General features: G+C 42.9%; 2 protein-coding genes and 1 long non-coding RNA gene across 4 annotated transcripts; 1 reads left to right on the forward strand and 2 right to left on the reverse strand.

The window, feature by feature from the left end:
• Positions 1-27,087: 27,087 nt before the first annotated feature.
• LOC135966940 (uncharacterized) lies at positions 27,088-70,087 on the reverse strand. Of its 2 annotated transcripts, XR_012421738.1 has the most exons (4): positions 70,020-70,087; positions 62,981-63,214; positions 61,244-61,325; positions 27,088-28,803 (listed from the first exon to the last, which is right to left on the reverse strand). It is a non-coding gene; the product is annotated as an uncharacterized lncRNA (long non-coding RNA). The 2 variants fall into 2 exon arrangements; XR_010580655.2 differs by lacking the exon at positions 27,088-28,803 and having other exon boundaries at positions 59,907-61,325.
• LOC135966939 (protein FAM90A5-like) lies at positions 29,771-32,763 on the forward strand. The gene is made up of 4 exons (XM_065527698.1): positions 29,771-29,890; positions 30,378-30,577; positions 31,037-31,145; positions 31,801-32,763. The coding sequence occupies exons 1-4, from the start codon at positions 29,771-29,773 to the stop codon at positions 32,761-32,763; spliced, it is 1,392 nt and encodes a 463-aa protein (XP_065383770.1).
• Positions 70,088-83,631: 13,544 nt separating the features above from the next.
• LOC135966941 (zinc finger protein 705A-like) lies at positions 83,632-96,116 on the reverse strand. The gene is made up of 4 exons (XM_065527699.1): positions 96,036-96,116; positions 94,539-94,618; positions 93,297-93,483; positions 83,632-83,787 (listed from the first exon to the last, which is right to left on the reverse strand). The coding sequence occupies exons 1-4, from the start codon at positions 96,106-96,108 to the stop codon at positions 83,756-83,758; spliced, it is 372 nt and encodes a 123-aa protein (XP_065383771.1). The 5' UTR covers positions 96,109-96,116; the 3' UTR covers positions 83,632-83,755.
• Between the last annotated feature and the right edge of the window lie 48,063 nt (positions 96,117-144,179).

Below are 144,179 nucleotides of genomic sequence, written 5' to 3' on the forward strand. Positions count from 1 at the left end.
CAGTGAATTATAAATGGCCCAGAACACCTACAAATTTCAGGTTTCAGGTAAGTGATTGCCTTTCCTTTCACTTAGAAACCTCCCAATGCTCATCTTACTGATACACTCTAAGTACCACGCAGGAGACTGAACACCAGACAAACCCAGCCCCAGATGCCCCGAGGGAGCCCATCCCAGCACTCACTCCGCTGCACTGAAATGATGTCCAGGTCAGTGTATCCCACTAGATCAAGAACTCCAGCTCTCCATGTGTGTCACCAGTGCTGCCTCCGCATCTCTGCTTCTAGGATGGTGCTTCTGCACTTCACAGGAAATCTGTATCAATGTTTGTCAACACTATGTATGACAGTGTCACTTAATATCTGCACAGAAAACATCAATTCTTTGAGGACCAGGGCCGGGTTTATTAGCCTCTGTACTCCCACTGCCACTGTCTGGGACATCAGAGGCACTCGGTAGAAGTTGATGAAGAGAAAGAAAAGGCAGAGGATAGATAGGAAAGCAGGACCAACACTGCAGACACAGATTCTGAGGTGGCTGGAGGAGAGGCAGGGCAGAGAAACTTCTTGGATGCTGGAATGGGGTTCACTGTGATACCTGCTGCCGGATTTCAAATGTCAAAGGTGATGCTTTTCTGACCTTCACCTCTGACTGCCCTTTAGCTTTCCCAACCTCAAGACAGGGCACTTAGAAACTGCAATGTCAAGAAATTATGCTTCATTAAAGCATGGGAATGTTATTTACATGGACATTCATGACTGCATTTTTTACATGGGAATGTAAATAATTGAAGAGATTGTTAAAGACTAAATCATGCACATTCAATAACTTCGTAAAACATTAATAACTGAAACACAAATTTTGATGTTCCCCAAAAATGTTAAAATATAAAACAATACTGGCCAATTAAAGATAGAAAACAATCCTAATGAAGTTCCCCAACAGATACATTAAAATTTCTCTGTACATTAAACATTTGGGATTTGAAAGGAAAACTCAGATTCATTCCATTCTTAATATGGCATTTAAAAAAAAATCTGAGGTATTACAATATTTCATTTAAAATTTACAAAATTCCATTACATTCATGATTTCATTTGATCCCCAAAACAATCTCCTGAGTTAGGCAGAACAGGTATTACTAACAACTAACTCCATTTTACAGGTAAGGGAACTGAAGTTCAGAAAGTACTTGGACTTAACAAAAGCTTTAATAGGGCCACATATCGAAACCAAATCCTCTGCTCAAAAGAACTAGAAGAAGTTATCTTTTACATATTATTCATACTTGTATCCTGTCAATATCCAAAAATGTTTTGAGGTAGCCTGCAATAATAGACACCTATCCAATAAAAACATTAAAATGAAAAACGGTGGGGGGGGGGGGAACAGCAGGTGACATGGGACACAAAGGTAGATAGCAAAGACTGAGACTTATAATCTAAGAAAACTTCATCTCTGACCTTCCAGTTCCAGGGAGATAATACTAAAGGAAACAAGATGGTTTATAGACTCATCAACTGACAAAAGAGAGGTTGCATCAGTTCTTAACTATGAAACACTCCTGGCAGCCACAGCAAATCTCTAGGACAACATACCAATGGCATCAAAACAAGAGTATACTTCAGTGATAGAGTGAATTCAGTTCCCTGTTTGGGACCCAGGCCAGGGCTAGAGAAAAGAACTCTGAAAAGTAGAACTCAAAAATGTATCCTCTGTCGGCCAGGCGCAGTGGCTCACACCTGTAATCCCCAGCACTCTGGAAGGCTGAGGCGGGCACATCATGAAGTCAGGAAATGGAGACCATCCTGCCTAGCACAGTGAAATCCTGTTTCTACTAAAAATACAAAAAATTAGCTGGCCGTGCTGGCAGGCGTCTGTAGTCCCAGCTGCTTGGGAGGCTGAGGTAGGAGAATGGAGTGAACCCAGGGGACAGAGCTTGCAGTGAGCCGAGATCCTGTCACTGCACTCCAGCCTGGGCAACAGAGCAAAACTCCATCTCCTACATATATACATATATACACATATACATATACATATATATATATATACATATATATACATACATATATATATATATATATATATATATATAAAAAATACCCTCTGTCTTTTCCATACCCATGTGTTCCCTTCTGTGAGAGACTTCCTTACACCTTTGCGGGGAAAAGAATTTTTCTCTGCTATATTTGCTAGGAAGAATTAAAGGTGTAGGACAAAAATTCTTGGAAATTATGTAGTTTACAATCCTCAAAAGTGAGAAAAATGAAGCCCAGAAGAGAAGGCCTTCCAGGAAAATTCCAGAGCCGGAGGTAGACCCAGTACATTGTTTTTGTTTTTGTTTTGAGAGGAAGTCTCACTCTATGGCCCAGGCTGGAGTGCAGTGGAGCCATTTCACTCACTGCAACCTCCGCCTCCTGGGTTCAAGCTATTCTCCTGCCTCAGCCTCCTGAGTAGCTGCGATTACAGGCGCCCACCACCACGCCCAACTAATTTTTGTATTTTTAGTAGAGACAGGGTTTCACCATGTTGGCCAGGTTGGTCTTGAACTTCTGACCTCAAGTGATCTGCCTGCCTAGAACTCCCAAAGTCCTCCGATTACAGGCGTGAACCACCGCGCCTGGCCGACCTGGTAAGTTTTAATCAAGTACTCTGAACTATGCAACGAACACTAGGAAGTAATAGAAAAAAAATGAATCTAAAAACCCTCTGGAGAGTCAAAGAAATGCAGATTTAAAATAGCATGAATACTTGGATTCATGGTATTGAAAAAGGACCTCGCATTTACCCGCATGTACAAACTGCCTGTCCACCTCTATCAGAGCATTTTTCAAGCTGTGCTACAGTTAACTATGTACTGCCCAAAGCCAATCTGTCCCTGCAGATCATAAGCTCTTAAAGACCAGGACTTCAGGAGAACAAGCAAAACTTCAGAGAGAAGGGAGCCACCGAAACAGAGTTCATAGCAATGGGTTGGCAGGAGCTGATGACTGGAGGTGCGTGGTAGCGTTGGGGTCTGGGACAGGGGAGGGCAGAGAAGGCAAAAGGGCCTACATGACGCGCTACAGGGCTGGAGCCACAGTTGCGGTGATTAGTTCAGTTTTGTCTCGTATGCCTGTTACTTATACACCACCTCTTGTTCAGAAAGAACTTCAGGTTGAGTATTTGGACTCCTTGAGCCTTCTGCTGTTTGTCTCCGGGACGTTTAACACTCTGAAAAGGGGAAAACTGTCCAGTTCGATTTTCCTTCCTGGGACATTACAGGTTTTTCAAAAGTTTGATGAAAGCATTCACTAAGGAGTGATTCCACTTTCTCTGGTGGCTGAGAAATACAGCGTCTGAGGGGCAGCATCAGGTCTCCCCACCCACGGACCTCACCCTCGCTCTCCCCTCATAAATCTGACCTCTAACTGTAACTGCCTTGGCCTCATTCCGTGGATGTGGATGCTCCTGCTTGAAACGCATTTTCCAGCCGGCCAAATTCTTGGGAGAGTTTCTTCCACTCTCCAAGCGCTGAGAGCTACAAAGTTCAATCCGGCTTTCCAGATTTTTTTTCTTCCCATTACTAACGGAAGAAATCAAGAAGCGCAGGGCAGAAGGGCCCTGCTCCCTCCAATCAGAGCCCAGTTCGGGGCCAGAGGAGGAAGTGCGGCGGTGGGACGTGCGGTGACAGCCCCTCGCCCCCCGGGACCCGCTGGCCAGGGCAGAGGTCGGTGCGGCCGCTGCGCGACAACTCCCGGCCCGCGCCTCCCGCTTCCTCCCGCCGGGCAAGTGAGAGGATAAACCATGCGGCGGGGGCAGTGCGCCCCCACCAACCGCGCCCCCCGCGCACGGACCCCCATACACGCGCGTCCCAGGCGGGGTCGACCCAGAAGAGCCACGGGGCGGCGCACAGCCCCACTAACAGGGCGGCCAGTACTCACGCGAGCGGGTCCACGCAGCCACCTATATAGGTGACAAAACACTCAGGAAGCCGTCATGCGGCGTCGGGAAAGAGCCCCCACCCAGAGTCACGGACTCCCTCGTCGGAGGGTCGGCTCAGTCCCCTCGGTAGTGAGTCTAGCGAAGCGGTCTCGCTGCGAGAGAGGGCGGGGAGGACGGCGGAGTCTCCCACTCGCGATGACCCGGACCCCACCCCACGAGTGGGTCCTCGCAGGGCTCCCTCTGCCGCACGCGGGGACCAGCCACGCAGCGCGGGAGAGGGCAGAAGCCAGCGCCCGGGTCCATGCAGTCCCCTCCGCGGCAGACGCGGGAAGCCGGGGAGGAGTGGGGACCTGCCCCCACCCGCAGTGCGACCGGGACCCCCGCGCGGGCCCACGCGGTATCGCAGCAGGCGCGAAGCCCCCGGTGCCACCCGAGGCCAAGACAAAGCCCAGGCGCAAGGACCCCGGATCCCGACCTCGGACCCTGAGGAGCTGAGCTCGGAGCCGCCACGCCCGGGGCAGAGAGCCCAACCCGGTCAGGAGACCCCGTCTCCCGTCGCGCCATCTCACCTCAGGCAGCAGCCTCGCAGCGCTCGTTCCTCCCCGCGGCGCCTGGGCCGACTGGAGCGCAGCTGAGCAGCCGACAGAGCCGCGGCAGCCTCAACAATGGAGCCCCGGTGCGGGGCCGCCCCCGCCGCTTCAGCCCGTGTTCCACGCTCAGGATCCGGCTCAGATCAAGGAGCTGCAGCTGGCGCGGGGCTGCAGCCGAGACACACACAGTGCAGGTGCACACGGCCCCGCACGCCGCCCGCCGCCCCGGGGGAGCGATCCGCGCGGAGAGGGCGGGGCCTGGGGAAACAAAGGGATGTTGGGCGGGGCGGCGCTGGGACTAGGCGTGCGGGGTTCCGCGGGAGGACCAGACCCAAGAGCTGGCCGGGTGCTGGCCTCCTAGAGACCCAGCTCAACGTCCACCTGGAGTCTGCTCTACAGGACGCGCGCATCTCAAGCCCAGAACTCAGGCTTTTAGGGCAGAGAGCGAGAGATAGCCTTGCTTTACAAAAAGTGAAACTGAGCTCCAAGAAATACGATTGCCTGCTGCCCGAAGTCACGTAGTCCCATTCACTCGTTCACCTTGTCATTCAGCAAACATTAGGAAGCACGTATGGTGGGCGTTAGGAGTGAAGTAGGAGTGAAGTAGGGCAGGGCGCGGTGGCTCGCGCCTGTAATCCCAGCACTTTGTGGGGCCAAGGCAGGTGGATCACTTGAGGCCAGGAGTTCGAAACCAGCCTGGCCAACAAGATGAAACCCCATCTCTGCCAAAAATACAAAAACTTAACCGATCGTGGTGGCGCGTACCTGTGGTCCCAGCTACTGGGAAGGCTGAGGCAGGAGAATCGTTTGAACCCGGGAGGTGGAGGTTGCAGTGAGCTGAGATCGTGCCACTGCGTGCACTCCAGCCTGGGCGACAGAGTGAGACTGTCTCCAAAAAAAAAATTAATAGATGGGAAGTAGAAGCGAACTTAGGCCTTCCCTGAAGGAGCTCGGCCAAGGAGTACCTGAAATGTCTCTGCATCTCTTTAAGGTCTGATAAAGGAACCAGGAGCGAGCACTAATCACTACCCTTTCCTGCCTCAGAGCTTTCATGTGTTTGCTGTTCCCCGCCTGAAATGCCAAGTACCAATGGTATTTATTTATTTATAGAAATGGGGTCTCCTTATATTGCCCAGGGTGGTCTCAAACTCCTGGCCTCAAGCTATCCTCTCATCTCAGCCTCCCAAAGTCTTGGGATTACAGGCATGAACCACTGTCTCCAGCCCTGATCGTCTTTAAAACCTCTTTCCTCATCTTATTTGAGCTTCCTGCATCATGTGCCCCCACACCCTTGGTTTTCCTGTACTTCCATAGCTGCTTCCTCTGTGGGTACCGGGAACCCACCCCCTTCTCTGCCCAACTGGTATATGTCTGGGCTCAGGCCAAATGTCCTTCCATTTGCAGTGGGCGCTGCTACAGGAAATCTCATGCCCTTCCAGGCTTCACAAACCATCCACATGCTCTGCTCCCTGCCAGACATCCATCCCAGTCAGATGCCAACCCTGACCTTTCCCAAAGCCCCAGCTGGACAGAGGGAAGCATCTCAAATTTTCCGTGGACCAAAACAGAGTGGTTTATTAGTGCCCTAACCTGCTCATCCACATTCTTGTGATTCTCTGTAAACAGCCCCTCCATCCACCCAGTTGCTCAGGTGAAAATCTCAAATCCTCCTCCAGTCCTTCCTCCCCCAACATCTCATGCAGCCCTCTGCCTTCCTAGGACGCTGAGCACCTCTCACTCCCAGCACCAACTACGGTGCTGTCTGAGTGGCTGCCACCCACTTGGCATGAAGTGTGACCTCTCGCCCGGTGTGGTGGCTTACACCTGTAGTCACAGCACTTTGGGAGGCTGAGGCGGGCAGTTCACTTGAGGCCAGGAGACTGGGACCAGCCGAGCCAATATGGTGAAACTAAAATACAACAATTAGCCAGACATGGTAATGCGTGCCTATCATCCCAGCTACCCTACCCAGGAGGCTGAGGCAGGAAAATTGCTTGAATCTGGGAGGCAGACGTTGCAGTGAGCCAAGGTCACACCACTGAACTCCAGCCTGGGTAACAGAGTGAGACTCTGTCACAAATTTAAAAAAGAAGAAGGAGAAGGAGGAGGAGGAGGAGGAGGAGGAGGAGAAGGAGAAGAAGTGTGACCTCTCTAAGGCAAGGCAGTGTCCCACTCTGATTCACTTCCATGTGTAAAACAAGACCTGCACCCTGAAGACACTCACTCAGGGAGGCTGCTGGGATGGGTGGATGCACAGTTAAGGTCTTCATGGTGGCTGGGGCTGACCCCATCCCCATCGCTCTTCCCACACACACCCGCACACTCATCACTCCCACACTCGCACCCACCACTGAAAGCCTGGCCCCTAATCTGATTTGCCTAACAAGGTCTCCAGATGAACAACACAGGCTTCCCTACCTCTCCCCTGCTAGGGCCCCACCGTATTCTGGGATGTACTCAGGGATCAGGAGAACAAAACCTCAGGGAGTGAAAGGACATTCCAGGGTGCAGGCCTCTGCATCCCCCTCCATGCCCTCACCCCTGCCTGACACACCCTCACCCCTGTACCTGGCCAGCTCCTACCAACCCTTAAATTCTCACCAAGTTCAGTGGTGGCAGCCACACCCTAAAGTGGCTGACCCCCCCAATAACCTATGCCCTTGTATAGTCTTCCTGACCTTGGGTACGAGCAAAACCGGTGACTGGCTTCTAACCCATAGAGCCTGGCAAAAGCAATGGGATGTCACGGTCACGGTGCATCACCTTCGCACACTAGAGAGAAAAGTTCCACCTGCAGGCGCTGCAGGAGGTAGATGCTGTGGTGCGAAAAGACCTTTGGAGGGGCTCCGTAGGCAAGGAAGCAAAAAGCTGGGCCCTTGCCAAGCGGGTCCGAGGAAATGAATTCTGCCAAAAACCTCAACGGACCTGGAAATGGATTCTGCCGTGGTAGAACCTCAGATGAGGATGCAGCCCAGCTGCTTAGCGTGAGATCCCAAGCACAGGACCCGCTAAAATGTTCTCAACTCCTAGCTTGCCAAAATTGGCTTAAAAGTGTGTGTTGTTTTAAGCTTCTAAGTATTTAGTTATTGCCTGTGAAAGTGTTAAAATATGAGACAATAACTTAGGTCCCCTCCCGATCACACACATTTATCTTTCTGGCATTCATCACAATTCTACTTATTGATTGAAAATCTCCCTCTTGACTGGGTGCAGTGGCTCAGGAGTTCCAGACCAGCCTGGCCAACATGGTGAAACCCCATCTCTACTAAAAATACAAAAATGAGCTAGACGTGGTGGTGCAATCCTGTAATCCCAGCTATTCGGAAGGCTGAGGCAGGAGAATTGCTTGAATCCAGGAGGCAGAGGTTGCAGTGAGCCGAGATTACACCATTGCACTCCAGCCTGAGTGACAAGAACAAAACTCTGTCTCAAAAAAAAAAAAAAAAATTGTCTCTTGCCACTAGCATGAAGGTCCCATGAGAAGAAAAATGGGAACTCTTGCTCATAACAGTGCCCCAAATGCCCAGCATGGTGTAGTTCTAGGGCAGTGGGTCGATGGTGGACGCTGCTGGTTGGAGGGCCCAGCTGGCCCTCCCAACTGCCTCCTCCCTGGTCACGTTCCATTATAGAGAACAGAATAGTTTCTTGCCTTTCTAGAGTCCCTCTTAGTGGGGATTGGCCAAGTGACATTGTCCCGCCCCAGGAGATATAAGTGGAAGTTGGCTGAAAGGTTTCTAGCCTTGGTGTGCTGGGACGATTTGAACCAGGACATGACAGCTGACTGTCCATTGTTCGGGAATTCTGCAAGTTGGTTGTTCAACACATTCAGTACTTCAAAATCTTAAATAACATAAACTCCCAAATTAAAAAATGCATTAGACCAGATGCAGTGGCCCACGTCTAACACATTGGAAGCCTGAGGCAGGAAGATCACTTGAGCCCAGGAGTTCAAGACCAGCTTAGGCAAAAAAGGAAGACTCTGTCTCTACAAAAAATTTTAAAATTAGCTACGCATGGTGTTGTGTGCATGCAATCCTAGCCACTCAGGAGGCTGAGGTGGGAGGATCGCTTGAGCCATCTATTCAAGGCTCCAATGAGCTATGATAGTGCCACTGCACTCCAGCCTGGGTGACAGAGCCAGACCCTGTCTCAGAAATAAATATATTTCATATATTAATAAATTTATAATAAATGTATGTATATACACATTTATGTATTATAATTATATATTTAGACATAAATATGTATTTCTTGTTTTATTGATTCATTGATTGATTTTGAGATGGAGTTTAACCCTTGTCACCCAGGCTGGAGTGCAATGACGCAATCTGGGCTCACCGCAACCTCCACTTCCCGGGTTCAAGTGATTTTCCTGCTTCAGTCTCCTGAGTAGCTGGGATTAAAGACATGCACCACCACGTCTGGCTAATTTTTGTATCTTTAGTAGAGATGGGATTTCTCCATGTTGGTCAGGCTAGTCTCGAACTCCTGACCTCAAATGATCTGCCCACCTCGGCCTCCCATATTGCTGGGATTACAGGTGTAAGCCACTGTGCACAGCCCATATGATATATTTATATATTATAATTATGTATATTAATTTTATATAATTATATATAAATATAAATATAAACTTTCCTTGCCTTCTCTTGTTTCTACCTACAGTCAGTCCCATGACTTCAAATATCTACAAGTAGTAATTTTAAATGTATTTATATATATATATATATTTTTGTTGTTGTTTTGTCGTTGTTGAGACGGAGTCTCGTCCTGTCACTAGGCAGGAGTGTAATGGCACAGTCTCAGCTCACTGCAGCCTCTGACTCCTGGGTTCAAGCAATTCTCCTGCCTCAGCCTCCCAAGTTGCTGGGCTAATAAGAGCCCACCACCACGTCCAACTAATCTTTGTATTTTTCGTAGAGACAGGGTTTTGCCATGTTGGTTAGGTTAGTTTTGAACTCCTGACCTTAACTGATCACCCACTTCGGCCTCCTAAAGCGCTGGGAATACAGGCGTGAGCCACATTGGCCAAAATATTTTTCTGTTTCCAAACATTTTACATGAGAGGAAAGCGGAGAATAAATCATCTGACACTCTACTATAAAAAATAATCTTGTGCCTCTCTTCTTTTCGTCTTTCCTAAGTGTGCATATTACCAAAATGTCTTTAAGTTGAGGTCCCCCCGTGAAAACTTGACAGGATGTTGTGTCCTCAGCCACCCTCCTGTCTTTTCCTACTCCTGGCATTTTAGAACTGTTTGGGGATGACCCAGGATACCCACTATGGGTGTCTGTTGGAGGGTCTAGTGAGTATCAGCCCCGGGGTCATCTCATCGCCAAGGACAGCCTGAGGTAGGGGGTAGAGTCTCTCAGGGGAGCAGCTGGATGCTCTTGGCCTTAGAGGAATCTCCTGGTATAGTTTCATCTAAAATGGTGACCCCTTTGGGTTATTAAAATTTTAGGACATTAAAATGAATGGACAATACAACATAATGTGATTAAATCTAGGTCATTAAAACTGTTCCTCCAGCTGGAGTTTTTATTCCTCGGAGACACATTGATGGTCTGCCAATGGGATGCTGATATTGAGAGGAAAAAGCAGAAATGGTTTCTGCTCTCTAGATTGTCTCAGACTTGTGAAGAGAGAAAAACTGTCCCAAAGGACAAGGAAAACCCACCCCAGAGAGGATGTGCAAGAACCTGAACATGAAAATGCACTGAAGGCACACAGGAGGACAAAGAGCAGTGCCAGTGCCTCCTAGGTGGTCACTGAGCACTTTACTGAACACGATGGGTGTCCCGAGGGATGGAATGGCCTGCCGTGACACTTACAAAGGCCTGTGTTGGAGTCAGCACTGCCTCTCCCTGAGTTTGTTACCTTGAAAAGGCTTGTCCGCTTCTTTGTGTTTCAGTTTTTCATTGACTGTAAGATATATTTTCTCAGTACAGCTTGAAGGATAAACATACTATTTCCAAAAAGGCAAGGTAAAATGGTGTATTTTATTTGCTAAAAATTCATATTTATTTCTTCCCCAGAGTGAGTGTAGTAAGTTTTAAAGGTCTGTTCTTTTTAAGGGTAAGTTCAAATGAAATTGTAGGACTTAGCTTTGTCAATGTTACTGGTGAAATAAAAGTGTGATAGATAAATTGATGATTTACAAAGATTCACCAAAATGTCAGTTTCCTTCTTGTAACATGGTGAAGAATTTATGACAGTGGACACATTTGTATCCTCTTATCTGGATATTCGAGGGTTTTTTTTTTTTTTTTTTTTTTTGGAGACACTGTCTTGCTCTGTAGCCCGGCTGGAGTGCAGTGGCGCCATCTCTGCTTACTGCAACCTCCGCCTCCCGGGTTCAAGTGATTCTCCTGTGTCAGCCTCCCGAGTAACTGGGATTATAGGCACCCACTACCACACCCAGCTAATTTTTGTAGTTTCAGTAAACACGGGTTTTTAGGCCTGACACAGTGGCTCAGGTCTGTAATCCCAGTCCTTTGAGAGGCCAAGGTGGGCCGATCATGAGGTCAGGAGTTCCAGAGCAGCCTGACCAACATGGTGAAACCCTGTCTCTACAAAATATACAAAAAAATTCTCTGAGCCTCGTCGCAGGCACCTGTAATCCCAGCTACTCGGGAGGCTGAGGCAAGAGAATTGCTTGAACCCGGGAGGTGGAGGTTGCAGTGAGCCAAGATCTTGCCATTGCACCCCAGCCCAAGCGACAATGGGAGACTCCGTCTCAAAAAACAAACAAACAACAAAGAGACGGGGTTTTGATATGTTGGCCAGGCTGATCTCAACCTCCTGGCCTCAGGTGATCGCTCTCCTCAGCCTCCCAAGCTGCTGGGATTATAGGCATGAGCCACCATGCCCTGCCCATTGTATTTTCTTTTTATTCCCTAAATTTTAATATGTTTGAGTTTGTCTGTTCCTTTATCACTGTTTTCTTACATAAAAGAAATTCTGCCTAACCCTTCATAAAAAAAAAATCTTCCTGTAATTTCTGAAAGTGTTCTGGTTTTATCTTTCATATTCGAATGTATAATAAGTTGATTATGGCTCACGGAATAGAGAAGAATGCAATGCATTTTCCCAAGTAGATGCCAGCCTGGTTTGCCTCATATTTTAAAGTGCATGTGATTTCTTTTTCTATTCTACAGTGCCTACTCTATCATTCCTCAACTTTCCATATAAATGCTGGGTCATTAACACTTTTTTTTCCCTTTGATCTGCTTGCTCATCTCTCTGCTAATACTGTGCTGTCCTGAATATTTTCGTTTGAAAATCTTAGAAGTATGTTAGACAAGCCATCAGTCTTTTTTTAGATGACTAAAAATCATTAGACATTTGTCATTTTTACTACTTATGAAAAAATAGTTTTCCTTGCCTAAAAACAACCTGAGTTGGGAATTTATGTGATTTCATAGGAATAGCAACTGGAAGTGATGACATTAATGTCATTTTAAAAAACATGTGTCGTATTTCCTCTTATTCCTTTCTGCCTTGACATTGTGCAATAGAAATTTTTAAAATTGTTCTATTAGTATTGTCAAATATCAATTATTGGTTTTATTTACTACTCAATTAAATTTAATGAGCCTACTCTGTCTTGGTGTAATCACATGGAATGGGCTCAACTCCCCAGTTAACAAGTGACAGCACGTGTAAAATATTGTCTACCAGGGAAACTCATTGAACACTTAGTGTTCAGACAGTGTCTTGGTGTCTGGTTCCCTAAGAACCACTGCAGTGACACAAAATAATACACCTTCAGCAGAAAAAGTTTTGGCAAATATATTGCATAAGCCATTTAGATGAGTGAGTCATTCTTATTAGGGTTGGTGGAATCCCTTTCAAAATGTAAGTTACTAATACAAAGATGGAACTTTGCGAGCAGGCGTTTTTAAGAATAAGTAGTCTGAGGACTGATCATATTAACTCCCTTATGCACATCAGGTAGGACTTTATTATGACAGATACTAGAAATGTACAAAGTGAAGTTAAATGGTAACTCCTAGCAGCACATCTTACTCCCTGGATTCTCTAATAAGATGGGTGTTTCTACTTTGCTGTTGCCTTTTTGAATAGTTCAATTCTAGCATTCGTACTGCTGTGTGGGAGGGAGTATGTGTGAACAGAGTAAGAGTTGTGACAATCAAGGCACAGAATAAATGCTTGGAAATTTTAGAATCATGTAAACAGCTTATGGATTGAGTACAGATTCCCAGTGCTGTCAGTCTCACCCATCCATCTATCTACATGTGTGGAATGTTCTAGGACTCCGTGGCTTTTGAGGATGTGGCTGCGAACTGTACCCAGGAGGAATGGGCTTTGCTAGATTCTTCTCAGAAGATTCTCTGCAGAGAAGTGATGCAGGAAACCTGCAGGAACCTGGCTTCTGTAGGTGAGAATGACAACACATTTCACTTAATTACAGAAGTATTTCCCTATCATCAGTGCTATTTGTGATTTGGAATGTGGCAAGGGAATGATTTGGTGAAGAAATCAGGCATGGCACTGTGTACAATAAACATTAAATCTAGTAATGTTTCTATAGTTTGTAATAATTTGTGATAATTTTGTGGGTCTGCATTTTAGGAAACAAATGGAAAGGCCAGAATATTGAAGATCACTTTGAAAAATCTGGGAAAGAGATAAGATAATTTGCACTGAGAAGAAGAAATAAAGTCCTCTGAAGGAATCTTAGCTTGTCATGAACTTAAAAACAAGCAATCAAAACAAATAAGAGTCACTTGAAATTTATTTCTTTTTAGAAAAATTTCACCCAAAATGTAATGTGCTTCAGTGTAGCAGTGTTTGGAAAACAGTTTACTTGAAAATAGTACTACAAAATTGTGTACATGAATGTTACTAATTTGGTCATAGCCATGCAGGTGGTAGCTGTGTTTTCAGTAGTAACCCATTTACTTTCAAATAATTCAGTTATGGCAAAAAAAAAAAAAAAAAAAAAAAGCATTTCCCTTGGTATTGGTAGCAGTGTAAGTCAAAGACCTATTAATAAGTAGAAAGTTATTAAACCAAGCAATAATAATGTGCTTGTCTTTTTTTTTTTTTTTTTTTACAGAAATCAAATGATACAGAGACTGTGTGAAAGCAAAGACGGTAGTCAGTATGGACTGTTGTCAGCCAAATACAAAAGCTTGATCTGAATGAGAGCATTTCTCCTGGATTGAAACAATGTGAATGAAATATTTGTGGAAAAGTCTTTGTACGTCATTCCCTCCCTAATAGGCACATCCTAGCTCACTCAGGATACAAACCATATGGAGAGAAGCAATATAATGTGAACAGTGTGGCAAATTCTTGGTTTCTGTTCCAGGTGTTAGAAGACACATGATAACGGACAGTGGAAATCCAGTTATACATGTATGATATGTGGAAAAGCTTTTTATTTTCTCAATTCATTTGAAAGACATCAGAGAACTCACACAGGACAAAAACCCTATAAATGTAAACAATGTGGTAAAGCGTTCACTGTTTCCGGTTTTGTCTAATACGTGAACGAACTCACACTGGAGGGAAACCCTATGAATATAAGGAATGTGAAAAAACATTCCGATTTTCTTGTTCTTTTAAGACTCATGAAAGGACTCACACTGGAGAAAGATCCTATCCATGTACCAAATGTGATAAAGCCTTCAGCTGTTCCACTTCCCTTGGTTACTATGGAGGCATTCATACTGGAGAGAGACCCTATGAATGTAAACAATGTGGCAAAGCCTTTAGTGGTTTGAGTTCCCTTTGTAACCATAGAAGTACTCATACTGGAGAGAAAGCCTATGAATGTAAACAATGTGACCAAGCCTTCAGTCGCCTCAGTTCCCTTCACCTCCACGGAAGAATTCATACTGGAGAAAAACCCTATGAATGTAAGAGATGCGGTAAAGTCTACATTCGTTCCAGTCACTTTACTTGCCATGAAAGAAGTCATGATATAGAGGCTGGGTATAGTGACTCAGCCTATAATCCCAGCACTTTGGGAGGCCAAGGAGTGTGTATTGCTTGAGCCCAGGAGTTTATAACCAGCCTGGATTAAAACAATGTGAAACAACCTGGGCCTCATGGTGAAACCCCGTCTCTACAAAAAATAAAATAATGCTGGGAACGGTGGCTCACGCCAGCTACTCGGGAGGCTGAGACAGGAGAATGGAGTGAATCCGGGAGGCGGAGCTTGCAGTGAGCTGAGATAGCACCAGTGCACTCCAGCCTGGGCAACAGAGCGAGACTCCGTCTCAAAACAAATAAATAAAAATAATTAGCTGTGCATGGTGGCACATTTCAGTTGTCTTAGTTCTTTTTCAAGGACATAAAAACCAACGGGGGGTTGGGGGAAAGCCCTGTGCATGCGGATCACGAGGTCAGGAGATCGAGATCATCCTGGCCAACATGATGAAACCTCGTCTCTACTAAAAATACAAAAACTAGCTGGGTGTGGTAGCATATGGTTGTAATCTCAGCTACTCAGGAGGCTGAGGCAGGAGAATCACTTGAACCCAGGAGGCGGAGGTTTCAGTGACCCGAGATTGTGCCACTGCACTCCAGCCTGGCGACAGAGTGAGACTCCATCTCTAAATAAATAAATAAATAAATAAATAAATAAAGCCCCTTGAATGTAAGAAATGTGGTAAAATATTTACACTTTCTCATTCCCTCATAAACATGAAAAGGTTCACACTGCAGAGAAACCTTAAGAATGTAGGAAATGTGGTCAAGCCTTCAGATTTTCCTGTTTTTGAAGATTTGGGAGGACTTGGAGTGGAGAAAAGCCTTTTGAATTTAAATTTGTGGTAAGGCCTTCAGTTGTGTTAGTTCCTTTTGAAGACATCAGCTCATTCCTGAGAAAAACCCTATGAATATCCAGAACGTGGGAACGTTTCATTTCTCCCATCCCCACTCAAGGACAAATGAAAATGCACACTGTAGCTCCCTGGACCTTGTAAATACAAGAAGGTACACAGGATTAAAACTCTAATAGTTTAGAATCTGCAAGAATATTTTCAGTTTTCACATTTACTTGAAAAGTCATGTGAAAACTCCCATGGGAAAGAAGTTCTATAAGTGAAGCTTTTCTAATTTGGAAAGCCTGATGCAAATTAATTATCATGCAGTGTTCGAAAAAAATGTATGAAATATTACACAAGTTACAAGTATATTGTTTTTATCAGTGGCTCATTCTTAAAGAGTCTTGAGAATGCATTTCACGTTGTTTTGCAGGGAAACCTTGAGGTGAGAGTTCTGTAAATGCTCTTTAAGCAGTAGTACTTGAGTTTCATAGATAATGAAATTGTTTGTTGGTAGAATTCTTGTCTATTGATTTGATAATGTGCTGGATTCATGGTTGAATTTTGATGTTTTTCTAATATGCAGGTAAGTTTAATTTTTTTATTTTATTATTATCTTTTTTTGAGACGGAGTCTCACTCTGTTGCCCAGGCTGGAGTGCAGTGGTGCGATCTGGGCTCACTGCAACCTCCACCTCCTGGGTTTAAGCGATTCTCCTGCCTCAGCCTCCCGAGTACCTGGGACTACAAGCGCCCACCACTACGTCCAGCTAATTCTTCGTATTTTTAGTAGAGACAGGGTTTCGCCATGTTGGCTAGGCTGGTCTTGAACTCCCGACCTCATGATTTGCCTGCCTCGGCCTCCCAACGTGCTGGGATTACAGGCATGAGCCACCACACCCGGCCAGGTAAGTTTCATTTGTATGTATTGCCTTGTGATAAATGGACCAGTGAATAATGATTGTGAATTGTCGGGATAGTCTTAATTTTGATTATCCCTTGTCCATTATACACATTTCACCTTTCTTCATTAAAGGAAAAACTACTCTTGATGTAAAGATGTTTATTTTTTGCTAATACTGAGTTGGTATTAATTCCTAAGTACATAAACTTTACCATAGAGTATCATCTCGTGAGTTCTTTGCATCTGTTGCCCTTTATTCTTTATTATTTCTGTCTGTTATTTGGATCGTTCACGTTGAATGAAGGAGAGAGGACTGTGATAGGACGATACGTTGTAACCAATCTGAGGGAGGAAGCATTCAGTCTCTCTGTCAGATATGATAACATTGGGCTTTTCATCGATGTCTTTGGTATTGTAGTAGATCGTATTACACCATTAAGGTATGATAGTTTATATATTGTATTTTAGAATATTACAGTCTTACGAGTCAGTGTCTCATGATTCAGTTCCCTGCCAGCCAACAGACAAACCAATCACATACTCCTGTAGGAACAAAGGAACATCCTCGGCCTGGCGCGGTGGCTCACGCCAGTAATCCCAGCACTTAGGGAGGCCGAGGCGGGTGAATCACGAGGTCAGGAGATCGAGACCATCCTGGCTAACACGGTGAAACCCCGTCTCTACTAAAAATACAAAAAATTAGCCGTGCGTGGTGGTGGGCGCCTGTAGTCCCAGCTTCTAGAGAGGCCGAGGCAGGAGAAGGACATGAACCCGGGAGACAGAGCTTGCAGTGAGCCGAGATCACACCACTGTGCTCCAGCAAGGGTGACAGAGCGAGATTCTGTCTCAAAAAAAAAAAAAAAAAAAAAAGAACATCCTTACTTTTTTAATGCTATACCACTCTCTGCTCCCAAGTTAATCCCTGTTTGGGCCTGTGGGAACTTACACCTTTCTGCTATATGTAATTAATAACTGATGTTTGGTTTATCTGTTTAGTAATAGATGTTATGTTTAACGGTGTTTAACGGTGCCCGTAAACGTAGGGTGCGAATTCCTTCCTCACCAGTGGGGTGCATGAGACGCGATTGAAACAATTGACAACACAAATGGAATGGACCAGCCCTCATGCAGGACACCTGCTCAACTTGACCTACCTGCTGTCGGCTGATGGTTCCGTAACACATCAGCAGTCACCTGAGTCAGAACCCTGAGCTGACGATGGGCCTTCCCTTTGTTCTGCACAGTGTTTTGTGGTCTTCAGGTGTTGTCATCTTCTCCCACACTAAAATGCTCTCATCTCCTAGACATGAATGTTTAATTGCACCCCAGCATGACATTTGGCCTGTGCTTAGCAGGCAGTTTGGAGGCCCTGGCTTATGAATGCACAGAAGTGCAGCACATAAGCCGACACTTAAGTCCTAATTAGCAAGAATCAGGCTGTATCTCTGTAGTCCCTGCATCTACTCTGGTCAGCATCTCTGTATGCTGAGGGCAGCCATTGAACATTATTAATTATTGTACACTCCAAGACAATAGTTATTATGTAGGCAGAAGTAGTGGCCTTGTTTGTTTCTTGTGCTACTGTTTCCCTTGCCACTGTCCCCTACACCCTCCTGATGAGGTGTACATCTATGGTGCCTCATGGTTCAGGCACTGATGAGTAAAGAAAATGGGAAGAAAGAGTTTGATATTAGCCCCTACCGAAGAATATGAAGAAGCGTCTCAGCTGCTTGCATTGAAAAATTCCTAGCCAGTGTGTGGGCTTTTCTTATCACTGCTGCTTATCAGCATGTCAAAAGTCTCATCTTCGGACTGCAAGTCTTGATGGCCTTAGACATAATGGCCTTATTGAATGTGGAGCTAACCCCAGGAAGATGGAGTGGCACTCTCTGGAGGATTAGGTGGTCTCCTGCAATGTGGGTTGATGGGCTCCTGAACTCTTTCTTGTAACCATGCAGAGAGTGTACACTGCCAGCGATCATGTGCCTCAACTCTGTAGATGTAGAAACTCAAAATATTCAAAATATTCTGAAACAGTTTCCATTGAAAGGAAAGAGAAAAGAGATCAGCTGCCATGCTCTGGTCAAGAGAACTAGTAGATGGCTCAGAAGAACACTCTGTCGCTACTGTCTGTGCCTCTGTCACAACAAATATCCTGATCCTTCAGTTTTAAGGGTGCAGGGCCATTTTCCTCCCTTTCTTACTGGTAATTCTCAAGATAACTGTATGATATGCTGGGAAGGCAATATCCTGATAATCAGGTGACATTAGTCAGAACAGCTCAGGCTCTGTTAGAGTCCCTGCTCGAAACAGAATGGCCTTTAACGCTTGTGTCCAGCAACCACATCGTGGGAGAAAACCCAAGGTGGGCTGCTTTCTGGGGTCCCTCAGTTGTAGTGCAAGTGAAGCGTTTACAGTCAAAACTCCATCCATCTGCTCTGGGTAGCCTTCCTGATCTTGTGGTAGCGGTTCATATTGAATCTTAGGCTTCTGTTGTCTTTTGTTTGCTATTTGTAAGTAATAAATTCACTTCATGGAATTTATGTATGAATGTGTTTGGTCTCATTGTACTCAGAAAAGTTGGTAGCCATTGCACAGTGAACCCACTTCATAATTGGTGAAAACACCTATGCCCCCCTTGTGCCACAGGAAGAAGGTTCATTCAGCCAAACATAAACTTCATGTTCGAAAAACCCTGTAGCACAATTATTACCATGTGGGAGGCCTTTAACAATGGTGATGCTGATTTGAAGAACTCTGAAGGAAGAAATTTACACAAATGGGTTGGGTACACGGGAGTCCCTCCTAACTTAAAGCAAACCTTACTCCCCTCCGTTTAAAAAGAGTGGAGAGGCCAGGCACAGTGGCTCAGACCTGTAATCCGATCACTCTGGGAGGCCGAGGTGGGCAGATCACAAGGTCAGGGGTTCAAGACCATCCTGACCAACATGGGGAAGCCACATCTCTACTAAAAATACAAAAATTAGCCGGGCGTGGTGGTGGGCACCTGTAATTCCAGCTACTTGGGAGGCTGAGGCAGGAGAATTGCTTGAACCTGGGAGGCGGAGATTTAAGTGAGTCAAGACCATGCCACTGCACTGCAGCCTGGGTGACAGGGCAAGACTCTGTCTCAGGAAAAAAAAAAAAAAAAGGTGGATAAGAACTGAAACAGGTTTAAAATTTCACCTAATTGGAAATGCAAAGTTTACAAAAATAATATTTAAAGTAAAAGGTTGAGTGTTCACTGAATTTTATGCCTCCACAAAGTAGGTTGTGAATTAACTTCCACATCTGTTGAAAGCCACCAAATTTGGGAAGCCTCCGTGTCTGAAATTCACATGTGGCTCAAATAAGAATTATACCTGGGGATACCCCAAAGTTTAAATATGGTATCCCCTGTGATATTACGAGGAATTACTGTACATAAAACAGGTTGTCTTCCTTTAACTCTGTAAATCATATTATCTTGCCTAAATTCTCCAAAACGCATCACTCTGCAGTATCCTATAGAGGACATAGGTTTCCTGACCAATGAGCAGTAAAAGTAAGTGTGTGCGACTCACCTATGTTCTTATCAAAATGGAAATCCCCGAATCCCACCAGTTAGAATAACATGACAGAATGTCAGATTTTTGGAATATATAGGTTTTCTGTAAGGTTATTAGGTATTGATTCCATTTTAAAAATAGATATCAATATATTCAGATTACCTATTTCTCCTATGTTTTAGTGTTAATAGATTGTGTCTTTTAATTCATCCAGTTGGTCTAAGTTACCAAGTTTGTGACTTATGGAGATTGTAATATTCTTTATTATTTTATCATCCATGGGCTCTCTAATGTAAAGGCCTCTTTTAGTTCTTCTATTATTAGGTTGGTGTCAAAGTAACTGTGGTTTTGGACCATGAATTTTAAATTTTTATAACTAGGCTACAACACATCTTTATTAATCAAAATAGAACCCATTACAATGGACTGGGCACAGTGGCTTACGCCTGTAATCCCAGCACTTTGGGAGGCTGTGGCAGGTGAATCAGGATGTCAGGAGTTTGAGACCAGCCTGACCAACATGGTGAAATACCATCTCTACTAAAAATATAAAAAGTAGCCGGGTGTGGTGGCAAGTGCCTGTAATCCCAGCTACTCAAGAGGCTGAGGCAGGAGAATCTCTTGAACCCAGGAGGCAGAGGTTACAGTGAGCCGAGTTTGCACCTTTGCACTCTGGCCTAGGCGACAGTGAGACTGTCTTAAAAAAAAAAAAAAAAAAAAAAAAAGAAACCATTACATTGAACACATTTTTGCCAATGAGAAATAAACTAGTTTATTCCATGCTTTCAGGGTTCGAAGAACTCTTGGAAAGCATTTTCCGCATCCTGCTGGATGTGTAAGTGTTTTCCCTGCAAAAAGTTGTCAAGATGCTTAAAGAAGTGGTAGTTGGTTGGCGAGAGGTCAGATGAATATGGCAGATGAGGCAAAACTTCATAGCCCAGTTTATTCAACTTTTGAATCCCTGGTTGTATGACATGTGGTCAGGCGTTGTGGAGAACTGGGCCCTTCCTGTTGACCAGTGCCAGCTCCAGGTGCTGCAGTGTTCCGTGCATCTCATCGAATGGCGTGGCATACTTCTCAGATGTAATGATTTCACCAGGATTCAAAAAGTGTAGTGGATCAGAAGACCGGCAGCTGACCACCAATCAGTGACCATGACCTTTTTTTGGTACAAGTTTGACTTTGGGAAGTGGTTTGGAACTTCTTCTCAGTCCAACCAGTGAGCTGGCTGTTGTATGAAATCCACTTTTTGTGGCATGTCACAATCTGATCAAGAAATGGTTCATTGCTGTTTCATAGAATAAGAGAAGATGACACTTCAAAAGGATGATTTTTAAAATATTTGGTCAGCTCATGAGGCACCCACTTATCAAGATTTTTCAGCTTTCCAATTGGCTTCAAATGCCAGATGGCCATAGAATGGTCTACATTTAGTTCTTCACCAACTTCTCGTGGAACTGTAAGAGGATCGAATTCAGTGGTTGCTCTCAATTGGTCGTTATCAAATTCCGGCCCAGAGCCTGGGGCTGAGGCTGCCATGACCACCCTGTTCTCTTCCTTCTGGCATCCCCAGGAAGCTCCCAGGACTGAATGATCCCCACAAAATACAGTGGCCAGGATGCGAGGGCTGGAGGTCAACTCCCCCCCGCCCCTACCACCATGACCAAGAGGCCCACATGGAGGTTGGCCCTGAGCTGTGGGTCCCTGTGGGACGCAGGCTCCCATGGAAACTTCAGGGGATGAGAATGGGTCCTCCTGGCTGACAGAGCCTAGTGGGCACTGGGTGTGTGGGGCCTGTGTAGGTAGGTTGGACAGCACTGGGCCTAGCCAGGGAACCGGGGACTGGTGTGGCCAAAGTGGGCAGCAATATGTTGCCAGAACCAAAACTACAGTGCCACCAGCCCAGCTGGTAGGGAGAAGGAGGCCTGCCTAGCAGGACCATCCACCCCTGTCCTGGCCCCAAGCCCAGACTGCCTGACTGTACTGGACATTGCCTGATCCAGGAGGCCTGGGCATGATGGTCAGGTGGTGTGTCCCTGGGTTCCAGGTCTTGGTAGTCCCTTGGGAGCTGAGCATCCTCTGGGCAGGAGGAGGGCCCGAGGTCCACTGTTTGCATTGGCCCCTGGGGGTGTGCCCCCACCCCAGCTTCTCAGCGCACACGGGGACATGGCCAGGACTCCTCACCTGCTCTGTGGCTCCAGCTCTGAACAGCTCACTGGGTGACTCTGACAGCTTCCTCCCTAAAACTTGGGTCCTCATCTGTGGGAATGGGCTGTCCCAGGCCCCCTGCAGGCAGGAACCCACCCCCAGCTCCTCTGGTGGGCCCTCCTGGGCTTTTTTACCTACTGGCTTGTGAGACCCGGTTGGCCAAACTTGGTGTCCTATTTTTATTTTGGCCTTTTTCTTAGTGTGTGTTTTCTGTAACTACTGCTGTGTAGATCTTCTATATGAGTTTTAGGTAGAGAATCTTGCCCACCCAGAGGTTCCGCACCCCAGAGAGCCTCCACTTCGACCCCCTGGGCTGGTGCTGCCTGTGCTTCACTTGGTGTGAATGTTGAGTGTGATGGATCCACATGGCTGCTCGATCCTGCATCTCCTTCCTTCTTGTTGCCGAGGCCAGTTCTGTTCTTTCTTTCTCCACCTGAACTGCACTTGAAGCCAAGACGAAGGATGAGAAGTGGTTGCTAAGAAGGACCCTCCTGCAGTGAATCTGCTGTGAGGAGGCTGCGCTGGCCCAGCCTGTCATTTCCTTCTCTAAGTTCATTCCAGAGGTCGGCCAGGGACAGCCTGTCCCTGCCTGCTCTTGTGGCCCGTGAATCAAGAATGGATTTTACATTTCCAAAAGGTTGAACAAATAAAAAACTAACACTTCATGACACTGAGAAGCTTCTATGTCCATAAGTAAAGTTTGATGGGGGGTGCAGTCATGTCCATCTCTTCACAGGCCACCTGCAGAAGGCTGCTGTTGTGCACGTGCAGCCATGGCAGAGTTGCATCCTTGAGGCAAAGATCAGTTGGCAAAGCTGAAAATACTGACTCCTGGCTCTTTAGGGAAACAGTTTCCAGTCCCTGGTTTAAGGGCTGTGTGGCAGAACCTCAGGATCTTGGTCAGCTTGTTCCTCACTCAGCGCCTGCTGTGGCCTTCGCTAGTATGTCTGCAAAGTTTGCGTGCTATGGTGCCTGTCATGGGGCGTTGAGCTCTGTCGTGCTAGATTTCAGGGTATCTGACTCATGGTCACCTGTCTCACCAACAGAGACCCTGTGGCCAGATTCAAACTAGCAGGAACAGTTGGTCTTTGGCAGCAGGGAAACCTTTGAGCTGAACTGCCACCCACCCTGAGGTAGTCCCATGACACCCACTGTCTCAGTCAAGGTTGGGACAGAACTGGTGTCCTGAAGTGCCCTGCGATGTGGATCATAATAGCCAGGGGGGAGAGGGGGTTGTTATTACTCCCCATATCGCGAGGAGTGTCTCACGCCCTGCGATGTGGATCGTAATAGCCAATTACTCCCCCCTGCAATGTGTGTCTATTATTAGCAGTGTCTTTTGTTCAGGATATTAGGAGCAATTTCCCATGTTGTGTGTAAACAGCCTGCGATCGGAGAACGAATACCATCCTCTGCAGCTCCGGATATTAGGAACCATATCACACAATGGGTGTACACTTTTTGGGACATTTGGGTTAATTTCATCCCGTGTTTCCCTGAATATTCGGAGAAATATCACAGGGTGGCTGTACACCCACTACTCTCTTGGCAGGAACATCATACTTTACCTACTGGAAATTAGGAGCAATATCACAGACTGGGTGCCAAGCCACTGTCATATTGGAAGTAATATCATGCTTTCCCCCACAAGTTACAGGAACAATATCACAGGGGGGTGTGTACCTTCTCCAGTAGTGGGAGTAGTATCATCATCTCTTCCTTTAGATGACAAGAACAATATCACGGTGGGTGTACAATCCGTGTGTTTTTGGAAGCAATGTCATTCTCTCTTCTTCTAGGTTTTATGACTCATATCACAGGTGGGGTGTACACCCTTTGTTATATTGGATGGACTCTCATCCTCTTTCCACATGTATCTTTAGAACAATATCCCATGGGGGCTGTCCATCCCTTCAATATTGGTACTAATACCACCTTCTCCTTTCCTGGATATGAGAAACAATATCACAGGAGGGGTGTACACCCCTTGCAATATTGGTAGTAATGTCACCAATCCCCTGTGTTTATTAAGGAAAAAATCCCAGGGTGGCTGTACGGTTCCTACTTTATTGGGAGTAATATCATCCTCTCACCCCCTGGATAAGAGGAACCATATCACTGAAGAGGTGTCCACCCCCTTCGATATTGTCAGCCATGTCATCTTCTTCCCGCCTGGATATTAGGAATGATACCCTGGGGTTGGGGGCGGTGTACACCCACTGCAATATCGAAAGTAAAATCAGCCTCTTTCCCGCTAGATATTAGGAACTACATCACAGGCGTGTGTGCACCTTCTGGGATATTGGGAGTACTATCAGCCTCCACGCCGCTGCATATTAGGAGCAATATACAGGGGACAGGGTGGTTACACCCCCTGCGATATTGAGAGCAATATTCTTCTCTTTCCCCTGTACATTAGGAACTACATCACAGGGGTCTGTACGCCTTCTGTGATATTGGGATTAATGTTATCCTCTCCCCCACTGAACATCAAAAACAGTATCACAGAAGGTTGTACACCCGCTGCGATATGGCCAGTAACATCATCGTCTCTATCTTTGGATACTAGGAACAACATCTAAGAGGGTGTGTACACTCCCCTGCAATATTGGGCATAATGTTATCCTCTCTTCCCCTGGATATTAGAAACGATATCCCTGGCGGACAGAGGTGGAGTACATTAAGAACAATATCACCGGGTGAATGTACACCCCCTGCGATATTGGGTGTAGTGTCATCCTCTCTTGCCTAGGATATTAAAAACAATTACACAGGAGGGGTGTACAGCCACAGCCCCTGCGTTATTGGGAGTAATAACATCTTCTCCCCCTCTCGATATAAGGAACAATATCCCAAGGTGGATGTACATCCTCTGCGATATTGGGTGTAATGTCATCGTCTCCCAAAGTGGATATTGAACATAGCGTCACAGGGGGTTATACATCTTCTTCGATATTGGGAGTAATATCATCCTCTCCCCTCAGGATCGTAGGCAAAATATCGAAGGGGTTTTACAACTCGTGCGATATGGGCAGTAATATCATCCTCTTCCCACCTAGATGTTAGGAACTATATTACAGGCGGTAGTACACTTCTTGTGATATTGGGAGTCATATCAACCTCTCCCACTCAGGATATAAGGAACAAAATGACCGAAGGGATGGACACCCACTGCGATAGTTTCAATAATGTCATCCTCTACCCCCTGACTATTAGAAATAATATCACAGAGGGATGTACACTTTCTTCGATATTGGGAGTAATATCATCCTCTCCCCGTCGGATATCAGGAACAAGTCTGTTAATTATTAATATTAATAAATACAATAAAAATTGATAGCAATCATCAATATTAATAATCACAATAAAGATAGTATAAATTAATACTGGTAAAAAATGTTAACGATTAGTATAACAATTAATCATAATATCACTATTAATAAAATAATGATATCAGCAATTAATGTTACTGAAATCAATACTAAGTGATGTTGGTAATAAAATAATTATTAATATTAAGAACTAATAATATTGTTAAATGACATTAATATTACTAATTATTCTCAAGAGTACATAATCATATATTTAAAATAATTATCCATAGCTAATAATGGTATCCTATTAATTGTGTCATTGATAATTATTAAAATCGACCATAGATGTTTAATAATTAATCATATTATTACTCCTAATACCACAGGGGGTGTACACCTACCTGTGATGTTGTTCCTAATATCCAGGGACGGAGAGCATGATTTTAGTTTTAATATCGCAGTAGGTGTGCACTCACCCTGTGCAGTGATGCTAATATCTAGGGGGTAGAGTATGACATGACTTCCAACATAGCAATGAATGGACAGCCGCCCAGTGATATTGCTCCTAATATTCACCAAAGAAGCGTATAATATCTCTCCCAATATCGCAGGGAGGGTACAACTCATCTGTGATATGGTTCCTAGTATCCAGATGGGGAGAGGATGATAATAATTCCAGTATCGCAGGCTGTGTTCACCTGCCCTGTGATATTGTTATTTATATCATAGAAGGGAGAGGATGATATTACTCCCCGTAGAGCAGGAGGCATACACCCAGTCTGGGATATTGTTCCTAATATCCATGGGGGGGAGAGGCTAATGTTACTTCCAATATGACAGGGGGTATACATCCACCCTGTGATACTCTTCTTAATATTCCTAGGCCGAGAGGTTGATATTACTCCCAGTATCACAGACACTGTACATCCCCGTGTGATATTCCTCCTGATATCCGGAACAGGAGAAGATGGTTTTAATCCCCATATCGAAGGAGGTGAACACCCACTCTGTGATATCTTTCCTAATATGCAGGGGGAGAGAGCATAATATTATTCCCAATATTGCAGAAGATGTACACATGCCCCCGTGATATTATCCTTAATAATCCAAGGCACAGAAGATAATGTTACTCCCAATATCGCAGAAAGTGTACACCCCCACAGTGATGTTGTTTCCATGATCCAGGAGGGAAGAGGATGATATTACTTTCAATATCGCAGGGTGTGTACACGCCCCCGGTGATACTGTTCCCAATTTCCACCCAAGAGAGGATGATACTACTCCGAATATCGCAGGGATTAAAAACACGGGGGTGTACAGTGTCTGTGATACTAGGAGTAATATCAACCTCTCGGCCTTGGAATATAAAGAATATCACAGGGTGGATGTACACCCCCTGCCACATTGGGAGTAATATCCTCTCCCTTCGAAGATATTAATAACAATGTCACAGGGCCGGTGAACACAGCCTACGACACTGGGATTATTATCATCCTCTCCTCCTCTGGATATTAGAAATCATAACACGAAGACCTGTACCCTCCCTGCGATATTGGGACTAATATCATACTCATCTTCCGTGAATATAAGGAGCCATATCACCGGGTGGCTGTCTATTCATTGCTATGTTGGGAGTCATGTCATACTCTACCACACTGGATATTAGGATTTGTGTCACAGGGTGAGTGTGCGCTTATTGCGATATTAAAACTAAAACCATGCTCTCCCTCCCTGGATATTAGGAATGACATCACAGGTAGGTGTACACACCCTGCGGTATTAGGAGTAATAATATGATTAATTATTAAACACTAATGACCAATTTTAATAATTATCGATGACACTATTAATCTGGGAAGTAAACTCCCAGATTTGGGACGTACTTCAGAGGTAGAATATTCATCCCGTCTTCTTTCCAGATGCCTGAGCACAGGGCCTTTCCATGCTTCTCCCCCGATCCTAAGAGTAGCTGAGGTCGAGACTCACTGAAAGCTCTAGGTAAAGATATCCCACCATGCACAGGCTATCTCCGTTCTCTGACCTGGGAACAACTCTGACCAGGATTCCACATCTAGGAGGCCTGGGAACTGAGTGGGATTTTCTGAGCAACGCCAAATGGCTGCTCCCTTTCCGCCGCCGTTGAGGGTCGTACCCTGGTTATCCAGATCACCTAGAAACTATCAGTATCCAGAATCAACAAGATCAACTCTCTGCTCCTCTGACAGCAGAAGGAGCATGACCAAAATGAACCAAAGAGCATGGCAGGAAACGATGTGACCGGAAAGCTCAGAGAACAGCCACAGGGGGATGTAAGCAGGCGTTCCCACCTGAATCATGAATAATTAATGAAGCGCAAATCCAGGAGAAATCGAGTTTCAGCAGGTGCAACTCATCCAACAGGAGATCGCCAGAGGGCCAACAACATTCAGCAACTGAGAGTCGGGTGTAGTGTCAAGTGGGACGCGACTGGTTCCAAAGCTCTAGAAGACCATGGGGTCACTTGGACCAAGTGAGAAAATGCCCCCAGTGTGCTGGTTCACCATTCCGACTCCTGCCTGTCTCTTCCCGTCCAGGGAACTTGGACCCTAACTCGTGCAGGTGCAGATGACGACGGGCAGAATGAGGGGACGTGGCACCCACGTTCCCCGACAAGAGAGTTCCACAGAAAGTCCGCTGGATCTTCGCAAATCCAGAGAAATGGCAACGGGACCCAAGGAAATAGAGCCGCACCGGTGTCCTGGAGACTCTTCAGGCATAATGCCTGGAGCCGCAGGACGAGCTGAAAAAGGAGCCAGGCACCGAAGGACAAAGCGGTGTTGACTTTCTTCATCTGGGTTTCCCAGTACAGTCCAATTCACGGTGGTTTCCAAGGGCCTCCTGGAGGAGAAAACACGTGAGGGTGTGGTCAGGGTTTTCTGCTGACGCACTTACTGTGGGGAAGAAGGAGAAGCTCTGAAGATGGATAACGACCGAGATTGCATGTCAAGGTGTACCTTCTTGATGACACTGTGGCCTACGTTGAAATAGAGTAAATATGGTCCAATTACACTGTGTCTATTTTAGCACCTTGTTTAAAAAAAAAAAAAAAAAAAAAAAGATGTAAAACCAGACAGGGGTACTTGCACCAGTGCTACATACCTGACGGGAAACATCTATTCTTCAAAGCTTGCAGCTGTACAGGTAGGTATTAGAATGTCTGTCCATAGTGAACATCATCTTAGAGTGGGCTGGGCAAATAGACCTTTCCAGGTCATGTAATTGGATTAAGTTGATTAGGTTAGGGTCCGTTTCGCGTCAGGGGTCCAGAGGCAGTATAAAAGGCAACCTGGAAAGCAAAGGTCCCTCTCTGCCCGTTCCTCCGGCTTCCTGAAGGCTGCACCGCTTCCAGCAGGGCTGCTCCAGCACCTGCCCATCTGAGCGCCAGCTCACCTGTCCATCTGAGCGCCAGCCGAGGAAAGAAAGTAGACCTGTAATTTCAGGTTAGTTTCCCTGAACGACTGGTTGTTTCACGCAATCCCTGAGGGGTTGGGGGAAAAGAGACAAAGGAGAGTGAAAGAAACGGATCACAATGGGGCTCGCTGATGCGGTAGGATGTGTTCTCCTTACCCGTAATTCTTGGAACAGAAAGCGAGAAAACATTTCCATCTCTGTGCCTGGGATAAGAGCCAGATGGAAATGCAAAAAGAAATTTATTCCAGCATGCTGAATTGGTGGGTAAATGGAAAAAGAACTTTGGAAAAGGGGTGGTTTGCCCTTTAGCCATGTAAGAAATTCATATGCCACTTGTTCAGCGTTTGTTTAGATGAATTCGTATGGCGTGTGTAAAATACCAGAAAAATAAATAAAGAGGGGCTGGAGCTAAAGCCAAAAAGACAGAGCAGGAAAGACCATCACCTGCTAGTGTGGTAGAGAGGGAGATAACTTCTCTCGATGAATTTGTGTTTGGAAGTTGCCTAATGAAACGGCAAGAGTAGTGATTTGAGTTCTGATAGGAAGCATCCCTTATCCCTGCCTTCAAGCAGACCTGCCAAGGGGTGACATCGGCCATGCCCTGTAGCTTCTATTCTTTTGTCCCTCAGGGGAGAGAGAATCATTGTGTCTTCTACTGGAGTGAATGGTGGTAGACCTAAGTCCAGTCTCCAGAATCAGTTGTTTGGTTGGGATTGAAATCTCAACTCCAACTCCACATACCTAGGCCGTGGGCCATGTGGCAGGCAAAGTTTACTCTTGGACCAGGTAGTCACGGCAGAGGAACACACAATATCTGAGGATGCACACACCACATTGTGATCCACAGATTTGACCGACGGGTGGTGAGGTCTCCTCATGACCACACCGTCATGGAATTAGCTGAGGGTTTCTTGTGGGTGTGTGAATATCCAATGTGCCTAACCATCGCTTTGTGTGTGTTTGTGTGTGATTCAGGTGACCCAACCATCAACCCCTGAAAAAGGCGGCCAAAAAACGCCCAGGAGACGAAGAAGATGGCACGTCGTGACCCCAAAAGTGGGGCAAACAGACTCGTGAGAGCCCAGACCCTCCAGAAGCAGCAGAGGGCCCCAGTTGGGCCAAGGGCTCCCCCACCCGATGAAGAAGATCCCAGGGTATGTCTAGCCTTGGAATCTTTTGGGTATCGAGGGGGGAGGAGGGGGCGAGTGTCACACGGTCCTCAGAGACTGGGTTGGATTTCAAAGAGTTCTGCCAGCACCACCCGGGTTGCTTTTCCCATCCAAGGTGGGCCTGGCTTGGGACCTCCTCCCCGGCCCGACAGGTCCCTGGAGAGACTCTTGGGAGCAACCTCCCTTTCCACTCAGAATCCTGTGTAGCCAGGTTGGGCTGTGTTGTGGACATCGGGTTCATGATCGTCCCCGCTAGAACCCTGAGTCCTTCCTTTGAGAGTTCCTCCGTCACATGGGCTTTGGGAGGGAACATCGTAACCGAACCCTCCCGCCACTTAAGGGCCCCCATGCCGGTGTCCCCGCTTTGGAATCCTCACTCAGTTCTGAATTCACAATCCGTCTCAATGTTGACATTGGATCACTGCCTGTGGCTTCAGCTCATTCACTGGCATCACTTCCTTTCCACCCACAGGTCAAGTGCAAAAACTGCGGGGCCTTTGGCCACACGGCCAGAAGTACCAGGTGCCCCATGAAGTGCTGGAACGGAGCCCTGGTTCCCCAGACCTTTGGGAGAAAGGAAGGGAAGGAAAACCGGAAACCATGGAAGCCCCAGGTTCGAAGGAACCCTGGGCCCTTGAACAAGGAAAAGGGAGAGAAGGAAGCGAGACCAAGGTGAGCAGTGGGAGGGGTTTTCACCACCCTTAGGGCACTGCCACCTAAGGACACAGTGTCTCTGCACCCGCACACCTTGTGCCTTTCCGTCTCTGGGACAGGGAAGGAACGCTGCAGAGAAACAGACCAGAGCTCCGTGTCCTCCCGGGTTCCCCATCCGGGAGCTCCTTTGGCTCTGGGAGATTCAGGGACGGTGGAGAGGCGGGGGCGCTTCGTGTGGGTTCCCCATGACAGGGGGAAAAGCAACGGAATCCAAATGACAGTACTTACTTGGGAAGCCTAGAGGGCCACCAGCAGGATGGGAAGGTTGGCACATGAGGGAAGGTGCAGAGGCGGAAAGGGCGCAAAAGTTCCATTTATGTATCACAAAACACAGAACGGGACTGGGCCCCAGACAGGGTTCTCCCTGTCTCCTGGGGAGAACCAGGGGGCAGGGCCTGAACTTTTTCTCTTCTGCAGGCAACAAGACCTGCAGAGGAAGGCTCTCCTCCAGATCTTTTCCGGGACACCTCCGGAGAAGCTGCCGCCAAATCGAAAAGAATCCATGGAATCTTGTGATTATCTGAGGGTGAGTGTCACCCTGGGCCCCTGGTCTTTTTCTCCTCTAGGTCACCCTGGTTGATTTCCTTTCAGGTTCCCGTGTGTGTGAGGGGATCGGGGAACCCTTCTTCCTGCCTTCTTGGGGTCAGGAACTCCATGATCCTTCCAGGTCCATTTGATTCCAGATGAAGGCATCTGAAGATGCCGTATTTCCTGTTGCTTTCTCTCTGTGCAATGATGGCAAGCCTGCCAACAACGTCTTCCTAGCGGCGTGAGGAAATTAGTCCCTCAGGGGCCCCAAACATGGAGGCGGCTCACCCCAGGAACATGCATGTTTTCAGAAAAGACGTCCTGGGAACCCTTGAGCCACCGACCTGCCTTCAGAAGGGCATTAGTCCGTCCCACTTCATGGAAGGCTGAGTGGAGGCGCTTTGATCCAGTGAATGCCCAAGACACAGTCTTTAGAAAAATGGCATTCTCAGATCATAGCTCGAGAGTGCATTTTTCATGGGTCTTGCCCCGATCAGCACTCACCTTGAGGATCTGTCCCTACTTCCAAGGACCGCCTGTCCTTACCGTATTAAGAATTTCCTGCTGTGTACACCTTGTCTTTGGATGTGGTTGATTTCCATGTTGGCTCGATGCCGAGGAACTTCTAACGTGTGTGGTCTCCTTTCTTTCAGGTTGCAAGCAGGCCAATGCCGGTCCAAGCAACTAATAAGAGGCCACGCGTGGACCGTGCCCTCACTGATGGCTCAGCTACGAAAATGTCTGACACGGTATCCATCTTGGCTTCACTGTCTCCCCTCAGAAAAGCCAGTCTGAGCTCCTCGTCAAGTCTCCGACCAAAGGAACGACAGACAGGGGCTGTGGCCGACATCCCTCAGCCTGGAGTCAGGCAGCAGGGCCCGGAGCCTCTCGTCGTGAGGAAGCCGACACACAGCAGGCCTCAGGGTGGCCGTCGAGAAGTTCCCCAGGCTGCCTCCAAGCCCCACGGCCTGATCCGGGTCATCAGCCCCCAGGCACAAGACAAACGTCCTGCGGTGACCTCACAGCCCTGCCCACCAGCCGACACACACAGCTTGGGCCTCGGCTCCAATCTCAGTTTCAGGCCAGGAGCCAAGAGACCTGCCCAGGCTCCGACTCAGGCTTGCCTGAACTTCCCCAAGAAACCGAGAATGGGTCCCTTCCAGATGCCCGAAAATGCCATCCAGGGAGGTGAGCTGGGGGCCCCGGAGACTCTCCAACCTCCGCCAGCTGCAACCGAACTCAGACCAAGTCCGTCGCCCCAGATGAGCAGGAGGACACCCGCCCAGGTGCCCAGCAGCGACCGGCAGCCTCCGCACAGCAGACCTTGCCTGCCTACTGCCCAGGCCTGCACCATGTCCCATCACCCAGCGGCCAGCCACGATGGGGCCCAGCCTCTCAGAATGCTCTTCCGGAGACTGGAAAACGGATGGTGGAGCTCCAGCCTCCTGACAGCTCCCTTGTTTCCCTCTCCTGAGAAGCCGGGAGCCTTCCTCGCTCACAGCCGTCATGTCTCAGAGAAGTCTGAGGCTCCCTGTGTTCCTGTCCCCCTGAGTGTCCTCTATGAGGACCTTCAGGTTTCCTCCTCCTCAGAGGACAGCGATTCTGACCTGGAGTGAGACTACAGGTGGCCAGGGCTCCATTGCATCCAGCTCCCGTGATTTGGAGGGGTCTGTGGGACTAAGGAGCACAGAGCAGAGAGCAGACTGTGTGTGGTGACTCCCAAACTCCCCAGCTGTGGTGCTTCTGGGGATGTTGGAGCCCAGGCCAGGCAGGGACCACATGCAGAGACTCTGCCTCATCGAATTCTGGTGAGGGACATTGTAGTTCTCAGGGCGCTCCGGAAACCCGCCACCAGAAGCATCTGTGCCAATGATTCGTTGCCTCAGAAACTGGGTGACGGTGACGCGTGGGAGTCAGACTTCCGCTGTGATGTCAGTAGCAAACTGGGGAATGACTGTGCATTTGCTCTCTAGATGACTGAATCAGGGAACAGTTAGGGAACCCTGAGAGATGCAGGCCTTCAGCTGTGCCCCGCCCTGACAGCAGTGTTTTGGACGCTGTGAAGCGTTCTGCACAAAGCGTTCTTGGGGTGTTTCCTCAGCCTCGAAAATTGGGCTCTGGAATGCCATTGGAAATAGGTGTGTTTAATTTGTTTTGAAGTGAATAAAATTCTCAAAAAGATGACGTACTCTCTTTTGACTTTCATTCCGTGTTTGTGTGTAACTGATTTTCCAAGGGCTTGAAAATTTCTTGACTTGTCAGCAATCCAAGTCATTTTGTCTCCGAAACAGAGTTGATTGAGGGGACCGCAGGTCTTCGCAGGACCTGTGACTTCTGAAGCATCCACAGGGGCAAGAGAACCTCAGCCCCACTCTACCAACACGCACCTAGTCAAATTCCGCCAAGTGAATCTCACGCACACTAACACGTGAGGAGTGTTGCTTACACCACGAGTCCCCATTTGGCTCACGGCGATGCCACATGTGGGGTTTCACACGTATGTGTTGCACCGCAGTCCATTTCACAGTGGTAGAATAAATGTATTGGTTTTTTGTCGGTTTGTTGGAGGCAAAAGCCTGTGATGTTGTTGGTTTTTGGTGGGAGAGTTTCACTTTCGAAAAGAAAATACTCTGAAAATGGAGGTTGTCCTAGATTGTATTTCAAAGTGAGTCTACTTGATGCCAGTGAAGCATATTTTGGCATATAATACATACGGTTATATTATATTTTGTCTATATTACCTCATTTAAAAAAACTATTTTGTGAAAAATGTCAGAGTTAGATATACCAATGTTCAATTTCTGATCACGTGTCCAGAAGCACTGTAAAATGCAGCCTAGAATGCAAAAACTTCTTTGTTGAATTCTCTGCAGAGCGGCATTGCATTCAGGGGTTTTCAAGGTGCACTAGTGTGGTATGAGCTGGTCTTTGGCTTCCTGCTGAAGTTAGAATCCTGTAGATTGTTTAGGGGTGGTGTCTGCTTGTCCCATCTTTCCAGGTCATCATTAACCTTTCCTTGGCACCCACGTGGACTCAGAACTTACCTAGAGTCACAGGCAGGTCTGGGAAGCTGGCCTTGAGCCTTTGTGCAGTCCATGATGGTTCCATCCTCTGATCCGCTGGGGCACATTCTGCAGAGGGATGGGCTGGCATAAGCTGTCCCTGCCTTTCTGAAAATCACGGAGATTCCTGGTACCTGAGGCCACATAGAAATATCTGTGGAGTTTCAGGCAGGACAAGGATGCCATTCACAGGCTCCTGTTCTTCCACTTAATGGCAGCAAGAGTGATTCCTGGGTTTCCTAATTGACTTCAAAACAATTTTGGTGACTTTGTTGTGTCAATGACCACTCCTGTTTCTGTGGCATCCAGTTCACCTGTAAGGTTTTTGGGGATTATGTGGAAACTCGTGCATTTTTCCAGAGCCTCACTTCATCCTGAATGCTCTCAGGCATGCACAAGCAGATCCCTGCCTTGGTGGCATCTTGGAGCATTGCAGGAGACCCCTTAGGTCTAGGAGGCACTAGGAGGTCCATCAGGAATTGGGAGGGCATGTGTCTGCCCATCTGTAGTGTGAACTTCTATTCACCTTCAGAATGCAGATTCTTCCTGAACTAATACATTATCTTCATCTTGGTGTAAGTAGCCACAAAAGAATAATTCATATTAACTCCATGAATAAAAATAACTGAAAACCAACAATGGAGTTAATAACGACAATGTTAATTATTATAATATTGATAGTAATAATAAAACAAAGGCATTAGAGATTAGAGATTCCCTTAGGTGAAGGACAATGTGAAGATATAGGGATACATGAGTTGTTTGGACTCAGAGTCCAATGAAACGTGTTCCTCAAAGGCAAAGACAAGAAGCATAAGGAAAATACAAAGTTCATGGATGATCACCTGGGCTACCTTGGAACTCATGTGGGAACACTGCAGGCAAAGTGTACCTCATCCTGGGACTGCCCACCACCTAGCCCCCACTCACCTTCATGAGGTAGGACAGCAGGATAACGGGGAAGGAGTCCATGCAAGGGATGCAAGACTTGTGTCACACCTGATTCAAAGAAGTACTGCTTATGACAGATGTTTATCTCCTAACACTGTGGCACCTCTAACTACCTGGCTGCATGTCTGCCACTTGTTCTTCTTAGGTCACAGGAGGGACAGATATTACTGTCCACCCATCTGCATACAGCGCCATTGGAGGACTTTATCCTTGTTGCTTCCTCTTTGGAAAGGGGCAACATACATGGCAGATGCCATTCTCTGTCTCTTTGGAAAACTTTGCCAGCACATTTAAGGTTTTCTTCAGCCACAGAAAGCCACCTGCTTCAAAGTCTCACCCTCCACAAGTGGCAAGCACACAATTATTAATGGAGGCAAGGGATGCATAGACTTTGCCATTTGATTCAATTGGGACAAATAGGGGAGGCCTTCTTAGCTGAACAGCTCTGTCTGTGCGGCCAGTTGACAAAGTCAGGCTGCGTTGCCATTAGACTTGTTCCTTTGCACAGAAGGCTTCCCTCTAATCCTTTCTACAGATGTGGATCCTGACATTACTTCCTAATAAACATCCTGCACACTAAACTTCATCTATATCCAGCTCCCTGGGAACCAAACCTGTGACAAAAGTGAAAAGTTTCTAGGGAAAATATGGTTTCCTTATCAGACAGGGATCAAATTCTGCTGAGCTAGAACATAAGGTAAAGTCTGATGCCATCTCATGATTTTTTTTATTAGGACATTACCACTGCCAGCAAAAATTATGTGCATCAATTCATGGGGACAAAAATCATATTGGAGTGGGATGAAGTTGTTGTGAGTTGAGGAGAAATTTTGACGAATGAACTTTACCCTCAGTTGACTTCAGGAGAGGAGATGAAGATGAAAACAGCTGGAAATAAAAGATGTCCAAAAACATTTTTCTGATTTTTTAAAAATCAAATTTCAGGTTGGGAGACACTATGTTTAAATTCTAAAAGGATGTAGCATACTGAGAGGAAATAACAATAGATAAATTGTCCTTTTTGTAAATAATACACTTTATGGTACGACAGGAGACCAAGGGACACAACACAAATTTGGAGTTAAAGAAACTAAGAGACATTGTCGATACTCAGCTGTTATGGCAGAGATGCCGGAATGATGGATGTCCATGTAGCAGTATTTTTTTTTTTTAGACATAATCTTGATCTATAACCAGGCTGGGGTGCAATAGTGTGATCTCAGCTCACTGCAACCTCCGCCTCCTTGGTTCAAGAAATCGTCCTGCCTCAGCCTCCCAAGTAGCTGGGACTACTTGCGCACCACCACACTCAGCTAATTTTTGTATTTTTAGTAGAGATGTGGTTTCACCATGTTGGCTAGGATGGTCTCGATCTCCTGATCTTGTGATCTGCACCCCTTGGCCTCCCAAAGGGTTAGGATTAGAGGTATGAGCCACTATGCCCGGCCCATGTAGCAGTACTTTTGAACTTAATGGCTGAAAGCATCCACCTCCAAACTTATGTATTATATTCGCAAAAGAGTACAAACCATGTAATGAATTTTAAGGGGAAGACAAGCCTGTGGGAATTCAACAGCCATGGCAACGTTTTGAACTTCTTTTTATTAAACATATAAGAAGTAAGTGAAGTTCAAGACCTAACAGAATTGCCAGGAATTATTTGAAGAATTACCAAGATGACTTAGACACTATGAAATCCTTACGATGCCCTCTGGTGGAGTTTCCTCCTGGAGCCAGTGATTTTTAAGCCAGAGGCAAATGTCTCTGCAGGCATAAGAATTCGACCCAAATGTACTCTTCAATTTTAAATGAGATGACAATAAAATTGTCTCCTATATAGTAACAACTTTTTTTTTTCTTTCAGACAGAGTCTTTTTCTGTTGCCTAGGCTGGAGTGGAATGGGGCACTCTTGGCTCACTGCAATCTCTGCCTCCTGGGTTCAAGTGATTTTCCCACCTCATCCTCCTAAGTAGCTAGGATTATAAGCATGTGCCACCATGTCTGACTGATTTTTGTATCAGCAAAATTATTTCTGGGGTGGAGAGTTAGGGACCTTTATTCTCCCACATCCAAAAACGTGTTCTCCAAATGATCTGTCAATAGAAATAACTGATACGTATATTTGCTAACCTATCTTTTTCTGTCTTTAAATTCAGAACTAGAGTGTGGAAAAGTTATATTAAGAAGGTTTTCTCAATTTTCAACACAAGTGATGGGCTAGGCACTATTCTAGGTGCTACAGATACACATTCACATACCCACAATAGTTATGCACCAAAAGAAAAGTACAGATTAGCTTTTTGTTTTTTTGAGATGAAGGTTAATTCTATCACCCAGGATGGAATGCAGAGGCGCAATCTCAGCTCACTGCAACCTCTGCCTCCTGGGTTCAAGCGATTCTCCTGCCTCAGCCTCCTGAGTAGCTGGGATTACAGGCATGTGCCACCATGCCCAGAAAACTTTTGTATTTTTCAGAAAGACGGCTTTCATTATGTTGGCCAGGCTGGTCTCAAACCCCTGGTCTCAAGTGATCCCTGCACCTCGACCTTCCAAAGTGCTGGGATTATAAGCATGAGCCATAGTGCCCAGCCAAAGAGAATAGCTTTAAATAGAAAGCATGAAAACAAAAGAAACGTATGCCCATCAATTTTATACTGTATTTGGCCAGGTGCAGAAGACCGACTTGTAGTATTGTAAGGAATAAGGTCAGTTCACATCTAATTGTTTGGACAAGTCACCAGAAACCAAAAGTTGGAGGAGTTGTATCTTTTGAGGTGGGTTGCACAGGCAAGCAGCAAGTTGCTATCTCTCCAAAGTCCTAAACTGTTCTATGTCTCCTACTGTGGAAAAACGCATCTTCTACTTGATTTCAATTTATATAGGAAAATGCTTAATAAAACTAATAAGGGCTACATTCTTGGGACACAGCTAGACCACACATATACTGAATCTTGATTCTGGAAACACATCTTGTTCAATGTAATTGGATTTTCATGACAACAAAAATGTAACCCTGACACAATATTGGAGAGTCAAAAGGAAAGGACATTTTGGATTGAATTTTTTTATTTTAAAAAATGTCCTTGAGTTCTATTAACAATAGCTAAAATCTGGGAACAACTCAAATGTCTACCGAGAGGAAATCGATAAACAAATTATACGCATATTATAGAGTAATATTGGGCAATAAAGGGGGATGATCAACTCTATTAATCAACATCTTGGATCAATATAATCTTTCTCACCCTGAGTGGGGAAAGCTAAGCTAAAAAGTGTCCTATAATATAAATAAATGTGCACAAAATTCTAGAACAGACAAACCTAATATAAGCTAAAAAAAATTCAGAAAAGCCAGGTACAGTGGCTCATGCCTGTTATGCCAGCACTTTGTGAGGTGGGTGGATCACATGAGCTCAGGATTTTGAGACCAGACTGGCCAACATGCTGAAGCTACTCCGTCTTTACCAAAAATACAAAAATTAGCCCAGTGTGGTATTGTGTGCAGGAACAGAAAACCAAATACTACATATTCACCGTTATAAGTGAGAGCTAAACATTGGGTTATACATTGCTTAGCTCTCACTTATATGGAAACAATAGACACCGGAGATTCTTAGAGGGAGGAGGGAGGGTTGGGTACAAGGCCTTAAAAACTGTCTATTGGGTATTATGTTCACTATGTGTGTGATGAGATCATTCATACTCTAAACCTCAGCGTCACACAAGACATCCATGGAACAAACCTGCACATGTATCCTCTGTGTATAAAATTAAAATTAAAAAACTAAAATGAACTAACAGATATGAGTAGGAATTTCTCAAAAGAAGAGATACAAATGGACGATATATATATAAACAATTCTTACCCTCTCTAGTCATCACGGGAATGCAAATGAAAACTACCATGAAATATCACCTCACACCTGTTAGAATAACTATTATCAAAAAGATGGATGATAACAAGTGTTGGTAAGGATGTGGAGAAAAGGGAGCCTTTGTATACTGGTGGTGGGAATGTAAATTAGTATGGCCATCTTGGAAAATAGTATGGAGGTTTCTCAAAAAATTAACAATAAAAATACCATTTTGTTCCAGCAATCCCATTTATTTATATATATATATATATAACATATAATATATATATGAAGTCATTGAAATCATTATGTGAAAGAGATATCTGCACTCATATGTTCCTTTCAGCTCTGTTCACAATAATCAAGATATATGAAGAAGACACACATGTTATCATTCATTCACGGACGGATGAATTAACGTTTTATATATATATGTATGCACAATGGAATATTATTCAGTATTATATAATAATGAAACCCTGTCATTTGTGACAGCATCGGTGGATCTGAAGGGCATGAAGTCATGTGAAATAAACCAAACACAGAATGCAAATATTGTATGATTTCACTTGTATTTGAAATCTCAAATAAACTCAGAAGCAGAGAGTTGACTGGAGGTTGCCAGGAGCTCTGGTGCAGGCAAATGAGTAGGTGTGATTATAGTACAAAGTTTTAGATATACAAACATAAATAAGTTCAGGAGGTCTAATCTACAGCATAGTGCTTATAGTTATGAATGCTGTATTGCATACTTAAACTATAATAGGAGGGTGAATTTTATGTTAATTGTTCTTACTAATAGAAATAATAATTAGAATGGGAGGGAGAACTTCAGGAGGTGATGATTATGTTTATAATCTTGATAGTAGTGATGCTTTCACAATGTATCCTTATCCTCAAACTCACTGAGATATACACATTAAATAGGTACAGCTTTTTGAATGTAATCATATCTCAACAAAGTGTTTTTAAGGGAGGTTGGTTTAAAAACTTAAAAAGGAAGGGTAGATGTTCCTTTGCCCTTCTCCTACACCTTTTTTCTTCCTGCTGTCTAGAATTCAGAAATAATAGGTGGGAATTTAGCAGCCAATCTGGGGTATTTTCTAAAGTATAGCAGAGCAGATACCTGGAAGGGACCTGCATCCCTAATGATATTAGAAAGTATCTGTACTAGCCCTGAATGGTGTAACTACAGGTTAATTTTAAGTGACAAAGAAATCAACTTCTGTCTTGTTTAAGCAACTTCATTCAGGCATTAATTTTATAAACATGTAGAGAATACATACTCCTTATGAGCAGAAACAATGTTTATAAATAAAACAATGGAGATAAATAAAAGAAAATAAAAAGCAGTGAAACAAAGTGGTTTAATAGCTATACATAGTTGTTTTGTTGAAAGATTCTGCTGCTAATATTATTCAATATTTTTGTATGCTGGTGCAAGTAAGGAAATTTACATTGTCTAATAAAAATTATTTATCAATTTATAAAACAGTAAACATTTCATAGAATGGGGCTAAGAATCTGCACTGCAAAATAACTTTCAGTTGATTTTATGCACAGTAATTATTGAGAATCCCAACAGATCTGGACCTACATAGGTGCTATCAAGACTTAAGGAAGAAAATTTTCCTGACTCTATCCACACCTCCAGTTAGTAACAGATCTAGAGATTCAGAACTCAAATCCAGACCTCCTGCTTCCATGTGCAGTGGCCTTTCACTGTCCTGATTCGCTTCACTTGTTGAAGAGGATTTGAGAATAAATGACCACATGATTCAACTCTCTCCTCAGCTCTGAGGAATATAGCCCTGTCCTGGCAAACAAGAAGCTCACACAGTAGTAGAGGAGGCAAATAGACATTCACTAATCTAGCATACAAGCAGTAGGCACTGTACCATAAACAAGGCACTGTGGGGGTTCAGACCAGGAGCAAAGCAGGGATTAGCAGGGCTAGTAAAGTCTGGGAAGTGTTCACTAACAAAATGTCTAATCATTAACTAAACCAAATGGTTTCTCAACATGGCCTAATTAATTGTAACTTAATATAAATTGTTGGTTGTTCATAAACCTTAACCTTTTGCCAAAATATTTGTAGCTTATGTTCCCATTTAACAAGGTTTTCTGGTCAAAACTGTGCACCCACATCTTTCTAATGAACTTAGTGTCCAATAAAACATGGACTTTCAGTCATCCCATGAAGGTGATTTTGCGTGCATAATACATCTCTGTCTGTGAATATGCCTAATGAGGTATGGAAGGACATTTATTATCCAAACAAAGACATTCCACTGGTGCTAGAGAGCTACAGACAGAAGTTTTTTCTGCCTACTGGAAATAAAGGCAAGCTTTCTTCTTCCTTCAGCAGTGAGGATTGCTGTCCTCCTCTTTATCATTCTCTCTCTCTCTTTTTTTTGAATGGGCAAAACTCTACCAAATAACAAGATAAACTTTGTGTAAGCCTTGGTAAGAGCAGAGTGTCTGACACCTTATGGTGCTATAATACTCAAAGCAAAAGCAAAATCACCTATGACCAGAAAACGGAGTCACAGGAAATCTAGAAGACTTATTGGCCGAGAGACCTGTAGCCTCATAGTTCATTAGCTCTCCATAAGAACTCTCACGTGAAATGAAGTCAGTGGTGGTTCAAGTACTTGAAACCCTCATTACTCTACCTCTTAATGTGAATTAATTAGGCAAGTTTACTAGCAGTTACTAGACCTCAAAAGCAAGAGAATCAGGCATTATTCTACTAAATATTGTTCTCCATAACTCCTCTATTTTCTTTAGGAAAAGCTAGTTAGCCTAAGACACTTGGCATAAGGGCTATGCCAAAGCTATGTTGGGGTCAGCCAGGAAGGATTCATGGGGGTCTCCTTGAAAATATTACAATAATCGAAGAAATCTTCAACCTATTGCCCCTCAGTACTGTTGGTCCCTTGTACTTGATTTTTCCCCTTAAGTTTTATTCCAATTTCTAATATTATCATTCCCTCTTCTTTCTCAGCAACTAGTCCTCCAAAGTAGAACTTAAACAATGACCAGACATGGCCCTGCAACAGAGCATATCCTTCTACATTTAGCATGCAATCATGAATCACAGGTATAAGACCCCTTGAACAGACATGATTTTGGTGACTACATGTAGGACTTACTGCTTTTACCCAAGAAGAGGATCAGACATCCTAAGTAGCTCAGAAATTTTTCTGGAGCTCTTGAATGTGTATAGGCAAGAAAGATTAAGCAACCTGTTGCCTTACATGAGGCATACTATTTTCTTATGTTTTCTTTTGAATTCAGGATTTCAAGGTTGGGGAAGGAGTGGGAAAGTAGCCATGGACATGTGAGAATGTGGATGATCCTTTTACATTGTCAGGAACGGTTAAATTCTATGCTTTATGTTGTTTGCTAAAAGACACTTTCCAAAGCTTTCAACAGAAAATATAATGGCACACATGCCTATTCGTGGTGAACCCAGACTTTTTATCTAGTCTGTGATAGTCAGTTTCGAAAGACTGCTTAGGGTAATGAATCCTTCAAGTTGTACAGATGAAGGGAAGTTTTTGGACAATTCTCATTTTGCTGTAGGAAAACTAATCTGGAAGAAGTAAAAGGGAGAGATTGAAGTGGGAGAGAACGGAGGTGGAAAATGAGTTCAGTTGATCAAATATTTGTTAAGTATGTCGGGCCCTTACAAGGAAGCAAGCAAAGAACAAAAGCTTGTGATGGCCTTGCTCCTAAGAAGCCAGAGGCCAGTAACCTGGATGGCTATAGACCAGAAAAACGTTCACAAGCCCCTACAATACAGCACTGGCATAGGATGAAGAAGAAGATTCTTTCTATGAGATAAATAGCATACAACCAAATAAGAAAGCCAAAAGTTACACAAAGTTCAAAAACCTAAGGCACCAACCTTTAAGAGATCTGATTGTCGGTGATGACTTTGGAAGGAAAGTTATTATTAGGATTATTTTAGTACTAAGAGTTTTGAGCTGTCTATCCAATATTTTCATCTGCACCTCTGCCTTAGTAATACTGTCTGTGTGTGTGCGTGCGTGCGTGTGTGTGTGTGTGTGCACATGCACCTTTTCATGTATTTGAAATATATTATCTATACCACACTCCCCATAGGTTTGGGGGTTAATTACAAACAGGCTGATCTGAATCTATACTCTTAGGGACGGGGTTAAGCTACTCTACCACATTGTTAAGGGTTGATATGTAAGAGACTCTGAACATCTTATAAATTATCTTTAAAATGTTTCCTTTCTTGGGAAGGGAGGAATAAGTATTTGTAAACAAATGCAGAAATATCTTTACCTAAACAAAAGAACAGTTAGTTAACCTTGTTGTGATTAGCAGAGAGGATAGCTGCAGACACTATAAAATCACTCAGCAACAAGATTTGACAAAACGTTAAAGATGGCTCTATTTTTCCTGTTTTATACAGGAAAAGATTAAGGCCCTGGGAATTGAAGTACTTTTCCCAACAGTGGAGTAAATGTCAGAGTCAAGGCTGTGTTTTACATCTCGTTTTTCCCACACATCCTACCCTATGGTTCTGTTGTGCTGTTCCTTTGTGTGACTCCTCAAAGCCTGGTTAAAGGTGATACCGTATCAAATTGTATTAACTCAGTAGCACAAAACACCAGGGAATTGATTTATAAGTGTATTAACCTTGTGGCATTACTGAAGACCTATCTGATTAGTAGTTATCAAGTAGTCACCCTGGCTAAATATATAGGTTTGATTTTTAATTTTGAAAATGAAAAATATTTTAAAATATATGTCTTACATCCATATCTCCAGGAAATTTTAATCAAGTTTTAAAACTTTCAAATTTAGATAAACTCATGTTTTTTGTTGTTTTAATTTTCACTCAATGAAAATAGTAAAAAACTAATTGGATAGAACAGCACAGCAGAAGCATTACTTATCGCCAAAAATGGGATACAACAAGACTGAAGAAGAAAATGCAGGACAGTGCTTAAAAAAGCAGTCTAATGAAAAGTGGGGTCTCCTCAGGATGTCCTTAGGTAGACATTGCAGCAGAACTGCAAAGTTTTCTTTAGAAGGCTGGGGAAGAGAGGAGGAAACAGAGAAGGGGCAAGAGTGGAAACTAGAATGAGGCTCAGAATACCAAGCGTTAGTGCTGTCCCTATCACCTTCCTCACTTGATCACTGGGTGATCTTGGGCAAGTTTCTTCCTTTCCCTCAGCTCATTTCCTCATCTGGAAGGTAAGTCACTAGACAAGATAGCCTTTGATGTTCATTGTAACTCTAACTGATCTTCCCCAAGCAAATAGCTGGGAAAGACACTGTGCCCACAATATGCAAGACACAAGGTTTACAAGCAAAGAACAAATCAAAACAAAAGATGTTTTAAAACCCCTAATGTCACTTGAATTCTTACAACTAAGCAATGGTACATCATACTTTTACAAAGCCCTTCTGTGATTTCATTTTTAAAATCATTTCAAGTTTTATTTTACTTCATATTAAGATAATGGGAGATAAAGTGTTACATGGGTTCATGCAGGAATATATGTAAGAGACACAAAAATCCAAAATAGGTAATTGTTATATTAGTTGTTCCCTTTACTGAGGGGGAGCAGACAAAAGAATGTTAGAAAAAGCTTCATAAAGTGGATTACATAGAATGTGCTTTTAAAAAGTTTGGTATTTTATTGAGTGGGAAAGAGCAATATGGGGAGTTATTGTTCAAGGGTTAAAGCTATGCAAAATTTGTCAATTACAAAGATAGGCTCTAAAACATAGTACCTATAGTTATTACTGAGGTATTTTGTATTTAACAATTTGTTAAAAGGGTCGATCTTAGGGGTTCTGACAACAACAACAACAATAAAGGGACGTAGGAAACACCTGGAGGTGATGGATATATTATTACCTGGATATTGGTTGTGGTAACAAGAGTAATATCTATGTGCAAATTTGCCAAACTATATCCAATAATTACGTACAGTTTTTGTATAACAATTTTACTTCAGTTCCTACTATATTGCCTGGCAAACAATACTTTATACTTAAAGTAAGAGCAATGACTATTGCATGTGTATGTTGAAAATAATAAAGAAAGCAGGTGACAATAAGACATCCTGAGTCTTTTGGAAATAAACAGCATTCACCTGCTTTCTCATCCATTGAGATATCACCACATTTATGTACTTGTGTGTCCCTGGAAGTTTCTTGTGGGAGATTTAGTTATTCTCTTTTCGTTAGGCTCTACTAACCAAGAACAAATCACAGACTCAGACAGCATCATAAAAAGGCCCAGACCCACGATGTCCAGAGACTCCAGGCTCAACCTACATAGATGCTGGCCCTTCAGCCATGAGACTCCATTTGCTTCTTCTTATTCTCCTTCTTTTTTCAATTCTTTTATCCTCAGGTAAGTTAGTAGCTGATTACTACAAGGTTCTGCAGATTAGAAGGCTATATCCCTGGACAGACAAGATCCTAGAATCAGTCCTGTGAGTTCAAGAACCTAATATTTACAGCTTCACTAGGATAATAATAGGGAAAAATAGAAAAGAGACTCATTTAGCAGTAGCTCCTGTTGATAAGATTCCATCCATGTTTTTTGATCTAGTGAGTGTATATAATAATGGATGCTGCTGAAATTCAATCCTGTCAGATCAAACTGCCTACATATAAATTTCCATGTCCCACCAAGGCATCTCAAGATACAAAGTAAGAATACAACAGAATGTGACCTCAATGAGATGTCTTTGTGGGACCTGGAAATTTATATGCAGGCAGTTAGATCTGACAGGATTGAATTTCAGCAGCATTTATTATTATATTTGCAGAGGTTGCAGTGAGACAAGATCGCGCCATTGCACTCCAGCCTAGGCGACAGAGTGAGACTCCAAAGAAAGAGAGAGAGAGAGAGAGACAGACAGGAAGGAAGGGAGGGAGGGAGGAAGGAAGGAAAGAAGGAAGGAAGGAAGGAAGGAAGGAAGGAAGGAAGGAAGGAAGGAAGGAAGGAAGGAAGGAAGGAGAGAGAAAGAAAGAAAGAGAAAGAAAGAAAAGAAAGAAAGAAGAAAGAAAGAAAGAAAGAAAGAAAGAAAGAAAGAAAGAAAGAAAGAAAGAAAGAAAAAAGAAAGAAGAAAGAAAGAAAGAAAGAAAGAAAGAAAGCATTAGTGAGGGAGAGTGAGTGAGAGTGAGTGTGTTTGGGCCCCTACTGATGATGCTAAACTATCACAAGCCCACACTCAGCCTTTCAACATTTGCTGGAGATTCACTTGTTTCCTTGTTATCTCCACCAAGGGCAGCTTCCTCCTGCTTCTGCTGCTGCAACTCAGCTAGGCACAAAGCATCTGTGGATCCGTTCTTTTTTCAGCAGGGCTTCATCGCTCTGAATTTAAGTTAATTAGCTTTTTTTGAGACCTCAGTTCTGTGTTTTAAAATGAAATCTATGATCTATAGTTTATCCAGCTTATTCTCTTTGTCAGGGCAAGAGCATTTTTCTATAACTTTCTAAATTCTAAACAAAAGTAAAAGTTCACTTCTTTTCAGAATCCCCACGTGTCAGAAAGTGTTACTATTATCATCAGTTCAGTGATATTTATGGAATTCCAAGTTGACTCTAATATCAGCTTTTGGGTTAAATTCTTTCTTTCTGATATGTAGCCTTTGAAATTTTATTTGCTGCGGATCTCTTGGTAGTGAACAATTTTCATTTTTCTCTGTCAATTTCATATTGTGATTTTTGATCTGGAAAGACGGCATTACTGAGTACCCAATTCTATATTAACAGTTATTTGCTCTCAACATTTGTTGATACTAGTTTACTCATTTTTAGTTTTTGCTTTACTATAATAATCAGATAAATATTATTTCATTATAAATTATCCTTTTTTCAATGTTTGTATGGTCTGGTGTTTGGTTTTAATGTTTTATAATTTAACTAAAGTGAGTTTATTTTTATATCATCTGTTAGAAATATATTGTTTGAATCAATGGATTTATACCTTTTCTTAATTTCTTTTTGAGAATCTCTTGAAATGGTGAATCCTTTTACACTTCTCTCCCCCCATATTTGAATTAAATAAATGTTAGACCTTGTGTTTCCATGCTACATTCTGGGTATATCATTTAAACATTTTTTTCTTCACTAGTTATCCTCTTACCTGTGTCTAATATATCATTAATAACTTGCATTTATTTTTAAATTATTTTTTGTTTCAGACCTGCCTTTTTTTTTTTTTTTTTTTTTTTTTTGGAGGTGGAGTCTCGCTCTGTTGCCCAGGCTGGAGTGCAGTGGTGCGATCTTGGCTCACTGCAACCTCCAACTCCCGGGTTCAAGCGATTCTTCTATCTCAGCCTCCTGAGTAGCTGGGACTACAGGCACCTGCCACCATGTTCGGCTAATTTTTATATATATATTTTTTAGTAGAGACAAGGTTTCACCATCTTGGGCATGCTGGTCTTGAACTCCTGACCTCGTGATCCACCCATCTTGGCCTCCCAAAATGCTGGGATTACAGGCATGAGCCACCACGCCCAGCCAGACCTGCCCGTTTTTTCTATCATCTATATTGTCTTACTATTGTTTTTACATCTTTGTAATAGTAGATTGTTTCTTTAAACAATTGATACATACCTGCTTAATTATTTCTCCACATTGACGATTTCAATACATCTAGTTTTAAAGGGTCTAGATATGCTATTCATTTCATTAACTTTTATTCATGGTGTCTTGCTTACCTGATCATTTTTAATACTGAACTCATTGTTCATCCTTAACCTGACATCATTTTATGGTCTGAAATGAGAATGCTATTATCCAGACTTCCTCTGTGAAGCCGACCCAATGCTTTAACTCAATATAGAAGTTTCAGCATTAACAAACTGGAACTTCTGATGGCCCCAGAGTCAGTAGTACCATCATTAGCATTACTGATCATAGCAGATCTTCCCAGAAGATCTGGGAAACCCTCACCCCCCTCCATCAGTTATCCAATACAAAGTGCCCACTGCTCAAGCTCCAGTTCACAGACTATTTTTGTGTTTGAAAGAGGAGATATTTTAAGAACTTGCCTAACCATTTTCAGGGATAGAAATGTTTCAAAGAGATCCTCTACTATATATATGTTCTATAGCAGCAGTCACTTGAGAGCAGCTCACTTGCAGTCATGGCCAAAAGCCTAAATCTTTCTTTCATTCTAGTCACACCTATTTTGTATCTTTTGGGGATATCTCAGATTCAGATGCATTCATAGTATTCTATGATTTGCGAAACTACTATAGATTCTTCAAAATGTTACAACATTCCAATGGTATGTTGGGAGGTATAGAAGGAGAGGAAAAACAATGGGCTCAAATCCCCTCTGACTTCTCTTCTTACAATATGTTTCATTGTTCAAAACTTTTAGAACTATATCAATACAGCATTGACAGTGGGAATTCTTTTCCTTCTGACTTAAATAGGATTAAAGGAAGTGTTTTGCTATGAAATTGCTATATGGGTTGTATTCAGATAAATTTTGACTTTATAAAGGCAATATTCTCCTCATTATTTTTAAATGCTTACCAGGATTCACAGTATTATTTTCAGTTCTCCCTGTTTAAAGGCATATTTAAATAACTTGATGACGTGGATATAGTATATATGTTACTCTGCTACAGAAACAGAAAAACCACCACCAAATTATATTCTAAGATACTTGGTACACCAATTGCACCATCTTTTTTTATCTAAGACATTCAATTCTTCCACAGGTGGGAGTACATGAATTAGCATCATTTACTACTCATAGCTTTCACTACAGACTTTCAGACTTATGGTGCCTAAAAGAAATAGAATACTTCTAGCTGGGTTTAAAAGCTACAAATAAACAGAGGAAATATACACTATTTTGAAAGTATCACTTGAGTGTTATGCATGTATTTCAACATTATATTGCTAATTTTAATTGTTCAAAGTTAAAGAGCTTAAACCTCCCCCTCATGCATTCCTGAATCACCCATTACTCCCACACATACATTGTTCGATACAGCATAAACCTAAGTAAATAAAGATGTGGCAAAATGAAAAAAATAAAATAACGTTATACCATTCTCATCTGTGAATGGCATCAGTAGACAAATGTGAATAAAAGTAATGTGATTATAATTTTAAAAATCATATTTAATAGGATCCATTTATTATTAAATGAACATTAGGCTACTTAATGAATAATAAATCTTTGACACAATGAAAACTCTTAATGCAGAGTGAGACCAAAATGAAAGTAATAACTGTTTTTCTCCTAACCCTTGCTTTAGTTGGTCTTTCCACCAGACTGTCACTTTAAGGATATTATAATAGCACAAAGCCACCAGCTTTACCATTAGAGAGATCTTCATTAAATTATCTTTGTTTTAATAAACGTTATCTGGAGGAAATACTGGTCTGGACACAATAATAAATGTCAAGTTTTCTAATATTTTCCAGTTTTAGACACAAATTGAAAGGATCATTTATAATGTCAAAAATATACTTTTTTCTAACTAATCTATCCTATGACTAAGACACTATTAGCAATTAAAGTAGAGAGAGCAAATCTAAATGTGGAGAGAAAAAGTAATTTCCACTTGTTTGAACAGATGAAAGCACGAATAAATTGAAAGCCTGAAATATTAGCTTGGGGGAATAAAATCACTCGGGGGAGCAAAAGCAGGACATACCAGCCTTTAACTCTACACTTCCCCCAAGAAAAAATTTATAGATAGCTATGTACAAACCAAAATAGCGCTGGGAGGGTTCAAGGGACCACTTAAGAAACTACAGCAACACAGTGAAGCCAAAAAAAAAAAAAAAAAAAAAGAGAGAGAGAGAGAGAAAGAGTGAAAGAAAAACAAAAACAAAAACAAAAACAAAAACGAATAGCCATATAGAAAAAACAACTCCTGAAATCGGCATACCTGAGACAGCAGAAACATCTTTTCTGGCTAGGAACGAAAAAAGCAGAAAGGGACTATCAGTATCAGCCACAAGGTGGAACCACTATGGCCCTCAGTAACCCTCTCTGGCAGAAGACACTGGCATTTTTGCCCCGCAGTAAGCAACAGCCATTTCTGAGAGAAAACCCAGAGGAAAAGATGAAGATGTACCATCCCCTCCCACATCCCTTTTCCCCCACCAAAAATACCGTGACTGTTGTGCCAAACCAGGATCGGAACTACTACCTTTCTTAATCTGCATGTGTCACTGACATATGAGCAGCCACCATTTCAAAAGCTCCCACATAGAAATGCTCATACTAAATTTATTCTGTTACTTAAGAGTGTTTATGGATTTACATTCCATTTGTGGACTATCTCACTGGATCTTCTTTCCTGCAGTGAGAGGTGGTTTGGGTGCTGCTGAAGGTCATTGTCTCAATTGGTCTGGTGTTTGCAGAAGAGATGTCTGCAAAGTAGTAGATCAAATCGGTGCCTGCCGAAGAAGGATGAAGTGCTGTAGAGCATGGTGGATTTTAATGCCAATTCCAATACCACTTATCATGTCAGATTATCAAGAACCCCTTAAACCTAAGTTGAAATGAAACTGATGTAAAATAAAAATACATCAAAAGTGAAGTTATTTGCATCTAAGAATATTGAAATATACATATTAAGTACTTCCATCTTGATAACCATCTTGTGTTTTCACTTATCAACATAAATGAATAAATACTAATTTCAAATATACCCAATACTATTTCTTTGTGAGTCATTAACAGATCTTAACAAAACCTTTAAAAATGAGAAAACTGTTACTTTTGTTTTCCAAGATGGTGGATTGAAGGCATTGTTAGCCTGCCTCTTGCACTTGGAAAGACAAAATGGTGTGTAGAGATTCACACTGAACTTTCTTTCAAGAAGCAACACAGGAACTTAACAGGAAAATTGAAATAAGCCACAGACCATTTGAAAGAAGCAGCAGGATGCAGCTTACACCATAAGCTAGGCAGAAAATTTTGAGTTTCCAGGGTGTGAGATGGGGATAAACTGACTGTAAGATATACACTTCCATTGGGAAACCTATCAATCTAGGCCATGGGGGAAGGCCTTAATCGTACTCAGGGCTGGAGTTGATTCAGTGAAGAGTGATGAGTATATGAGGAGTGGCATTGGGATGTGCTTTGAGTCTCCAGCACGTTCCCAGTTTCTGGCAGGATGGAGGGAAGCCATTTCTGATTCTACCTCAGAGAGGACCTCCCAGAAGTCTGCCAGCTAACTCAAATGGTGGTCACAGGTTGAGAGAACCTCCCAACTGAAATGTTTGATATAATTTTCTGTGGGGACAAACTCCCCAGGCCAGAACTGAGAGGCGAGTGGGACGTGTGATGCAGCAGCAAGCATGGGAGCTGGATGCCCCTGCTCTGCAGGTGGATCAGGAGGGGTTTGGCCTGAAGGCTGCAGTTACTGTCTCAATAGGAGAGGCTTATGGTATGGGTCAGTTTTGAGCTCTGAGTTTAGACTTCTTGAAACTTAGCTAACTACTCCCAGTGGAACACTGTGGGTGTGAGACCTGCCTCGCCAAGGGTGTGGGAGCTGGATGGGGCTTACTGCCAAGCTGCTACTCCCCATTCTTCATATGGACTCTCCTTGCACAGAGGCAGAGGCAGCTTCACTTCTCTCTGGAAAATTACCCCAGTGGCCTAAGAACTGCCTTCCAATTCCCACTGGAGCCACTGCTTGTCCCACACATAGAGAGCCAGAGCATCACTTTACCTGACCTAGTTCCCACCTGGTTTTGCTCAACCACCTACCCTGGTAGATTAACACAAATAACATAAGAAACTTTTAGAAGCCCTTTGGCTCTACCCGTTCCCTGAGACACCAGAGTACCTCCCATGGGTAACATAAGGCAAGTCCAAATCTCACCACTACCACCACAGCTGGCGGTCTTTTGCAAGCACCACCTCCTGGCTGAAGGCCAACTGACACAGTCCATTAGAGCATCTTGAATTCAGAACATTCAATGTCATGACAGGCCGGGGAGCATCCTCTGCCCTAATTTGGCTCTCTATCACACATTCTCACACACACACACACACACACATCACACACACACATCAACCTACTGGCAAACCGAGGTAAAAGCACACACACACACACACCTGCTCAATTCAGGCCATTATCCCTGATGAACATCAATGCAAAAATTCTCAATAAAATACTGGCAAACCGAATCCAGCAGCACATCAAAAACCTTATCCACCACGATCAAGTGGGCTGCATCTTTGGGGTGAAAGGCTGATTCAACATACACAAATCAATAAATGTAATTGATCACATAAACAGAACCAAAGGCAAACACCAGACAATTATTTTGATACACACAAAAATGCCTCTGATAAAATTCAACATCCCTTCCTGTTAAAAACTCTCAATAAACTACGTATTGATGGAACATACCTTAAAATAATAAGAGCTACTTCATACAGCCAATATCATAAAGAATAGGCAAAAGCTGGAAGCATTCCATTTGAAAACCGGTACAAGACAAGGAAGCCCTTTGTAACCACTTCTATTCAACATAGTATTGGAAGTTCTCCCCAGGGCAATCAGGCAATAGAAAGAAATAAAGGGTATTCCAATAGGAAGAGAGAAAGTCAACTTGTCTCTGTTTGCAGATGACATGACTTCCTATTTAGAAAACCCCATCATCTCAACTGAAAAACTTCTTGAACTGATAAGCAACTTCACCAAGGTCTCAAGATACAAAATCATTGTGCAAAAATCACAAGCATTCCATTACACCAACAATAGTCAAGCAGAGAGCCAAATCAAGAATGAACTCCCATTCACAATTGCTACAAAGAGAGTAAAATACCTAGGAATACAACTAGGAGTACAACGGATGTGAAGGACCTCTTCAAGGACAACGGCAAACCACTGCTCAAGGTAATAAGAGAGGATACAGACGAATGGAAAAACATTCCATCCTCATGAATAGGAAGAATCAATATTGTGAAAATGGCCATACTGCCCAAACATTATAGATTCAATGCTATACCCATCAAAATACCATTGACATTTTTCACAGAATTAGAAAGAACTATTTGAAATGTCATATGGAATCAAAGAATACCCCATATAGCCAAGACAATCATAAACAAAAATAACAAAGCTGGAGGCATTACGCTAACTTCAAACTGTACTAGAAGGCTATGGTACCAAAACAGCAGGCTACTGCTGCCAAAACAGACATATAGACCAATGGAGCAGAGCAAAGACCTCAGAAATAACACCACACATCTATGACCACCTGATCTTTGACAAACCTGACAAAAACAAGCAAGGGAGAAAGGATCTCCTATTCAGTAAATGATGTTGGGAAAACTAGCTTGCCATATACAGAAAACCAAAACTTGACCCCTTCCTTACACCTTATACAATAATTAACTCAAGCTGGATTAAAGATTTAAATGTAAAATCCAAAACCATAAAAACCCTAGAAGAAAACCTAGGCAATATCATTCAGGACACAGGCAAGGACAAAGATTTCATGACAAAAATGTCAAAAGCAATTGCAACAAAAGCCAAAATTGACAAATCGGATCTAATTAAACTAAAGACCTTCTGCACAGCAAAGAAACTATCATCAGCATGAGCAATCAACCTACAGGATGGGAGAAAGTTATTGCAATCTACCCATCTGACAAAGGTCTAATAACAAAAATTGACAAGGAACTTAAACATATTTACAAGCAAAAAAAACAAACAACCCCATCAAAAGTGAGCAAAGGATATGAACAGAAACTTATCAAAAGAAGACATTTATCTAACCAACAAATATATTTTTAAAAGCTCAACAATACTGATCATCAGAGAAGTGAAAATCAAAACTACAATGAGATACCATCTCACACCCATCAGAATGGTGATTATTAAAAAGTTAAGAAACAATAGATGCTGGTGAGGCTGAGAAGAAAGAGGAACGCTTTTACACTGTTGGGGAAACTGTAAATTAGTTCAACCATTGTGGAAGACAGTATGGTGATTCCTCAAGGATCTAGAACCAGAAACACCATTTGACCCAGTAATCCCTTTAGTGGCTATATACCCAAAGGAATATAAATCATTCCACTCTAAAGACACATGCACATGTAAGTTTATTGCAGCACTATATACAATACCAAAGACATGAAACCAACCCAAATGCGCTTCAGTGCTAGACTGGATAAAGAAAACGTGGTACCTATACACCATAAAATACTATGCAGTCATAAAAAGGAATGAGATCATGTCTTTTGCAGGCACATGGATGAAGCCATCATACTGAGCAAACTAACACAGTAACAAAAAAATCAAACACCGCATGTTCTCACTAATAAGTGAAAGTTGAACATTGAGAAAACAAGGACACAGTGAGGGGAACAACACACAACACGGCCCGCTGAGGACTGGGGATGAGGGAAGAGAACTTAGAGGATGAGTCAATAGGTGCAACAAACCATCATGGCAAAGGATACCTACATAACAAACCTGTACGTTCTGCACATGTATCCCGCATTTTTTAAATTTAAAAACAGGAAATACTTATGGACATACATACATACACACACACACACATTCTTCCCAGATCTTCATTCCTGGTAAGCCAAGAAACCTGGAGAAACACCAGAATTCTGTCCCTCTGAAAATGCAGGACAGGTCTACCTTCATCAGCATAAAATTTTGGACCAAATGTGGTAACTGCAGGTCCACCCCACAATGAGTAACTGAAAATTGAGGCAGTATTTCAGATCCTAAAAAACTGATGAAGCAATTCGTGACACATTTGGGTTGTTTTTGCCTTTTCCTACTATGAAGAGTGCTAGTAGGAAGAAGGAAGAACGGTGTACAAATATCTGTTTGATTCTCTGCTTTCAGAATCCTTTGCTTGTTTGTGTGTTTGTTTGTTCTTTCTTGAGACAGGACATCACTCCAGTCAGCCAGGCTTTTCCAGTCTGTAATTTTTGTTGTTTCCTTTTGTCAAGTTTTAGAAGATTTTATTTAATTTCTATTGAATTTTAAGGCATTTTTAGATATGTATTAAAACATTATCTCACATGCTGTGTGTTACATTTCATTTATTTTCATCGTCCCTTTTTTATTTTATTATTTTATTTTATTATAGTTTATATTCTAGGGAATATATGCACAAAGTGCAGGTTTGTTACATATGTATACATGTGCCATGTTGGTGTGCTGCACCCGTTAACTCGTCATATACATTAGGTGTATCTCCTAATGCTATCCTTCCCTCCTCCCCCCACCCCACAACAGGCCCTGGTGTGTGATATTCCCCTTCCTGTGTCCAGGTGTTCTCATTGTTCAATTCCCATCCATGAGTGAGAACATGTGGTGTTTGGTTTTCTGTTCTTGCAGTAGTTTGCTGAGAATGATGGTTTTCAGCTGCATCCATGTCCCTACAAAGGACATGAACTCATCCTCTTTTATGGCTGCATAGTATTCCATGGTGTATATGTGCCCACATTTTCTTAATCCAGTCTATCATTGATGAACATTTGGGTTGGTTCCAAGTCTTTACTGTTGTGAATAGTGACGCAATAAACATATGTGTGCATGTGTCTTTATAGCAGCATGATTTATAATCCTTTGGGGATATAGCCAGTAATGGGATGTCTGGGTCAAATGGTATTTCTAGTTCTAGATCCTTAAGGAATTGCCATGCTGTTTTCCACAATGGTTGAACTAGTTGACAGTTCCACCAACAGTGTAAAAGTGTTCCTATTTCTCCACATCCTCTCCAGCACCTGTTGTTTCCTGACTTTTTAATGATCACCATTCTAAAGGGTGTGAGAGGGTATCTCATTGTGGTCTTGATTTGCATTTCTTTGATGGCTAGTGATGATGAGCATTTTTTCGTGTGTCTGTTGACTGCATAAATGTCTTCTTTTGAGAAGTGTCTGTTCATATCCTTTGCCCACTTTTTGATGGGATTGTTTTTGTTTTTGTTTTTTTCTTGTAAATTTCTTTGAGTTCTTTGTAGGTTCCGGATATTAGCCCTTTGTCAGATGAGTAGATTGCAAAATTTTTCTCCCATTCTGTAGGTTGCCTGTTTATTCTGATGGTAGTTTCTTCTTCTGTGCAGAAGCTCTTTAGTTTAATTAGATCCCATTTGTCAATTTTGGCTTTTGTTGCCATTGCTTTTGTTATTTTAGACATGAAGTCCTTGCCCACGCTTGTGTCCTGAATGGTATCGCCTAGGTTTTCTTCTAGGGTTTTTATGGTTTTAGGTCTAACATTTAAGTCTCTAATCCATCTTGAATTAATTTTTGTATAAGGTGTAAGGAAAGGATCCAGTTTCAGCTTTCTACTTATGGCTAGCCAGTTTTCCCAGCAGTATTTATTAAATAGGGAATCCTTTCTCCATTTCTTGTTTTTGTCAGGTTTGTCAAAGATCAGATAGTTGTAGAAGTGTGGTATTATTTCTGAGGGCTCTGTTCTGTTCCGTTGGTCTATAGCTCTGTTTTGGTACCAGTACCATGCTGTTTTGGTTACCATAGCCTTGTAGTATAGTTTGAAGTCAGGTAGTGTGATGACTCCAGCTTTGTTCTTTTGACTTAGGATTGTCTTGGCAATGCGGGCTCTTTTTTGGTTCCATATGAACTTTAAAGTAGTTTTTTCCAATTCTGTGAAGAAAGTCACTGGTAGCTTAATGGGTATGGCATTGAATCTATAAATTACCTTGCACAGTATGGCCACTTTCACTATATTGATTCTTCCTATCCATGAGCATGGCATGTATGGAATGTTCTCCCATTTGTTTCTGTCCTCTATTATTTCATTGAGCAGTGGTTTGTAGTTCTCCTTGAAGAGGTCCTTCACATCCCTTGTAAGTTGGATTCCTAGATATTTTATTCTCTTTGAAGCAATTGTGAATGGGAGTTCACTTATGATTTGGTTCTCTGTTTGTCTGTCATTGGTGTATAAGAATGCTTGTGATTTTTGCAAATTGATTTTGTATCCTGAGACTTTGCTGAAGTTGCTTATCAGCTTAAGGAGATTTTGGGCTGAGAGGATGAGGTTTTCTAAATATACAATCATGTCATCTGCAAACAGGGACAATTTGACTTCCTCTTTTCCTAATTGAATACCCTTTATTTCTTTCTCTTGCCTGGTTGCCCTGGCCAGAAGTTCAACACTATGTTGAATAGGAGTGGTGAAAGAGGGCATCCCTGTCTTGTGCTAGCTTTCAAGGGGAATGCTTCCAGTTTTTGCCTATTCAATATGATATAGGCTGTGGGTTTGTCATAAATAGCTCTTATTATTTTGAGATAGGTTCCATCAATTCTGGATTGATTAAGTTTTTAGCATGAAGAGCCGTTGAATTTTGTCAAAGGCCTTTTCTGCATCTATTGAGATAATCATGTGGTTTTTGTCTTTGGTTCTGTTTATATGCTGGATTACGTTTATTGATTTGTGTATGTTCAACCAGTCTTGCATCCCAGGGATGAAGCCCACTTGATCATGGTGGATAAGCTTTTTGAAGTGCTGTGGATTTGGTTTACCAGTATTTTATTGAGGATTTTTGCATGGATGTTCATCAGGGATATTGGTCTAAAATTCTCTCTTTTTTTGTTGTGTCTCTGCCAGGCTTTGGTATCAGGATGATGTTGGTCTTATAAAATGAGTTAGGGAGGATTCCCTCTTTTTCTATTGATTAGAATACTTTCAGAAGAAATGGTACCAGCTCCTCCTTGTACCTCTGGTAGAATTCGGCTATGAATCTTTCTGGTCCTGGACTTTTTTGGTTAGTAGGCTATTAATTATTGCCTCAATTTCAGAGCCTGTTATTGGTCTCTTCAGGGATTCAACTTCTTCCTGGTTTAGTCTTGGGAGAATGTATGTGTCCAGGAATTTATCCATTTACTCTAGGTTTTCTAGCTTATTTATGTAGAGGTGTTTTTAGTATTCTCTGATGGTACTTTGTATTTCTGTGGGGTCAGTGGTGATATCCCCTTTATCATTTTTTATTGCATCTATTTGATTCTTCTCTCTTTTCTTCTTTATTAGTCTTGCTAGCTGTCTATCAATTTTGTTAATCTTTTCAAAAAACCAGCTTCTGGATTCATTGACTTTTTGGAGGGTTTTTTGTGTCTCTGTCTCCTTCAGTTCTGCTCTGATCTTAGTTATTTCTTACCTTCTGCTAGCTTTTGAATGTGTTTGCTCTTGCTTCTCTAGTTCTTTTAGTTGTGATATTAGGATGTCAATTTTAGATCTTTCCTGCTTTCTCTTGTGGGCATTTATTGGTATAAATTTTGCTCTACACACTGCTTTAAATGTGTCCAGAGATTCTGGTATGATGTATCTTTGTTCTCATTGGTTTCAAAGAACATCTTTATTTCCGCCTTCATTTCGTTATGTAACCAGTAGTCATTCAGGAGCAGGTTGTTTAGTTTCCATTTAGTTGAGCAGTTTTGATTGAGTTTCTTAATCCTGAGTTCTTGTTTGATTGCACTGTGGTCTGAGAGACAGTTTGTTACAGTTTCTGTTCTTTTATATTTCCTGAGGAGTGCTTTACTTCCAACTATGTGGTCAATTTTGGAATAAGTGCGATGTGGTGTTGAGAAGAATGTATATTCTGTTGGTTTGGAGTGGAGAGTTCTGTAGATGTCTATTAGGTCTGCTTGGTGCAGAGTTGGGTTCAATTTCTGTATATCCTTAACTTTCTGTCTCGTTGATCTGTCTAATGTTGACAGTGGGGTATTAAAGTCTCCCATTATCATTGTGTGGGAGTCTAAGTCTCTTTGTAAGTCTCTAAGGACTTGCTTTATGAATCTGGGTGCTCCTGAATTGGGTGCATATATATTTAGGATAGTTAGCTCTTCTTGTTGAATTGATCCCTTTACGATTGTGTAATGGCCTTCTTTGTCTCTTTTGATCTTTCTTGGTTTAAACTCTGTTTTATCAGCGACTAGGATTGCACCCCCTGCCATTTTTTGTTTTCCATTTGCTTGGTAGATCTTCCTCCATCCCTTTATTTTGAGCCTATGTGTGTCTCTGCACGTGAGATGGGTCTCCTGAATACAGCAAACTGATGGGTCTTGTCACCACCAGGCCTGCCCTACAAGAGCTCCTGACTCTTTATCCAACTTGCCAGTCTGTGTCTTTTAATTGGAACATTTAGCCCATTTACATTTAGGTTAATATTGTTACACGTGAACATGATCCTGTCATTATGATGTTGGCTGGTTATTTTGCTCATTAGATGATGCAGTTTCTTCCTAGCATCGATGGTCTTTACATTTTGGCATGTTTTTGCAGTGGCTGGTACCGGTTGTTCATTTCCATGTTTAGTGCTTCCTTCAGGAGCTCTTGTAGGGCAGGCCTGGTGGTGACAAAATCTCTCCGCCTTTGCTTGTCTGTAAGGATTTTACTTCTCCCTCACTTATGAAACTTAATTTGGTTGGATGTGAAATTCTGGGTTGAAAATTCTTTTCTTTAAGAATGTTGAATATTGCCCCACCCCTCCCTTCTGGCTTGTAGAGTTTCTGCCGAGAGATCCACTGTTAGTCTAATGGGCTTCCCTTTGTGGGTAACCCGACCTTTCTTTCTGGCTGCCCTTAACATTTTTTCCTTCATTTCAACTTTGGTGAATCTGACAATTATGTGTCTTGGAGTTGCTCTTCTAGAGGAGTATATTTGTGGCGTTCTCTGTATTTCCTGAATTTGAATGTCAGCCTGCCTTGCTAGATTGGGAGAGTTCTCCTGGATGATATCCTGCAGAATGTTTTCCAACTTGGTTCCATTCTCCCCCTCACTTTCAGGTTCACAAATCAGACGTAGATTTTGCCTTTTCCCATATTCCCATATTTCTTGGAGGCTTTGTTCATTTCTTTTTACTCTTTTTTCTCTAAACTTCTCTTCTCACTTCATTTTATTCATTTGGTCTTCAATCACTGACGCCCTTTCTTCCAGTTGACCGAGTCGGTTACTGAAGCTTGCACATTTGTCATGTAGTTCGCATGTCATGGTTTTCAGCTCTCTCAGGTCATTTAAGGACTTCTTTACATTGGTTATTCTAGTTAGCCATTCAGGAAATCTTTTTTCAAGGTTTTTAGCTTCTTTGCTATGGGTTCGAACTTCCTCCTTTAGCTCGGAGAAGTTTGATCGTCTGAAGCCTTCTTCTCTCAACTCGTCAAAGTCATTGTCTGTTCAGCTTTGTTCCATTGCTGGAGAGGAGCTGCATTCCTTTGGAGGGGGAGTGGTGCTCAGATTTTTAGAATTTTCAGTTTTTCTGCACTTCTTTTTCCCCATCTTTGTGGTTTTATCTACCTTTGGTCTTTGATGATGTTGATGTACAGATGGGGTTTTGGTGTGGATGTCCTTTCTGTGTGTTTGTTAGCTTTCTTTCTAATAGTCATGACCCTCAACTGCAGGTCTGTTGGAGTTTGCTCAAGGTCCACTTCAGACCCTGTTTGCCTGGGTGGCAGCAGCGGAGGCTGCAGAAGAGTGAATATTGCTGAACAGCAAATGTTTCTGCCTGATTAATCCTCTGGAAGCTTCGTCTCAGATGGGTACCCGGTTGTGTGAGGTGTGAGGTGTCAATCTGACCCTAGTGGGGGTGTCTCCCAGTTAGGCTACTCCAGGGTCAGGGACCCACTTGAGCAGGCAGTCTGTCTGTTCTCAGATCTCAAACTCCATGCTGGGAGAACCACTACTCTCTTCAAAGCTGTCAGACAGGGACATTTAAATCTGCAGAGGTTTCTGCTGCCTTTTGTTTGGCTATGCCCTCTCCCCAGAGGTGGAGTCTACAGAGGCAGGCAGGCCTCTTTGAGCTGTGGTGGGCTCCACCCAGTTCGAGCTTCCCCACCACTTTGTTTACCTACTCAAGCCTCAGCAATGGCGAGCACCCCTCCCCCAGCCTTGCAGCCTCCTTGCAGTTAGATCTTGGACTACTGTGCTAGCAATGAGGGAGGCTCTGTGGGTGTGGGAATCTCCAAGCCAGATGTGGGATATAATCTCCTAGTGTGACGTTAGCTGAGACCCTTGATAAAGGACAGTGTTAGGGTGAGAGTAACCCAATTTTCCAGGTGCTATGTATCACGGTTTCCCTTGGCTAGGAAAGAGAATTCCCTTCCCCCTTGCACTTCCTGGGTGGGGTGATGGCTCGCCCTGCTTCGGTTGTTGCTCTGTGTGCTGCATTCACTGTCCTGCCCACACTGTCCAACAAGCCCCAGTGAGATGAACCCGGTACCTCAGTTGGAAATGCAGAAATCACCTGTCTCCTGTGTTGCTCACGCTGGGAGCTGGAGGCTGGATCGGTTCCTATTCGGCCATCTTGGAACTGCCTCTCATCGCTCCTTTAATGAACAAAAGGTTTTAGCTTAGATATCTTCCTGTTTGTCAAGTTTTCCTGATTTTGACTTTTCAAAATATGCTGTCATATACAAGAAACCCTTGGATATAAAATTCCATGAATATTTCTCTTTTCTTGCACTCATAACTTCGGTGGATGTCATCAATTAATCTCTGGGTTATAGCATGTTTTCTTGAAAGTGTTCTGCAGTCTATTTTGGGCATTGAGAATTTCATCAAACTTAAGTGAATATTTCTACAAATTGAAGGCATAGTCCCTTTTGATGTTTTATTATTTGCATATATTGCTTCCACAAGACCATTTCATGCAAAGACTTGTCTTGTCCCCACAGCCAGATCATTGCAACATGATATAGAATCAATCGGTCAAAAATGGGAAGGTTATCTCTGGAATGTCAATTTGACTCCATTCATCTCTCCATTTTAATTAAGACAGAATATGCTGTGTTAATTACATAACATCACTGCACATTCTCAAATCAGAAAGTGTAGTCCCAACTTCTTGTTGTTCTATCACGGAAAGAATGATCTTATCTCCCAGATGCACACGCTTGGAAGTACTTCTCAACACACACACACACTCACATCCAGACACAAAGATACAAATACACACACAGACACAAACTGTTTAATATGTACACAATTGTTAACTGGCATTGTTTTACATGAAGTAAGGCAAATGTGTAGCCGCTGTCTTAACCCAGTTCCACTCCTATCATATTTGCCCATAACACTGATTAGTAAATCTGATTCAGCTGTTCTATAATCACAATTTAAGCTGTGTCCATTAAATTCCCTGAGGAATGCAAAAGGATACAACCTAAGACACAAAACTTAATTGACTGCTGACATTTCATTGGTAAATTGGGTAATTGATGGGTAAATGTAGTGGAACCGGTGGGTGGGCATTAGTTATATAAGGGGTGAAGCAGCAAGGTACTTCATTATTAAAAGGTGTTTGAAAGAAATTGAAACACAGGAGTGTGTGTATTCAGCTGAAATAAAATTTAAAAACCCAGAAATAAATCTCACTTGGGGTGTAAAAAAATGGCATTAGGGGAGATTCTGGGTCAATCGTCCAACTGTGCAAACTGGATCTTGGAAGCAGGATCCCTTTCCTGCAATGAGACTTGTTTATTGGTGGTGGTGTTTCAGTGGAAACGATTTTGGGGAATGGCCCCTTCCTTTTGTGTATCTGCTGATTAGATTTCATGGCTGATTAGATTTCATGGGAAATCTGGGGTTTTAAACTCTATTTAAATGTTAACACAATTCATTCAAATGGCAAAAAATCAACAGGTTCTTTGATGTGGAATCATCACAGATCCATTTCTTCTTAGGTACAGTTATTAAAGTTGATCAACCAGAGTGAAACAATTGTGGAGAATGGCCCCTTCCTTTAGTGTATTTGCTGATTAGATTTAATGGTACATTTATAATTAGGTATAGTGATCAAAGTTGACCTACCCAAGAGTAGAGATGTCCAGGACAGAACTCAGGACTCTGTAGAATCACAGAATCTTGGGCGCAACACTGTTCAAGCACATAAATATGCTCATTCAGAGTGTTTCGGTGTGACGTGTGTGTGAATTGCGGTGTAATGAGCATGACACGCAGACAGGTTATCAAGTGGACTCACCTCAAAATCAGCTATGGGCATTACAGAACACCGAGGCCAAGTTCCCGGATCCAGAGGAAAGAAACTCCAGCATTCTGTGTAAAGCCACGGCATCTGGATTTCTCATGCTTCTGGGGATCATGCTCCTGAAAATAGTGACTCCTTCCTCCTTGTGGAGCATCTTTCTCAGCAGCGCTCATTTCTTCTTCCAGGACTCTGTCCAACAGAAAGGGGAAACCTTCTGATAGAGCACACCTGACCCATGAAAAGAAAAGGGAAAGAAAGGAGGCCAAAGGTCACACTCTCCTCATTCCACCATCCTCCCTAAAATCATCCTGATGTCATGGGCCCTGAGACCAGGGATGCTTCTGTACACCTCGAGGCCTTGGCGCCTGGCCTAAATTCTATTCTCTTTCTCATTATCTGAAAAATTTTAAGAAAATCCCTAGAGCCAGGATCTTTATTCCTAGTAAGCCAAAAGTCCCAAAGAAACACCCAAATTCTGTCCCTCTTAGTTTGGGAAACAAGTCTACCTTCATCAGCATGACATTTTCCACCAAATATGGTAACTGCAAGTCCACCACACAATGCTTAACTGGAATTGGAAGCAACATCTCAGACGATGAAAAATACATGCAAGAATCCCTAAGACAAATGGTTTATTTTTCCCTTTCTTACTAAAACAACTGCCAGTATTAACAATGGTATGCAAATCTCTTTTAGACGCCCTGCTTTTAAATCTCTATATTTCTTCCTGAGACAGGGACTCACTCCCATCACCCAGGCATTTACAGTGTTTAATTCTGGTTATATGCTATTCTCAAATTTACAACTATTTATTTCGTCTCTCTCAAATGTTGATCCATTATCACATACGTATTAAAATATTATCTCCCATGCTGCGTGATATGTTATTTTTATATTCATCCTTTCTTAAATGAACCAAAGGTTTTAGTTGGATTAGATTGTGATTAGTTAAGTTTTCTGATTTCATGATTTCTTAAATTGTGGTCATATGACCTCAATCACTGGAAATAGAATGTCACGAGTATTCCTCTTTCCTTGCAATCATAAATACAGGGAATGTCATCAATTGGTATGTCGGTGATTGCATGATTTCCTGAAAGTCTTTCACAGTCTAATTTGGGCACTGAGTATTTCGTCTAAGTTCAGTGCATGTTTCCAACACTTGATGCTTTATGATTTGGGTATATAGCTTCCACAAGAACATTTCCTGCAAAGACATATCTTGGTTCCCACTGGTAAGTCATTTCACTCGAACACAGAATCAATAGGCTGAACATGGAAAGGTTATCGCTAGAATACTTATTAGACTGCACAGATCTCTTCTTTGATATTAAGGAAACAAATACACTGTGTTATTAATTGTACTTCATTGATGATTCTCAAGTCAGAAAGTACAGGTCTGACTTCCTGTCCTTCAATGCCTGAAAGGATGATCGTATCGGCCAAAAGCACATAGTTAGAAGCACATTGCAGCTTAAACACACACACACCCAGACATATAAACAAACACAAAGAAACACTCACATGGACATAATTCCGCACGCCCACAAGCTCACGCAAGCAAACACATACACACAAACACACACATTGTTTCGTGAGGACAGAATTATTCCCTAGCACTGTTTTAAGTAAACTAACGGATTCCCCAGGAGTTTTAAGTGAACTCCCTGGGGAATAAAAGGGGACACACCCTATGACTCATTCTTTAACTGAGTGCTGATATTGGATTGGTGGACCGCGTACCTGATGGGTGGGTGGGGTGTTCGCGGTAGGCGGGGGTTAGTTATATAGGGGCTGATGCAGTCAAATGGCGCGTCATTTGAAGACTCTTTCGGAAGAGATAGCGTCTTTCTGCAACGTGCGGTCCCAGCAGAAAAAGCTTGTGATCCTTGCTCCTGGCGACATGGATACCGATTCACTCCACTTGGGAGGTGAGTGGCAGTTCAATCACTTTTCAAAACTCACATCTTCTCGGCCAGATGCAGCTTTTGCTGAAATCCAGCGGACTTCTCTACCTGAGAAGTCACCACTGTCATCTGAGACCCATGTCAACCTCTGTGATGGTTTGGCTCCTGTGGCAAGACAGCCTGCCCCCGGAAAGAAGCTTCCTCTCAGTAGCAGGAGACCTGTTGCGGTGGGGGCTGGGCTCCAGAATATGGGAAATACTTGCTACGTGAATGCTTCCCTGCAGTGCCTGACATACACACCACCCCTTGCCAACTACATGCTGTCCCGGGAGCACTCTCAACTTTGTCATCGTCACAAGTGCTGCATGCTGTGTACGATGGAAACTCACATCACACGGACCCTCCACTGTCCTGGCCACATCATCCAGCCCTCACAGGCATTGGCTACTGGCTTCCATCGAGGCAAGCAGGAAGATGCCCATGAATTTCTGATGTTCATTGTGGATGCCATGAAAAAGGCATGTCTTCCCGGGCACAAGCAAGTAGATCATGACTCTGAGGACACCACCCTCATCCACCAGATATTTGGAGGCTGCTGGAGATCTCAAATCAAGTGTCTCCACTGCCAGGGCGTTTCGGACACCTTTGACCCTTACCTGGACATCGCCCTGGATATCCAGGCAGTTCAGGGTGTGAAGCAAGCTTTGGAACAGGTGGTGAAGCCCGAAGAACTCAATGGAGAGAATGCCTATCATTGTGGTCTTTGTCTCCAGAAGGCGCCTGCCTCCAAGACATTCACTCTACACACTTCTGCCAAGGTCCTCATCCTTTTATTGAAGAGATTCTCCAATGTCACAGGCAACAAACTTGCCAAGAATGTGCAATACCCTGAGTGCCTTGACATGCAGCCATACATGTCTCAGCAGAACACAGGACCTCTTGTCTATGTCCTCTATGCTGTGCTGGTCCACGCTGGGTGGTGTTGTCACAACGGACATCACCTCTCTTATGTCAAAGCTCCAGGAAGCCAGTGGAATAAAATGGATGACGCCGAGGTCACTGCCTGTAGCATCGCTTCTGTCCTGAGTCAACAGGCCTATGTCCTCTTTTACATCCAGAAGAGTGAACTGGAAAGATGCAGTGAGAGTGTGTCAATAGGCAGGGAACCAGGAGCCCTTGGCGCTGAACACAAAGACAGGCGAGCAACGCAAGGAGAGCTCCAGAGAGAACCCTGCCTCCAGGTACCTGACTTGGAGGAGCACTTGGTGGAAAGAGCCACTCAGGAAAGCACCTTAGACCACTGGAAGTTCCTCCAAGACCAAAACAAAACCAAGCCTGACTTCAACGTCAGAAAAGTCGAATGTACCCTGCCTCCCAACGTGCTTGTGATTCATCCATCAAAATACAAGAGTGGGATGAACAACTGTCATCCTGAACAGCAAAGCTCCCTGCTGAACCTCTCTTCAAGGAACCTGACACCTCAGGAGTCCATGAACACTGACACACTCACTTCTCTGCAAGGGAGGACCAGGAGATCCAAAGGGAGGAACAAACACAGCAAGAGGGCTCTGTTTGTGTGCCAGTGATCTCAGGAAAAGTCTCCACCCAAACGCAGGAGTGCATGCGCACACACACTGACACACACACACATACACGTACACACATACACACCCACGAGGGGATTCGTGCGCGCACACACACACACCATCACATCACATACACAGTCAATCCGACATAAAGTAATGAGGAGCCCAGGTTTCTGTCTACACAAGTGGGACAACTGCATAGTGATGGCTGCGTTTCAGGATGAGCCCAGACATGGGAAACATCGAGTTTTGCAGTCGTCAGTCTTCTGAACCTGTGGAGGCAGTGTCTGTGTGTTTGTGTTCATGGTAGATGACATTCAGTGTGAATTTCTGAATAGGACATATTACAGTGTAGGGTTGCGCGTGAGGTTATTGCAGGGGACGGGGTTGACTATTTTCTCTTGGGGTGTGTTTCATTCGTCAGTTGTTGGTGAGCACCAGAAGTTGAAATTTTGCGAACGTGGGACTTCTGTGGATCCTTCTTGCTACCTTGAGTAGTGGAAACTGGGACGCATTTGACGAGAGGAAGGATGTTCTTCTTTTGAACCTGCCTTGCCGTTTTTACATTGCTTGTTGAATGGACCTCAGGCGCCCTAGCACTTGTGCCCTTGGTGGAACCCACAGAATGCTGGAGACAGACAGACAGACACACTTGCCTATTGAATGCTGCCCATTTCCAATGAATTGAAGCAGAAAATCATCCCACTGGTATGTGAGTCATTTGGAAGTAAATCGTATTGATAATCAAGGAAATCAAACACAGGAGCGTGTGTGTATTCAACTAAAATAAAAGCAGTAAGCACCGAAATAAAACTCATTTGGTGTGTATCAAAATGGCATTTGGGAGATTCCGGGTCAATCGTCCAGCTGCGAAAGGTGCATCTCTGAAGCATAGCCACTGACCTGCAATGAGACTTGTTCATCCGAGGTGGTGTTGCAGTGGAAATGATTGTGGGAAATGGCCCCTTCCTTTTGTGTATTCGCCGATTGGATTTCAGGCTCCATTTCTCGTTCGGTACAGTGATCCAAGTTGACCAACCCGAGAGTAAAGATGTCCAGGGCATAACTCAGGGCTCCGTACAACCACAGAATCTTGGGTGCAACCCTGCTCAAGCACACAAATGTGCGTATTAACAATGTCTCTGTGTGACGTGTGTGTAAAGTACAGTGTGATGAGCATGACTGGCAGACAGGTGATCCATTGGGCTCACCTGAAAATCAGTTATGAGCATGAAAGAACACCGATGCCCAGGTCCCGGCTTCAGACGTAACACCCTCCAGCGTCTTGTGTGAAGCCACGGCATCTGGACTTCTCATGCTTCTGGGGATCATTCTCCTGAAAATGGTGGCTCCTTTCTCCCTGTGGAGCAACTCTCTAAGCAGCGCTTCTTTCCTCCCCCAGGACTCTTTTCATCGGGCACAGGAAGCCTTCTGATTGAACACACCTGCCCCATGAAAGACAATGGAAAGAAACGGGGCCAAAGGTCACAGTCCTCTCATTCCACCATCCTCTCTAAAATCATCCTGATTTCATGGGCCCTGAGGCCAGCATGTTTCTTTACACCTCGAGGCCTTGGCGCCGGGCCTAAATTCTGCCCCGTTTCTCACTCTCTAAGACATTTTGACAAAATCCCTGGAGCCAGGATCTTCATTCCTGGTAAGCTAAAGGACCTGAAGACACACCCAAATTCTGCCCCTCCTAGTTTGGGGAGCATGTCTACGTTCATCAGCTTTAAATTTTGCACCAAATGTGGGAACTGCCAGTCCACCACACAATGCCTAACTGGAAACGGAGGCAACATCCCAGATCCTGAGCAATCCATGCAAGAATCCATGAGATAAATGCCTTCTTTTCGCCTTTTCCTACTGAAACACGGGCCAGTAGTAACAATGGTGTACAAACCTCTGTTTCACTCCCTGCTTTTAAATCTCTCTGTTTCTTTCTTCTTGAGACAGGGCGCTCCACTTCCGTCACCCAGGCTTTTCCAGTGTTTAATTCTGGTTGTTTGCTTTTGTCAAATTTACAACTTTTTATTGCATCTCTCTCAAATGTTGATCCATTATCACATACATATGAAAATGTCATCTCCCATGCTGTGTGATATGTGGTTTTTGTTTTCATCCTTTGTTAAAGGAATCGAAGGTTTTATTTGGCATACCTTCCGATTACTCAAGTTTCTTGATTTCATGATTTCTTAAATTGCCATCGTATGTCCCCAACTACCGGAAATAGAATGTCATGAGTATTTGTCTCTTCTTGCAATCATAAATTCGGGGAATGTCATCAATCAGCCTCTCGGTGACTGCATGATTACCCGAAAGTCTTTCACCGTCTAAATTGTGCGTGGAGTATTTCGTCTAACTTCAGTGCATGTTTCCAACACTCGATGCTTTATGATTTGGGTATCTAGCTCCCACCAGAGCACTTCCTGCAAAGACTTATCTTGTTCCCCACTGGCAAGTCATTTCACTCGGATATAGAATCAAGAGGCTGAACATGAAAAGGTTATCACTGGAATGTCTATTGGATTCCCCGGATCCCTACACACACACACACGCACACAAGTGTACAGTCATTCCTACATAACATAATGTGGTTCTCAGGTTTTTGTCTATGTAAAAGGGACAACTGGTTAGTGATGGCCGCATTTCAAGATGATCCTATATCTAATATATTCTTGTGGAGTTGTGAGTATTCTGATCATGTGAAGGGACTGTCTCTGTGCACGTGTTTTCACAGTAGATGACATCCTGTGTGAATATCTGTATACTACATTTTGAGGTGTAGGTTTTCCCCTCAGTGTACTGGATGAATTTGAATTTATTATTCTGTCTTGGTTTGTTTTGATTAGTCAATTGGTAGTCGAGAGTAGGTGAAATTTTGCTAAAGTGGGATATAGGTGAATCATTCTCGTGAATGTGAATAATTGAGACTGGGATGCATTTGTAACATTGGAAGGGTGTTCTTACTTTTTATTCCAACTTTTTTTGCTTTTGTTTTCAACTGACCTCAGGTGCCCTGGGTAGAACCTATTTAATTCTTGGAACAGACAAACAGATGCTGCTAATTTTATGGTGTGAGTTTAAGTTTAATTTAAAGGGAAAATTTCCTCACCAGTATGTAATTCATTTCCAAATAAGTTATTCTTATCATCAATGGAATAATACACAACACACTGAAGTGTGTGAGTATGAAACTACAGTCAAATTAGAAAGTTCTTAAATAATCTGCATTTCATGAGTAAAGGATGGAATTTTCGGAAATTCTAGATCAACCATCCAGCTGTGAAATCTGTGTCTTTGAAGCAGTATCCCTGTCCTGAGAGTTGTTTTTCTCTGGTGGTATTTCAGTGGAAACTACTTTGGGGAATAGCCCCTTCACTTTTTATATTTGCTTCTTACTTTTCATTGTAAAGCTGTGTTTTTAAACTGTATTTAAATGTTAATAGAATCCATCCCAATAAAACATAACCAACAGATCTTCTCATTTCTAATCATCACAGATCAATCTCTTGTTAGTTATGTGATCAGTTTACTTACCTGAGAGTAAATTACACCTGGGCAGAACACAGGGCTCCATAGAAGTACAGAATCTTGGGTCCAACCCTGTCCAAGCATCAAAATGTGTATATTAACAATGTGTGTGAATTGTGTGTCGAGTAAAGTGAGTTTAGTAAAACTTGCAGTAGATTATTAATTTGGCTCACTTTGTAATCAGTGAATGAGCTTTAAAGAGTATCAGTGACCAGTGCCTACCCCCCAGAGATAAGAACTTCCAGTGTCTTGTGTGAAACCATGGCATCTGGATTGCTCATGATTCTGAAGATAATTCTGTCCCCCATGGTTTCAGAATCACTGCAGGAGGTGGAAACAGATAACACATCAGTCCCTTGCTCTCTCTGCTCTCTTCACTCAGAAAAAGTCTCACTGGGACCAAAGAAAATCCTATGGTTTCCTAGGGAGAAGGATTTTTCTCAGGAGAGAAAATGGTGGCTCCTTCCTCCCTGTTGAGCCTCTTCCTCAGGATTGCCCCTTTGTCTCTCCAGGACTCTGTTCATCAGACCTGAGATGCCCCCTAGTTGAGCACATCTGGCCTATGAACAAATAAGGGGAAGGAATGGTTCCAAAGACTGTACTATGCTCACTCCACCATCATCTCTGAAACTAACCTGACTTCATGAGCCCTGGGTCAGAAGCTGTTTCTTTATATCTCTAGGCTTTGCCTCACAACCTAAACCCTGCCCCATTTCCTACATATTGTATATTTTGACAAAACCTGTAGAGTCTAGATCTTTATTCCTGACAGGGCAAAGGGAGACACACCAGAATACTGTCCCTCTGAGACTGCAGGACATCTCAGCTTCCATCAACATGAAATTTTGCATCAAATATAGTTACTGTAGGTCCACCTCACAATGAGTAATGGAAGTTGAGACAACATCTCAGACCCTGTACAGTCTTTGGCCAAGCTCATTTAGTTTGGCAATGCTTTTACTCTATAAATCAGTTGTGAAAACACTTAGGATTCATATTATTTAGTCTTTTAATCAGTCTGTTATTATTTTCAATGTATTTACTACACTTTAGCTTAATATTTCTGATAAACTTTGTTGCAAAATTCTCAATATAATAGTGGCAAACCAAATCCAGCAATACATCAAAAAGCTTATCCACCAAGATCAAATCGGCCTCATCCCTTGGGTGCAAGGCTGGTTCAACATATGCAAATCAATAAATGTAATTCACCACATAAACAGAACTAAAGACAAAAACCCCATGATTATTTCAGTTGACTCAGAAAAGTTCTTTGATAAAATTCAACATTCCTTTATGCTAAAAACTCTCATGAAACTAGGTATTGATGGAGCTTGCCTCAAAATAATAAGAGCCATTTATGACAAACCCACAGTCATTATCATATTGAACAGGCAAAAGCTGGAAGTATTCCATTTGAAATTTGGCACAAGGCAAGGATGCCCTCTCACCACTCCTATTCAATATAGTGTTGGAAGTTCTGGCCAAGGCAATCAGGCAAGAGAAAGAATAAAGCATATTCAAACAGGAAAAGAGGAAGTCGGACTTTCTTTTCTTGCAGATGACATGATCCTATATCTATAAGATCTCATCACCTCAGCCCAAAAGATTCTTAAGCTACAAGCAACTTCAGCAAAGTCTCAAGATACAAAATCAGTGTGCAAAAGTCTCAAGCACTCTTATACACCAACAATAGACAAGAAGAGAGCCAAATCACAAATTAATTCACATTTACAATTGCTACAAAGAGTATAAAATACCTACCTAGGAATAGAGCTAACAAGGCAAGTGAAGGACCTCTTCAAGGAGAACTACAAACCACTACTCAAGGAAATAAGAGAGGACACAAACAGATGGAAAAACATTCCATGCTCATGGGTAAGAAGAATCAATATCATGAAAATGGCCATACTTCCCAAAGTAATTCATAGATTCAATGCTATTCCCATAAACTACCATGGACATTCTTTACAAAATTAGAAAAAACTACTTCAGAATTCATATGAAACGAAAAAAGAGTCCATATACCCGGGACAATCCTAAGTAAAAATAACAAAGCTGGAGGCATCCTGTTACCTGACTTCAAACCATATTACAAGGCTACAGTAACCCAAACAGCATGGTAGTGGTACAAAACAGACACATAGACCAATGGAATGGAATAGAGATATCAGAAATAAGACTGCACATCTACAACCATTTTATTTTGGATGAAAACAAACAATGGGGAAAGGATTCCCTATTTAATAATAAATGGTGCTGGAAAAACTATCTAGACATATGCAGAAAACTGAAACTGGACCCCTTCCTTATACCTTATACAAAAGTGAACTGAAAATGGATTAAAGATTTAAATGTAAAACCCAAAACTATAAAAATCCAACCCCATATAAAAGTGGGCAAAAACTGGGTGCAGTAGCTCATACCTGTAATCCCAGAAGTCTGGGAAGGTGAGGTGGGCAGATAACTTGAGGCCAGGAGTTCAAGATCAGCCTGGCCAACCTGGTGAAACTCAGTCTCTACTCAAAATACAATAAATTAGCCAGATGTGGTTGCAGGTGCCTGTAATCCCAACTACTCAGGAGGCTGAGACAGAAGAACCACCTGAATCTGGGAGGTAGAGGTTGCAGTGACCCGAGATTGTGCCACTGAACTCCACCCTGGGTGACACAGCAAGACTCTGTCTTAAAAAGTGAAAATAAAAATATTTTAAAAAGTGGGCAAAGGATATGAACAGACACTTATGCAGCCAACAAACATATGAAAAAAAAAAAAAAGCCCAACGTTACTGATCATTAGAGAAATACAAATCAAAACCACAGTGAGATGTCATCTCATGCCAGTCAGAATGGTGATTATTAAAAAGTCAAGAAACAACAGATGCTGGTGAGACTGTGGGGAAACAGGAACACTTTTACACTGTTGGAGTGAATGTAAATTCAAACGCTGTGGAAGACAGTGTGGTGATTTTTCAAAGACCTAGAATCAGAAATACCATTTGATCCAGCAATGCCATTACTGGGTATATACCCAAAGGAATATAAATTCTTGTTTTATAAAGATACTTGTATGCATATGTTCATTGCCACACTCTTCACAATAGCAAAGACATGGAATCAACCCAAATGCCCATCAGTGACAGACTGGATACAGAAAATGTGATACATATACACCATGGAATACTATACAGCCATAAAAAGGAATAAGATCATGTCCTTTGCAAGGACATGGATGAAGCTGGGAGCCATTATTCTCAGCAAACTAATGCAGGAACAGAAAACCAAATACACATGTTCTCACTTATAAGTGGCAGATGAACAATGAGAAAACATAGACACAGGGAGGGGAACAACATACACTGGAGCCTGTCTGGGGGTGAGTGAGGAGGGAGTGCGTCAGAATAAATAGCTAATCCATGTGGGGCTGAATACCTAGGTTACGGGTTGATAGGTACAGCAAACCACCATCGCACACACTTACCTATGTAGCAAACCTGCACGTCCTGCACATGTATCCTGGAACTTAAAATGAAATAAAATAAAATTTTTTAAAACTTTATTTTTTCTATGTCATGTTTGCAATTTTCAACGTGAATTTTCTAGTAGACATTTATCATATATAGAATTATATAGTTGATTTTTGAACAACTGTGGTTCTGCCATTCTTTAAAATGCAAATTCTTTATGAGTGTGTGTGTATGTGTACACATATGTGTGTATATATATTTGTGTGTGTATATATATGTGTACGTGTGTGTGTGTGCATAGATAGATAGATAGATAGATAGATAGATAGATAGATAGATAATGCTCCTGGTCTTCTGTTTGAGTAGGCTGAGAAGGAGGAGGGGGAGGAGTGATTGTTCTTGCAGTCTCAGAGGTAGCTAGGTGGAAGAGAATCTGTACAAATGAACACATGAAGTTCTCATTTGTAAGTGTGAGTTAAATAATTGTACACTTGGACATAGAAGTGGAATGATAGACACTAGAGATCTGGGAGGGTGAGAGGGTGGGAGGGGCAAATAATAAACAATGGTTCAGATATCTGGATTCGTTGATCCCAAATGGTGTACAATTATTTCTCTTTAATTTGTGTCTATTTACCAGCAAGTTTGAGAGGAGTGAGCCAAGCTCAGAAAGGCATTCAGCTCTAAAATCAGATGTGCATGGCAATGGGCAGAAGTACCCTCTCCCTTTCTCAGAACAAATCCAAGCTTCCTTTGTACCCCTTACCACAGGAAAGTTATGTTTTATATTTTATGAAAAAAAAACTTGTAACTTGGTAAAACTTAGAAATTAATATTGGAAAAACAGTAGGGCACTCTCTTTGGGACATAATCTTTGAGACACTTCAGCAGCATATACAGCTTGTAATTCATCCTGAGAAAATCCAGATAGCATAAACTTGAGAATGTTCATGAGGAACGGAAAAGTACACATTTACTCACATATTTTATACTAAAGTTTATCAAGGGTAGAAATTAAAAAATCTGTTTTACTATGAATGTTCATATGAAAGTACAGACATTCACCTAAATTTTCCTGAAATTATTTAAAAATTAATTTGTCATTGGTAATAGAAACTTGCAAACATCTCCATCTTACAAGTCTCATTATCCATTTTTTCTCTAAAATATTCAGAAGTAGAAAACAAAAATATAGATTAAAATAGCTCATATTTTTCCAATTTAAAATAATTGTTCAGTAACTGGGAAGAAAGGTTTACACAAATTGGAAATTCTGTGTGTATATAGAAATTAATAAGATGAGAAAATTATGGCAAATAATAGGGGGCTTCAATAAGTTCATGCAAAATAACAATTATGAAAAAACTATGCGTGAACTTTTAGCTTTTGCATCAAAACACACATATACTAGTTTATTTTAACTTTTTCTTATTTTTGAGACAGGGTTTCACTCCTCTCACCGAGGTTGCAGTGCAGTGGAGCAATCTTGGCTCAAAGTAACCTCTGCTTCCAGGCTGAAGCGATTCTCCTGCCTCAGCCTTCCAAGTAGCTGGGACCTTGTCTGGTTAATTTTTGTATTTTTTGTAGAGGCTAATTTTTGTATTTTCTGTCGAGGCAGGGTTTTGCCATGTTTCCCAACCTCCCAAAGTTCAGGGATTACAGGCGTGAGCCACCATGCCCGGCCGTGTTTTAACATATGTGAATAGGATTTAAAACATCAGTCTGAAAAGAACCACATGAATTCTGCCAAACTTGAATTCTGCCAAACCTGAAACAAGAACAAACATCAAATTTATGGTGAAGCTGGGGTACAAAAAATGGTGAAATAAATTATTCTTTAAGAAAAGTCTATGGGAAAAATGACCTGAAGGATCAGTCGTTTACAAAGGGATACCTGATTCTAAGAAGAGATAAGACAATGTTGAAGATGAAGCCCACAGAGGAGGGGCATCCATTCCAATTTTTGAGAGAAAAAAAATTGTTTCTATGCCCTAATTGAGGAGGACTGACAATTAACGAGAGATATTATAGCCAACACCACAGACATCTCAATTGGTTCAGCTTACACAATACTGACTATAACGTGAAAGTTGAGAAACTTTACATTTGATGAGTCCCAAATACCCTTGTGCCTAGATCAGCTATGGACAAAAGTAGAGCTATTAGTGACTATTTTGAACAAGCAGAATCAAGATCCTGAAGCATTATTTTGAAGAATTATAACAGGGAGTGAAACTGACTTTATCAATAGGATCCTGAAGGCAAAGCACAATTAAAACAATGGCTACCAAGAAGTAGAAGTGGTCCAGTCAAAGCAAAAGCAAACTTCTCAAAAGCAAAAGCCATAGAGGTTTTGGGGATGCTCAAGGCATTTTGCTTGTTGACATTCTGTAGGATCAAAGCACCATAATATTTGCTTAGTAGGAGAGTTCTTAGAGAAAATTAGCAAATACTTTTGAAGAAAAGTGCCCTGTAAAGCTTCACTAGAGAGTCCCTCTGCACCACAACAACACTTCTGTTCCTTCCTCTCGTCAAACACCGGTAATTTTGAAAGAGTTTTCATGGGAAATTATTAGGCATCAACATTACAGTCCTGATTTGGTTTCTTCTGACCTTATTTTTCCTAATCTTAAAATAACTGTAAAGGGCACCCATTTTTCTTCAGTTAATAGTAGAAGATTGCATTGACATGGTTAAATTCCCATGACCCTCAGTTCTTTAGCAATGGACTGAATGGTTGGGATCATCCCTTAATGCAGTGTCTTGACCTCAGTAGAGATTATATTGAGAAATAAAGTTGATACTTATATTTTTATTTTTAATTCCATTTTTCACTGACATTTTTAAATCCCTTCACAATTCATGTTTGTCTCAAAGGCATTTAAATTTAGAAATCATATCAAGTGAGGTTGGTGCCACAATGGCCAAATAGGAACAGCTCCAGCCTCCAGCTGCCAGCGTGAGCAACACCGAAGATGGGTGATTTCTGCATTTCCAATTGAGGTACCAGGTTCATCTCACTGGGGCATGTTGGACAGTTGGTGCAGGACAGTGGGCGCAGCCCAACGAGTGAGAGCCGAAGCAGGGCAAGTCATCACCTCACCTAGGAAGTGCAAGGGGGAAGGGAATTCCTTTTCTTAGCGAAGGGAAACTGTGACACAGAACACTGGAAAATTGGGTCACTCCCATCCAATACTGTGCTTTACCAAGGGTCTTAGCAAACAGCACACCAGGAGATTATATCCCACACCTGGCTCGGAGGGTCCTAAGCCCACAGAGCCTCTCTCATTGCTAGCACAGCAGTCTGAGATCTAACTGCAAGGCGGCAGTGAGGCTGGGGGAGGGGTGCCCACCATTGCTGAGGCTTAAGTAGGTAAACAAAGCAGCCAGGAAGCTCGAACTGGGTGTAGCCCACTGCAGCTCAAGGAGGCCTGCCTGCCTCTGTAGACTCCACCTCTGGGGACAGGGCATAGCTAAACAAAAAGCAGCAGAAACCTCTGCAGATGTAAATGTCCCTGTGTGACAGCTTCGAAGAGAGTAGTGATTCTCCCAGCATGGAGGTTGGGATCTGAGAACTGACAGACTGCCTGCTCAAGTGGGTCCCTGACCCCCGAGTAGCCTAACTGGAGAGCCTAACTGGGAGGAGCCTACCTGGAGTGAACCTCAAGCAAACTCCAACAGACCTGAAGCTGAGGGTCCCGACTGTTAGAAGGAAAACTAACAAGCAGAAAGGACATCCACACCAAAACCTCACCCATACATCACCATCATCAAAGACCAAAGGTAGATAAAACCACAAACAGGGGGAAAAAGCAGTGCAGAAAAGCTCAAAATTCAAAAAATCAGAGCACCTCTCCCCCTCCAAAGGAACGCAGCTCCTCACCAGCAACAGAACAAAGATGGATGGAGAATGACTTTGACAAGTTGAGAGAGGAAGGCTTCAGTTGATCAAACTTCTCAGAGCTAAAGGAGGAACTACAAACCCAGCACAAAGAAACTAAAAACCTTGAAAAAAGATTTGACAAATGGATAACTAGAATAACCAATGCAGAGAAGTCCATAAACGACCTGATAGAGATGAAAACCATGACGCAAGAACTACATGACAAATGCACAAGCTTCAGTAACCGACCTGATCAATTGGAAGAAAGAGTATCAGAGATTGAAGATCAAATGAATCAAATGAAGCAAGAAGAGAAATTTAGAGAAGAAAGAGTAAAAAGAAATGAACAAAGCCTCCAAGAAATATGGGATTATGTGAAAAGACCAAATCTACATCTGATTGGTGTACCTGAAAGTGATGGGGAGAATGGAACCAAGTTGGAAAATACTCTGCAGGATATCATCCAGGAGAACTTCCCTAACCCAGCAAGGCAGGCCAACATTCAAATTCGGGAAATACAGAGGACGCCACAAAGATACTCCTCAAGAAGAGCAACTTCAAAACACATTATGTGTCAGATTCACCAAAGTTGAAAAGAAGGAAAAAATGTTACGGGCAGTCAGAGAGAAAGGTTACATTACCCACAAAGGGAAGCCCATCAGACTAACAGCAGATATCTTGGCAGAAACTCTACAAGCCAGAAGAGAGTGGGGGCCGATAGTCAACATTCTTAAAGAATTTTCAAACCAGAATTTCATATCCAGTCAACTAAGTTTCATAAGTGAAGGAGAAATAAAATCTTCTATAGACAAGCAAATGCTGAGAGATTCTGTCACCACCAGGCCTGCCCTACAAGAGTTCCTGAAGGAAGTACTAAACATGGAAAGGAACAAACAGTACTAACCATTGCAAAAACATGCCAACATGTAAAGACCATCGATGCTAGGAAGAAACTGCATCAACTAACGAGCAAAATAACCAGCTAACATCATAACAACAGGATCAAGTTCACACATAACAATATTAACCTTAAATGTAAATGGGTTAAATGCTCCAATTAAAAGACACAGACTGGCAAATTGAATAAAGAGTCAAGACCCATCAGTTTGCTGTATTCAGGAGACTCATCTCACATGCAGAGACACACATAGGCTCAAAATAAAGGGATGGAACAAGATCTACCAAGCAAATGGAAAACAAAAAAAATGTCAGGGGTTACAATCCTAGTCTCTGATAACACAGACATTAAACCACAAAGATCAAAAGAGACAAACAAGGTCATTACATAATGATAAAGGGATCAATTCAACAAGAAGAGTTAACTACCCTAAATATATATGCACCCAATACAGGAGCACCCAGATTCATAAAACAAGGCCTTAGAGACTTACAAAGAGAGTTAGACTCCCACACAATAATAGTGGGAGAATTTAACCCCCCACTGTCAACATTGGACAGATCAACGAGACAGAAAGCCAATAAGGATATCCAGGAATTGAACTCAACTCTGCACCAAGTGGACCTAATAGACTTCTACAGAACTCTCCACCCCAAATCAACAGAATACACATTCTTCTCAGCACCACATTGTACTTATTCCAAAATTGACCACATAGTTTGAAGTAAAGCACCCCTCAGTAAGTGTAAAAGAACAGAAATTATAACAAACTGTCTCTCAGACCACAGTGCAATCAAACAAGAACTCAGGATTAAGAAACTCAATCAAAACCACTCAACTACATGGAAACTGAACAACTTGCTCTTGAATGACTACTGGGTACATAACGAAATGAAGGCAGAAATAAAGATGTTCTTTGAAACCAATGAGAACAAAGATACAACATACCAGAATCTCTGGGACACATTTAAAGCAGTGTGTAGAGGGAAATTTATAGCACTAAATTCTCACAAGAGAAAGCAGGAAAGATCTAAAATTGACACCCTAACATCACAATTAAAAGAACTAGAGAAGCAAGAGCAAACACATTCAAAAGCTAGCAGAAGGCAAGAAATAACTAAGATCAGAGCAGAACTGAAGGAGACAGAGACACAAAAAACCCTTCAAAAAATCATTGAATCCAGAAGCTAGTTTTTTGAAAAGATCAACAAAATTGATAGACCACTAGCAAGAGCAATAAAGAAGAAAAGAGAGAAGAATCAAATAGATGCAATAAAAAATGATAAAGGGATATCACCACCGACCCCACAGAAATACAAACTACCATCAGAGAATACTATAAAAACCTCTACGCAAATAAACTAGAAAACTTAGAAGAAATGGATACATTCCTGGACACATACACTCTCCCAAGACTAAACCAGGAAGAAGTTGAATCCCTGAAGAGACCAATAGCAGGCTCTGAAATTGAGGTAATAATTAATAGCCTACTAACCAAAAAAAGTCCAGGACCAGACAGATTCACAGCTGAATTCTACCAGAGGTACAAAGAGGAGCTGGTACTATTCCTTCTGAAACGATTCCAATCAATAGAAAAACAGGGAATCCTCTCTAACTCATTTTATGAGGCCAGTATCATCCTGATACCAAAGCCTGGCAGAGACACACCAAAACAAGAGAATTTTAGACCAATATCCCTGATGAACATTGATAGAAAAATCCTCAATAAAATACTGGCTAACCGAATCCAGAAGCACATCAAAAAGCTTATCCACCATGATCAAGTGGGCTTCATCCCTGGGATGCAAGGCTGGTTCAACATACTCAAATCAATAAACGTAATCCAACATATAAACAGAACCAAAGACAAAAACCACATGATTATCTCAATAGATGCAGAAAAGGCCTTTGACAAAATTCAACAACCCTTCATGCTAAAAACTCTCAATAAATTCAGTATTGATGGAACGTATCTCAAAATAATAAGAGCTATTCATGACAAACCCACAGCCAGTATCATACCGAATGGGCAAAAACTGGAAGCATTCCCCTTAAAAACTGGCACAAGACAGGGATGCCCTCTCACACCACTCCTATTCAACATAGTGTTGGAAGTTCTGGCTAGGGCAATCAGGCAAGAGAAATAAATAAAGAGTATTTCATTAGGAAAAGAAGAAGTCAAATTGTCCCTGTTTGCAGATAACATGCTTGTCTATTTAGAAAACCCCATCGTCTCAGCCCAAAATCTCCTCAAACTGATAAGCAACTTTAGCAAAGTCTCAGGATACAAAATTAATGTGCAACAATCACAAGCATTCTTATACACCAATAACAGACAAACAGAGAGCCAAATCATGAATGAACTCCCATTCACAATTGCTTCAAAGAGAATAAAATACCTAGGAATCCAACTTACAACAGATGTGAAGGACCTCTTCAGGAGAACTACAAACCACTGCTCAATGAAATAAAGGAGGACACAAACAAATGGAAGAACATTCCATGCTCATGAACAGGAAGAATCAATATCGTGAAAATGGTCATACTGTCCAAGGTAATTTATAGATTCAATGCCATCCCCATTAAGCTACCAATGACTTCCTTTACAGAATTGGAAAAAAACTACTTTAAAGTTCACATGGAACCAAAAAAGAGCCCGCATTGTCAAGACAATCCTAGTCAAAAGAACAAAGCTGGAGGCATCACGCTACCTGACTTCAAACTATACAGCAAGGCTACAGTAACCAAAACAGCATGATACTGCTATGAAAACAGAGCTATAGACCAATGGAACAGAATAGAGCCCTCAGAAATAATACCACACTTCTACAACCATCTGATCTTTGACAAACCTGACAAAAATAAGAAATGGGGAAAGGATTCCCTATTTAATAAATGCTGCTGGGAAAACTGGCTAGCCATAAATAAAAAGCTGAAACTGGATCCCTTCCTTACTCCTTACACAAAAATTAATTCAAGAGGGATTAGAGACTTAAATATTAGACCTAAAACCATAAAACCCCTAGAAGAAAACCTAGGCAATACCATTCAGGACATAGGCATGGGCAAGGACTTCATATCTACAACACCAAAAGCAATGGCAACAAAAGCCAAAATAGACAAATGGGATCTAATTAAACTAAAGAGCTTCTGCACAGCAAAAGAAACTACCATCAGAGTGAACAGACAACCTACAGAATGGGAGAAAATTGTGGCAATCTACTCATCTGACAAAGGGCTAATATCCAGAACCTACAAAGAACTCAAACAAATTTACAAGAAAAAAACAAACAACCCCATCCAAAAGTGGGCAAAGGATAAGAACAGACACTTCTCAAAAGAAGACATTTATGCAGCCAACAGACACATGAAAAAATACTCATCATCACTAGCCATCAAAGAAATGCAAATCAAAACCACAATAAGATGCCATCTCACACCAGTTAGAATGGCAATTATTAAAAAGTCAGGAAACAACAGGTGCTGGAGAGGATGTGGAGAAATAGGAACGCTTTTACACTGTTGGTGGGACTGTAAACTAGTTCAACCACTGTGAAAGACAGTGTGGCGATTCCTCAAGGATGTAGAACTTGAAATACCATTTGACCCAGCCATCCTATTACTGGGTATATCCCCAAAGGATTATAAATCATGCTGCTATAAAGACACATACTCATGTATGTTTACTGCAGCACTATTCACAATAGCAGAGACTTGGAACCAACCCAAATGTCTATAATGACAGACTGGATTAAGAAAATGTGCCACATATACACCATGGAATACCATGCAGCCATAAAAAAGGATGAGTTTGCATCCTTTGTAGGCACATGGATGTAGCCGGAAACCATCATTCTCAGCAAACTATCACAAGAACAGAAAACCAAACACCGCATGTCCTCACTCATAGGTGGTAACTGAACAATGAGATCACTTGGACACAGTAAGGGGAACGTCACACACTGGGGCCTGATGTAGGGTGGGGGGAGGGGGGAGGGATAGCATTAGGAGATATACCTAATGTAAATGATGAGTTAATGGGTGCAGCACACCAACATGGCACATGTATATATATGTAACAAACCTACACATTGTGCACATGTACCCTAGAACACAAAGTATAATAAAAAAAATCATATCAAGTGTGAAATAAAGAAAATTATATAGAGAGAGGAAGAATAGAATCTATAAATATGCATATTTGTGTACATACATCCATATACATACATATGTGTGTGCATGCAGTAATTTTATTCTCCTAAAGCAATGCCTCTGCCTTCCACCCTCACTGTACATGTCCTAGTCCTGTGATGTCCCTAGAACTGAGCGCCTGATTTCCTTCTCTGCCTCCCACATGAACAGGGAATAGAAATGGAAACTACACTCTGTGGTTACTGTTGTGAAAATCCATGTCCCCCACAGGCTAGTTTGGCATCTTACATTCCAGTTCCCATTGTAAAAAAAAGCAAGCAACAAACACAAACTACAAAAGAAAAAATGAAATATTTGAAAGTCTAGAGCCACAGAGGTTCCGGCTTCACCCACCACCCACAGTGACCTCCGCCGCCCTCCAGACCTGAGGGCAGTTGCGCCTGAACAGCCTGCCTCTTCACCATCCATGAAAAGAGGTGACCTTAAACTTCAATAGATTTTACTCTGTTCAAAAGGAACCAGGTCAACATTCAAAGTCAGTGGTCTGACAACTCTAAACTTTGGCCAGAAAGTATTGGAAACATTTAACGTGCAGTGGATGAAGCAGCCTGGCCCCACTGCACACAACACACTCGTGGGGACTCAAAGGAGGATACTCAAGATCCGCTGGGTGGAAGTGAGGACAGACCCAGAAACACGGGGGGTAGGGGGGGTCAAAGCAGGAAGGCTCAGGCCCTGACCTCCTCCTAGGCCCTGCCCCTCCAGAACTTGCAGTTTTTTCTGACTCGGAAGTGGATTTCACTGATGGAAAAGAAGTTCAGTATTTCTGGTCCAGCCCTGTAAGCTGCTCCCGTCGCCCAGCCTTCCACACCCCTGCAGACGTCACAATGCCTACTCCCACTAACCCCACAAGGGAGCTATGCATCGCCTAGAGACGGTCCTTGGCCTGCAACCCCGCGATGGGGTCCAGGGTCTGTGTCCATTTCTGCTTAAAATCGCTCTAAGGCTGGTCGCTGTCTTGGCCTTCCCTGCTTCCTCTCTGTTTACTTCTCCCCTCCTCACCCCATATGAAGCTTTTACTCAGGAGATGGATTATCACCCCTCTTGGAACATCAAGGACACCACCAGGACACCGCACTGTCTCCTTGACCCTGGGATTCTGCAGACCTCAGTCTTCCTCTGAGTTCCCCTCACTCCCCACCTCATTTTTTCCATCCTTCTGGGGCCTGAGTCTGCTATACCTCAGGCTTCCTCTTCACAGTCACAGACAGAAGGAGCCCCCTTCATCCTTGGGCTCTGGCCACAGTTCACCTACTGCAGGACACTCAGTGGCTTTCAGTGGTTCATCCAGACATCCAGATGGAAGTGGGATTTCCTGGAAGAAAAGCAGGACCCCAGAATTACATTGAATTCTAACACAAGAGCCCAGAGTCCCCTTCTGCATGGGACATTAAGCTGCAAACACTACATAGGCACTTAATGCTCAGCTGCCCTTTTAACATCTGGTCCAGTTGTGTCCCTCCTCCTTGGAATATCTCAGAAAATATATCTCCACCTAGAGTTGTTTGAACGCATCATCCTATGTGATTCCAGACCATCGGGGGTACAAAGAGTCCTCACCAGAACTTCCACTCTGCTTGGAAGACTTAGAAAATTCTGAGGCTGCTCAGAGGGTCAGATTCCCATTTCTGTGTTCCAGAAAAACTTCAGTCTTTTCCGGACAAGTGAGGAAACAGAAAATGTCTAGTCTCTGGCACATCTTTTGCAAGCAATGGCGGCTCCCAGGAACCAAAACTATCAATGAATATATTTTTGAGACTCTGGTCAAAAGAAGAGTCATTCTGCAATTTCAGGTAGGATGGAGTGGTTCTATGGCTTCTGAGGTGATTTTGAAAAGATCCGGACCCTCATAAGAACCACGGAGGACATTTCTGGCATTTCCAGACCAGGAGGAGTGACTGATGGACCTCCAGTGTTACTAGGAAAACTTTTTGTTGGACAGCTTTGCTTTGGCTTTCAGGCCTTCACATAGGTTGCTTAGATCATGGAAGTGCTTCTGCATTTCTGCATAGGCTCAGGATGCCTTCTCAAGTCGTCCCTGCAATTATGAGACAGTTTCTGTCTCCAGAGGTCACTTAGAATAACACAAGAGGCTTCACCTTCAAAGGGACACCAGACAATATAGCCACAGTTCAGCCAAGATTATCTGTGTTTACATACCTGTAAAGTAACACTCCTAGTTACCTCCATTAACGTGGACATCTTTCATGAATAGAGAAACTCTAGTGATTGTTATATAACAGCTGCCACAAAAAATTAACCAATAAAAATAAATGATAAATGAAAAATATTTAATAATTATGATAGTGAACGCAATGACCTAAATAGTAAGAATTTTAATACTGGTGACAATATGAACATAAGGATACAAAAATCAATGTGGAGATTCTTCTAAATATATGAAAAGTTGACAAATTGGGTCCTCCTTGTGTAATTTGGAGTCAGAGTCAAAGAATTTCACTATGAAATGTGTTCCATGACGGCAAACATGAGAAACAGGTGAAAGGAAAGCAAGCCACAGGAGAGCATGGGCTAATAGGACCACTTGTGTGCAAACCTCTCTAGTCAAGGACTACCAGCCAGAGGTGAAGAGAGTTTGGCTTGTGTCTTACCTACCACTGGGCACACAAAAGCTTTCAGTAGTGCAACCAGATGGCTGGTTTGGCCTGGCTCCCTGCAAAGAAGACATGTATCTCATCCCCACCAGCCCATCAGTCCTGGAACTCAGAATCCTACATGCATTAAACATGAAGCTCCACCTCCATAGCTGACTTCACCTCCTTACTGTCCTTCTGCCATCTGGTGTTTCAGGTGCTCTCCAGATCTGGACTTCTTGGCTCCCCTACCTTTATCAAGTGAAGTCAGGATGTATCATTCTCAGAGTTCTCCTGCCAGTCCAAGGTGAAACTCACCAATACAGGCATACCCTGGATGGACTTCCTTGGAATATTTAGAAAACAATGAGCTTGCCCAGGGGTGGTGTGAGCTCTAGGAGTAGAGATACGGTTTCCCATGGAAATCTGAGAGGACTTAGAATAGTCCCAGAGGCCCAAGCAGTCCAATCTGCCCTGGAAACATCAGGAATGATATACTTGGTCTTCCTGAGGCTCCAAACATTTTCTAAATAAACTCAGAGGTTACAGAACCATTTTTCTCTCAAGAACTGAAGTGGAGTTATTTGCCTTCTGCCAGCATCTCACTTTTTTTATTATCTAATGTTGGGGTCCGTGTCGGGGGTGGTGGAGAATGAAAGAACACACAAAAGACAAAGACACACAGAGAACATGGCGGCCGCGCTCAGAGCCTCCGCCTCACTTTATTTATACTCCATAAACCCCACGTCAGCAGAAAGAATGCAATGTAAAACAAACTTTCTTTTCCCAGATGTAACCTTCTACTCAGTTCCTTGTTTCTATGCTCTTCCTTATCTGCCCGCCTTCTTGGCGCCTACGGGAGTTCATTAAAAGTTCAATTGGAGATACTGTCCTTGAGCCCTATCTATTCTCAGCATACTGTTTTTAAAGGCCCCTGCAATCTAAGTTAGCTTTTGAGCCCAGAAGTAGATATTCCTTGTATTTGATTTACACAGGGAGCTTCCTAGAATGCCCATGCGTCTGGATACTTTCTGCATTCACTCAGGTATTCACAAAATGCTGCAGTTCTGCTGAAAATCTATGAGATGACCATTTGATCACCCGAGCAACTTTAGAATGTGTCTTCTATGGAAGCCCTGGAGCCTCCCTTCTGGTATTTCATCCATTGCTGGTACTGAGTACCCAGGGTGAAACCCTCCATCAGACATTGTCAGCAATTCCAGGATGGAGATGGCACTTACGTGATGGGGCTCAAGAATCAGATGGTAGAAGACCAGCCAGGAGGTGAAGTCTCAGTAGGCTTGGGGGCTTAATGTTCGATGCACACCAGACTTCTGAGACTCAGGAAGCGGGTGTGGACCTGTCTGCCCAGTGCTTCTCATCTACAGCCTGGACCAGCCATTTCTTGGGGCGAACTACTGAAAGCTTTTGTATGACCTGTGTCAGGCAGGACTCTGGCCAGACCCTTTTCCATAGTCCATTTGTAATGTATTTCCACGTGGCACAGGCATCTCCACTTTTGCCCAAGCCCTCGTGTGGCTCAGAATTATTCTCCCTACTGCCACTCTTCTTTGCCATCACAGAAGATATTTCAAGATGCAGCCCCAAGCCTCTCCCTGTAATCAATAACACGAGGGCTCATATGGGAACAATGTCACAGGCTTACAGGAATATGCTCTTAAATATCTGCTCTTTTATTATTCTCTTCTTTAAAATGACATTTATATCACACCATTGTGATTGCTATTAATGTTATTATTATGTGGGTACAGTTCTTTATCATGGATAGATTTGTGGTAGTTATTATGCAATGTTGAATAATTTTTTTTTATGTTCTGAAGACTGTTGAATTTGCTGAAGATGATTAAAAGACAACCTTAAAACATACATACCACAGCAACCCCAAGACTCCTACTGTACCACCTGGTGTCCTGTAGAAGAATGGGCTTCCTGAGTTATTCTTTTCTTTTTTGGGCAAGTATCTATTCATACCAGCATAGTAGATGGATGAAGTGCACCCTGGTCTTGCCATGGGCTCAGAAAGAATTCATACATATGCTTTATGTGCTAGCAACTCTATGTGTAGGCCTGTGAGCCCTAGAATGCACTTTCTTTCACCAACTAGTCCACCTAAAAGTTTTCTAAGTCAAATTCCCCCTCCATGCTTGGATAGGTCATGAATGGCTTTCTGTTACCCACCTAAGATGAAGGCATACTGCTAAATCAGGTTTGTGGCCAAGAAACTTTTACCTGGAGTGGCAGGAGAGGGACTACCTGTTCACCAGAGTCTCTGCAACATTTTCTTTTTCTTCTTCTTCTTCTTTTTTTTTTTCTTGTGATAGAGTCTCGCACTGTCGCCCAGGCTGGAGTCCAGTGGCACAATCTTGGCTCACTGCAACTTCCGACTCCCAGGTTCAAGCGATTCTCCCGCCTCAGCCTCCTGAGTAGCTGGGTTACAGGTGCATGCCACCACGCCCCCCTCATTTTTGTATTTTTAGTAGAGATGGGGTTTCAGGCTGGTCTCAAACTCCTGACCTCGAGAACTGCCTGCCTCGGCCTCCCAAAGTGCTGGTATTACAGGCATGAGCCACCGCGCCCAGCCTCTGCAACATTTTCTAAGTCAGAACAGTAGTTTTTTGAACCACCTTTTCAGTCAAAGAACTCATGAAAAAGTCCTCCAAGAACTTGTGACCTTCTGGAAATTGTCAAAATCTCTACAGGTGTCCAGAGTCATCCAGAGCTGTATTGCAAACCATTGACTGGGTTCCACCATTAGTAAAGCAAATGCGAAATATGCCATGCCCACCAAAAAGAATCCAGAAACCATGGTATTTAGCTCTTTCCATCTTTCTTGCCTCCTGCAGGTGGGTGAGTACTGAGTATGATGCCCTCCTACAGCCTCTGGAGGACATGCCAGTGCCTAGAGGTACCAGTAGAGAGGGGCCATGAAAGAACAGATGACAGTCAGCTGGCTGGGAATGACATTACCCTGGGGTTTATTGCTTGTCATGAACTCTGCCACTGGGCAACATGTACTGGTCTGGACACGTAACTTCTCTGGATCCCTGTTCCATCAGCCAGCTATCTTATCTCCTGAAAACTGGTAGGTGTTGGTCAGCATGGTGTTACAGGACCAGGGTTATATTAACATTCCCTCTTAGGCTGAAACACCAGAAGTTAACAAAGGAGTCCCCAGGTGTGCACTTGCCAACCTCCAGATTGTTTTTCTTCTCGTTCTAGATGTTCATCCTTGCTTTCTGGGACTTGAAATAACCCTACACCACCAAATATTTATGCCTATTATCCACTTAGGGAAAACTCGTATGTCCCAAGTCCATAGGGTTAGTATTAATATCAGTATTATAACCATTGGTACTAGTATCATGATGATCGTCATTCCTGTTAATATTCATCAATATTTTTATTATTACCATTGTTAATATGAATTTTTCACTATTGTACAGCAAGGAATATAGTTTATCCATTCACAAATGGTGTTCAGTTACTAAAGATGACTACAAGGCATGCTCTGCAGACATATACACACACAGCTGTCCTGGAGACCCAGCTTTGCCACCAATTGCTCTTTCATAAGATGAGCTCCCCCAATACCCACCAGTTTTTCAGGACTCGACCTGAGCTGGTTGGGCTAGACCTGGAAAAGTTTCCTATTCTCAGCTGTACCTGGAAAAATTTTAAAGACTCTTCCAAGGCCCAGTAATAGCTTTTGGCAGCTTCCAAGACCAGAGAGGGTTTCTTGGCCATTCAGAGCCATTCAGATATTCTAAGTAAACCCAAGGAACCAGAAACCCCACTTGCAGTCATGAAATACCAGTGAATGGCCTCTGTGAGTCTCTTCAAGTTTTTCAAAGATAACTGCCTGGAAAGGCTGGCCAGGAAGTCACCCAAGCCCATCCCTCTGCAGGATGTTCTATGTCAGCCAGGGACCCAGTGAATTGCCATTGAACAGAAGGGAGGAACAGAGACAGCATGCCTGAGCTTCTGGAAACATTCTAAGTGCCCTTGTTGGCCCAGAAAAGACTGGTGCTGCAATACGAGGCACAGATATGGCAACCTAGCCACTCTAGGAACCACACAAGGTTTAAAGGCTCCCAGGAAGTCCAGGAAGGGCAAACATGGCCTTTTAGAGCCATCAGATTTTATTCTAAGTCTACGTGGGAGACAGTGCACTGGCTTCATAAAAACACCAGTGGAGGTGCTATCACTTGCCCCAGTGTCCGGTCTTTTCCACCTCATCTCAGAGCCAGGCAGCCACCATTTCCCAAAGCTGCTGTGCAATGAAAGGGGAATATTCTAGGTGCTCTCCTGTGCCCACGAAATTCTGTGGCTGCACTAAAGGCAGGGGTTGTCCTCCGGAATGCTCTTCAGGAATCTGACAACACTAGTCAAGATTAGAGAAGTTCAATTCAACATCATATAAAACCAATCACAAAAAAAAAAAAAAAAAAAAAAAAAAATGCATAGTGAGACAAAATGATGAACCCACCTGCTAATAATCATGAATGACAATAACAACAATGATGATCTTAGTGATAAAGCCACCAACACTGTTAATGGCAATAACAATAAAACTGAGGTAACGGGTGTTAGGGTCCCGATTCACCGATGTGAAGGATGGCGCCAATTTCTGGCCTTACAGAAATAAAGGAAAAGTAAACACCTGAAGGAGGAGGAGGTGAACCTGGAGCTCCCGCCGGCCTCTGGGCGCTCCTTGGTGGAAGGAGAGGGACTTGGTCCTGAGCCTGCCCAGGATCCACCCGCACCAGAACCCGGGAGTCCCAGTCCCTGGATGGGCTCAGTCCCATCCAGGCCAGACGCCCCGGAGCCCCGGAGCCCGGGTCCTCCAGCCCTCGCTGCCGCCACTCCTCGCGGAACCCAGGCCCCCGCGCCACCTCAGCCTCAGTGCGGCTCTGCGAGGGCACGGCCAAGGATGCTCCGGGCCCAGCGGGGGCATCCGGCCCCAATGGGATACTGACGCCCTGAGGGCGCGGAACAGCGCGGCCTGTGCAGGGCCCGCCATCTTGGGCCTTGCAAAAAGAGCTGCCTCTTCAACGCCCCCACCCGGAACCTCCCCGGAGGCCCCAGCCCCAAAGCCAGGGCGGCGGCGCCTCCCTCACCCTGGGTAAAGAAAACTCAGGTCCTCCCTGGAGATCCGGCTCGCTGCGGGAAGCAGACCGCGCATGCGCCCTGCATGGCCGGAACGATGGATTTCATTGCCCTTTGCCGGCCATGAGGTGGCAGCACAGGACGTTTGGCCTTTACTGCTTAGCGGTGGACCTGAATCTGAATCACTGAAATTCAGGTATGGATTATTCAGTACCTTTCTTTTGGAAGATCAAATGGAAATTGAGTACGATATCTTGTGCTTTAATTAAAGAAGATGGGAATAAAGAAACAAATTCGAAAGTTAGTATACAAAAGTCGATTGATTCCCTCTATGTGAAGGGAAGAAGAGCTTGAATAAGAGAAGCATCCTGTGTTATGCTTTAATGCTGGAGATCTGCCACCATGCATTTGTCAAATCTCGTAGAATTTCACAGCACAAATAGTACATCTTAATGTGGCTCAGGACTACATATAATGTCAGCCACAGTTTGAGGGTAAATTACATATTTAATTAAATAGATTAAACAATAAATAATGTTATGAGCTCTACCTGGACACAATCCTTGCCTCTCCAACCAGTTTGCCAAGGGCTTGAATTTCTTGCTCATTATCCTCACTCTTGACATAAACCCTGGCTGCTGAGTAAAATCAATCACTTGTGGAGATTTTTTAATATAATGATGTGTCAATTTCAACCATGGATAAGGCCATTTAGCCTTAGTAAGGCCTATCGTATTAAGATTGTGCCTGTTTTGCAAAATTTCAAGTCGTCATCCCACTTATTATTCAGGAAACGTTTTCTCTTGAGTTTTAGGTTCAGTACTGAGGCTCCTTGATGGACAATACATTTTCCAATTCTGAGGACAAGGCAGAGGAGGCCCCATCTGTGAGAACTTTCATTTTGCTTCTGGAAAAGTACATTGAATCAAATATAGGAAAGGCTTGCATGGTGGCTGACAGGTTCGGCTGTTTTATCATGCTGGTGTTTTATCTTCTGGACAGAAGTAAAAGGAACACAGCTGTGTCTGTCTCTGTGTAATAACTCAGGACTTACCTGAGTAAACTCTGGGGTGTCATGAGATGAACTGCTACCTCCACTTAGAGAGGCTTCAGGGACAAAATTTCAAGAGATTTCTGAGGGATAGAAGAGCAGGGCTGCCTTATTCTCTGATCCCAGGTAACTACTCAGAGACAGAGGCAAGGGCTGGGGACACCCAAATGCATATACTAGGTGTCTTTGATCCAGCCTCCGTTTCCTTGCTAAATCTATGCAATGACACACTGAGAAATCTGGCAAGTGGGGCTGAAGATCCCTGATGTGTCAGTTCCAGGGTTGGATGGAAACAAGTGGTTTTAGTGAACATGGAAGTAAAGGGAGGTGAGCTGTGAGGAAAGAGCCGTTGAAGACTGGGGAGACTCAGAAGTTGGGGTAGAATCTCGACCCATAAGCCGAGGAGTGCAGATGCAAATCGATATGTTGGGGCTGCATAAATGAAAGAAGGACTTCACCAACACACTAAATTTTTTCAACATCCGATTGTATTCTTTCAATATTTGTAAGTATTGATCTTTTGGAAATGTTTAATGAGATTTCTTATACAATTCTGCATTCAATTTATGCCCAGGTCACTTTGCTATTATACATTTATGTGCTGCATTTTTATGAATAGACATTTTCTCAAATTTCTGAATTATTTTGCTAAACTATGTGTTAAGAGTTTTTTCTAGAGGTCCACCTTCTTGACTCACTTTTCTGATGAGAAATCTATCAGGTTTCTCCACAGTGATTTTCAAGTTTGATAGCTTCTCAATGTGAGAAACTTAATGTCAACTAAGAAATGAATTACCACTTAAGAATCTTCTCCTTTCAAGATGCTAACCGTGTTTTGTCCAGTGTGAAATCTCACATGTGCCACAAGCGTTACTCTGTGAAGAAAGGATTTCTCATGATTTTTCAAGACATAACTTCTCCAGTAAGAAGTGTTTGGTATTCCAAGAGAATTCATTGCCCTTGGAAAGACTTTCCCTTCTTATTAACTTATAAAGGATTTCCTCTCTTATTTTCCATTTTAGCAGCATTTTATCACTGTGTTTTCTTGTGAACATCAAGCCTAGTGCTTGGCTGAATGTTTATTCACAGAAAATACAAATAAAGGGTTCATCCAAGTAAAGTTTTCTTATGTTAGTTGACAACAAATTGCACATAAAAACATTTTCACACTGAATGCAGAGCTAGAGATTCTCTACCTGAAAGTCCCACATGTTTTAAGTTACTAAAACTGTTGCTGAAGACTTTTAGTTTATTATGTTGACAGTTTCAGCTCTCTCGTGTCATTTATGATCAGATCACTAACAAGTCTTTGGTACATACATGTCATACAATTTCTCTTCCATATGAATTTATTGATGAGGACTGAAGAATAAAGGTAACTGAAGTAACGTCCATGTTGATTATAGTAATTCTTCAAAATGTGAGTCCTTTGTCATTTTTAGATGTTACAACTACAGCTGAAGTCTCTTCCATATTCCTTACATTCGTCATTCCTAACACCATGTCATCTAAAGTCAGAATATGTTCTGAAGACATTTATCATTTTCTCTCCAGGGTGACTTTTCTGATGTTATTTAAGATTAGTACACTGGCTGAAGGCTTTCCCACATAAATGGCATTCATATGGCTTTTCTCCAGTGCATGTTCTCTCATATCATCTAAGGTCAGAAGATAGACTAAAGTCTTTCCCACATAGAAGACAAGTATGTGGTTTCTCTTCAGTGTGAATTCTTGTGTGTCCTCTAAAGCCAGAGCTTTGACTAAAGACTTTCCCACTTTTATCACATTCATAACGCTTTTATCCAAGGTGAGTTCTCTCACGTCTTCGAAGGTTAAAGGATTGAATAAAACCTTTCCCACACTGATGACACTTATACGGTCTCTCTCCCGTGTGAGTTTTCTCATGTCTTCTAAGGTGAGAACACAGAGTGAAGGATTTTCCACATAGCTGACATGCATATGGCCTCTCTCCAGTGTGAGTCATCTTGTGCCATCTAAGGTGAAAGCAATTAGTATAGGCCTTTTCACATATATTACATTGACATGATTTACCTTTAGTATGAATTTGTTTATGTGGTTTAGGGAATAACTGATTACTAAGGGATTTTCCACACTGTTTGCTGATGTAGGGTTTCTTTCCACTCTGAGTTAACAAACGCTGAGTCATTGTGGAACTGTGAGTGCAATCTTCTCTCAAATCATTACATTCAAAGGGATCCTCCAGAGTGAGAGAGTTCTCCTTTAGGGACAAAGATTAAAAGCTCTTATTGATTTACCGACATACATCTATACGTTCATTTCACCACCTTTGAATCCTAGACCAACCATTCAGTAGTAGAGTCCAGTTGAAATCTTTCCAATGTTACTAGTGTGAAAGGAAATTAAATGTTGGCACCCCAAACTCATTTAACCAAAGGGAAAAATCAAGCTGAGAACAGGGTCACACAAACTTGCCTCCCCCTTCTGGTTCCTAAATAATATGGCTACAAGATGAAAAGCTACTTGCCTCCCCCGTATTTTGCCCACAAGGAAATTCCGCATGAGCTGTTAAAGTTACACCATGGCAATGCAAACTGATAGCTTGTCTTTACAGGCGCAGTCATCCCCAGTTCACCAGACACAAATACATATCCGATTGTTTCCCTGCCCCATTTTGCCTATGTTGTCTTATATAAAATGCAGCTCTCCTGCATTATTCCTCTGCCTCATTTGTTTATGTCATCTCATGTAAAAACAATCCAGATTCACTGAGCCAGAAAAATGTACGAATTACTATTTTTTTCTACCCATCTTTTACATGAAAATTGTGTACTTCTCAATATCCCACCCTTTCCCCCTTTAAATTTAGAGAAAATCATCTTTGGAGAAAGGCATACACCTGTCCCCCAGGTGCATGTCCTTAACTCTGGCAAATAAATCTCCTACAATGATTGAGACTTGTCTCGTCATTTTTCTCGATTGACACTTGCGTACACATTGTCTCCTGCAGACACAGATATTTTCTCTTTTATAAGATCCCAACTATAGAGTTATTCTATTAATTGTGATGATATCAATATCTTTCAAAGTCTGAGCATGAGCAATGTACACGCACTTGTTCTATTTTAAAGATTTCATGTTATGGTTTAGAACACAGGTCACTTTATTCACTGAATTCAAACTATCAAATTTTTTTTGCTTAGAAAGCACTTAATGCCAGCCTAATTACACTCAGGTGACTGTGTGTCATTACTAACTTAACCCATTACCAGGTCTTTAACTTAGATGGCTGGTGTACACAGCTATAAAACTCACCATTGTCATACCAGTGGATGCATCTTTTCTGATAGGATGCATGAATATCGTGTGTTTTTTCTTAAGGGCACTTTCCTTGTCTCAAATAATTGAAAAATAAATTGTTACCTTGGTATTATGATAATAAAATTGTTTGAAAAACCCCAAGGCCCATTTACTTTTTTCAAAAATTGACACTTAGATGTGGCAAATGTGTCAAATGAAGAAAATACTTCAATTGAAGAAAATACTTCAATAGAAGAAACAGATTGTACAGCGTCAGCAATTAGAAAAGAGTTTTAAAATTAAAACGTGAAAAGAGTTAAAATGGAAATGAGATATCAGGCAGGTAAATAGAGGGATAGTCTTCACAGGGGTATCAGGAAAAGAGTCAGCATGTGACAGTTTAACCCCAACAAGTACATGAATTATCCTTTTCCCGAAAGTAAAAGAAAAGGCAAGAGGACACAAGAGTAGCATCTGACATATGAACAAAATGATAATAACATCTAAGGAATTCTGCTCCAGTAACTTAACCTACATTTTAGAAATTACCACTCATTTAATAAAACCGCTAATTAATATTTGACTGATATTATTCACTGACGAAGCACCTCCTCCTATTAGAGCACAGGACCCTGTTGCTTAACCAGATTCTAGCCTTGGAGAAATTCTCTTCCTTCCCGCCAGAGCTCTTTTCCTTGCTCCAGCTGCAAAGTTATATAAGATTTGCTTATCTGGCACCCTGTTAGTGGAAACAGTACATGTGTTTTGAGTTCACTGTCAATAAATGTGCATTATCACCAACTGTAAGGCAGGCTATCAAGGAAGAATAAAAACAGTGAAGGTCAGCTCAGGCCACAAGACCTAGAACACAGAAAACTCCCCAGGATTTTTCTGACCCAACGTGAAACTAGAAAATAAATTCAAACAAAAGGTCCATCAGGAAAAGGAAATTCAAAACAGTCAGGACCTATGAATGCTGAGTCCATGCCTAAGTTCCAAGACACAATGCGTAATACACAGTCTTTTCAGAAAGAGATTAATTAAATCTCTGCACAATATGTTTATTATTATTCTCATACAGAACAGAAAAACAATTCGATTTACAGAAATAATTGGTGTTCTACACAAAAAAGATACTGCTATTGTTTTCACTAATTGGTCTCAGCCTAAGCATAGCGACTAAAGCAGAAGAGTTATTTAGAAAATATTTAATTTAATACATTGAAAATATTCATTATGTTCTCAGGTCTGTTCTGAGTATTAGAGACTGAGTACCAAGGAAACCATGACATCCTTGTCAAGATTACATTCTAATTGAGTGACAAACTAAATAAAATAAAACAAAATAAAGATATTTCTTTCAGACAGATTTAGAGAGCTCAAATTTTTTTTCAGATAAGATCTGCGAGAGAATCAGAGATTAGAGTGAGATATGGGGAAGCTGTTCCAACACTTATTGAATGAATGAGTCAATGTGTGTCTACATACGTATGTGAATGTTGAGGGACTCACCGAGGGACACCAGTTGACACACGTTTTCCAGCATTACATCTCTGTACAGCTTTCTCTTGGATGTGTCCGTCATGGCCCACTCTTCCTGGGTGAAGTCAATAGCTACATCTTCAAAAGTCACTTTGTTCTAAAACATCAGACATTTTAGTTTAGACAGAGAATCCCTTTTAATGTCCAGAGGAGGAAGGCTGAGGATGACATAGGTAGGATCTGGGTATGCAGAACACTCAGTGTTTTAGGTTCCAGCCAGTTCATTCTCAACACTAAACTGGTATCTGCCTTTCAAATTCACTCACAGAGACATACCCACTCTTAATCCATTAAACTTTCCTATGAAGAAATATCGCATGAGATGTGGCATAATATAGCCCAGATATTTTTCAGTAATGTGTTAATCACCTGTACATAACTGATTATAAAATTTTCACTTGAACCTTCATAAATAAAACAAATTTACCATGAATTTCAAGTAAATTACAGATTTGTCACAAGGCAAATAACCATGATTTACTACTTTTTAAACATGACCGTGATTACATGAATTATTTCTCTAGATAAACCACAGGTTTCTCACCAATCAAATGGTTAAAAGACCTATTATGTGTTTTGAATAATCTAAAGAAGTAATAGAAAACATGTTTCCTATCCAGCAAATATTTACTAAATACAGGTCATTTGTCCCTTATTCATTAAAAAGGTAGAAAGCAATGAACCAGACTCCAGCATTCTTCAGAACTGAACAAGTTTTACACAGAATATAGGACTCAATTCATACATAGAGTCACTCTAATGTTATGTAATTCAGGTGTTCATGACAAGGCTTAAAGACAGTCCAGCCGCACAAGACAAGACCGCTGAGGCTGCTATACTGAGGAAGTCTTAGTCTGATGATTCCTGTGATATGAAGCCTCCTGTTCTCAACTTTCTCTGGTCAACCCAAACATCAGTTATCACTGCCTCTCTTTTAACTTTACCTTGTCACTTGGCTTGTTCAAGGATAAAAAGGCCTCTTTACTGTTTTGTTTTTTTCTAACCAGCCCTTATAGAGCATTTCCACAGAACCCTAAATTGTACTATATCTACTATATTCCTTCTCCTGAGTGTGCAACCATAATTAAGTAATTGTATTTCTTATATGTTACTTTCAGTTACCAGAAGGCAAAAAGGTTAATTACCAAAAGGTAAAATGAATGGGGATAAGAATAATAATGACTTCTTTAGTTGTCCTTTTGCAAAGTTTTTAAAAGCATAAATATATTTTATCAAACTCTCCTTTTTCCTCAACACTGTGCAGCTCTTGCCCAAGGCCTATCACATGGGATTTATTGAACTCAGCTGCTAGAACATCAGCCTCATTATTGGGCTGTGATCTTCTGCTCTTCACGCATCTCTATTGCCTGCATTCATCACAATCCTAAGTCTATGTCAGCCAATGGTACAGTTAATGGGTCAATTATTTCCCTATGAGGTTATAGGATGGATAGAAGAAAAAGAAATACATAAATGAGACGTCTCATGTCTTTTTTTGTAAATAGCCTGCATAGGGGCCGGAATAAAGTAGTGTAATATTAGAAATTATATTGATAATTTAGGAATCATTGACACATGATACCCAACCTAGAGTCCTGAGAAAACTTAATTGGAGGCCAGATACCTGAAAGTCTCCTGATTGCATTTGGAACACCCAGGCTGGGTGGATTTTGCATCATAAAAACAAACAAAAAAAGAATAAAAATGAAACACCCATGCAAACTGGAGAAAACTGCCCATTTGCCAGCAATATGGGTATAATTTCAGTAGAAAGAGCCATCCCCCACTCACTAGTGAATGCATTGTCAAGAACTCAGTTTCTCTCTGTCTTCTTCTGGATTTCCACTTGCAGACACTTCAGGCACTAAGAAAAGCTGAGGTTGGAGAAAGAACACCTGAGACACCAGCCTTGTACATAATTTTCAGACCAACCTGTGATGAAAAGCCAGACCTTCACTGAAGGGTGACACCCCCTGCACCACAGCCTGACCAACAGTCACAAACACACAGAGGCCTCTCCTCTTTTCCCAAGGTCAAAATTAGGAAGCCTATGACTATGGTTTCTGACAAAGAAGGAACACAGATATTTTGTGAATGAGAACATCAAAAGCACTGAGTTTTGTATGTTAATTGACACAAGTCCAGATATTCAATTCCCTCACTGATTTTAAAACACAGGGATCCCTGACTCCGCCCACATGTGGAATATGATTTCCACCTGTAGATAAACACTGTGGGATTTCTCAGATTTTATTATCCCAGCTTTATGCCCTAGTAGTGTTTCTCCAACACCAATCACAGCCTTCTGAGGCCTTACTCCACTTTTACTTTCTCTCAATTTCGACTTTTGTATTTTCCCTTGGAACTCAGAAATCAATCAAGTAAGAAGCTGTTTTAGGGTCAAGTGCGGTTTCTCTCACCTGTAATCCCAGCATTTTGGGAGGCCAAGGCAGGTGGATCACCTGAGGTCAGGAGTTCGAGACCAGCCTGGCCAAAATGGTGAAACCCTATTTCTACTACAAATACACAAATTAGCTGGGCATGGTGGTGCTTGCCTGTAATCCCAGCTACTCAGGAGGCTGAAGCAGAATTGCTTGAACCCAGGAGGCAATTACAGTGAGCCGAGATCCTAACACTGCACTCCAGCCAGGGTGACAGAGCAAGACTCTGTATCACCAAAAAAAAAAAAAAAAAAAAAAAAAAAAAAAAAAAAAGTTTGTTTTAGGATGGAGATAATCAATTCAGGAATTTATTTCACTTGGAGGGTCAACACTCCCATCCTGCTGATCTAGCCCTTAAAATCCCCTGCATCAGAAATTCGCAGCAGTACCCTGCGTCATGGTGTTTCTGTCCTGTGTATACAGTCACAATCCTCTAGGATGCTCAGAAAATACAAAATGACTTAGGGCTGAGAGAAATTTAGCAGCTCAATCTGATATTTTACTAAGGTGGTATCTAAAATTCTTGCAATCATGGTTTATATTAGTGTTTGTTAGTTGCAATATCTCTGATTATCATGATGCATACTTGCTGAGAAATACTGATATCCATGTGTATATTCATACATAGATATGTAGGTATATAGATGGATATGTTTATATGAACGCATGTGTTTGAGACGGGGGAAAACATGCATGTATTATTTCCCTGCTAAAAATATAAAAATAATTAAATATATTTTATGTACAAATGATAATTATGTGTTATAAACAAAAAATTAACTGACCCATTTGTACATGAAGTCCAGGAAAAATAAAAAGGGTAGCTTTGTATTAATTATGACATTGTGCTTATAGATATACATAAATTTCCTTATTTAACTCTTATAATAACCCTGTTGATTATAGTTTATTTACCAGTTTAATAAATGATCAACAGAGTTTGAAAAATATGACAAAATTACAAAATTAGAAAATGACACAGCAATACTTTTAATTATATTCTGCCTTGTCACTGTCTCTTCTTGCTTTTTTACAAAATTACTCCCCTAACCAAGGTTCTCTATGATTCTGGGGACTCCAGGATTTAGACCCCAGTTCCCAAACTTCACTGTGTCTATTTTTACTGCCACAATTTAATGCACATTTACAGACTTCAACAAGCACTTTTCAGTATCAACTTTTTTCTTATTCCTTGGACTATTTCCTACATCTGTTCATCGAGACTCCAGTAACATATGACTCCATCTGCCTGTCCCTTCCATGAATGTACCTGACAGTACATGTATTATGTAGTCTATAATTCAAGCAGAACAGATATTCCTTCAAAACAATAAGGTATTAGAGAATGCCTACAAAGCTTCAGTGAAACCAGCTGTAACCCTTAATATTATTACCATGTAAACTCTTCCTCAAATATCAAAATAAGATTTGGACTTTAGAGAATATTTGTGTGTGATTATAACCCAAACATTAACTAAAAGTAATTTAAATGGTCATATACAGACTGTGTCAGGGGCAAAAAAGGACAAATATTATAAGAAAATTAAAGCACACTTTTTTCCTAAAGGACTCTTGTGTGGAATCTATAAAAACTATTTCAATATGTAGAGATTAAATATATTTCAAAACACACACATACACAAGCAATCTTTAGGATAAATTTTTTAAAATTTATGTTATGGGTCTAAAATTTTCATTAATTCATGGAAAAAATGTATTGACAAACTTCTCACCAGAGCAGGAATAGCAACTTACGTATTTGGTGACTTCAAGATGAGAGCATGCACAGCTTAGTATCTCCCTCCAGATCTCTCTCTCTCTCTCTCTCTCTCTCTCTCTCTCCTTTTTTGTTTTTTGACAAGAGTTTCACTTTTGTTGCTCAGGCTGGAGTGCAATGGTGAAATCTCAGCTCACTGCAACCTCCACCTCCCAGGTTCAAGCTATTCTCCTGCCTCAGCCTTCCAAGTAGCTGGGATGACAGGCGTGCACCACCACGCTTGGCTGATTTTGTATTTTCAGTCGAGATGGGGTTTCTCCATTTTGGTCAGGCTGGTCTGGAACTCCTGACCTCAGGTGATCCACCTGCCTCAGCCTCTCAAAGTGCTGGGATTACAGGCGTGAGCCACAGCGCCCGGCCCAGATCTCTTAAAAAGTCATGAGGAAGGAGCCATTCTGCATTCTCAATATTACCTTAATATTTTAAGGACACCCATAACAATTAAGAAGCTGACTTATGACTTCCTAACCCCTTCAGGGCTATTTAGGCACATCTTAGTGAAGTATTAGGAATGCAGTATTCGGTCTCAAGTTCCTGGACACCAAAACCATGTTCTCCAACAGATCTTCAGTAAAAATAGCTGATGTCTATATTCTTTTGCCTGTCCTTTCCCTTCCTTTTAATTCAGAACTGCGGTCTCAAAAAAATGCTATTATTTAGTAGATTCTCTCAATTCTCAACACCAGCGCTATACAGTGTTGAGTAACGTCTCAGGTGCCAGGGAAACAGCAGCTGACATTCTAGCAATGCACAAATAGAAAAGCAAAGATCACCACAGAGTAAAAGAGAATAGGTTCTTTAAAAGTATGAAACCAAAACGAATATGTATCACATTACACTATAAATGGAAAATCCTATTATCTTGACTGGATTGCAAGTCAAAACCTCTCATGGCTTCCAACATCCAATATATTCAAAGCAGTTCAGGAATGGTGAAAGTGGAATGGAATTTAAAATTATTCTAAGGTTGCATGTGTGAAAGCACCATGCCCTGAAACAAAATATTTATTTTTAAAGTGCATAATGAACACTGCATACAAAGTTTGTGTAACAAGAGAGAGAAAAAATCTCACATTTTTAAAAAAGGAATATGCAACATATTTACATATAATAAAATAAAATTAAACTAAAATAACAGTAATGGAAGACACAATCTGACCTACAAAAGTCAAGGGAGAAATCTCTTTTAAATAAACTTGGCACAATTTTTAAAGTAAGTTATGAAAAATAGTAATACCTGAATATAGTATGTAAAAGTACCAACACAATAAAGCTAAAACAATATCCGTGGAAAAATTATTTGCTGTACATTATTTTTAAAAAATGATCTAAGTACTTTCCTCAAGAAGGTAAATGAATGAAATTTAAAAATTGCCTGAGAAAATCTGTGAAAGGAAATGAATGTAGGGAAGCAGAATATAATTTAACTATAAAGCACACAAATAGAATTTAAAAGTAAGGCCGGGCGCAGTGGCTCATACCTGTAATTCCAGCACTTTGGGTGGCTGAGGCAGGCGGATCACCTGAGATGAGGAGTTTGAGACCAGCCTGACCAACATGGAAAAACCCGGTCTCTACTAAAAATAATAATAATAAAAAAAAAACAACAGGCAGGCGTGGTGGCGCATGCCTGTAATCCCAGCTACTAGGGAAGCTTAGGCAGGAGAATCGCTTGAACCTGGGAGGCGGAGGTTGCGATGAGCTGAGATCACGCCATTGCACTCCAGCCTGGGCAACAAGAGCAAAACTCTGTCTCAAAGAAATAAAAAATAAAAATAAAATAAAAATAAGTGGCAGCCAACATGCCCAACATGATTTTCTGTGATGAAAGAAATTCTTTGTATCTACATTGTCCAATGCAGTAACTACCACACATATGTAGTTACAGAATTTCTAGTTTGGCCACAAATTTGGCTATTACTACTAAGGATATGCCATTTAGTTATTTAATTATAATTAATTTACAGTTTATAGCCACATGTGACTAGTAGTTACTCTATTGGTCAATGCAGATCTAGAGTCTTGGAGAAGGCAGTTAAAATAATGAGATATGGTCAAAACAAAAATGGAAAAGGCACACAAATAGTGAACACAGAATATGAGAATGTGAAGTAACAATTCACACAGTAAAGTTTAATAATGAGGTGCTGCCTTGATGGGACACATGTCTGATGATATGCAAGGCTTGTCTTGTTACAGGTAGAAGAGCAGGAGCAGGGCAGGAGAGGGCTCTTCCCCTACCCACTAGAAATGTCAGGTGATGGTCTGTTAATGATCACTTTGCCTCTCTAACAATGATAATTAGGCAGCACCAGAGACAGGCCATTTCCTGGTGGTCTACACCTGTTAACATCAAAAATGTTAACTAAATGCAGACCCCAGGAAGAAGCAACTTCTTGGGCATTCACGTTAAGAGACAAAAATGACAAAGTATAATCTTCCGGGGACACACTCCACTGGAAAAGGAAAGAAAACTTCGGATGGACAGGCACATAACTCCCTAAACACACCGTGCATGCTCAATTCCAAAGGATAAGGAAAGCACTGTGCATGCCGGAAACTCTCCCTAAAGGAAGAACCATGGGAAAGAGGCAAGCCCATCCCAGGATCAAGGTTAGAGGCCCTTCTCTTTTCTCTCTTGGACGCTCAGGCATCCACTTGGGTCTCTTCCAAGAGAATTTTCCTTTCCTTTCTGTTCTAAAGCCTTTTTAAATAAACTTCCTCTCCTCCTCTGAAACTTAGTCTCTTTTTCGGCTGTATGCCCCTCAGTCGAATTCTTTCTTCTGAGGAGGCAAGGACTGAAGTTGCTTATGGACCCATGCAGATATGCTGCCAGTAACTCGAATCTCTTCTACTGGTAACAGTATCATTGTAAGGGAATGAGGCCAGTTCACATCTCAGTGCTCCGAGAACTCACCAAAAATAAAAAGTTGGAGGATGCTGTGAACTTATCTACCTTCCAAGGCAAGTCCCACAAGCAAGCAGCAAGACTCTCTTCCCCCAAGGTCTTAAACTCTTCTGATGCTCCTTCTCTGGGAAAACGCATCCTCTGATTGGCTTCATCAAAACTTCATTCTGGAGACACACCCGGTTCAATTTGATTGGATTTTTGAGACAAGTACTAAAAACCCCACATAAACTTGGAAACCAAAGAGTTAAGGCTATTTTGAAGGAAAAATAAGAAGATTCATTCCTTTTTTCATTCATAAGTACTTTTTTTTTTTTTTTGAGATGGAGTCTTGCTCTGTCGCCCAGGCTAGAGCGCAGTAGTAGTACGATCTCGGCTCTCTGCAAGCTCCGCCTCCCGGGTTCACGCCGTTCTCCTGCCTCAGCCTCCCGAGTAATTGGGACTACAGGCGCCCGATACCACGTCCGGCTATTTTTTTTTTTTTTTTTCAGTAGAGACGGGGTTTCACCCATGTTAGCCGGGTTGGTCTCGATCTCCTGACCTCGTGATCCGCCCACCTCGGCCTCCCAAAGTGCTAGGATTACAGGCGTGGGCCACCGCATGCAGCCTCGTAAGTACTTTTGAGTGTATTATATGTACTAGAAAGCATTCATAGTCATGGGGTACAGCAAGAAACCAGACAAAATAGAGTCTTATGGAGACTCTATATTCTAAAATTATTTGGAAGTAAACTGGACTTGAAAACAAATGGAAAGTGAATAGATATAAAAAGTTTCAATATTCATGATGATGTAAAAAATTAAAATACATTGCAGAAATGAAGTCATATGGTACTTTTTTTTTTTTTTTTTTTTTTTTTTTTGGCGGAGGGGCGCGGAGTTTCGCTCTGTCGCCCAGGCTGGAGTGCAGTGGCGCAATCTCGGCTCACTGCCAGCTCCGCCTCCTGGGTTCACGCCATTCTCCTGGCTCAGCCTCCCCAGTAGGTGGGACTACAGGCGCCCGCCACCACGCCCGGCTAATTTTTTGTATTTTTAGTAGAGACGGGGTTTCACCGTGTTAGCCAGGGTTGTCTCGATCTCCTGACCTCGTGATCCGCCCGTCTCGGCCTCCCAAAGTGCTGGGATTACAGGCGTGAGCCACCGCGCCCGGCCCATATGGTACTTTTAAGGCCATTAGTATCCTCTGAAATTCAAACAGGCTGAAGACATTTGCATGACTAAAAGGAAAGCAGATGCTAATAGAAGACAATGAAGAAAGAGCCTGAAAGGCATTTCAGAGACCTTGGCTGGTGGCAGCCCCTCCCTTCAAAGGTCTGGAGGCCTATAAGGGAAGACTGGTTTTGTGGGCTGGGCCTAGGGCTGAACCACCCAGGGCAAGTGCAGGACAGTGCTCACAGCATTCTACCTTCCAACCACTCCAGCTCCAGCCATGGCTAAAAAGGCCCCAGACACAGTTTGGGTCACTGCTTTGAGGGTGCAAGCCATAAGCCTTGGAAATTTCCATGGGATATTAAACCTGCAGTTGCACAAAGTACAGGAGTGCGCTGCTGATAAAGACATACCCGAGACTGGGCAATTTTCAAAAGAAAGAGGTTTAATTAGACTTACAGTTCCACATGGCTGGGGGGAGGCAGAAGGTGAAAGGCAGGTCTTACAACACAGCAGGCAAGTGAGAGAATGAGAGCCAAGCAAAACTGGTTTCGCCTTATCAAACCATCAGAACTCGTAAGACTTATTCACTACCACGAGAACGATACGGGAGAAACTGCCCCCATGATTCAATTATTTCCCACTGGGTCCCCCCACAACATGTGGGAATTGTGGGAGTACAATTTGAGGTGAGATTTGGGGGAGGGGGACACAGAGCCAAACCCTATCAGAAGCCTTCACCTGGATTTCAAAAGATGTATGGAAAAGCCTGTATGTCCAGTAGAAGCCTGCTGGGGTGGAGACCTCATGGCAAATGTCTACTATAGCAGTGCAGAGGGAGAATATGGGGTAGGAGCCCCCACAGAGTCCCCACTGGGGCACTGCCTAGTGGAGCTCTGAGAAGACGGCCACCATCCTCCAGACCCCAGAATGATAGATCCACTGACAGCTTGCACCCTGAGCCTGGAAAAGCTGCAGGCACTCAACGCTAGCCCTTGACAGCAGCCATGGGGACTGACCCTTGTATCCAAAAGAAAATAAATTGTTCTACCATAAAGACATGTGCACTCATATATTTATTATAGCATTATTTGCAATAGCAAATACATGAATATTTTCTCTATCATTGGATAGAGAAAATGTAGTATATGTACACCATGGAATACTATGCAACCATTAAAAAATTATGTCCTTTGCACCAACATGGATGCAGCTAGAGGCCATTATTCTAAAATAATGCAGGAATAAAAAACCAAATACCATGTGTTCTTAGTCATAAGTAAGAACAAAGCACTGATTACACATGGATGTAAAGATGGGAACAATGGATACTGGGGACTGCAAGAAGGGGAAGGGAAGGTGGGGACCAAGACCTGAAAAACATTTACACCATGAAATACTATGTTTTCTACCTCGGTTACAAGATCATTCATACTCCAAGCCTCAGCATCACACAATGTGCCAATGTAAAACCCTGCACATGCATTCACTGAATCTAAAATAAAAGTTGAATTTTTTTTTAAATAGGTGAAGATCTGAATAGACGTTTCCCAGAAGAAGAGATACAAGTTGTCAACAAATATATGACAAAATTCTTACCATCTCTAATTGTCAGGGGGATGCAAATAAAAACCACCATGAAATGTCACCTGACACCTCTTAGAATAGCTGTTATCGAAAAGATGACTAGCAAGTATTAGTGAGGATGTGGATAAAAGATAACCCTTGTATACTCGTGGTGGAAATACAAACTACTATGGCCATTTAGTATAATAGTATGAAGGTTTCTCAAAAATTTTTTAAATAAAACTACCTGCTGATGAGGCTGTTGAGATATAGGAACACTTTTACACTGTTAGTGGAATGTAAATTAGTTCAACCATTGTGGAAGACAGTATGGTGATTCCTCAAAGACCTAGAACCAGAAATATCACTTGACCCAGCAATCTCATTACTGTGTATAAACCCAAAGGAATATAAATCATTCTGTTATAAAGATACATGCACACACATGTTCATTGCAGCACTAGTCACAATAGCAAAGACAGGGAATCAACCCAAATGTCCATCAATGATAGACTGGATAAAGAAAATGTGGTACATATACACCATGAAATACTATGCAGCCATAAAAGGGAATGAAATCATGTCCTTTGTACGGACATAGATGGAGCTGGAAGCCATTATCCTCAGCAAACTAACCTGGGAACAGAAAATCAAACACTGCATGTTCTCACATACAAGTGGAAGCAGAACAATGAGAACACATGGATACTGAGAGGGGAACAACACATACTGGGGCCTGTTGGGAGGCAGGTGGAGGGAGAGTGTCAGGATAAATGGGTAATACATATATGCATCTGAATAGTATTCAGTGTTACACAATAATGAAACCCTGTCATTTGTGACAACATGGGTGGACTTCGAGGGCATTACGTTATATGAAATAGGCCAGCCACAGAATGACAATTACTATATGATTTCACTTGCATTTGAAATCTAAAATAGACAAACTCACAAAAGCAGAGAGTAGAATGGTGGTTGCCAGGGGCCGTGGTGCAGGGGAAATGGATACATGTGGTTAGAGCACAAAGTTTCAGATATACCATATAAGTAAGTTCTGGGGGTCTCATTTACAGCATAGTGCTTATAGCTAAGAATACTGTGTTGCATACTTAAAATTTGCTAAAAGGGTGGATTTTGTGTTCTTACCAAAATTTCTTACCAGTAATAATAATAATAATAATAATAATAATAATAATGGGGGGGACTTTGGGAGGTGAAGGATATGTCTATAATCTTAAGGGTAGTGGTGTTCATGATGTATACTTATCCCCAGACTCACTGAGATGCATACCTTAGACATGGACAGCTTTTTAAATGTAATCATAGCTCAACAAATTGGGTTAAAAAAAAACAGAGGTGGTTGGTTAAAAAATTTAAAAGGAGGGGTAGATGTTCCCTTGTTTTTCTCTCTTGGCTATTTTCTTTCCTGCTGCCTGGAAGTGGGCATTTAGCAGCCAAACTGGAGCCTCTTCTAAAGCACAGCAGAGCAGACAGCTGGAAGGGGCCTGCGTCCCTAATGAATTTGGCAAGCATCTGTACCAGCCATGATAGGTGTAACTATAGATTTAAGTGAGAAAGAAATAAACTTCTGCCTTGTTTAAGCCACTTTGTTCAGACATTAATTTCATATGCATATAGAGAATACATGCTCCTTGTGAGTAGGAAAAATGTTTATGCCATATGGTTCATAATGGCTGTTCAGCAATGTAGGATGATGCTGATTATGATGACAATGATGACAAACAGCATGAAATAATAAGTAATGAAAAAAGGTGGTTTAATAGTTGTATATGGTTACTTTATTTAAAGATTCTGCTGCTAATATCATTCAATGTATTTGTATGCCGGTGGGAGTTTTATTAGAGGTAGACTTAGAAAGTTTACATTATTTAATGAAAAATACTAGATCAATTTTAAGAAACAGTAAAAATATCATGAGATGGAACTAAGCATGTGTATTACAAAGCAACTGTCCCAGTTGATTTTATGCATAGTAATGATTGAGAATCCCCTGATCTAGATCCAACAGATCTCAACCTTTATAGGTGCTATCAAGGAAGCACCTAAGGAAGACAATTTTCCTGACTATATCCATACCTCCAGTTAGTAATCGATCTAGAGATCTAGAACCCAAATCCAGACCTCCTGCTTCCATGTGCAGTGGTCTTTCGCTGTTCTGTTTTGTTCCACTTGGTGAAGAGGATTTGAGAATAAATGGCCGCATGATTCAACTCCCTCCTCTGCTCTGAGGAATATAGCCTTGTCCTAGCAAGCAAGAAGCTCATACAGTAGTGGAAGAGGCAAATATACATTCACTAATCTAACATACAAGGCATAAGCACTGTAACATCAACAAACACTTTGGGGTTTCAGACCAGGAGCAAGTGGGGTGATTAATTCTTAGCAGGGCTAGTAAAGTCTGGGAAGTGTTCACTAACAAAATGTCTGGTCATTAACGAAAGCAACTGGTTTCTCAACACAGTCTAATTTATTGTAACAATATAAATGGTTGTTTGTTCATAAACTTTCATCTTTTGCCAAAATGTTTGTAGCTTATGTTCCCATTTAACAAGGTTTTCTGGCCAAAACTGTGCATCTACATCAGTCCTCCCATCAAAGCAATTGTGCATGCATAGAACACCTCTATCTATGAATATCCCTAATGAGGTACAGAAAGGCTCTTCTTATCCAAACAGAGACATTCCACTGGTGCTAGAGAGCCACGGACGGAAGTTTTCTCTGCCTCGTGGAAATGAAGCCAAACTTTCTTCTTTCTTCAGCCATGAGGATTCCTGTCCTCCTCTTCACCATTTTCTTCTTTATGAGCCAAGTACTACCAGGTAACAAAATAAACTTGGTAAGAATGGAGCGCCTAACACCTTACAGGGATTCAGAGCAATCACCATCATCTATGACCAGATAGGGGATCTCATAGGAAATCTGGAAGACACACCAGTCTCCGGCTCCCTGGTTAGGCCCAGTTCTGTCCAACCCACCTGTACAGGCCCCGCACACCCAGTGCCCACCAGGTCCTGTCAGCCAGGAGGACCCGTGCTCATCCCCTGAAGTATCCGTGGGAGCCTGCATTCCACAGGGACCCACATCTCGGGGCCAACCACCATGGGGGCCTCTTGGTTGTGGTGGCGGGGTGGGGGTAGTTGACCTCCAGCCCTCCCATCCTGCCCACTGTATTTGTGGGGATCATTCAGTCCTGGGAGCTTCCTGGGGACCCCAGAAGGAAGAGAACAGGGTGGTCATGGCAGCCTCAGCCCCAGGCTCTGGGCCGGAATTTGATAATGACTAATTGAGAGCAACCACTGAATTCGATCCTCTTACAGCTACACGAGAAGTTGGCGAAAAACTGAATGTCGACCATTCTATGGTCATCCAGCATTTGAAGCCAATTGGAAAGTTGAAAAAGCTTGATAAGTGGGTGCCTCATGAGCTGACCAAATATTTTAAAAATCATCCTTTTGAAGTGTCATCTTCTCTTATTCTATGAAACAACAATGAACCATTTCTTGATCAGATTGTGACATGCCATGAATAGTGGATTTCATACAACAGCCAGCTCACTGGTTGGACTGAGAAGAAGCTCCAAACCACTTCCCAAAGTCAAACTTGTACCAAAAAAAGGTCATGGTCACTGTTTGGTGGTCAGCTGCCGGTCTTCTGATCCACTACACTTTTTGAATCCTGGTGAAATCATTACATCTGAGAAGTATGCCAAGTTAATCGATGAGATGCATGGAAAACTGCAGCACCTGGAGCTGGCACTGGTCAACATGAAGGGCCCAGTTCTCCACAACGCATGACCACATGTCATACAACCAGGACTTCAAAAGTTCAATAAACTGAGCTATGAAGTTTTGTCTCATCTGCCATATTCACCTGAATTCTCGCCAACCAACTACCATTTCTTTAAGCATCTTGACAACTTTTTGCAGGGAAAACACTTACACAACCATCAGGATGCAGAAAATGCTTTCCAAGAGTTCATCGAACCCTGAAAGCATGGAATAAACAAGTTTATTTCTCATTGGCAAAAATGTGTTCAAAGTAATGGTTTCTTTTTTTTTTTTTTTAAGACCTAGTCTCACTCTGTCGCCCAGGCCAGAGTGCAAAGGTGCAATCTTGGCTCACTGCAACCTCTGCCTCCTGGGTTCAAGAGATTCTTCTGCCTCAGCCTCTTGAGTAGCTGGGATTACAGGCACTTGCCACCACACTGGCTACTTTTTGTATTTTTAGTAGAGACGGGATTTCACCACATTGGTCAGGCTGGTCTCAAACTCCTGACCTCCTGATTCACCCGACTTAGTCTCCCAAAGTGCTGGGATTACAGGTGTAAGCCACTGTGCCCAGTCCATTGTAATGGGTTCTATTTTGATTAATAAACATGTGTTGCAGCCTAGTTATAAAAATTTAAAATTCACGGTCCAAAACCACAATTACTTTGGCACCAACCTAATAATAGAAGAATTAAAAGAGGCCTTTATATTAGAGAGCCCATAGATGATAAAATAATAAAGAATATTACAATCTCCATAACCCACAAACTTGGTAAATTAGACCAACTGGATGAATTAAAAGACACAATCTATTAACACTAAAACATAGGAGAAATAGGTAATCTAAAAATATTGATATCTACTTTAAAAATGGAATCAATACCTAATAACCTTACAGAAAACCTATGTATTCCAAAAACCTGACATTCTGTCATGTTATTCTAACTGGTGGGATTCGGGGATTTCCATTTTGATAAGAACATAGGTGAGTCGCACACACTTACTTTAACTGCTCATTGGTCAGGAAACCTATGTCCTCTATAGGATACTGCAGAGCGATGCGTTTTGGAGAATTTAGGCAAGATAATATGATTTTCAGAGTTAAAGGAAGACAACCTGTTTTATGTACAGTAATTCCTCATAATATCACAGGGGATACCATATTTAAACTTTGGGGTATCCCCAGGTATAATTCTTATTTGAGCCACATGTGAATTTCAGACACGGAGGCTTCCCAAATTTGGTGGCTTTCAACAGATGTGGAAGTTAATTCACAACCTACTTTGTGGAGGCATAAAATTCAATGAGCACTCATTTAGCATTTTATTTTAAATATTATTTTTGTAAACTTTGCATTTCCAATTAGGTGAAATTTTAAACCTGTTTCAGTTCTTATCCACTTTTTTTTTTTTTTTTCCCTGGGACGGAGTCTTGCCCTCTCACCCAGACTGGAGTGCAGTGGCATGGTCTTGATTCACTTCAACCTCCACCTCCCAGGTTCAAGCAATTCTCCTGCCTCAGCCTCCCAAGTAGCTGGGATTACAGGTGCCCACCACCACACCCGCCTAATTTTTGTATTTTTAGTAGAGATGTGGCTTCCCCATGTTGGTCAGGCTGGTCTTGAACCCCTCATCTTGTGATCTGCCCACCTCGGCCTCCCAAAGTGCTCGGATTACAGGCCTGAGCCACCGTGCCTGCCCTCTACTCCTTTTACGCAGAGGGGAGTAAGGGTTGCTTTAAGTTAGGAGGGACTCCCGTGTACCCAACCCATTTGTGTAAATTTCTTCCTTCAGAGTTCTTCAAATCAGCATCACCATTGTTAAAGGCCTCCCACATGGTAATAATTGTGCTACAGGGTTTTAGGAACATGAAGTTTATGTTTGGCTGAATTAATCTCCTTGCTGAGGCACAAGGGGGGCATAGGTGTTTTCACCAATTATGAAGCGGGTTCACTGTGCAATGGCTACCAACTTTTCTGAGTACAATGAGACCAAACACATCCATACATAAATTCCATAAAGTGAATTTATTACTTACAAATAGCAAACAAAAGACAACAGAAGCCTAGGATTCAATATGAACCGCTACCACAAGATCAGGAAGGCTACCCAGAGCAGATGGATGGAGTTTTGACTGTAAACGCTTCACTTGCACTACAACTGAGGGACCCCAGAAAGCAGCCCACCTTGGGTTTTCTCCCACGATGTGGTTTGCTGGACACAAACGTTAAAGGCCACTCTGTTTCGAGCAGGGACTCTAACAGAGCCTGGGCTGTTCTGACCAATGTCACCTGATTATTAGGATATTGCATTCCCAGCATATCATACAGTTATCTTGAGAACTACCAGTAAGAAAGGGAGGAAAATGGCCCTGCACCCTTAAAACTGAAGGATCAGGATATTTGTTGTGACAGAGGCAGAGACAGTAGCGACAGATTGTTCTTGTGAGCCATCTACTAGTTCTCTTGAACCATGAGGCACCATGGATGTACACCTCATCAGGAGGGTGTAGGGGACAGCGGCAAGGGGAGCAGCAGCACAAGAAACAAACAAGGCCACTACTTCTGCCTACATAATTACTATTGTCTTGGAGTGTACAGTAATTAATAATGTTCAATGGCTGCCCTAAACATACAGAGATGGTGACCAGAGTAGATGCAGGGACTACAGAGATACAGCCTGATTCTTGCTAATTAGGACTTAAGTGTCGGCTTATGTGCTGTGCTTCTGTGCATTAATAATCCAGGGCCTCCAAACTGCCTGTTAAGCACAGGTCAAATGTCATGCTGGGGTGCAATTAAACATTCATGTCTAGCAGATGAGAGCATTTTAGTGTGGGAGAAGATGACAACACCTGAAGACCACAAAACACTGTGCAGAACAAAGGGAAGGCCCATCGTCAGCTCAGGGTTCTGACTCAGGTGACTGCTGATGTGTTACGGAACCATCAGCCGACAGCAGGTAGGTCAAGTTGAGCAGGTGTCCTGCATGAGGGCTGGTCCATTCCATTCGTGTTGCGTTGCCAATTGTTTCAATAGCGTCTCATGTACCCCACTGGTGAGGAAGAAATGAGCACCCTAAGTTTACTGGCACCGTTAAACACATAATATCTATTACTAAACAGATAAGCCAGACATCAGTTATTAATTACATACAGGAAGATGACGTAAGCTCCCACAGGCCCAAACAGGGATTAACTTGGGAGCAGGGAGTGGTATCACATTAAAAAAGTGAGGATGTTCCTTTTTTTTTTCCTTTTTTTTGAGACAGAATCTCGCTCTATCACCCTTGCTGGAGTGCAGTGGTGTGATCTCGGCTCACTGCAAGCTCCGTCTCCCATGTTCATGCCATTCTCCTGCCTCAGCCTCCCTAGAAGCTGGGACTACAGGTGCCCACCACCATGCGTGGCTGATTTTTTGTAGTTTTAGTAGAGACGGGGTTTCACCGTGTTAGCCAGGATGGTCTCAATCTCCTGACCTCGTGATCCGCCCGCCTCGACCTCTCTAAGTGCTGGGATTACAGGCGTGAGTCACTGTGCCCGGCTGAGGATGTTCCTTTGTTCCTACAGGAGAACGTGATTGGTTTGTCTGTTGGCTGGTAGGGAACTGAATCATGTGACACTGACTGGTAAGACTGTAATACTCTAAAATACAATATATAAACTATCATACCTTAATGGTGTAATACGATCTACTACAATACCAAAGGGATCGATGAAAAGCCCAACGCTATCATATGTGACTGAGAGATTGAATGCTTCCTCCCTCAGATTGGTTACAACGTATCGTCCTATCACAGTCCTCTCTCCTTCATTCAAAGTGAACGATCCAAATAACAGACAGAAATAATAAAGAATAAAGGGCAACAGATGCAAAGAACTCACGAGATGATACTCTATGATAAACTTTATGTACTTAGGAATTAATACCAACTCAGTATTAGCAAAACAGAAACATCTTTACATCAAGAGTAATTTTACCTTTAATAAAGAAAGGTGGAATGTGTATAATGAACAAGGTATAATCAAAGTTTACCAAATGAGGCTAGTAAGACTATCTCAACAATTCACAATCATTATTCACTGGTCCATTAATCACAAGGCAATACATACAAATGAAACTTACCTGGCCGGGCACGGTGGCTCATGTCTGTAATCCCAGCACGTTGGGAGGCCGAGGCAGGCAAATCATGAGGTCAGGAGTTCAAGACCAGCCTAGCCAACATGGCGAAATCCTGTCTCTACTAAAAATACAAAGAATTAGCTGGATGTAGTGGCAGGCGCTTGTAGTCTCAAGTACTCAGGAGGCTGAGGCAGGAGAATCGCTTAAACCTAGGAGGTGGAGGTTGCAGTGAGCCGAGATCGCACCACTGCACTCCAGCCTGGGCAACAGAGTGAGACTCTATCTCAAAAGAAGATAATAATGAAATAAAAAAATTGAACTTACCTACATATTAGAAAAACATCAAAATTCAACCATGAATCCAGCAAATTATCAAATGAATAGACAAAAATTCTACCAACAAACTTAATATCATTATCTATGAAACTCAAGTACTACTGCTTAAAGAGCATTTACAGAACTCTCACCTCAAGGTTTCCCTGCAAAACAACGTGAAATGCATACTCAAGACTCTTTAAGAATGAGTCACTGATAAAAACAATATACTTGTAACTTGTGTAACATTTCATACACTTTTTTCAAACACTGCACGATAATTAATTTGCATCAGGCTTTCCAAATTAGAAAAGCTTCACTTATAGAGCTTCTTTCCCATGGGAGTTTTCACATGACTTTTCAAGTAAATGTGAAAACTGAAAATATTCTTGCAGTTTCTAAACTATTAGAGTCTTAATCCTGTGTACGTTCTTGTATTTACAAGGTCCAGCCAGCGACAGTGTGCATTTTCATATGTCCTTGAGTGAGTATGAGAGAAATGAAACATTCCCACATTCTGGACATTCATAGGGTTTTTCTCAGGACTGAGCTGATGTCTTCAAATGAAACTAACACAACTGAAGGCCTTACCACAAATTTAAATTCAAAAGGCTTTTCTCCAGTCTGAGGCCTCCCAAATCTTCAAAAACAGGAAAATCTGAAGGTTTGACCACATTTCCTACATTCTTAAGGTTTCTCTGCAGTGTGAGCCTTTTCATGTTTATGAGAGAATGGGAAAGAGTAAATGTTTTACCACATTTCTTACATTCAAGGGGCTTTATTTATTTATTTGTTTATTGATTTATTTATTTAGAAATGGAGTCTCACTCTGTCACCAGGCTGGAGTGCAGTGGCACAATCTCGGGTCACTGAAACCTCCGCCTCCTGGGTTCAAGTGATTCTACTGCCTCAGCCTCCTGAGTAGCTGGGATTACAACCATATGCTACCACACCAGCTAATTTTTGCATTTTTAGTAGAGACGAGGTTTCACCATGTTGGCCAGGATGGTCTCGATCTCCTGACCTCGTGATCTGCATGCACAGGGCTTTCCCCCAACCCCCCATTGCTTTTTATGTCCTTGAAAAAGAACTAAGACAACTGAAATGTGCCACCATACCCAGCTAATTATTTTTATTTATTTATTTGTTTTGAGACGGAGTCTCGCTGTGTCGCCCAGGCTGGCGTGCAGTGGTGCGATCTCGGCTCACTGCAAGCTCCGCCTCCTGGGTTCACGCCCTTCTCCTGCCTCAGCCTCCCGAGTAGCTGGCGTGAGCCACCGCGCCTGGCATTATTTTATTTTTTGTAGAGACAGGGTTTCACCATGATGCCCAGGTTGTTTCACATTGTTTTAATCCATGCTGGTTATAAACTCCTGGGCTCAAGCAATACACACTCCTTGGCCTCCCAAAGTGCTGGGATTATAGGCTGAGTCACTACACCCAGCCTCTATATCATGTCTTCTTTCATGGCGAGTAAGGTGACTAGAACGAATGTAGGCTTTACCGCATCTCTGACATTCATAGAGTTTTTCTTCAGTATGAACTCTTTCATGGAGGTGAAGGGAACTGAGGCGACTGAAGGCTTGGTCACATTGTTTACATTCATAGGCTTTCTCTCCAGTATGAGTACTTCTATGGTTACAAAGGGAACTCAAATGACTAAAGGCTTTCCACATTGTTTACATTCATAGGGTCTCTCTCCAGTATGAATGCCTCCATAGTAACCAAGGGAAGTGGAACAGCTGAAGGCTTTATCACATTTGGTACATTTATAGGGTCTTTCTCCCATGTGAGTCCTTTCATGCGTCTTAAAGGAACAAGAAAATCTGAATGTTTTTCTACATTCCTTACATTCGTAGGGTTTCTCTCTAGTGTGAGTTTGTTCATATATTAGACAAGAACCGGAAACAGTGAACGCTTTACCACATTGTTTACATTTATAGGGTTTTTCTCCTGTGTGAGTTCTCTGATGTCTTTCAATTGAATTGAGAACATAAAAAGCTTTCCCACATATCGTACATTTATAACTGGAGTTCCGCTGTGCATTATCATGTCTCTTCTAACACCTGGAACAGAAACGAAGAGTTTCCCACACTGTTCACATTTATATTGCTTCTCTCCATATGGTTTGTATCCTGAGTGAGCTAGGATGTGACTATTAAGGAGGGAATGACGTACAAAGACTTTTCCACAAATACCTCATTCACATTGTTTTAATCCAGGAGAAATGTTCTCATTCAGATCAAGCTTTGGAATTTGGCTGACAACTGTCCATACTGACTACTGTCTTTGCTTTCACACAGTCTCTGTATCATATGAATTCTGTAAAAAAAAAAAAAAAAAAAAAATGACAAGCACATTATTATTGGTTGGTTTAATAACTTTCTACTTATTAATAGGTCTTTGACTTACACTGCTACCAATACCAAGGAAAATGCTTTTTTTTTTTTTTTTTTTTTTTTTTTTTTTTTTTTTTTTTTTTTTTTTTTTGCCATGACTGAATTATTTGAAAGTAAAAGGGTTACTACTGAAAACACAGCTACCACCTGCATGGCTATGACCAAATTAGTAACATTCATGTACACAATTTTGTAGTACTATTTTCAAGTAAACTGTTTTCCAAACACTGACTGCTACACTGAAGCACATTACATTTTGGGTGAAATTTTTCTAAAAAGAAATAAATTTCAAGTGACTCTTATTTGTTTTGATCGCTTGTTTTTAAGTTCATGACTAGCTAAGATTCCTTCAGAGGACTTTATTTCCTCTTCTCAGTGCAAATTATCTTATCTCTTTCCCAGATTTTTCAAAGTGATCTTCAATATTCTGGCCTTTCCATTTGTTTCCTAAAATACAGACCCACAAAATTATCATAAATTATTACAAACTATAGAAATATTACTAGATTTCATGTTCATTGTACAGAGTGCCCATGCCTGATTTCTTCACCAAATCATTCCCTTGCCACATTCCAAATCACAAATAGCACTGATGATAGGGAAATACTTCTGTAATTAAGTGAAATGTGTTGTCATTCTCACCTACAGAAGCCAGGTTCCTGCAGGTTTCCTGCATCACTTCTCTGCAGAGAATCTTCTGAGAAGAATCTAGCAAAGCCCATTCCTCCTGGGTAAAGTTCACAGCCACATCCTCAAAAGCCACGGGGTCCTAGAACATCCCACACATGTGGATAGAAGGATGGGTGGGACTGACAGCACTGGGAATCTATACTCAATCCATACGCTGTTTACATGATTCTAAAATTTCAAGCATTTATTCTGTGACTTGATTGTCACAACTCTTACTCTGTTCACACATACTCCCTCCCACACAGCAGTACGAATGCTAGAATTGAACTATTCAAAAAGGCAACAGCAAAGTAGAAACTCCCATCTTATTAGAGAATCCAGGGAGTAAGATGTGCTGCTAGGAGTTACCATTTAACTTCACTTTGTACATTTCTAGTATCTGTCATAATAAAGTCCTACCTGATGTGCATAAGAGAGTTAACATTATCAGTCCTGAGACTACTTATTCTTAAAAACGCCTGCTCACAAAGTTCCATCTTTGTTTGTATTAGTAACTTACATTTTGAAAAGGATTCCACCAACCCAAGTAATAAGAATGACTCACTGCATCTAAATGGCTTATATTTGCCAAAACTTTTTCTGCTGAAGGTCTATTATTTTGTGTCACTGCAGTGGTGCTTAGGGAACCAGACACCAAAACACAGTCTGAACACTAAGTGTTCAATGAGTTTCCCTGGTAGACAATATTTTACAAATGCTGTCACTTGTTAACTGAGGAGTTGAGCCCATGCCATGTGATTACACCAAGACAGAGTAGGCTCATTAGATTTAACTGAGTAGTAAATAAAACCAATAATTGATATTTGGTAATACTAATGCCACAATTTTAAAAATTTCTATTGCACAATATCAAGGTAGAAAGGAATAAGAGGAAATGCGACACATGTTTTTTAAAATGACATTTATATCACCACTTCCAGATGTTATTCCTATGAAATCACAAAAATTCCCAACTCAGGTTGTTTTTGGGCAAGAAAAACTACTTTTTCTTACGTAGTAAAAATGACAAATGTCTAATGATTTTTAGTCATCTAAAAAAAGACTGATGGCTTGTCTAACATACTTCTAAGATTTTCAAACGAAAATATTCAGGACAGCACAGTATTAGCAGAGAGATGAGCAAGCAGATCAAAGGGAAAAAAAAGTGTTAATGACCCAGCATTTATATGGAAAGTTGATGAATGATAGAGTAGGCACTGTAGAATAGAAAAAGAAATCACATGCATTTTAAAATATGAGACAAACCAGGCTGGCATCTACTTGGGAAAATGCATTGTATTCTTCTCTATTCCATGAACCATAATCAACTTATTATATATTCAAATGTGAAAGATAAAACCAGAACACTTTCAGAAGTCACAGGAAGATTTTTTTTTTAACGAAGGATTAGGCAGAATTTCTTTTATGTAAGAAAACAGTAACAAAGGAACAGACAAACTCAAACATATTAAAATTTAGGGAATAAAAAGAAAATAGAGTGGGCAGGGCATGGTGGCTCACGCCTGTCATCCCAGCAGCTTGGGAGGTTGAGGAGGGCGATCACCTGTGGTCAGGAGTTTGAGACCAGCCTGACCAACATATCAAAACCCTGTCGTTTTGTTGTTTGTTTGTTTGTTTGTTTTTTGAGACGGAGTCTCACATTGTCGCTTGGGCTGGGGTGCAGTGGCAATATCTTGGCTCACTGCAACCTCCACCTCCCGGGTTCAAGCAATTCTCTTGCCTCAGCCTCCCGAGTAGCTGGGATTACAGGTGCCTGCCACGAGGCTCAGCTAATTTTTTTGTACTTTTAATAGAGACAGGTTTTCATCATGTTGGTCAGGATGCTCTGGAACTCCTGACCTCATGATCCGCCCACCTTGGCCTCCCAAAGTGCTGGGATTACAGGCCTGAGCCACTGTGCCAGGCCTAATACCCCATGTTTACTAAAAACACAAAAATTAGCTGGGTGTGGTAGTGGGTGCCTATAATCCCAGTTACTCAGGAGGCTGACACAGGAGAATCACTTGAACCCGGGAGGCGGAGGTTGCAGTAAGCAGAGATGGCGCCACTGCACTCCAGTCGGGCTACAGAGCAAGACAGTGTCTCCAAAAAAAAAAAAAAAAAAAAAAAAAAACCCTCAGGTATCCAGATAAGAGGATACAGATGTGTCCACTGTCATAAATTCTTCACCATGCTGCAAGAGGGAAACTGACATTTTGGTGAATCTTTGTAAATCATCAATTTATCTATCACACTTTTATTTCAGCGGTAGCATTGACAAAGCTAAGTCCTACAATTCCATTTGAAATTACCTTTGAAAAGAACAGACCTTTAAAACTTACTACACTCACTCTGGGGAAGAAATAAATACGAATTTTTAGCAAATAAAATACATCATTTTACCTTGCCTCTTTGGAAATAGTATGTTTATCTTTCAAGCTGTACAGATAAAATGTATCTTACAGTCAATGAAAAACTGAAACTCAAATAAGTGGAGAAGCCTTTTCAAGGTAACAAATTCAGGGAGAGGCAGTGCAGACTCCAACACCTTTCTAAGTGTCACGGCAGGCCATTCTATCCCTCGGGACACCCATCCTGTTCAGTAAAGTGCTCAGTGACCACCTAGGAGGCACTGGCACTGCTCTTTGTCCTTCTGTGCGCCTTCAGTGCATTTTCATGTTCAGGTTGTTGCACATCCTCTCTGGGGTGGGTTTTCCTTGTCCTTTGGGACAGTTTTTCTCTCTTCACAAGTCTGTGACAATCTAGAGAGCAGAAACCATTTTTGCCTTTTCCTCTCAATATCAGCATCCCATTTGCAGACCATCAATGTGTCTCCGAGGAATCAAAACTCGGGCTGGAAGAACAGTTTTAATGACCTAGCTTTAATCACATTACGTTGTATTGTCCATTCATTTTAATGTCCTAAAATTTTAATAACCCTAAGGGGTCACCATTTTAGATGAAACTATACCAGGAGATTCCTCTAAGGCCAAGAGCATCCAGCTACTCCCCTGAGAGACTCTACCCCCTACCTCAGGCTGTCCTTGGCGATGAGGTGACCCCGGGGCTGATACTCACTAGACCCTCCAACAGACATGGCCACTGTGGGTATCCTGGGTCATCCCCAGACAGTTCTAAAATACCAGGACTAGGAAAAGACAGGAGGGTGGTTGAGAACTCAACACCCTGTAAAGTTTTCACGTGGGGACCTCAACCTAAAGACATTTTGGTAATATGTACACTTAGGAAAGATGAAAAGAAGAGAGGCACAAAGATTTTTTTTTACAGTAGAGTGTCAGATGATTTATTCTCCGCTTTCCTCTCATGTAAAGTGCTTGGAAACAGAAAAATATTTTGACCAGCACTGTATTCCCAGCACCTTACGAGGCCGAGGCGGGAGATAAATTAAAGTCAGGAGTTCGAAACCCACCCATCCAACATGGCAAAACCCTGTCTCTACTAAAAATACAAAAATTAGTTGGACGTGGTGCTGGGGGCCTATAAGCCCAGCTACTTGGGAAGCTGAGGCAGGAGAATCGCTTGAACCCAGGAGTCAGAGGTTGCAGTGATCTGAGACTGCATCATTGCACTCCAGCCTGGCTACAGGGCGAGACTCCGTCTCAAAAAAAAAAAAATATATATATATATATAAAAATATACATTTAAAATTATTACACGTAGATAGTATTTGAAGTCATGGGACTGACTGTAGGTAGAAACAAGAGAAGGCAAGGAAAGTTTTTATATTTATATATAATTATATAAAATTAATATACATAATTATAATATATAAATATAACATATAGGCTGGGCACAGTGGCTTACACCTGTAATCCCAGCAATTTGGGAGTCCGAGGTGGGCAGATCACTTGAGGTCAGGAGTTCGAGACTAGCCTGACCAACATGGAGAAACTCTATCTCTACTAAAGATACAAAAATTAGCCAGGCATGGTGGTGCGTGCCTGTAATCGCAGCTACTCAGGAGACTGAGGCAGGAAAATCACTTGAACCCGGAAGGTGGAGGGTGTGGTGAGCCCAGATTGCGTCATTGCACTCCAGCCTGGGTGACAAGGGTTAAACTCCGTCTCAAAATAAATAAATAAATAAAACAAGAAATATATATTTACGTCTAAATATATAATTGTAATACATAAATGTATATATAAATATACATTTATTATAAATTTATTGATGTATGAAATATGCTTATTTCTGAGATAGGCTCTGGCTCTGTCACCCAGGCTGCAGTGCAGTAGCACTATCATAGCTCATTGGAGCCTTGAACAGATGGCTCAAGCGATCCTCCCACCTCAGCCTCCTGAGTGGCTAGGATTGGATGCACACACCACCATGCCTAGCTAATTTTAAAATTTTTTGTGGAGACAGGGTCTTCCTTTTTTGCCTAAGCTGGTCTTGAACTCCTGGGCTCAAATGATCTTCCTGCCTCATGCTTCCATTGTGTTAGACGTGGGCCACTGCATCTGGTCTAATGCATTTTTTAATTTGCGAGTTTATATTATTTAATATTTTGAAGTACTGAATGTGTTGAACAACCAACTTGCAGAATTCCCGAACAATGGATAGTCAGCTCTCATGTCCTGGTTCCAATCGCCCCAGCACACCATGGCTAGAAATCTTTCAGCCAACTTCCACTTATATGTCCCGGGGCAGGACAATGTCACTTGGCCAATCCCCACTAAGAGGGACTCTGGAAAGGCAAGAAACTATTCTGTTCTCTATAATGGAACCTCACCAGGGAGAAGGCAGCTGAGAGGGCCAGCTGGGCCCTCCAACCAGCAGCGTCCACCATCGACCCACTGCCCTAGAACTACACCGTGCTGGGCATTTGGGGCACTGTTATGAGCAAGAGTTTCCATTTTTCTTCTCATGGGACCTTCAAGCTAGTGGCAAGAGACAATTTTTTTTTTTTTTTTTTTGAGACAGAGTTTTGTTCTTGTCACTCAGGCTGGAGTGCAATGTTGTCATCTCGGCTCGCTGCAACCTCTGCCTTCTAGATTCAAGCAATTCTCCTGCCTCAGCCTTCCGAGTAGCTGGGATTACAGGATTGCACCACCACGTCTAGCTAATTTTTGTATTTTTAGTAGAAATGGGGTTTCACCATGTTGGCCAGGCTTGTCTGGAACTCCTGAGCCACTGCACCCAGTCAAGAGGGAGATTTTCAATCAATAACTATAATTGTGATGAATGCCAGAAAGAAGAATGTGTGTGATGGGGAAGGGACCTAAGTTATTGTCTCATATTTTAACACTTTCACAGACGATAACTATAAACTTAGAAGCTTAAAACAACACACACTTTTAAGCCAATTTTGGCAAGCTAAGAGTTGAGCACATTTTAGCGGGTCCTGTGCTTGGGATCTCACGCTAAGCAGCTGGGCTGCATCCTCATCTGAGGCTCCACCAGGGCAGAATGCATTTCCACATCCGCTGAGGTTACTGGCAGAATTCATTTCCTCGGACCCGCTTGGCAAGGGCCCAGCTTTTTGCTTCCTTGCCTACGGGGCCCCTCCAAAGGTCTTTTCTCAGCACATCATCTCCCTCTGGCAGCCCCTGCAGGCGGAACCTTTCTCTCAAGTCTGCGAAGGTGATGCACTGTGACAGTGACATCCCATTGCTTTTGCCAGGCTCTATGGGTTAGAAGCCAGTCACCGGTTTTGCTCGTACCCAAGGTCAGGAAGACTATACAAGGACATAGGTTATTGGGGGGTCAGCCACTTTAGGGTGTGGCTGCCACCACTGAACTTGATGAGAATTTAAGGGTTGGTAGGAGCTGGCCAGGTACAGGGGTGAGGGTGTGTCAGGCAGGGGTGAGGGCATGCAGGGGGATGCAGAGGCCTGCACCCTGGAATGTCCTTTCACTCCCTGAGGGTTTGTTCTCCTGATCCCTGAGTACATCCCAGAACACGGTGGGGCCCTAGCAGGGGAGAGGTAGGGAAGCATGTGTTGTTCATCTGGAGACCTTGTTAGGCAAATCAGATTAGGGGCCAGGCTTTCAGTGGTGGGTGTGAGCGTGGGAGTGATGAGTGTTCAGGTGTGTGTGGGAAGAGCGATGGGGATGAGGTCAGCCTCAGCCACCATGAAGACCTTAACTGTGCATCCACCCATCCCAGCAGTATCCCTGAGTGAGTGCCTTCAGGGTGCAGGTCCTGTTTTACACAGGTCCCAGTAGCTGGGACCACAAGTACGCGCCACCACGATCGGCTAAGTTTTTGTATTTTTAGCAGAGATGGGGTTTCATCTTGTTGGCCAGGCTGGTTTCGAACTCCTGGCCTCAAGTGACCCACCTGTCTCGGCCCCACAAAGTACTGGGATTACAGGCGCGAGCCACCGTGCCCGGCCCTACTTCACTCCTAAAGCCCACCATACGTGCTTTCAAATGTTTGGTGAATCACAAAGTGAACGAGTGAATGGGACTACGTGACTTCGGGCAGCAGGCAATCCTATTCCTTGGACCTCAGTTTCACTTTTTGTAAAGCAAGCCTGTCTCTCGCTCTCTGCCCTAAAAGCCTGAGTTCTGGGCTTGAGATGAGCGCGTCCTGTAGACCAGACTGCAGGTGGACGTAGTGCTGGGTCTTCTAGGAGGCCAGGATCCGGCCAGCTCTTGGGTACCGTCCTCCCGCGGAAACCTGTACGCCCAATCCCAGCACCGCCCCGCCCAGCCTCCATTTGTTCCCCTAGGCCCCGCCCTCTCCGCGCGGCTCGCTCCCCATTGGCCGGGGGGCGGGCCCTGGGCGCCCGGCTCCGCTGGGGGCGGGGCAGCGGGCGGCAGGCGGGGCCCTGTGCACCTGCATGGTGTGTTTTCCGGCCGCAGCCCCGCGCCAGCTGCAGCTCCTTGATCCGAGCCGGATCCTGAGCGTGGAACACGGGCTGAAGCGGTGGCAGCGGCCCCGCCCCGGGGCTCCGTGGTTGAGGCTGCCTCGGCTCTGTCGGCTGCTCAGCTGCGCTCCAGTCGGCCCAGGCACCGCGGCGAGGAGCGAGCGCTCCGAGGCGGCGGCCTGAGGTGAGAACGGGCAACGAGGTCTCCGGACCGGGCGGGGGTCTCTGCCCCGGGCGAGGCGGCTCCGAGCTGGGTTCCGCAGGGTCCGAGGTCGGGATCCGGGGTCCTTGCGCCTGGGCTTTGTCTCGGCCTCGGGTGGTACCGGGGGCTTCGCGCCTGCTACGATACCGCGTGGGCCCGCGCGGGGGTCCCGGTCGTCCTGCCGGTATGGGCCGGTCCCCACTGCTCCCCGGCTCCCCGCGTCTGCCACGGAGGGGGCTGCATGGACCCGGGCGCTGGCTTCTGAGCCGAGATGGCGTCACTGCACTCCAGCGTGGGCGACTGAGTGAAACTCCGTCTCGAAGAAAAAAACCTGGTCAAGTGTTTTACCCAGCCTAGGTACGTGTGGCAGAGCCGAATGAAAGCTTAGAAAAAGACGACTTGAGAACTAACCTAGCAGAGGAATCAGGCGGGATGTGTTGTTACTAAGTGAAATTTGCACTGTTTTCTCCCAGGCCTCGCTGAGTTGTGTACAACAGAGAGCTCAGGTGTTGGGGGCAGTTGACCGGTTGAAGAATGCATTACTATTATGTGAGAAATACTGGCCTTTGAAAAAGCAGAACTGGATCCACGTTCTTGCCTGGTAACTCTATCATCTAGTTTGTAAGTTCACTGAACAATTCTTATGACAGTGGGGAAAGGATTGGGGCGTCTGCATTGGTTTGTGTAATATAGTCATATGAAAGAGCATTTAGGCTGGAGGGAGACTTTTCACCTCTCTAACTTTACTTTCACAGGACAATTCCATCATGATTTGAAGATTTTTGAGTGAAAACTACATTGTTCTGCTATGTGTTTCGGGGCAAATTTATACATACAATTTGCTTAAATATTTCAGATGATACAAGAATATATGTGTGGGGTAAAAAGCTGAAATTTGCATTCCCCCTTCTCTAGAAGTAACCATTGTGAATAGTTAAGTCTGTATTCCAGCTATTTTGTATACTATAAATACACTGTGAACATTTGAGTGTATATAGACATGTATGTTACACACAGTTTTAGAGGTGGAATATTGCTCTGTTGCCCATGCTAGTCTCAAACTCCTGGGCTCAAGTGACCCTCTCGCCTCAACCTCCCAAAGTTTTGGAATTACAGGCGTAAGCCACCGCGCCTGGCCTGCATGAGTATATTTAGTAATTGCTAAGTTACTCTGTCCAGTACGTGTCTATTGAAGTCCCCCATGTGCCAAGCATTATTCTGAATACCTTATATGCACCAATTGACTTAATTTTTAGAGCAGCTCTCTTATTGTGGCCCTTTTACAGTGAGGAAACTGAACCACAGAGAGGCTGGGGACGTCGTCTAACATCACACAGCCAGTGCTGTTGGAATTGAGGTTTGAACCCAGACAGCTGGCTTCAGATCTCTTAGCTGTTATCGTAGATGGCACACCCAAACCTTAGGGCCGCCTCCCAAGCCTTGCCTGAGCTCTGCCTGAGCTCTGCGAGAGCCGTGTATGTGAGGTTTCTTTCCTCTTTAAGAACACAAGTCTTGGAATTGTCCCAGACCCTGGTAGGACCTCTTGAGGACCAAAAACAGGGATTCTTCAAGCCTGTCCCAAGGGCCAGATCTCTGATTTAGCTACTTGGAAGGTAGATGTAGAAGAGAGTAATTTTACCAGAACAAAAAGTCAGGATGGCTGGGCTGACTCGGCCAGATGCAGTGGCTCATGCCTGTAATCCCAGCACTTTGGGAGGCCGAGACAGGTGGATCACCTGAGGTCGGGAGTTCGAGAGCAGCCTGACCAACAAGTTGAAAGCATGTCTCTACTAAAAATATGAAAATTAGCTGGGCGTTTTGGCGGGTGCCTGTAATCCCAGGTACTTGGGAGGCTGAGGCAAGAGAATTGCTTGAACCCGGGATGCAGAGGTGGCAGTGAGCTAAGATTATGCCACTGCACTCCAGCTTGGGTGACAGAGCGAGACTTCATCTCAAAAAAACAGAAGGAAGGGGAAAGGGAATGCCTGGGCTGACTCACAGGGAAGAGGCCCTACAGCAGCCGTAGGACCTTGGCCACTTGGGTGGAAAAGAAGGAAGGAAGAGCTTCACCCATGGCGGTGACCTGGACTGCAGAAACCACACTAAACAGTCCACATCCTGGAGCCTGGTCACCCCATTTGCTTCTCTTCTCCTTGGGTAGAGGGTATGGGGAGCTTTCTACCCCGGAGGCTGAGCAGCGCAGCTTCTAACCAGGGTAGGCGTTTGTCTGTCCCTGGGAATACAGACAGCATTCTCATAAGCAGCCCAAATACTCCTGAACAGCTTTTTGTAGGGTGGGGCAGGGCGGGGCAGAGGATCATTTTGACTCCTAGGTACCTTTTCCACTTTCACTGCTGATAACTGTGTTACAGATGAAAGTTTTGTTTTTGATACTGAAGAGGGCTTAAGAGAGTGAGCTATTATGGCACATCTAAGTCTACTAAAATAGAACCACAGGGTAGTGTAGGAAAATCTCTTCTAAATTATGGATCATATATGGTGAACGTTAGAAGCCATGTGTACCTAAGTTGAAAAATCAAACCATGTCTTGTATTTGGGTGACCCCGGTAAGTCTGGATGTCACTGCGCCTTGTGTGAACACAGGATGCTGAGGTGCAGGGATCAACAGGCTTTTTCTGGACATCTTGCGCTTCTCCCTTGGGGTAAAGTGGGGCGGCAGTAGCAGCGCACAGCTGTAGGGCCCCTAATATTTGTCAGCTGGCTTACATGTGGGATTCCATTTAATGCAATCTTGGAGGTAAAATTATGTTATTGAAGATGAAGATAGAGGCTTAGAGAAGTTAAGAAAGTTGTTCAAGGTCACATCATTTGTTTTGTTTCGTTTTGTTTTTGAGACAGTTTTGCTGTTCTTGCCCAGGCTGGAGTGCAATGGTGCGATCTCGGCTCACCACAACCTCTGCTTCCCAGGTTCAAGTGATTCTCCTGCCTCAGCCTCCCGAGTAGCTGGGATGACAGGTATGCGCTACCACGCCAGGCTGATTTTGTATTTTTAGTAGGGATGGGGTTTTTCCGTGTTGGTTACGCTGGCCTTGAACTCCCAACTTTGGGTGATCCACCCAACTCAGCCTGCCCAAGTGCTGGGATTACAGATGCGAGCCACCACGCCTGGCCAAGGCCATGTAATTTCTTAAGTTGAAAGATGAAGTACTGGATGAACTCAGAAGTTTGACTTCAAGGCCCTTGATCTTTCCATAACACGTGGTTCCTTCCCTGGTTGGTGGGAGTGACTGAAGAACTGAAGGAAGCTGTGTTTTGTGGAAAGAGGACCTGAGGGGTGTATGGTCTTTCCAGGCTTGGAATCTGCCATGCTGGGCTTCTGAATTGTATAACTTGACCATATAGAAAGAAGCCCCTCATTTAAGACTTATTCTTTGGGGAAAATGAAGGAAAGCCGCCCACATGAGACAGGCAGAGGCGACTTTCTCAGAGTTGCTGTGGCAAGAGAGTCGGCACCGTCACTTGCGTGTGGCAGAGACTGACATGCAAGTGAGTGGCGGATGAGGAGTGAGGAAGCTTCAGGATGGAAAGAACGGCCCCCAGTGGAGGCTGTTGTGGGGGTTGGAGGCGGCTGTACAGAAGTGGGGTGTCCTATGTGATTGGGTAGGGGCATATTTGACTTTCTCTGAATGATCCTAACTGGAAACACTGGGCCAAAATTAGGGTGGCTGTCAGTTTTGAGTCAAGTCCTGGTCACCTGGGACAGAGTTGTGGTTTAGTTTCTGGGTTGTGGAGAGAGAGCAGTCTGGCTTCCTGTCTGATGTGCTAGCCTGGCTGGCCTCCTGGCTGTTGACTGTAGATAGGGGATTGGTTTCCTGGGTGGGCAGCTACAGGTTGTGATCTGAGTTCTGTCTTTATACATATGATCAGGCATGGTCTGTTTGTATATTCAGTCCCTCATTTTTCTTGTCACTAAAAATATCAAGTGACAAATTGGATACATTGGGAAGATTTTAGATGTCTGTGTCCCCTGGAGGAAGTTTTCACATTCACATTGAATCAGAATGAATATAAACAATGGGACTATTTATCTTGAAGATTTAAAAGAGGAAATCTTCAACAATACTACCTCGGCGCCATTGCCTCTCTGTCCATCGTTAGGGAATGTGTTTTTATGCACCGCCGGCTCATCGTCCACCAGTTTGTGGTTGATCCGGTTCTCTATACGTCTTACCTTGTGTGTATTTCATTGTTTGCTAGTGTTACCTTTCCCCTTCATCAGTGTAGTTTATTTGTGTAGCCTCTGTTGATAGGAAGTTATTTGTGGAATTTGTGAATGGAAGGGACCCTGGAGGTCTGCTAAGTCAACCAAGTGATTTTAGAGATAAACGGAAATACAGGGAAATGTTCCAGCTTTTTTGGTGGCAAAACCAGGAATAGAAAGCAGTGTTCTTTGTGCCACAATGTCATTGGAAGACAGCTCAATGTGGGCCTAAAATGCAGAGTAACTAACTTTCATTTATCTCTGCTTCTGACTCTCGTTATCAGACATTTTAAATTGACCTAAATGTGTTAGCAGAAATATGAAAAGTCCTGACTTGTTTACATATAAGGTACTTTGTCGCCTACTCATTTGGTTGTTTTTTTCAACAGGATTGAAAAGACATTGTTATAAACTGAATGTTTATGTCTCCCCCAGATTCTTGTACTGGAGCTCTAACTGCCTGTGTGATGGTATTAGGGGGTAGGACCTTTGGGAGGTGATTAGGGTTAGATGAGGTCATGAGCATGGGCCCTGGTCTGACAGGATTAGTGCCCTTAGAAGAAGAGAAACCAGGCCGGGTGTGGTGGCTCACACCTGTAATCCCAGCACTTTGGGAGTCCGAGGTGGGCAGATCACGAGGTCAGGAGATTGAGACCATCCTGAAATCCTGTTTCTACTAAAAATACCAAAATTAGTTGGGTGTGGTGGCATGTGCCTGTAATCCCAGCTCCTCGGGAGGCTGAGGCAGGAGAGTTGCTCGAACCAGGGAGTCGGAGGTTGCAGTGAGCTGAGATTGTGCCACTGCACTCCAGCCTGGTGACAGAGTGAGATACTTTCTCAAAAATAAAAAGAGAAAGCAGAGAGCTTGCACTGCCCTGGTGTGAGGAAACAAGAAGAAAGGTGGCTGTCTGCAAGCCAGGAAGAGGTCCCTGTCCTGGAACTGAGTTGGCCGACACTTTGATCTTGGACTTCCAGCCTCCAGAGCTGTGAGAAATAAACTAATGTTTAAACCACACAGCCTATGGTGTTTTTGATGGTATTTGCCTACGGTATTATGGCCATCTGATTTGACTGATACAGAGATGGTTCCAGAATACTGTAGCCTGTATCTGAGTTGGTGATGCCATGAAAATAAATGTGGTAGTTCATTCCTTTATATAAAGATAACGCTGTGAGCCCAGGGCCTTTGCTCGTGTCTTAGTTGAGTCTTGTTTTCTTATAATAGCTTCCTAATTTCTCTTTTCCCCTTCTAATTTATATTATATAGCTGGATTAAATCATATATGGTATGATTTTATACTTTATGTCTGTACAAACTTGTAGTGATTTTATTTCATTTTATTTGATTTTTGAGACATGCCCTTGCTCTGTTGCTCAGGCTGGAATGCAGGCGTGCCATGACAGCTCACTGTAACCCTAAATTCCTGGGCTCAAGTGATCCTCCCGCCTCAGCCTCCTGAGTAGCTGGGACTACAGGTGTGCTATCCTGCCTAGCTAATTTTTAAATTTTTTGTAAGGACAGAGTCTTGCCGTGTTGTCCAGAGTGGTTTCAAACTCCTGGCCTCAAGCAGTCCTCTCGCTCAGCCTCTCAAAGCACTGGATTACAGGCATGAGCCGCCACACCCGGCCCAGTGATTTTTCATTGTTAAGATCAAGGACGGGTTCCCTGGCTTGGCATTCAAGGCTCATGATCAGGGCGTGATATGCAAGTTTGGGTTTCAGTGGTTCCATTCCCGCCATCAGCCTTGCACTCCAGCTTGTTGCCTAAGCCCTGTTCTGAAGCCCAGCCTGAGAGCTGCACTTAGAGTTTATAACTTCTCATCTCTTCATCGTCTTCGCCTATGTTCTTATCTCCATCTGGGCCATGGTCTTCGCCTATGTTCTTATCTCCATCTGGGATATCGTCTTTGCCTATGTTCTTATCTCCATCTGGGACATCGTCTTCGCCTATGTTCTTATCTCCATCTGGGACATCATCTCCACACTTCTGCCTCTTTAAATCTTCTCCATCCTTCAAGACTTGAAATACTCACTTCCTTTACATGATCTCCGCTCTGACATCCAAGCTAGAATTAATCTTTCTTCCTTTGAACTCTGATAGTGCCTGTTTTTCATCCTTTAATTATACAGCAGTTCTGTGTGTTAGATATTATTTTCCCAGTTTTTCATAGTTACTTTGAAAATATTTGCTGTAGTCATATATTTTGAATATGTAATATGAGCGACATTCAAAACGTACTGGAGAGTGAAAGGCAGTCCTACTCCCATCACTGTCCTGTGACCACTGTTTCCAGTTTTTGTTTGTTTGTTTGTTTTTCCAAGGCAGAGTCTTGCTCTGTCACCAGGCTGGCGTGATCTCGGCTCACTGCAACCTCCGCCTCCCGGGTTCAAGCGATTCTCCTGCCTCAACCTCCTGTGTAGCTGGGACTACAGATGTGCTCCACCACGCCCAGATAATTTTTGTGTTTTCAGTATAGACGAGGTTTCACCATGTTGGCCAGGATGGTTTGGATATCTTGGCCTCGTGATCCACCTGCCTCAGCCTCTCAAAGTGCTGGGATTACACGCATGAGCCACTGTGCCCAGCATATGTGTCTTGTTTTTAAAAACACAGATGTTGGCATAAGATAAACACGGTTCTCCACCAGTTCCCCACTGGTAAGTATTTAGGTTGTTCCCAACCGTTTGGATTAATCAATGCTGAGTTGTACATAATTCTTGCATATTTGCGTGAATATGCTCATAGGATGCATTGCTAGAAATGGAATTGTGGGATCCAGGGTTCTGCGCATTTTAAATATTGATGGGTGTTGCCGGATTCCCTTCCGTTAGGGCCATACCGTTATCTTACTGTCAATGTGTAAGGGCGCCTATTTCTATTTCCTTGCCAACAGTTTCTTCTCAGCTGTTTTCTTTGACATCACATACACACAAAAATAGCCCACTTGTTCCAAAAACATGGACATTTTACATTTCTACTTAAAGTGTGCGCACACTGACTGAAGCTCTGTGTTGCAGTGATGTGTGCTGCTAGGATTGTGGCTCTGTTTTGAATTTGCTAGCCAGGCTATGGCTTTCCAGTCAGGTATATCTTGTTTTGTTCATGCTGTTGCTGTCCTTGGGCTGTGTGAATTTCCCTCCACTGCCCAGCCAGATTTCCTTTCCGGTGGACGGGCTTAGTGTCTCATCCGGCAGCCCTGTTTCCTAGTGACCTGGGCCGAATGTCTCATCTGGCAGCCCCGTTTCCTGGTGACCTGGGCCGAGTGTCTCATCCAGCAGCCCTGTTTCCTGGTGATCTGGGCCGAGTGTCTCATCCAGCAGCCCTGTTTCCTGGTGATCTGGGCGGAGTGTCTCATCCGGCAGCCCTGTTTCCTAATGACGTGGGCCGAGTGTCTCATCCAGCAGCCCTGTTTCCTGGTGACCTGGGCCGAGTGTCTCATCCGGCAGCCCTGTTTCCTGGTGATCTGGGCCCCGTGTCTCATCTGGCAGCCCTGTTTCCTGGTGATCTGGGCCGAGTGTCTCATCTGGCAGCCCTGTTTCCTGGTGATCTGGGCCGAGTGTCTCATCTGGCAGCCCTGTTTCCTGGTGATCTGGGCCGAGTGTCTCATCTGGCAGCCCTGTTTCCTGGTGATCTGGGCTGAGTGCCTCCATGAGACCTTGCACCCATCTTCTCCAGGAGTGCATCTTTTCACAGCAAGCAAAACATTTTCATCACTTTTCTAGTGGGAGAGGCACTAGTTCTTTTCTGGGCATCAGGAGACCTGAGTTTGTTCTGGTTCAAGCAACAGCTGGTGAGTTACCAAAGACAAGTCGCATCTGGTCCCTAGTCCTTTGCTTTATAAGTGGAATCACAGTCCGAGTGGACATCACTGCCCTGGTCTCTATGCGGGGCTGAGTGTTGTGGGGATGATGGCTAAGTGTCAGGGTGCATTTCCACCACTAGGGGATTACAGGCCAGCCAAAGACACAGGAGGAAAGCTAACAGCCCCGGGCAGGTACACAGAACCAGAGGAGTTTGGAAGGGTGGTTCCAAGCTCCGTGGTGTGATTGATGTGATCACAATAAACATTTTATCTCTAAGTCTTTGGCCATTGGATCAAGAGAAGAGAGAGCTGGTGTTGAGTTGTAGTGAGAGGTGCGTGGTTCGTGTGCCTGCTGAGCCTGGCTTGGACTCAATTCCATTGAGTCCCATTCCATTTTACCTTGTGTTTCCACCTTTTTCATCCTCTTGCTTGTGTCTCCGGGAAAAAATTGAAACAAATTCCTTTCAAAAACTTTACAAAAGCCATGGATGCTTATTGAAAATAGTTCAAATGATATGGAAGACAGAAAGATAGTGAGTGTTTTTCTGTTGTGTGTTTGGATGAATGTGTCTTTGGGGTAGTCATTATTAACACTGGGTGTATTTCCTTCCAGATCTTTTCCAGTGTACCTACAAATATATATGTACACTTTGTAAAACACAAAATAGTACCTGATAAACACTGAGTCCCCCTACTCCCACTGCGCAGTCTACATGGACATCCTTTCATGGTGATACGATGAGACCTGATCGACTCCTTTTGTTCGCTGGACTGCTAGGTACTAATAGCTACAGACAACTCACCTTCAGTGGACGTTTGCCATGTGACAGGGTCTGTGCTCCAGGCAGACTACATGAAGTGGATCTTAAGGCTTTTTACAACAATGCTATGGGTGAACGCAGTAATTGTTAACATTTTGCAAATGATAGGATTGCAGTAGAGAGAAGCAAAGCTGCTTGCTCAAACTCATGGCACGATTCCCAACAGAGAGAGAGAACACTTTTAAAACAATTGTTGTTATAGTCAGGTGATTTATGATCATTTGAAGAAATAGTGCATTCAGTGAATACATTTCAGGGTCTGGTAGAGTCTGGGAGCTGTTCCTGAAAATGCACTGGGCTAGAGGTAAGGGAGCGGTCCATTGGCCCTGGGCCCCTAGTGCAAGGAGGGAGGTGCCGGGGAGAGGGGGCATGGAGAGGAGGTCTCTGAACAAACCTTGCAACGTCCATTTCTGCTGAGTCTGGTTCGAGGTGTGGCTCTTGACATGTACACTTTTCAGAGATACTTGGTTTCGATTTTTATCATGGTTCACCTGAGCAGCAATGGTTTCGAACTGCCTGGAGATGTGGTCTGGCAGGCCAGTGCTATGCCCATCCTTCCCGCTCCTGCAGGAGGGGAGTCATCCTGGGACTAGAGGGCTGCGCCTGTAATCAGCTATCTCATAATAAGTGGATTTGATGCTGGTTTCGCTAGGTCAGGAAATTTCCCATTTGGAAGGAAAACTGATACTTGTTTTTGGGTTTTGCTGAGGAGCCACAGGGTTTAGAACAGAGACTGGAAGTTTGTTGAGACACACGTGAGTGCACTCAAACATCTTCCATGAAACATGGAAATAAACAGTGTTCCAGAGAGGTTCCTGGCTTTGGGATATAAATATTTCTGTAACAGAATGGCACTGGATGTCTGCTGTATTTTTTTTCTCTGCTATTTTGGCAAGTTTTATTTGGGTGTGTGTCTCCTGTACAGAAGGTATGACATCAGTTTTTGCCACCAAGTATTTACAGCCGTTGGTTACCTCCTATGTGGGTCACTTTTGTGCCGTGGTTTCTTTGAGGAAATTGTAGGTCTCCTACCCAAAGCACATTGCCCATTTCAAGGTGCTCCTGGTTTCTGAACACCTGTGACAGTGCCTTCCATGTGGGTGAAGCCCGCCGAGAAAGTACCCCCCCCTCCAGGAGGTGGGGACTGGTGATTGCCTGAGTGAGGAGGCCAGGGATGAGCCCTGGACTAGAACTTGTGACCGGCTGCTTTTCCTTCCCCTCATCTCCCTCCTATTTTTCTACCACCCCCACTTTTTAAAAATTTCTTATAAAAAATTAAGCAAGTATTTTGGTTTCCTTTATTCGCTATTCCTTGCTAATCGTATGCAGAATGAGCCTGGGAAAGTGGAAAGGAAAGTTGTACTTAGCTTCAGATGATCCTACCAGCCCCGCATTGAGGGGCTTCCGCCAGGTGGCATTGTCAAGTGGCGTTGTGGAGGTCCTCCTTTCAGTCCTCAGCGTTAACCAGCAGAGGCAGGTGGCACTTATTCCTGGTTAATGTTGAGGAAGTTGAGCTCAAAGTGGCTAAGGGAACTTCCCAAAGTCACATAGGAAGTAGCAGAGTAGAAACAAACACAGATTGTCTCTGAATCAGGCAGGTCATCGGATTCCAAAATGGGCTCTTAATTTTTGGAGGTCAAAAAGCTGAACAGACAACGCTATTTCTTTTTTCTTCTACTTCTTCTTCTTTTTTTTTTTTTTTTTTTTTTTTTTTGAGCTAGGATTTCGCTATGCTGCCTAGGCTGGTCTAGGCTCAAGCTGTCCTCCTGCCTTAGCGTTCTGAGTACTGGGCTTACAGGTTTGTGTCACCACACCCAACAGAACAGACATTTGTTTAAAGAAGACATACAAATGGCCAAAAAATATGTGAGAAAAATGCTCAGTATCACTTATAATCAGAGAAATGCAAATCAAAACCACAGTGAGGTATCATCTCACCTGTCAGGATGAGTATTACCAAAAAGACAAAAAATAACAAGTGCCGGTGAGGATATGGAGACAAGGGAGCTCTTACACACTCTAGGGGGGTGTACACTAGAGCAGCTGGCTGGGCGCGGGGCGCACGGTGACATCCCAGCACTTTGGGAGGCGGAGGCGGGCAGATCACCTGAGGTCAGGAGTTTGAAACCAGCCTGGCCAACATGGTGAAACCCCATCTCTACTAAAAACACAAAAATTAGCTGGGAGCGGTGGATCACACCTGTAATCCCAGCACTGTTGGGCGGCTGAGGTGGGTGGGTCACTTGAGGCCAGGAGTTCAAGACCAGCCTGGCCAATGTGGTGAAACCCCATCTCTACTAAAAAATACAAAAATTTGCCAGGTGCAGTGGCGGGTGCCCGTAATCCCAGCTACTCAGGTGGCTGAGGCATGAGAACCACTGGAACCCGGGAGGCAGATGCTACAGTGTGCAAGCCGAGATTACACTACTATACTCCAGCCTGGGCAACAGTGAGACTCTGTCTCGAAGGGAAAAAAGAGAAAGAGTAAGAGTAAGCTAAGGCACCCACTATGGCAAACAGTATGGAGGCTCCTCAGAAAACTGCAAATGAAATTACAGTGTGATCCAGCAGTCCCATTACAGTGTAGATACCCAAAGAAAAGGAAATCAGTGTCGGAGGGGCATCCACACCTCCGTTTCCTACAGCACTGTTCACCATAGCCAAGATATGGAATCAGCCTCGGTGTCCAACAGCAGATGATGGATAGAGAAAATGTGGTATTTATACACAGTAGCATACTATTCAGCCATAACACAGGATGAAGTCCTGTTATTCTCAGCAACGTGGATGGAACTGGAAGATATTATGAAATAAACCAGGGACAGAAAGTTACACAGCACATGTTCTCTTATGTGGAAGGCAAAAAAGAGTGGATCTCATGGAAGTTGAAAGTAGACAGCGGATCCTAGAGGGTGAGAAGGGTGGGGGAAGAGGGAGATAGGGAGAAATTTGTTAAAGGATACAAAATTATAGCTGGATAGGAATAAGTTCTAGTGTTCTATAACATAGGATGACTATAGTTAACAAGAATATATAGTTTCAGACTGGGAGCGGTGGCTCATGCCTGTAATCCTAGCACTTTGGGAGGCTGAGGTGGGTGGATCACCTGAGGTCAGGAGTTTGAGACAGGCCTGGCCAACGTGGTGAAACCCCGTCTCTACTAAAAATACAAAAATTACCTGGGCATAGTGGTGAGTGCCTGTGTAATCCCAGCTACCAGGGAGGCCGAGGCAGGAGAATAGCTTGAACCTGGGAAGCAGATGTTGCAGTGAGCTGTGATCACACCACTGCCCTGTAGCCTGGGCAACAGAGGAAGACTTTGTCTCAAAAAAAAAAAAAAAAAAAAAATATATATATATATATATATATATATATATATATATATATATATATATATATATATATATAGTTCCAGATAACTGGAGGAAGGGTATTGAACGTTACCAACACAAAGAAATGATAAATGTTTCAGATGGTGGATATGCTAATTATGCTGATCACCTACAATACATGTATTATAACATCACCATGTGTACTACATACATATGTACAGTACGCAATTATGTGTCAATTAAAAAAGAAAAAACTGAACTTAGATTGGAATGGCTATGAAGTAGCTAGCTTTTTCATATTTTTTATATAGACCCTAGGCATTTATTTTAAGTAAACTACCCTTGGCTTCAGGAAATGTTTAGTATTTGAATTTTAGCCTTGCATTTTATAATACAGAGAAGTAAAACTGTAGGCTTGCCTTAGATACAGTCACAGGGATTTGCCGTGATGACCTTTTTATGTAATAAGGGGGAATATACCTTAATTAATAGGCATACATGCTCAGTTTTCTCCCTCGTACACATTTTTAGTTGTTGTCCCGGCATTGTGATACTTATGTAAACAGTATGAGATATCTTAGGTAGGAATCAGAATTTTAAGGTAAGAATACTTAAAGTTATGTATTTTTCAAACTTCCAAACTGGATATTTTACATGTCCATTATATAACTGTAATTAAATTATCAAAAAGACAATACCTGTCTTTAATATGGGTGATGCTCTAGCTTTTCTTTTCTTTTCTTTTTTTTTTTTTTTTTTTTTGAGACAGGGTCTCACTTTCTCCCAGGCTGGAGTGTAGTGGTGCGATCATGGCTCACTGCAGCCTCAGCCTCACAGGCTTGAGAGATCCTCCCACCTCAGCCTCCCAAGTAGCTGGGACCACAGGTGTACAACACCATGCCCAGCTAATGTTTAAAATTTTTTGCAGAGACAGGGCCTCCCTCTGTTGCTCAGGCTGGTCTGGGATTCCTGGATTCAAGTGATTCTCCTGCTTCATCCTCCCAAAGTGCTGTGATTACAGGCATGTGCCACTGCCTGGCCCCATATAAGTGGGATGATGACTTGAGCCTAGGAGTTCCACACCAGCCTGGGTAACATGGCACAAGACCCTGTCTCTACAAAAACTAAAAAAATTAACTGGTCATGGTGGCACCTGCCTGTGGTCCCAGCTACTCCAGGAGGCTGAGGCGGGAGGATAACTTGAGCCCAGGAGTCAAGGCTGCAGTGAGCTCTGATCTTGTCATTGCATTCCAGCCTGGGTGACAGAGTGAGACCTTGTCTCTTAAAAAAAGTTACTGGCTACCTGATTATTCATAGGAAAAAAACCTGAACTCTGCTCTAAACCTCATACCTCGTACAAAAATTAACTCAAAATGGATCATGGACTAAAATGTAAAATGCAAAATAAAGATGAAAAGAGGAGCTAGAGACTGGGAGAAACTATTTGCAAACCACATGTCTGATAAAGGCCTCATATCTATAATATATAAAGAACTATCAAAATTCAGCAGTGAAACTGAATCATCTAGTTTGAAAATGAATAAAAGACCTGAAGAGACATTTCAGATAACATATAAGCACATGAAAAGCTGTTCAACATCATGAGCAATCAGAAAAATGCACACTAAAGCCACGTCACTATACACCTATCAGAATGCCTAAAATAAAAAGTAGTAACAAGACCAATGCTGCTGAGGACGCAGGGAAATGGGATCACTCACACTTGGCTGGTGGGAATGGAAGACGGTACAGCCATTCTGGAAAACAGCTTGACAGTTTCTTAAAAAACTCAATGTGCAATTGCCATAGGAGGCAGCACTCACATTCATGGGCAGTTATCCCAGAGAAATGAAGACTTATGTTGACACAAAAGCCTATATGTATCTGTTCATAGCAGCATTATTTATAAAGGCTAGAAACTGGAAACAACCTGGAGACTGCTCAGCAGGTGAATGGTTAAACAAACTGGTGCACCCAGGCCCCAGATACCACTCTGCAGTAGTTAATGACATCCGTGTTCATCAGTCTTTCAAACTAGAAACCACCATTATGTTTACTCCCCTTTTTTCCATCCTGGGTCTGAGTGGATTTCATTTTGCATTTCTTTCCAATGCATTTTCCCTCTGTCCTTTCTGCTTGCGCCTCATGCCTCATTTGAACCGTTGTAAGAGCCACCGAATTGTTTCTCTGACTCATCATGGAATCCTTTCTACACTTCATGCCCCGCATTGCCATTGGAGCAATCTTTCCAAAACATGAACAAACTAACTTAAAAGAAATATCCCAGGTAGCCTTCCAAATAAGTATAAGCTTTCTGTTAGAAGTTTGACTTCTTGTCTATAGGGAACCCCAGGACTGTAGAGAGACGGATTTGCTGTCTGCATTTTAAGATCAGGCAGAAATCCCTGGAGGGGCCCATGTGGAATAGTGGCACAAATACCAGTTCTAGAATCAGAAGCCCTCATATCCTGGTTCTAACACTAGCTGGATGTTCTTGGGAAAGTTTTGATTTCATAACCTCAGAAACTCCATTTCTTAAGAAATGGAGATGGGAAAACGTACTCAAGGGATCACACAAGGCTACTGGGAGGAGCAGATGAGGGGCATGGTGAACATGCTGTGTAATCCGTGAAGTACGTCGTATGTGTGAGAAGTGGAACTGTGTGGATAACGGTTCTGGAATCATTGTATGAAAACGATGGAAAGCACATTCGTAGTTCTGCCTGATGATACCACTGGGCACCTGTGTTGTACGTGACTGCAACATGGGTGAGGCCCGGGTCAGTACAGCTCACAGTTTGGTTTTCATGCAGTTAGAAAGGCCCGAGATCCTTAGGGACAGGAATGCAGGGAGTGGGGGAAGAAAGGCAGCCTGACTGCTAACTAGTCACCCTTCCCCCAGGAAGGAGTGGAGGGGTCATTTCGTGGTAACTTGCCAAGTCTTTCTTAACCCATCTGCTCTTTGAAATGACGAGCATGACAAGTAAAAGACCCGTTAGAGACAGATGGGCTGTGTGTCCCGTGCGTTTATGGCTTTGTGGCCTCAGAGCTGCCAGAACGCGATAGCTTTCTGGGGAACGGTGAGTCAGCCAAGGGGCTGAAAATAGTAAGAGGAAGAAAATTCTCCCTCACTGCTCTGGTCTGGGAGTGATTACTGAGGAGAGCGGCATGGAGGGCCCAGCCGTGGGGTTCCTCTCAAACACACCCTGACCGCAGTGGGAATGCGGGTCTCAACCTCCCTAGGCCTCCGTGATTTTCGTCTGTCACATACTCACCTCCAGCAGGGATGTCTATGGTGATGAGATGAGGGAGCATCCTAGCACATGTGGCACTTAGTAGGCTTGTGGTGAGTGGACGCTGGCGTCAGTGGGACAGGAGACTGGGAGCTGCATGTGGACGCACTCACGTGCTGGTTGCATGAGTGGACAGAGGAGAGAGGGACGCTGTGCCATTCTCCTTTTGGTCTGTCACCCCCGCTGTTGTGAACAGAATCCGTGAGTGTATTCTGTTGCCCCAGTCAACTTGGTAGGCTGATTGCTCAATTTTTTGCTTCCACTTTTGATTTCTTAAGAATGGGAAAAGGAATACTTCAGTTACTTTTCTGGTTGATGGCATACATTCCTTGATGTCACCTTAATGCTTTTTAATTTCTATGTATTTTGGATGTTGGAGCTTGCCTGACATCTGTGTTTTTATGCCTCACCCTCGTGCATAACTGTTGGCCACACCAGGACCAGAGAGAAGTGACCAGACCGATTGGTAGCAGGGCTAGGACTGGAATTCTCCAGCCTTTTGATGCCCAGCAGGCTCTGTTTTCTGTATTGCACTGCTCTTCCCTATTTCGACCCCTGTTAGGACAGTGGATGTGAAATGTAGCTGGGCGCTTTTGGGGGTGTGCTAGGAGTGTGGCAGATGCCTCAAACTGGCATTTTCCCCTGATTCTGAATTCTCGTGGCTCAGAGTCAGTCTCTAGGCTACTGACCGGGAAGATACAGGAAGTTGTTTTGTATGACAAACTATGCCAGGGCATTTTTTTCACCCGGCAATTTATTTGGTTTGGACTGGAATAAATCTCTGATATTGGTTTCTTTGCCAATATTATTAGGGAGTGGAGCAACTTAGTCCGATTCATAGTGCTTAGAATCTCAGTGAGTGTGTGTTGAACGGAGCGGAAGTGTGAGAGCATCTTGGACAGTGGTTTGCAAACCTAGCTGCATCTGGGGGGCTGTGAAAAACACATGCGTGCTTCCTCCAGACCAGTTGAAATAGAATCTGCAGGAATGGAGCCTGGGCAGCTCTAGTGCGGTTAAAAACCCCCAGGTGGTTCTGATATACCCTAAAGGTTGAGTAAAGGTTGAGATCCACTGATCCACAGTGAATTGGAGTCCGGGATCATAGACATGCCTTACGCTTTCACCAGCTTAGAATGGCTCTTGTGCTTTAGAACTGTGAAAAAGTGTTATGCAAACAAGTGTGGAAATAGCCTAAATGCCACATCCTGTTACTACCTGTCATGAAGTACATTGACCAGTTATTCACTCTATTCTGATCTCTACCCATTCCACCTTTTCTTCATGGAACAATAATTTGACAGTTGGTTATGCAGAAGCATTGTAAGTCCAGTTTGATTGGCAGGAAACGATTTTGGGTATGAAGTACTCTTTAGGCATTTATTGAACTCTTGTTTGTACCACCGCTGTGCTGGACAGTTTATAAATATTACTTCTTCAAACAAGGCCTATGGAGTCAGGCTGCCTGGGTTTTGCTAACTAGCTGTGTCATTTGGGACAAGTTTTTAAGCATATATAAACCTGACTTTCATCTATGAAATGGGATGACAAGGGGTCATTATCATCTCACAGGATCGTGCAAATGTGTGTGTAAAGTGCTTAGTTTGGTGCCTAACACATAGTAACTACTCAGTAAAGTTATTATTACACCATCATCATCATATTTAAATGTAAATATTAAGAGCTGATAAATTTGTAAAAGGTACTATACCTTTACCCCTTGAACCAAAGACTACTTTAGTTTTAAGCTGTTGGGTGAATTTATCACTTAAATATTGGCCTCTTGAATACCTTGAATTTCAATTGAACGTAGCCAGAGGATTTCATAATTGGACCGTTGCCTCTGGAAGTTGGAGTTTTGTTTGTTTGTTTGGTTTCACTTCCTACACTAAGCATGGGGCTGTACACACCTTTATGGTGACTTCTGGTACTGGGGAATCAAAGCTTCATTCGCTTCTTTGGAGGAGATGATCTTATGCTATATGAAGCACTCAGACTTTGTTAACTGTATACCATCCAGACAAGAGCAGGTGCTTCCCATGGCAGCCTGTCCTTTTCTTAGCTCTCTCATCAATCTAGCCTGTTCCTTCTATTCCTCTTTATACTAGAACTTCTCTTTGAACAAGGAATGTTGTTTTGTCACTACTAGGTCCCCAGCAATTAGTAATGCCTAGCACATACTAGGTGCTTCCTGAATGTTAATAGGTGATAATCTAGCAGAACACAAGATAAATCCGCAGGTTGAGATTTAAGCTGAGTGGTATGAGCGCTGCATTAGCAAACTTATTAAATCAATTTTGTTAATACAAGTTTAACATATCTTAGTAACTGACTTAGTTCAGGAGTCATTTACTGAGTGTCTTCTAGGGCAGACATTGGGGACAGAAAGGTAATAATATATGATCCCTGCCTCATGCGCAGGAAGTCTAGTGTGATGGACAGACACGTGCCAATGGCTGCCATGGAATATGGTGAGCATTAAGATAAAGGGGCACCCTGTGTGCCCTTGGAGCATACAGCAGGGCTTGTGTTCTGGGAACATGGGATCCATGTGAAAACACAATTTAAATTTTTTTTTTTTTTTTTTTTTGTTTGAGATAGAGTCTTGCTCTGTGGTCCAGGCTGGAGTACAGTGGTGTGATCTCGGCTCACTGCAACGTGCTCCCCCGAGGTTCAAGCGATTCTCGTGCCTCAGCCTCCCGAGTAGCTGGGATAACAGGTGTGCACCACCATGCCCGGCTAATTTTTGCATTTATAGTAGAGATGGAGTTTCACCGTGCTGGCCGGGTTGGTCTTGGACTCCTGACATCAGGTGATCCTCCCGCCTCGGCCTTCCAAAGTTCTGGGATTATAGGCATGTAAGTATTCATCCTTTTAAATATCTGCGGGTAGCACTTAACTTTAAATGGGTACTAATTAAACTATTGAATGACTTTAGTATGGATTGAATGACTTTGCTCGGGCCTCGTTTTTAATTTCCTTCATTAGAGAAAAAAAAAAAATGCAGGTTGAATATCCCTCATTCAAACTGCTTGGAACCAGAAGTGTCTCAGATTTTTTTACATTTTTGGATTTTTGAATATTTGTATTATACTTGCTGGTTGAGCCTCCTGAATTCAAAAATCGAGTCTGAGCTGTTCCAATGAACATTTCGTTGAGCGTCACGTCGGCACTCAAAAGTTGTGGATTTCGGAGTTTCTGATTAGGGAGACTCATCCTGTATGGGTGCTGGATTGTCGCAGGAGTTCCGGACCAGAGGTTGGGTGACTAGGGTTTGGTTTTCACTTTGTTACTAAACAGGTTGTTTTCTTCCATATGCTCAGCTTTAGATCCCCCGGTTGTCAAAGAAGGGAATGGGCCATCTCATGTTTAAGGCCTCTGTTAGTTCTGACTTGGAGACACCTGGCTTCAGTTCATCTTCCTTAGGAGTGGACAAAGAATATGGGAATTTTGAAATTGTTAGTCAACATCTACAGGGTCGTTGCAGCCTGGTTTTGGGTAAAGGTCATCTTTAGTGAGCCCAGGGAGAAACAGTGGTTTAGCTGTCCGCTGAGAGGGGTAAGTGGTCCTATTAATTTTCCTCTGTGGTAGTGGAAGCATTGTTTAGGGTCACAGCGTTAGTGGAGCTGGCTGGAAAGAGGAGGGGAACTCACTCTTACAGGTTATATTGAATGTGTTTTCAGTCACTAAATGCTTTTTATGATACGTTTTTCAGGATTTACGTGTTGTATGATTTCTCTGTGTTAAGCACAGGAAATTTAACATCAGCAAAAAAGAATGCTCTTTTTTTCTTTTTTTTTTTTCTTTTTGAGATGGGGTTTCCCTCTTGTCATCCAGTCTGGAGGGCAGTGGCGTGACCTCAGCTCACTGCTACCTCGGCCTCCTGAGTTCAAGCGATTTTCCTGCCTCAGCCTCCAGAGTAGCTGGGATTACAGGTGCCCGCCAGCATGCCCGGCTAATTTTTGTAGTTTTAGTACAGATGGGGCTTTGCCATATTGGCCAGGGTGTTCTTGAACTTCTGACCTCAGGTGATCCTCCTGCCTCGGCTTCCCAAATTGCTGGGATTACAGGCATGAGCTGCCATGCCTGGCCTTGAATGTTCTTTCTATGGGAATCTACAAAAGCCAGGTTTTGAGTCTAGTGGCAGAAAACCTCTTCTTCATTGTTGAGCTGTGCTGTGAGCTTGGAGGGCTTCAAGGCCAGCTGGAAAAGCTGTAGTATTTTCTGTCAGTTGGCTGTCTTGGAGAACTTAATGAGCACTGGGCTGGAGTGATACTGTCAGAGTTCATGAGCGGTTTGAGGCTCTCAAAGCCTAGATACTGGGGTCGCCCAAATACATCGGCTGGACTCACTATTTCTCTCGGGAGTCGGGGGTTGGAAAATGCTGTGGTCTTAACTCTGCTCTTAATTTGATGGTGCTGTTATGAATGGTAAGAATGATTTCATACGTTTGCATTTTGCTTTGTAATCACAGAGA

This window comes from Macaca fascicularis, chromosome 13, assembly GCF_037993035.2.
Source record: "Macaca fascicularis isolate 582-1 chromosome 13, T2T-MFA8v1.1".
In the NCBI taxonomy this organism is placed as follows: Eukaryota; Metazoa; Chordata; class Mammalia; order Primates; family Cercopithecidae; genus Macaca; species Macaca fascicularis.

Bases quoted from the DNA above. Each gene is read 5' to 3' on its own strand.
- LOC135966939 (XM_065527698.1), top strand. From the start codon at position 29,771: ATGGCACGTCGTGACCCCAAAAGTGGGGCAAACAGACTCGTGAGAGCC. The intron at 30,578-31,036 runs GTGAGCAGTGGG...TCTCTTCTGCAG, and splicing joins GAGAAGGAAGCGAGACCAAG to GCAACAAGACCTGCAGAGGA. The intron at 31,146-31,800 runs GTGAGTGTCACC...CCTTTCTTTCAG, and splicing joins AATCTTGTGATTATCTGAGG to GTTGCAAGCAGGCCAATGCC.
- LOC135966941 (XM_065527699.1), bottom strand. From the start codon at position 96,108: ATGACGGACACATCCAAGAGAAAGCTGTACAGAGATGTAATGCTGGAA. The intron at 93,484-94,538 runs GTGAGTTTTATA...TTGTCCCTAAAG, and splicing joins CATCCACTGGTATGACAATG to GAGAACTCTCTCACTCTGGA. The intron at 83,788-93,296 runs GTAAATCATGTC...CTTTTCTTCCAG, and splicing joins TAAACAAATTCATACTAAAG to GAAATCCCACTTCCATCTGG.